We start from the raw sequence: 129358 nt of genomic DNA on the forward strand, positions 1-129358 counted from the left end.
TAATAGGTGTCTGTGGTGGCCTGCTCCTCAGGTGTTCTTCATCTATAAGCTCATTTTCACTGACTCCGCCTATTGAAATTCTCACTCTGAAATTTTAGCTTTGTCATCCTTGAGTGGGAAGCTTCTGAGCTGTGGTTACTTGCCTTGTTAGCCTTCTTTGGATTGTCTTTATGCTTTGCCCAGTTGTTTAACAATCAGAAAAAGACTAAAAAGCTATAAACAGAAAATACTCAGATTCAAAGGATGTTATCTCTTGCTGTAAGAAATATCTCTTTCCACTGAGAGCCTTTGCTGCTTGATCTCCACTGAGAGTCTTTGCTGCTTGATCTCCACTGATCTTATCCTTAGCTTTGCATAACTCATGTGGTTAAAAAATGGTTGCTGTATCTCTAAGGGCCATTGTCTCCCCTGACTCACATCCAATTGGAAAGTATGACAGTATTTGTTCCAACATTCTCATTAAAAAACATGAAATTTATTTTGACTGGACCAGTTTAGGTCATGACCCCATTTGAACTAATTATTGTGGTCTCAAAATTTGATGTAATGATTACCTTAAGCTTCAGTCTCCTGCCAAGGGCTGAGAAGGATCCTTACCAGTGACAATGAGAACTAAGAATGCAGTGTGGCTTATCCACTAATCAGAAATTATCCAAGCAAGAAAACAGCAAACATCCACACAATTTCACTTTCTTGTGAAGTAGCCAGAACAGCTACTAGGATCACAATGTTATAATACTCTTAGGGTGTTCTTGGCACATCTTCGCTATACAGGCTGCTGTAATTTTTGTCTTAGAGAAAGTTTAAAGGTATCGCCTCTTCTAGAAATTTTATACTGTTCTATGTACAGCACCCTGAGTTCTAATGGAGATGTTTTTGTTTGTTTCCTTATTTCACATAATCCTTCGAGGAATATGAACACAAGCAGTGTGGACTGACTTGTACTGATGGTCTCAGCTACTGAAGAAACAGAAGCTGAAGACCAGTTTGAGGCTGCAGATTTTGAAACCATCCTGATCAAAATTCTAAGACCCCCCCATCTCAAATTACTTACTTACTTACTTAATTAATTAAAATATGCACATACACATATATGGTCAGCCTAATTTTTCTCTGAAGGGACAATAAACAATTGAGAATAAAACTGTAAATAAGAGCAGAGTTGTGCATATCTTAATCACAACACTACTGAAGCAGAGGCAAGTGATTCTTTGAGTTCACGGCTGGCATGGAACTACATGGTGCATTTCAGACCAAGCCAGGCTACATAGTCAGACCCTTTCTCAAAAGAGGGGGAGGGCATGGAGTTGGGTAGTTGGAAATCGATTAAGAAAATTGGACTGGGGAGGGGCATGGAAGGAGATGAGGGAGGAAAGGTGGGGTTGGGAGGGGACAAGGGGTGCTATAGCTGGGATACAAAGTGAATAAATTGTAATAAATTAATTAATTAATGTACAGAGAACCTGTGTTTGGTTCCCAGCATCTTTGATGACTGGCTCACAGCTGCCTATGATTTCAGCTCCTAAGGATCCAGTGCCTCTGGACATCTTAGGGCCCTAGGACCCTAAGATATATAAGGCCCTATAAGACATGTGTACATAACACATACACACACACACACACACACACACACACACACACACACACACACATGACTCTGACTCATATTCAGCAGCAATTTCCAACAAATCAAAGTCAGTGACCAGACCAGAAAGCCATAATTATGACCCATTGACAGTCAGACCAACAACGCAACCAACCTGTCCTGTCATAATTTTATTACAACGGACAGTTTCTTTAGCTTCTATTTCTGCTCCCAATTTAGGACCAACCTGAGAAAACTAAGCATGCATGGTTAAACAACTATATAGGATATGCTATTTCTAATCAACCTACCTACAGCTCCCCTATGTGAACAGACTCCAAGTAGGTATAGATGATGGTTCCCTCTTCTCTGTGATAAAGTTTTTCACCCCTCTGTGAAAATGCAGGCAATGACTCTCCTGCTGTGTTAGGGAAATTTCTGGAAAAACAAAAAACAAAAAACAAAAAAACACAAAACCATGCTTGTTTGAATCTGATAGCTTTCATTCATTTCCATAGCCATTTTTTGGGAAACTACCTGTTTTTTAAATTATGCATGCCATAGCTTTTTCTATGAATAAAGGAACATCTGGAATTCTATTGACTAAAATATTTTCAGTTACATAATGAGTTTAAGTGTATCAATTTAATTAATTGATTGATTGACGTGTGTATACAGTGCAGAGCTAGGAGAAATCCAGGGACTTATGCCTTCGAGGCAAGTGCTCCATCATTAAGCTATATTCCAAACTCAGATATTTTAAAAATCATTAATCTTGCATGGTTTCTAATCCTACCATCTTTATCTTACAAACGAAAAACCCGAAACCGCTAAGTGCGAACAACTTACAATGAAGGCGAGCCAAATTTAAAATTCAAACTTGACATTTTTGCCTCACAATTAATCTTTAAAAACTGTAACAGGAATGGTGTAAGTAAAAGTAAGGCAACAACTAGGTTTTATTTTTAACTCAGTCTTTGGAGAGACAAGAGTGAAGTTTAAAAATAAAGGAAAGAAGATGAATGAAAGAAATCACTGTTTTATTTTACTAATATAAAACATTTTTTAATTTCTGTACTTCCAACTGCATAATGAGCTTAGCCTAAGTCACAGGCTGACTTTCTGTCTCCTGCTTGTCTGACAGTCATAGTTAGTTCACCTTACTGTTCTGTATTTTAATTTACACATCGCTCTGAGTTGCAGTTTGCAGCTATTATCTGAGAGAGTATTACAGGATTCACCGAGATAACTGCTGGCTAGCAGTGTATATAACTAGCATCTAACGTGTGTCGGGTTGCATTTTCTTCCTAGTCCAGATGTTGTCACTATGAGAACCATAACTGTACACTAATCATGCAATATCATCATTATTGATTTGCTCTTTATTGTCTCCCTTGTTCAACTTCTCCAGGGTCAGGGAGGAACATGACTATTCTGTGTAGCCAGTATGTGATGACCTCTCATAAACCCTTAAAAGTACAGATAAAGTATAGCTAAAGTAGGAGATACATGCTCAGCCTTTAAGAAGCATGTACTTTCAAAGAGTAATGTGTGTTGCTGTTGAGGAATTATATAAGACAGCAAACACATTAATTTTTTAAAAAGTAAATAAAGGTAGGACAAATATTGAGAATAGATGAGCTTTTGCAAGGTAGACCTTAGCAAAGAGGGGATCTTGCTAACAGGAGAAGCACACAAGTTATAGTACAAGATGACTATATGAAGGCAAAGTGATAGAAGTAGACATGGGTGTCTTTCAGGGATGGTAAAAATGACATAATACCCCCCCCCATTCCCTCCCCTCCTCTCCTTCTCAGACTAACCTGTCCTGGTCTATTACATCACTGCAGAACTAGGTATGTGTTTCTCCCTGAGGCCAGACAAGGCAGCCCAGTTAGGGGAATGGAATCCAAAGGAAGGCATCAGAGTCAGAGAGGGTCCCTACCCCAGTTGTTTGGGGATTCACATGAAAACCAAGCTATGCATCTACTTCACATGTGCGGGGGGCCTAGGACCAGTCCATTCATGCTCTTCGGTTGGTGGCTCAGTCTCTGTGAGCCCCCATGAGCCCAGGTTAATTGACTTTGTGAGTCTTTTTGTGAAGTCGTTGACATCTTCAGTTCCCTCATTGTTCCCCCAACTCTTCCATGTGACTCCTCAAGCTCTGTCTAATGTTTGGCTGCATGGCTCGCTCTGCATCTGGTTCCATTAGATGCTGGATGAAGCCTCTCAGAGGAGTTGTGCTAGGCTCCTGTCTACAAGCACAGCAGGGAAACATTAACAGTGTCAGGGACTGGTGCTCTCCCCTGGAATGGGTCTCAGGTTGGCCATTCTCTCAGTCTTTGCTCCATCTTTATCCTTGCACATCTTTGTAGGCTGGGCAAATTTTGGGTCAAAGGTTTTTTGGGTGAGTTGGTGTCCTTAGCCTCTACTGGAAGTTCTGCCTGGCTACAGGAGGAGGTGGCCACTTCATAACTAAAGGAGACCAAGTAGATTCAAATTGGAAAGGAAGAAATCAAAGTATCGCTATTCACAGATGACATGATAGTGTACATAAGTGACACCAAAAATTCTACCAGGAAACTCCTACAGCTGACAAACACTTTCAGCAAAGTGGATGGATACAAAATTAACACAAAAATGAGTAGACTTTCTGTATACAAATGATAAACTGACTGAGAAAGAAATTAGGGAAACAACACCCTTCACAATAGCCAAAATAATGTAAAATATCTTGGTGTAACTCTAACCAAGCAAGTGAAAGAACTGCATGTCAAGAACTTCAAGTCTCTGAAGAAAGAACCTGAAGAACATATCAGAAGATGGAAAGATTGCCCATGCTCATGGCTTGGTAGGATTAACATGGTAAAAATGACCATCCTGCCAAAAGCAATCTACAGATTCAATGCAATTCCCATCAAAGTACCAACAGAATTCTTTACAGATCTTGAAAGAACAATTCTCAACTTCGTATGGAAAAACAAAACCCAGACTAGACAAAACAATCCTGTATAATAAAGAACTTCTGGAGGTATCTCCATCCCTGATTTCAAGCTATCATACAGAGCACTAGTGATAAAAACTGCATGGTGTTGGCATAGAAACACCATAGATTCTTAAAGACCCAGTCCATGTTAGGCTTAATAAGCAATTGTTCAATGAGAAATAAACACACAGCTTTCAGTTGTACTAAAATTAAAAACCCAAACCAAAAACATGGAGAGACATGACTCAGTAGTTAAGAGTATCAGCTGCTCTTTCAGAGGACCTGGACTCATTTCCTAGACCCCACATAGTTGTTCACAACTGTCTTTAACCGGTTCTAGAGGCCTTCTCCTGATTTCTGCAGGCTTCTTTACATACATGTCACATACATTCCATACAAATACATACATACATACACACATACAAGTAAATATTTAAAAAATAAAATCAGGAATAAGCTTCCAATTTAAGCTAGTGTTGGTATTGATGTTTTAGTTTCCTAGTCTGAAAATTTTAGTAATAACTACTTCATTTAAACAGAATCAAGATTTGTAGTTTTTTTACTCATCTATTCTGCTGAAAGTCTCTCACTTTACAGAGGTAAGGAGAAAGTGATGGGGACAGAGGCACAGATTTCCCAGCAATACTGACTAAAACAGAGGAGATAAATGTAGAACCAAAAGCCCTGAATCAATGAAGTTGGTTTCAAATGTTTATTAAGAAAGCCTGAAGTCTTAATTCATTTTCTCAGAAAAGTAGAAAGGTCAGGAACCTTGGTGACAGAATTTTGTTTGATCTTTCAACTGAGGTTTCGAAGTGTTTTTCAGATATTTAAATGTGGATAAAAGGTCAAACATCTTGAACTAGAAGTTACAGCCAGGTTTTAAGTCTCCTTCCTTCAGATGGTTCTAGCACCATAAGAGAGCAAGACTAACTTAAGAAGAAAAGAAATGGCATTTAAACATGTGGTAACTTCAGAGTCAGCTCAGTTCTGGGCAAGAGAACACTGTTCTCCCTGGTGGACATAACGGTTCTAAAGCATAGTGAGAATTCTGTGCCAAATGGAGTTAATTTAACCATTCACTGGAAACTCAGAGTTTCTTACTGAAACCCAGTTTGCTGTTTGTCTATGGTAGTCTACTCATTCGACTTTAGTTCTTTGGCCAGGAATGAAGTTGGTACATGAAAGTTATTTTTAACTTTTAGTACATTGAAATCTATTAATTAATGATTAAAGCTTATGAGTTTTTCTTTTGAAAATTCACTGGTCCTAATACTTTTCCTATTTCCATTGTTACATCTCCAGACATGATCTCCAGCTTTTGTTTCTTTCTTATCCAAGGCCTGTTTCTTGTAGCCTTCAGAACAATCTTCCTAAAATTCCTCTTCCAACTTAGTAAAACTGCATTAAGCCCCTGTATGTGAACTCAAATGTATTACATATCACTCTGTATTTTCTGTCTGCAATATGCTAGCGGCTCTGGACCATGGATTCTCTATCTTTTCATCTAACTGAGAAAATGGTTATTAGGCTAGATTCTTTTCTGTGATGGCCAGTTTTACTCTCTGAATATTTTTAGGCCCAATTTTCTTTTCATCTCCACTGATACAGTGTTAGTTTCATCAGCTTTTCCCTAATGAATGCATCTTTGTGTGTCTCTTTGAACCTTATAGCTATATTTAGAACACACTTTAAAAATATATGTCTGAGAAAAGGGTGTGGTGTCTCATGACTGTAACCCCAACACTCAGGGAGGCAGAGGCAGGGAGATCTCAGTGAGTTCAAGCCAGTTTGGTCTACAAACTGTAGAGTCCAGGACAGCCAAGGCTACACAGAGAAATTATGTCTTGAAAACCCTATATGTATGTATATGTGTTTGTATATGTATATATGACTGTGTTTGTCTTGGACAATGTGAATTCTTTCAATAGCTTCCCATTTCCTCCGGTATAAAGTTCAATTTTTTTGATTTCTTTCCTGGTCTGGACTTGTCTTCAGCTGGTCCTTGGCATGATTTTTACCTGTACTTCTGGGCCTCAAACCCAAGCATTCCGTTGGCGACAGCGATGCAGCATCGCACAGAGAATGTATGACATTCAGCAACACTCAAGCCTTGAGAACAGTTTCCAAAGTAGTGTAAGAGCCCAAGGAATGAACTGAGAGTAGGTTCTTCCTGTCTAATCAAAAAGTCTCTTTCATGTCAGGCTCATCAAGTCTGGAAGAAACCCAAGCAGGCTTTAACATGTCCTGCTGGCCCCCAGTGGACCAAAGGTGAAAAGAGGTTATATTTTCATCTCAAAGGGCAGTGAAGATTTTCAGATTCTATTCTGTAAATGGCGTATACCAGAGTGAGTGTGTATGGTATCACCTCAGAAATTATTAAAAACACCCTGCCTGAACATGAGAACCAATATTTCAGCAACTATGTTTTTCTTGTTACTTCAGACTGCCTGGAACACAGTCTTAAGTGTGGTAGTCTTAGGATATTAATAGGGTGCAGACCAGGGTCTTACTGAGAACATGGGATTTCTGGTGTGAGGGTGTATGTTAAGAAAGGGCTAACTCTACAGGTCTGAGGTTCTCAAACCCATTTGCTAAGGAAAGCTTTGTTTTCATGACTAGAGGATAAACTGTGAGAGGTTGCTTTATTAGCATTTTATAGGTGATAGGAATAGAATTTAGGTGTGGCTTTCAGCTACTTTGTACCAGTTTGGCCTGATAAGTTTGCCCTAGAATTGTGACTTAAGGTGAGTGGCTGTTCCCTATTCTGGGCAGATGGATGGAGTCCTAATGGCTAAAATCATTTGACATCTATGTACCCGTTATAAACTTTGCCCAACTCATATGTAGAAATGTAATTCAAATACGATATTGCTTGCAGGTGGGGGCTTTAGAAAATGATTTGATCATGAGCATAGACCTCCTATGAATAGTATCAGTGCCATTTTAGAAGATACCCTACACAGTTCCCTTGTACCTCTGACATTAAGGTTAGGGTAAGGAGGCACCACTTCTGAGCTATCTGAGGATGCTAAATCTACAGTTCCTGGTATCCTGAATTTCCAAACTCCAGAACAGTGAAGTGTTTTCTTAATAAAGTCTTGTAAATTACTCTGTGGATTTCTGCTGTAGCAAACTAAGCAAACTGGGATCGGCCACAAGTAGATTCCATAGATATTTGTGGAGGTTTGACCTTGAATAGTTCCCAGAGGCTAACATATTTAAATGCTCAGTCATCAGGGAGTGGTACCACTTGAGAAGGATTAGAAGGTGTGGCCTCCTTAGAGTAGGCATGTTGGTAGGGTCTCCTTTGGGATTTCAGCAACTCTCTGCCTACAGATCAGGATGTATTCTCACTGATTGCTCCAGTGTTCACATGCATGCTACCCTGCCCCCCGCATGGTAATGGGCTAAATCTCCGAAACTTACCGTTTTCCTTATCAGTTTCCTACCACATCTTTAGGGTGAGCAGACTAGTGTCTGAGTTCACTTTGCTGGATGGATGATAGCTTCAAACAAAGAACATGAGCAGCTCCTTTCTTTATCTATGTTCTGAACCAGTTTACATGGCTGAGAAACAATTCATTCCTGGAAAGTCTAAAATAATTTGTTTGCAGAACCATCTGGATCCTGCACATTTCTGAGAAGTACTTCTATGACAACTTTTTTTTTTTCATGAAAATTGATTTATTTAGGTTCTCTACCTCTTGAAGGAACAATTTTAGTAATTCATATTTCCTTAGACTACTGTTCATTTCTTTTGGGTTTTACTAATTTAGATGTGTGCAAAGTATTTTATTGGAGTTATTTTAATATCCTCTCTGCTCTCTTTTAAGTTCTAACTTTGAGGATAGAGTAATTACAACAGTATAATTTGTTCTTCTACAATAGAAGTCAGGTATGCTTAGGCAAATTCTTTTTATCCTGTACATACAACATTCCAAATTAGAGGTCAGGTGCATTTATGTGGTACCAATACTTTGGCAATCATAAAGTAAATACAAGGAAATTACAAATCATATTGGTAACTAGAGGTGAACAGTTATAAATACAGAGAAAAAACATTTAGAATAAAGAACACTTTTCAAACATTTCCCTCAAAGGATTTTTCCCTTTTCAGTTAGACCACATAAGGTTCCTCAAAAATGGACTAAAAAACTTTGATCAGAGTGGTTTGTTTGTTTTGTTTTTCTGAAAGATTTGCTGAAGTAAATAGATGCTCTGCCTTAAACATTTCTATTATACAAACATATTATGTCCCAGATACTAGGTTATTTTATGCTAATTCCATATAGGTGATCCTAGGATGCAAGGGGTAGAGATGAATCTGGAGATTGGCAGAGAGAGCACAGTGAGCTCTGTGTTGTGTCTATATGTATAGTAGCACCTCTAGGATTGGGGCAGCATCTGTAGCGGTGGGGAAGCCCTTTAGGGCTTCACTCACTTGTGAGCTAGATCCTGGGGCTCCAGGATCTAGTGTGCAATGATGATAGCACAGTGGGGTGGGGCTTAGAAGAGGGACACTTGAAAGCAAGGATCCAAGTTACTACAGCAGGAAGTGAGTTTGGAATCCAGAGGGTAAGACACAAATAATACTTAAAAAGCAGAATAGCAAGTTGTTAGAAACAAACTGAATGTGAGGATTAAGGTAAAGGGAGTTATGAATACTGGTTTTCAGAACACCCAAGGCCTGAGTCTTTGGGTGAATGATGGTATCAGTAATTAAGATAATTTAGAGAAGGAACAGGTGTTCATAAGAAGATGATAATCAGCTTTGCACACGTTGAATTTTATATTCAATCAATATTATTTGGAACATTTAAGACCCAGCTGTATATTCTAAAGTGCAGTGGGGAGGCTGGAGCTGGGTTAGACATTTTGGTGTAATGACAGTGTGGCTAGCATATTCTCATAAATGAGGTGAGTTTGTCTGAAGAGGGTATTTTATGTAGGTCAGGAAGAGGGTCCAGTGTAGACTCCTGACAAGCACTGAAGTTTAAAAACCGTCCTGTTTCAATGAAAGTGTTTTCTTTATTCCTTTTCCAAATAGGGTCCTCTCTTCTGCTAAATATCTTCCCAGAATGCTGACCGGCATGTTGGCGTCAAGTTCAACTCTTTGCCCTTTGTCTGTGCTCACTAAAGACTATTATTAAGGCTTTCTTCAATAGCTTTCTTACCTCTGCGTCTTGCTTTCTACTTCCCCATCTAATAAGAAGCTTCTAGACATGGGGGACTCTTATCTGAACCATTGAACCAAGAGCTTATCACTTTTGTTTTTGTGTCTGTTTAAGAAAGGACTCTGCATGTCTTTTCTCTTAAAAGTCATGTCTATGATGCACAAAGTAACAGTCTTTTAAAAAATATGTGTAGATAATCTTTTATAAACTTTAACATTTTACCTACATTAATCTCTACTACAAGGTATGAAGTAGGTTCTGTGAGGAGTTCTAATAATAAGATAAACTGTAACGCATAGTGGTCAAGCAACTTATCCAAAGACATATAAACAGAAATGATACATTCAAATTTTGATTTACTAAGTCTCACTCTGTCAGCTCTAATCCTCTGATACACTATGCCACCTCCTCTAAAAATACAAAATTTGCAAAGACTATGAAATTGTACATGATTTTGTTTTTCCTCCTAGTCCTTGAACCTCTGTCTCCCTCATTCTTAATTACTTATTTAGTCTTTCCCAAACAGACAGTTTGGATTTCACAAGAAAACAGTTACCATTTTTCTTTTGTAACCACAAAAATTTAAACATATTTAATTAAATGGTGTATTACAGCTAAAGATCAGAGCCGGCCATAGAGCAAACGCTCTAAATCTTGCTATGAAATTACTCATCTGGAAGGGAAAAAAAAATGTGTCTTAGCATCTCGCCTCCCAGCAAGCCTTCTGCTCTAGTCTATGGGCACCTTTTCTTGAGATAGGATTTCCTGTTCTTGAGTGTGACTCTCCTGCTTCTCATTCTTGAGTGACAGGATTGCACATGTGAATCACCACACCCGATTCAGCCTGTGGATTTTGGAGACCACATCGAGAGCAAGGTTAAAGAGGCATTTCATCAAGAAGAGGTCAGTTAAGAGAAATTCTACTAGTTTCTGTTTCCAGGCTTGCCAGGATGATTCATCTTGCCCATGGCTTTTAGGAGGAGGCAATTTTTTAATGGTTATGTCATTCACTGATCAAAGACACATCCATTTCTCCATCGCCGCAGAACCAAGTCCCGAGGCCAGCGCAGACTCAAATTCTCAGCATGACATTTAAAACCCTCGGTGATTTATCACAAACCACCACTCCAAAGACATTTGTCACTTATCCCTTCCATGCTCCAGGAATATTAATCTAAACTGAGTTTAAACTTTGAAAAATCCCTTAATAAACATTATTAATAATTTCCCTAAGCAAAGACTGATCATATTTAAATCTTTTGCTTCCTTCTTTCTTCAAATAGCAAGAGATATTAAGGATGTAGGAAAAGGAAGAGAAGGAAAGAAACAGTGCTTATTCTCTAGGGCCCAGTAACAGACTGTGCTTTCAAAATACAGATTTAGCAGTATTTTTGATTCTACCTACTTTTTTCACTATTTTAAAAATGTTTTGCTACATTTTATTTGTATGTGTGTGTGTGAGAGAGAGAAAAAAGTGAGAGAGAGAGAGAGAGAGAATGTACATGCCACACAATGCATATGTAGAAGACAGAGGACAGTTTTCAGAAGTCATTTCTCTCCTTCCATCATGTGGGTCCTGGGATTGAACTCTGGTCATCAGGCTTGGCTGCAGATATCTTTACCTATTAAGCCATCCTGATAAGCTGGTGGGGTATATTCTTACTCACCATGAATCTGGAACCTGCCAACACTTGCAGACAATGACTATGACAAAATAGTTGCATTCTATGACTCTCGAGGCTAGTCACAGTTAAAAAGCAGCTATGTTTTCCTTGTCTCTTGGACTTTGAACTCTGCCAATTTATTGCATTGAAATCAAACTAAAATTTTTGCAAGAGGTTCATGTGGAGAGGCACAAACAAGAGAACCAAGGTCCGCAGGTGTTATCCAGTGTTGAACTGTAAGAAATGAGATGGCAAGTTCGGCTGTCTGCTTCAAAGCTGAGACGGGCAGGGCAACAAGACAGCCCTGTTATCTTGTTCCACACCCTGACTCCACAGTTTCCAAGCATAGCAAACTGTTTCACTCTTCAGTTTTGGAGTGGTTCCTTATAGTCACAGTAAGAATAAGTTATTTGGACGACGAAGCAGATAAACAGCGTTTCAGTCAGAAATTTGAGCTAGAAATGATGGAGAATCTCCTCTGTTTCTGGTTCATTTTACTCAGGGGTTCACACAGAAGTGCCACCTGGTATCTGTAGGTCTCCACTGACAGACCATTACCTCAATTTCCCCATTGTCTCTGTGCTGTAGGCATGTCAGGTGTTTCCTTTGGGTATCATTACATCTCTGGGGAAGACTTGCCATGTTACTGATTACAAGCCTCGGTGTCTTGTCTTTTTGAAGAGGTAAGTGCTCCCTGGAAAGATCACCTTTGGGGCTGTGAGATGGATCAGTGGAGGAAAGGTGCTTGCCACCATGTCTGAAGACCTGAACTCCATTCCCGGGTCCCCTACGATGGAAAGGAACAAGTCGTCCCTAGGCCACCACACCTGCACATAGAGGCACACCCTCCCCACACATGCTAACAAACAAATGAGTGTCAATCTTTCTGAGGTAAACCTTTTCTTCTCTCTTTTATTCCCCTCAGACTCAGTCTTCTAATATTCAATTCCCCCCACCCCCCGGGCTCATCCCCACCTCTGTAGCTAGAAACTTGCTGTCTCCCTTTCCTCTCCAACTCCTTCTCCAATGAATCAAAGAGTGTCTCCTCCCACCTTGCTGTAGCAGTACGGACTTTCTATGTCCACCCTAGCTCTGAACAGTGACATGGAGACATATTTGTTTATAATAGCGTTAGGCTTTAGCTTACTGTTGCTCCCATGTAGCTCTTATAATCTATGTTCTGCCACGTGGCTTCTTACCTGCCAACTTAGTCTCTTTTCTTTGTCTGTGTCCCGACGGCAAATCTATCTATGTGGTCCCTACCCGAGACCTCCTCATTGGGCTTAGGAGTTCCACCTTATTTTCTCCTTTTCAGTTCTTTATTTGAGCAATCAGAAGGTGATGGAGAACAATGTTTACAAAATACTAAGATAGGAGATGCTTCATAATAATGCCAATACCTGAGTCAGGCCTGTATTCAACTCTCTGGGTACAGAAAGCAGTATTTGAATACACAGTGCACAAAACATCAATCCAACACCTTCCTTTCCCCAACTCATTCCAGTTATTCAGCCTCCAACACCAGCAGGCGTTCTCTGTGAACACATCAGCTGAACAGGCCAGGAAAATAGGCAACACACAGCCAGCACACTCTCACTCTAAAACTCCAGAGAGAAAACAGAAATCAAGGAACAAAACACCCATTCAACAAAGACAAATCCAGAAACCAGCACCTAAACCTTTAATCATCCCAAACCCAAACGCCAAGAAGCAAGCATAAACATATAATCAACAATATGTGCCCACTAGAGCCCAGCTATCCTAGCACAGCAGTCCCTGAATATCTGAACATAGCTGAAGCACAAGCAAATACCCTAAAACAAACTTTAAAAGTATGATAGAGGTTGTTAAAGAGGAAAATAATAAATCCCTTAAAGAAAGCTACAAAAACACAAGAAAACAGTATAATAAAATACATAAACTGTTCAAGACCTGAAGTTGGAAATAGAATTAATAAATAAAACCAAAACTGAAGGAATTATGGAAATAAAAAAATTTGGAAATTCAAACAGGAACTAGAGAGGCAAGCTTTACTACTAGAATACAGAGGCTAGAAGAGAGAATCTCACGTGTTGAAGATAAACTTGAAGAAATGGATACATTGATCAAAAAATGGTAAATCTAAAACAAAAACAAACAAACAAACAAACAAACAAAAAAAACCCTGACAAAAAACATCCAGGAAATCTGGAACAATATGGTAAGACCAAACCCAAGAATAATAGGTGTTATCATTATTGTTATATACCCAGCTCAAAGGCCCAGAAATGTTTTCAACAAAAACAGAAAAAAAAATTTTTTCCACCCTAAAGAAAGAGATACCTAATTCATTCTACAAGGCCACATACCCAAACCACTAACAACTCAACTAAGAAAGAAAGTTACAGACTAATTTCCCTTATGGATAGACATGCAAAAATTTCAATAAAATACTTACAAACCAAATCCAAAATCCCAACAAAAAAGATCATTCACTATAACTGGGTAGGCTTCATCCCTGAGATGCAGGGATAGTTTAATATAGGAAAATCAGTAAATGTAATCTACCATATGCACAAATTAAAAGGGGAAAGAAAAACACACATGATCATCTCATTAGATGTAGAAAAAGCCTTTGAGAAAATCCAACACCCCTTCATGATACTAGTCATGGAGATGCTCAGGATAAAAAGCAAAATCCTGGAATCCAAGATGGCGGCACTGGGAGGACACTGGGTCTGAGGAGCAGGACACCAATGTTGGTACAGCGACCAAGAGACTGAACTCTGGGCCCTAAAACAGCAGTGATCGTTTTTCCCAGGTTAGAGGAAACTCCACCATGTGGGAATCAGCCGGGTCCACTCTCAGGTCACCCAGCCAGAACCTGGAAGAGATTTTGGGTCACACAGTCACTTGGTCGCCAGACCAGAACCACTCGCCTGCATGTCCTGTTCACCTTCTCAGGCTGAACTGTGGGCACCAAAACAGCAGAGACTGGGAGTCCCAGTCGCAAGAAAACCCCACAGGGAAGGAAGTAAATGGGCCTGACCTCAGGTCACCCAGTCTATCCCTGGAAAAGGTCCTGCAGACCAGTGGGCACATAGTCGCCAGCACAGAGACCTGCTGTGCACCTGACTCTGTCACAGACAGAACTGTGCACCTCAGGACACCAGAGACTGGGTTTCTCTGTGGGGAGAAAACCCCACAGGGAAGGAAACAGCAGATCCCAGCTTACAGCACTCAGCCAACCCTTCCCCTACCCACCACCACACAAAGAAAAGTTCTCAAGAAAAGTTCTCAGGTTCCTGCCCAGTCATCAGCTTGAAGCCACCACCCACCAGCGCCTGCACGCTCTATTGGAAGAATACCCCATGGTGGGGGAAACATCTGCCCTTAACTCAGGACACCTAGCTCCGGAAAAGTTTCTGGTTATCCACAGGCTCCTGACTCTAGCCTCCAGCTGCACCCATTAGAGCAGAGCTCACCTGCTACTGATTACCGCTTGGGCACTGGGGCACAGAGCCCCAACCTCAGACCTACAGAAGCCTGGGATCCCTGAGATCAACCCCCAGAACTGCTCCAAGGGGCAACCAGTTATCCCTAATTAAACTGACCAAACCACAGGGCACCCAGGTTAGAGTAGCAGCTCACTAAATTTACAGCAAGAAACCCAGAAACAGGACAGCTGTCTCCAGGACTTCCCTGGGTGAGAGGAGAGTCCCCTTGACTAACAAAGACCACAGTTACTACTCAGGTCTATACACCTGAGGTGAGCTGTGGCAATTCCTGAAAAACACCAGCCATTCAGTGACCATACCCAAAAAGCTGAGGAGGCTTCCTTCAGGAAAAAACCATCTTCCTGCCAAGGGGATTCTCTCCACCACAGGATTCCAGGAACCACCAGAAACTAACACCCAACACCTAAGATAGCACAATGGGTAGAGGCCAGTGTAAAAGCTCAATCAACAAAAGCCAGAGCAATATGGCATTTCCAGAACTCAGTTATCCAGGGGCAAGCAGGCTGGACACCCCAGCATAAATGAAATTCAAGAAGATGACTTTACATCTGTGCTTATAAAGATGATAATAGAGGAAACAAACAAAATGCGTAAAGAACTAGAGGAAGATAAAGTCAAAAAGATTATGGCCATCTGTAAAGAAATAGAGGAAGTTGCAACCAAACAGTTTGTGGCCTTTAGAGAGGAAATACTTAAATCACTGAAAGAAATAAAAGAAACAGAGGAATGTTCAAACAAACAGCTGAAGGAATTGAAGGAAAAACAGGAAAATACATTCAGACAGGTGAAGGAAATCAACAAAATGGTTCAAGATCTGAAGATAGAATTGGAAAAATTAAAGAAAACACAAATGGAGGAAATTGTGGAGAGAAAGAACTTAGGGAAGAAAACAGGAACTACAGAGGTAAGCATAACCAATAGACTACAAGAGATGGAAGAAAGATTCTCAGGTGTGGAAGATACAATGGAAGAAATAAATGCATCTGTCAAAGAAAATGTTAAATCTAAAAAATTCCTGATGCAAACCATCCAAGAAATCCAAGACAACATGAAAAGATAAAACCTAAGAATAATAGGAATAGAGGAAAAAGATTTCCTCCTCCAAAGCCCAGAAAATATTTTCAACAAAATCATTGAAGAAAAATTCCCCAACTTAAAGGAGAGGCCTATAAGAATACAAGAGGACTACAGAGCACCCAATAAATTAGACAAGAAAAGAAAATCCTCCCGCCACATAATAATCAAAACCGAAAGTGTACAGAACAAAGAAAAAATACTAAAAGCTGCAAGAGAAAAAGGCCAAGTAACATAAAATGGCCAACCCATTAGAATCACACCTGATTTCTCAACAGAGACTATGAAAGCCAGAAGGGCCTGGACAGATATCATGCAGACCCTAAGAGAACACAGATGTCAGCCCAGGCTACTATACCCAGCAAAATTCTCAGTCCTCATAGACGGAGAAAACAAGATATTCAATGACAAAAACAAATTTCAACAGTACCTACACACAAATCCAGCATTACAGACGACACTAGAAGGAAATATATAACACAAGAAAACTATTTTCAAGAAAACACAGGAAATAATTAACCTCACTACAGCAAAACAAAAAGTAACCAAGCATACAAACTTACTACCATAGCCAACATCAAAATCAAAAGATCTAACAGCCACTGGTCATTAATCTCTCTCAACATCAATGGACTCAACTCTCCAATAAGAAGACACAGACTAACAGAATGGATGTGTAAACAAGACCCAACAATCTGTTGCATACAAGAAACACACCTAAGTCACAAAGATAGCCATTACCTGAGGGTAAAGGGCTGGAAGAGGGTTTTCCAAGCAAATGGACCCAAGAAGCAAGCATTCTTCTTGGAAGTAGCCATTCTAATATCTGATAAAATAGACTTTCAACCAAAATTAATAAAAAGAGATGGGGAAGGATACTTCATACTCATCAAGGGAAAATTCCACCAGGAAGACATCACAATCCTGAACGTCTATGCCCCAAATACAAAGGCACCGCATTTGTAAAAGAAACATTAGTAAAACTTAAAACATAAAAAAAACCACACATAGATCCCCACACATTAATAGTGGTAGACTTCAACATCCCACTCTCAACAAAGGACAGGTCAACAAAACAGAGAAACAATATCTCTAACAGAGATCATGAATCAAATGGACCTAACAGACATCTACATAAACTTACACCCAAACACAAAAGAATTTACCTTCTTCTCAGCATCTCACGGAACCTTCTCCAAAATAAACCATACATTTGGTCACAAAGCAGCCTCAACAGATACAAAATGATTGAAATAATCCCTTGTATCCTGTCTGATCACCATGGACTAAATAGCAAAAAGCCTACACACACATGGAAACTGAACAACTCACTATTAAATGACAGCTGGGTCAGGGAAGAAATAAAAGTCTTCCTAGAATTCAATGAAAATGAAAACAAAACATACCCTAACTTATGGGACACAATGAAAGCATTGCTAAGAGGAAAGTTCATAGCACTAAGTGCATTCAAGAAGAAATTCGAAACATCTCATTCAAGCAAGTTAATGGCTCACGTAAAAGACCTAGAAAAAAAAGAAGCAGACACACCAAAAAGGAATAGATGGCTGGAAATAATCAAGCTCAGGGCTGAAATCAATAAATTAGAAACAAATAAAACAATTCAAAGAATCAATGAAACCAAGAGCTGGTTCTTTGAGAAAGTCAACAAGATAGACAAACTCTTAACAAAACTAACTAAAAGACAAAGAGACACTATCCAAATTAACAAAATCAGAAATGAAAAGGGGAACATAACAATAGACACTGAAGAAATCCAAACAACCATTAGGGCTTACTTCAAAAGTCTATATGCCACAAAATTTGAAAATCTAGATGAAATGTACAATTTTCTTGATTGATTCCACTTACCAAAGCTGAATCAAGACCAGGTAAATCAATTGAATAGTCCTATATCCCCTAAGGAAATAGAAGCGGTCATCAAAAGTCTCCCATCTAAAAATAGCCCAGGGCCAAATGGTTTCAGTGCAGAATTCTACCAGACCTTAAAAGAAGAACTAACTCCAGTTCTCTTCAAACTATTCCACAAAATAGAAACAGAAGGAATATTACCAAACTCATTCTATGAAGCCACAGCCACCTTGGCATCTAAACCTCACAAAGACCCAACAAAGAAAAAGGCCAATCTCCCTTATGAACGTTGATGCAAAAATACTCAACAAAATACTTGCAAACCGAATACAAGAACACATCAAAGATATCATCCACTATGACCAAGTAGGCTTCATTTCAGGAATGCAGGGGTGGTTCAATATATGGAAATCCATCAATGTAATCCACCATATAAACAAAATGAAAGAAAAAAACCACATGATCATCTCCTTTGATGCTGAAAAAGCATTTAACAAAATTCAACATCCATTCATGTTTAAAGTCTTGGAGAGATCAGGGATACAAGGCACACACCTAAACGTAGTTAAGGTAATATACAGCAAGCCTATAGCTAACATCAAACTAAACGTAGAGAAACTTAAATCAATCCTACTGAAATCAGGGACAAGACAAGGCTGCCCACTCTTTCCACATCTCTTCAACATTGTTCTTGAAGTCCTTGCTACAGCAATAAGACAATTAAAGGAGATCAAGGGGATACAAATTGGAAAGGAAGAAGAAGTCAAAGTGTCACTACTTGCAGATGATATGATAGTATACCTGAGTGACCCCAAAAATTCTGCCAGGGAACTCCTACAGCTGATAAACACCTTCAGCAAAGTGGCTGGATACAAAATTAACTCAGAAAAATCAACAGCCCTCCCGTTTACAAAAGACAAAAGGGCTGAGAAAAAAATTAGGGAAACAACACTCTTTACAATAGCCACAAACGACATAAAGTAACTTAGTATGACCCTAACCAAGCAAGTCAAAGACTTGTATGAAAAAAAATTTCAAGTTTCTGAAGAAAGAATTAGAAAAAGATATCAGAAGACAGAAAGATCTCCCATGCTCATGGCTTGGCAGGATTAGCATAGTAAAAATGGCCATCTTACCAAAAGCAATCTACAAATTCAATGCAGTTCCCATCAAATTAACAACACAATTCTTTACAGACCTGGAAAGAAAAATTCTCAACTTCATATGGAATAACAAGAAACCCAGAACTTCTAAAACAACCCTCTACAATAAAAGATCTTCTGAAGGTATCTCCACCCCTGATCTCAAGCTGTACTATAGAGCAACAGTTATAAAAACTGCATAGTACTGGCATAGAAACAGAATGGTGGATCAATGGAATTGAGTAGAAGACCCAGAAATAAACCCACACACTTATGGACACCTGATTTTTGACAAAAATGCCAAAACCATCTAATGGAAAAAAGATAGCATCTTCAACAAATGGTGCTAGTCTAACTGGATATCTACATGTAGAAAAATGCAAATAGATTCATACTTATCACCCTGCATAAAACTAAAGTCCAAGTGGATCAAAGATCTCAACATAAAACCAGACACACTAAACTTGTTAGAAGAAAAAGTGGGGAAGAGCCTTGAACTCATTGGCACAGGAGACAACTTCCTGAACAGAACACCAACAGGACAGGCTCTAAGAGCAACAATCAATAAATGGGACCTCATGAAACTGAAAAGCTTCTGTAAAGCAAAGGACACCGTCATCAAAACAAAGCGACTGCCTACAGATTGGGAAAGGTCTTCACCAACCCTGTAACTGACAGACGGTCAATATCCAGTATATATAAAGAACTCAGGAAGTTTTTTTAATTAATTTATTTTTTATTTATATATAATTAACTGTATCCTAGCTGTATCCCACTCCCTCATTCCCTCCCAAACCCTCCTTCCTTCCTTCCCTCCCTCCCTCCCTCCCTCCCTCCCTCCCTCCCTCCCTCCCTCCCCTCCTCCTTGTCCCTTTCCAAGTCCACTGATTGGGGAGGACCTCCTCCCCTTTCATCTGACCCTGTTTTATCAGGTATCTTCAGGACTAGCTGCAAAGTCCTCCTCTGTGGCCTAACAGGACACTCCTCTCTTTGGGGGTGGGGAGATCAAAGAGTCTGCCATTGAGTTCCTGTCAGAAATAGTCCCTGTTCCCTTACCATGGGAAACCAATTGGTTACTGAGCTACCACGTGCTTCATCCGAGCAGAGGTTCTAGGTTATATCCATACATGGTCCTTGGTTGAGTGTCAGTCTCAGAAAAGACCCCATGCCCAGATATATTTGGTCCTTGTGGAGCTCCTATCCTTTCCACATCATACAAATTTCCCCTTCTTTCATATGGTTCCCTGCACTCTGCTAAAGGTTTGTTTGGTTATGAGTCTTAGTATCTGCTTTGATACACTGCTAGGTAGAGTCTTTCAGAGGCCCTCTGCAGTAGGCTCCTGTCCTGTTACTTGTTTTCTCCTACGTCCAATGCACCTCCCATTTGTCTTTCTAAGTGAGGATTGATCACAGTAACAAATCAAGTAATCCAATTAAAAAATGGAGTACAGAGCTAAACAGAGAATTCTCAATAGAGGAATATAAACTGGCATAGAAACACTTAAAGAAATGTTAAATGTCCTTAGTCACCTGGGAAATGCAAATTAAAACGATCCTGAGATTTCACCTTACACCCATCAGAATGGCTAAGATAAAAAACTCAAATGACAACACATGCTGGAGAGGATGTGGAGAAAGGGGAACCCTCCTCCATTGCTGGTGGGAATGTAAACTTATACAACCACTCTGGAAATCAATCTGGTGCTTTCTCAGACAATTAGGAATAGTGCTTCCTCAAGATCCAGCTATACCACTCCTAGGCATATATCCAAAAGATGCTCAAGCATAGAACAAGGACATCTGCTCAACCATGTTTGTAGCAGCTTTATTTGTAATAGCCAGAAGCTGGAAACAGGCCAGATGAAGAATGGATACAGAAATTGTGGTACATCTACACAATGGAATATTACTCATCAAAAAAAAAAAAAAAAAAAAAAAAAAAAAAGGAAATCATGAAATTTGCAGGTAAATGGTGGGAACTGAAAAAGATCATCCTGAGTGAGGTATCCCAGAAGCAGAAAGACACACAGGATATACACTCACCCATAAATGGATATTAGACATATAATACAGGATAAACATACTAAAATCTGTACACCTAAGAAAGCTAATCAGGAAGGAGGACTCTGGCTAAGATGCTCAAGCCCGGGCTGGAGAGATGGCTCAGAGGCTAAGAGCAGTGGCTATACATCCAAAGGTCCCGAGTTCAATTCCCAGCAACCACATGGTGGCTCATAACCATCTATAATGAGATATGGTGCCCTCTTCTGGCATGGAGGCCTACATGTAGGCAGAAAACAAAACATACCCTTCTGGGACACAGAATACTGTTTAAATAATAAAGAAAATATATTTAAAAAAATGCTCAAGCCCCATTTAAAAAAATGCTCAAGCCCCATTCAGAAAGGCAAAGAGGATGGACATTGGAGGAGGGAGAAAACAGGAAACAGGACAGGAGCCTACCACAGAGAGCCTCTGAAAGGCTCTACCCTTCAGGGTAGCAAGACAGATGCTGAGACTCATAGCCAAACTTTGTGCAGAGTGCAGAAAATCTTATGAAAGAAGTGGGAGATAGTAAGACCTGGAGAGGACAATAGCTCCACAAGGAGAGCAACAGATCCAAAAAGGCTGTGCACAAGGGTCTTTTATGATACTGATACTCCAGCCAAGGACCACTCATGGAAATGGCCTGGAACCCCTGCACAGAGGTAGCCTATGAAGTCCAGTATCCAAGTGGCCTCCATAGTAATGGGGACAGGGACTGTCTCTGACATGAAGTGGTTGGCCTGCTCTTTGATCACTTCCCCCTGAGGGGGAATCAGCCTTACCAGGCCACAGAAGAAGACAATGTAGCCACTCCTGATGAGACCTGATAGACTTGGATCAGAGGGACAGGGAGGAGGATCTCCTTTATCAGTGGACTGGGAGAGGAACATGGGTGAAGAAGAGGAAGGGTGGGGTTGGGAGGGGAAGAGGGAGGGAGGTACAGGGGGGATATAAAGTGAATAAACTGTAATTAATAAAAATAATTTAAAAAGCCAACATCCCTAAGTACAATAAAGGCAATTTACACCAAGCCTGTAGCCAACATAAAATTAAATGTAGTGAAACACAAAGCAATTCCACTCAAATCAAGTACAAGACAAGGTTGTCCACTGTTTCCATATCTCTTCAGTGTAGTACTTGAAATCTTAGGAAAAGCAATAAGACAACTGAAAGAGATCAAGTGGATACAGATTGGAAAGGAAAGAGTGGGAGTGTCTTTATTTGCAGATGATATAATAGTAGACATAAGTAACCTTAAAAATTCCACTAGGGAACTCCTTCAGCTGATAAATAATTTCAGCAAAGTGACTGAATACAAGATTAACTCAACAAGTAAACAAAAAACCCATTAGCCCTCCTATGTATAATTTTTAAATGGATTAGGAAAAAAAATCAGAGAAACAATGCCTGTCACAATATTCTCAAATAATATAAATGATCTTATTGTAACTCCTAGCAAGTGAAAGACTTGTATGATTAAAATCTTCAAGTCTTTGAAGGAAGAAGTTGAAGAAGATATCAGAAGATGGAAAGATTTTCCATCTGCATGAATTGGTAGGATTATCATAGCAGAAATGGCCATCCTACAAAAAGTCATCTACACTCAGTTTCAATGCAATCCCCATCAAAATTCCAACCCAAGTCTTTACAGACCTTGAGATGACAATTCTCAACTTCATATGCAATGTCAAAAAAATCCAAAATGTCAAAAATCCTGCCCAATGGAAGAACTACTTGAGGTATCACTATTCCTCATTTCAAAGTGTCCTACCAATGGATGGTAATAAAAGAGGCATGATATTGGCATTGAAAACAGACATGTTGGTCAATGGAATTGAATCGAAGACATAGACATAAATCAAAATATACATGGAAACCTGACACTTTTTTATAAATAAAAATACACTGGAAAAAGGAGACCATCTTCAACAAATGGTGCTGCTCAAACTGGATGTCAGAATGTAGAGGATTGCAAAAACATCCATAAACAAATTACATCTACTACCACCCTAAACAAAACTCAAGTACAAGTGGATCAAAGACCTCAACCTAAAACTAGACAAACATAGAAAAGAAAGTGAAGAACATCCATGAATTCATTGGCACAGGAGACAACTACCTGAACAGAACACCAAGTGCTCAGTTGCTAAGATCACCAATTAATAAATTTAACCTGAAAAGCTTCTGTAAGGCAAAGGACACCATCAACAGTCCGAAGCAACAACTGACAGACTGGAAACAACCTTTACCAACTCCACACTTGATAGAGGATGAATATCCTAGATAGATAAAGAACTCAAACTAAATATCAAAAACCCAAATAATCCAATAAAAAATGGGGAATAGATCTGAACAGGGAATTCTCAATAGAGGAATCTCAAATAACTGAGAGGCACTTAAAGAAATGTTCCCTTAGCCACCAGTGGAATGCAAATACAAACTACTTTGAGATTCCATCTTACATCTGTCAGAATGGCTAAGGTCAGTAACATAAGTGGCAGTTCATGCTAGCAAGGATGTGGAGCAAGGGGGTTACTCCTCCATGGCTGGTGGGAGTGCAAACTTGTACAGCTATTATGGAAATCAATCTTGTGGTTCCTCTGAAAATTATGAATCAATCTACGTCAAGATCCAGCCGTTCCATTCTTGGGCATGTATCTAAAGGACACTCCATCCTGCCACAAGGACATTTACTTTACCACGCTCATTGTGACTTTATTCATAATAGCCAGAAACTAGAAGGAGCTTAGATGTCCCTCAACCAAAGAATAGATAAAGAAAAATTGCCATATTTACATAACAGAGTATTACTCAGCTGTTAAAAAATGACATCACTAAATGTGCAGGCAAATTGATGCAAGTAGAAAAAGCATACTGAGTGAGGTAACCGAGGCCCAGAAAGATAAATATGGTATGCAGTCACTTGTAAGTGGACATTAGCCATTAAGTAAGTGATGACCAGGCTAGGATCTACAGGCCCAGAATGGTTAGGTAAATAAGAGGGGCTCAGAGGGAGGATGCAGGAATCTCCCTGGGTGGGGGAATAGAGTAGATTTTACAAGTGGACTTTGGGCAGGTGGGGATGGCATTCGGTGATGGGGAGCTGGGGTGTAGGGAGAAAGTGTGGGATAGATGGCTGGAATGAGGGGGAGGGTGCATCATTTAGGGGTGTGTGTGCAGTCCTACTGTAGTGAAACCTTCCTGGGATCTATGAAGATGATCCTAATGAGGACTCCAGTGATGTGTGATATGGAGTCTCAACTGGCCAGGCCAGGCTTCTAATGATGGGACTAGATTACATTCAATTGAGCTGTTGGCCAAGGGGGTCCAATGGAAATCCCTAAGCAACCCAGGCTTTATGGTACCAGAGATGTCAAGGATACCACAAAAAACCTACAGAATCTACTAGCCCGGGTTCACAGAGACTGAACTACCAGCCAAAGTGCACGCATGGGATGGACGTAGCCCCTCCACACGTATGTAATAGATGTGTAACTGGCTCTTTATGAGGGAGACCTAAGAATGGAGTGGCTCTGTATGACCCTGTTGCCTGCCTTTGGTTCCCTTTCCCTTAACTGGGCTGCCTTGTTTAGCATCAATAGGAGATGTGCCTAGTCCTACTGAAACTTGATATGCTAAGGCTGGTTGATAGCCATGGTAGGATTCCCCTTCTCTGAGAAGAAAAGGAAGGGGAGTGAGAGGGAGGAGTGGAAGGGGAGGAAGAAGCGGGAGCTGTGATAGGAGTATAAAGCAAATAAATAAATAAATAAATAAATAAATAAATAAATAAATGAATAAATAAATGAATAAATGAAAAAAGTTGATCTCTGCAACAGAACACCAACACAACTCCTTAAACACGGAAAAGTTGAGCTGTTACCAACATGGAGCCTTAACCCCTATATGCTACACTAACTCCAGAAAGTCTGTATAGCATAAACATGTGTTATGCAAGCATAAAATTATGCAAACAGACGAGAAGACATGTTTCCTACGGGAATCAGCTTCCTGGAAGTCCCTAGCAAGAACCCTAACATGGCCATCTCAGTCAAAAGATGTATTTTAAGTCCCACGCTTATTTGGTTACAAGACTGGAATTGATGAGCTCCTTTTTTTGCTGTTTCTCTATGATTCTTGAAACAGTACAATTAACTATTCAAGGAAACATTTCTAATAGATCACTGAAAGCTTTAGCAAATGAGAGCAGAAGATCCAAACCAATACCACCTGGTGTGGGTCTGACTGTCATTTCGCCTATCTGTGCCTTCCTGGTATCCGAATTCTCTGATTCTCCCTCCGACGCGGGGCACCCGAGGGGGCCGGTCCGCGGCACCTATATTCTAGTCTGTTTGGTTTGGAAAGATATTTTTGCAGCATAACAAAAAAGAAACATGGACACCACGCTAGCCCTCAAACCTTTGACCTGCCCACAAATACGCTAGGGCAATAGTGACACAGAACTTATGGGAGCAGTCAACCAGTGTCTGATTTGACTTAAAACTCGCTCCTTGAGAAGGAACTCATACCCAACACTGCTTGGGTAACCAAAAACCAAAAATTAGATAGCCCAGAAACATGGTAAAACCGAACACTGCTGCTCTTTAAAAAAAATTCACTAAAATGATTCCTAATGATATTCTGCAATATTCATAGATCATGACTTTTCCAGTTCTCATCAGAGAGGTTTCCTCCAGCAGCAGATGGGAACAGATGCAGAGAACCACAGCCAGACATTAGGTGTAGAAGGAGTCTTAATTGGAGGTCTATATCAAACATCTTCCTTCTAAGCTCAGGGAATTCCGTGGACGAGGAGGCATTGTAATAGCCAGGGGGGGTGGAGGACACCAGGAGAAGAAGACACTATGAATCAAGCAAGCAAGGTGCACTTGAGCTGTGAGCACGGAGAGTGAAGCAGCAAGCACAGGGCTACCCAGGTGCACACCAGGTCTTCTGTGTGTATGGTATAGATGTCAGCTTACCATTTTTATAGGAATCCTGACTATGAGAATAAGTGGGTCTCTTGTTACTCTTGTACCTTTCTTGGGTTGTGTTTTTTTTTTCTCCTGCTGCATTGCTGTGTCCAACTTGACATGATAGTTTTTGCTTCCTTTTACTATATTTTATTTTGTCCTGTTTGGTTGTTACCTCTTAGAAGTCTGTTCTTTTCTAAAGAGACAGAAACAGAGTGGATCCAGAGGGGAGAGGAGGTGGGAAGGAACTGAGAAAAGCCGAGGAAAGGGAAACTGTAATTATATTATATGAGAAAAGAATGTATTTTCAATAAAAAACTATAAATAATTTTGAATGTTATTTATTGGCACCTAAGAAGTCAATAAAGGGAAAGTTGTTAAACTTGACAATATAAAGAAAATATTATGACACCCTCAATTTTTTTTCTTGAAAAAAGAAAACCACTTTCTGCTTTAGAACCTTTGTCATAGCAGTCCCTGCTTAAGAACAATACTTACACAACATTGATAAAAGGAAGGAAAAATGACCTCAATTCTGTGAGTTGTAAAAGGGCCCTTACCTTTGTTCCCCACATCCCATTCTCATTACCAGTGTCAGGAAGTTTCCTGTCCTTTCCCTGCTCTGCATGCTTATGCTGGTACCTCTGCCTAGAAACCCCCACACCACCTGGTGGGGGAGAGTTGAGAACAGCAGCTCCTTCAAGTAGTCAAGCCTAGTGACAGTGTTAGCCAGGATCTCCTTTCCATGGAACTTTGTCCATAGTGTTTTTAGAATTTCTTCTCATTATTTGCACATGTGGCTGGCACTCCTCTCTGGATAGCAACCTTCCTGCTGAGCTTCACTTCCAAACTGAATTTGTTTTGATTCCTTTCACATGATAAATCCTCAGAGCAAGGTTGTTGAGTTAAATTACTAGTGAAAAGGAATGACGAAATAGAAGGTGTAGTGTAATGAGTTTTATTTACCATGCCATATAGAATATGATTTACAAATTTCAACTTTGAATATTCTCTGAGTCCAGGGTTGCACATACATGATTACATTTACATATAAGTTGATGTGCCATTTCTCACAACATTCCTAGAAATTTTTTTTCTCGTTTTTTTTTGTGTACAAATTTATAAAAGTGTTTAGTCTGCTTCCAAAGAATTTTTGTGGGGAAAATTATGGCATTTACTTTGCAGCTAATCTGCATAATTGGTAGCAGCTCACAATGATTATTTAGTTCAGCTTAAGGGTTAATACATTCTTGTAACATGTGAGTGTGAACATTTGAACATAAGTGACAGAAAATATGAAAAAAGAAAGAAATTTTAATATTTATTATTCTTAACATAAATTTAAAAATTAGCACTTTGCCATCCCATCGTATTTGACAGATACATTGAAAAGCTTTGACTTTTTGAGTGAGAAAAACTACATAAAACGATTACTTAGAACATATATGAATGAATGAATTACTTCTCACTAGCAGTAAGACATATGCCTTCCACTCGAAGCTATTAGTATCAATCCTTTCATTATGCATGATTTTCCAGCTACTGCAGTTCAATGAACACAATCATCTTTTGTGAAAGGAATAGAGGTCTGTGCTAATTTTACACTAATTCTTAAAGTGAATAATTGAAATATTGGATGCAGTGTCTCAAAAATCTGTATCTTTCTTGGTGTTTGAAATAACAAGCCCTGAGCTGTGAGTTAATCAAGAAAATTCTTCATATGTCTTCACGGATATACTCAGAACCAGCCCTGCTATAATAGCATTATTGCACACCAACCCCATTAAACACAGTCTGAATATATCAGAATCTAAATAATTTCTCATGTTCACATGGACTAGAACCTTCCTGTGGGAAGGGCACAGGTCTTCTGCATATATTCTTTGATTAGCCGCATTTAAGAGCAGGTGTCATTATCCACACTTTGATATACTTGACAAAGTATCAAACAGAGGCATAACTCACCAAAGTCGCAATGCCAGGGAAAGCTCCGAATCACCATCAGACATCCTGCCGTAATAAGTACACCCTTGAGCCCAGGAATATGCAAGGCAACATATACTTGTATATCTGGATCCTTCCCCGTTATTGTGGGGTCTCAACAGTACTGTCATCAGTCTGTTTTCCTCCCAACAACACAGGGAGTGAGTGAGAAATGGGGGGAGGGGCAAAGGATAAGTCACCCTACAGGAGCTTGGTGACCCCACTTCAGAAAATAATATAGACAGAAACTTGAAACGCCTTGTGTATCCCACTAAGGTGAGTGATGATTTGATCATAAACAGTTGATATCTTGGTTTAAGGATTTCTGTCTCTTGGTCATTCATGATTGTAGAATCCAACACAGTGCATTCAGGGTCATTCAGGCCTGTCTGGAAATATTGAAGCACAACAGTCGTCATTGAGATGGTTCTGGGAAGCTCCCAATACTTGAGTACAGGGAATTGAAGGTAAATAAAAGTACTGGAGTAGTTCTAGGCCCTTGTCATGAGCCTATTTTTGGTGCTTGGCTGGTACATGCATCTAGGTAAAAAGTGGCACATAATGAAAAGGAAAGAAAATCATGATCTAGAAATTAGGGTTGGTGCTAGCTCTGGATTAAAAAACAACAGGCATGCCTGCCCACATTTCTCTGCCTCATGGCACTGGAAGTGAAAACCATTTGCCATCTTGGACTAGATGGGCCTTAGGAATCTTTACACATACAATACCTATCCCAAATTGGAAAAAACGAAACGAAACAAAACAAAGCAAAAACTTCTTGAAATTGTAGAAAATTTCAGTGTATCTCTTAAGTGCTATATTCTGGCTGCTTGACTTCCTTGAATACACAGGAAATGGTTAATTTTAAGTGAAGCACTATGAGGCCATATCAAGAACATCAGGCCAGAGAGGGAAATGTCCTTTATTTATATATGTACACAGTAAAGTTTGCAGAGAACGTGACCTGACTGATTCAATGGGTTTCCAAAGCAGAAAAGCATATTATATTCCTGAAGAAAACAAGGCTGAAGAAACTTTGGCCATAAATCAGCAATTACTGGTAGTTAGTCAATATCATAGGTTTGATAAAGTGCCAGAGCTTACTAATGGCATGAGAACATTAAGACTTTGGTCACAAAGTCATAGCAAGTCCTTGTGCAGAGTACCTTTGAAGCTGTCTGGACTGGGAGCTGCTGTTCTGAATAGCAAGTGTAGTGTTTTCCTTATGTCCTCATTTCTAAGGTATTGGGTTGTACTTACACTTACTGAAAACAGAAGCAGGCCAGAACGGACAGCAGCTGCAGAGGTGACCTGACAGCCTCAGAGCTCTGACTTATGCAGGACGTAGAGTTTCAAATTCAGGTCTTCACAACATGAGCCAAAATTCTATCTCCTGATGTTGGCTACTAGACTGCTCAATTACTTGCAAGACCAGGCCAGTTGAGATTTTCTGAGATTAAAAGAATACCTGCTCGTGCCATCCCCTCGTGGCTTCTATTTTCATCAGGTTTCATGTAAATGAACATGGATCAGGGATCGGCTCTCCCCAGTCCTTGGGATATCTACGACATTCTAAAGAAATGAAAACAAACATTTAATGTGAGGAGATTCGTTTACCTCATGCTGATCTCCGTCTGAAGCTCAAATGTTTATTACTCTGTAATATTAATGCATGTTTATGGTAAGTCTTCACCATTTAGGCTCAGTATTCTCTAAGTCAAATGACCTTAAGTTTATTACTCAAGTTGTAATTGAGTGTTTTCTTGCATCCATGTCATCTGGGAGCTATAAATTCACAATGATGACCTGCCATGTCCAAAATCAAATTCTTCTTTTGCTTAGCTTCTTTAGGTGTTCAGGTTTTAGTATGTTTATCCTATATTATATGTCTAGTATCCACTTATAAGTGAGTGTATACCCTGTGTGTCTTGCTGCTTCTGGGATAGCTCACTCAGGATGATCTTTTCTAGATCCCACCATTTGCCTGCAAATTTCATGATTTCCTTGTTTTTAATTGCTGAGTAATATTCCATTGTGTAAGTGTACCACAATTTCTGTATCCATTCCTTAGTTGAGGGACATCTGAGTTATTTCCAGGTTCTGTCTATTACAAATAAAGCTGCTACAAACATGGTTGAGCAAATGACCTTATTGTGTACTTGAGCATATTTTGGATATATGCCTAGGAGTGGTATAGCTGGATCTTGAGGAAGCAATATTCCTCATTGTCTGAGAAAGCACCAGATTGATTTCCAGAGTGGTTGTATAAGTTTACATTCCCACCAGCAATGGAGGAGGGTTCCCCTTTCTCCAAATCCTCTCCAGCATGTGTTGTCACTTGAGTTTTTGATCTTAGCCATTCTGATGGGTGTAAGGTGAAATCTCAGGGTCGTTTTGATTTGCATTTCCCTGATGACTAAGGACATTGAACATTTCTTTAAGTGTTTCTCTGCCATTTGGTAGTCCTCTACAGAGAATTCTCTGTTTAGCTCTGTACTCCATTTTTTAATTGGATTACCAATCTGTAGCTCTTTGATTACCTAGAGTTGTCTTAGTGTTCTAGCTAAGACTTCAAGTGCTATATTGAATAGATGTGGAGAGAGTGGACAACCTTGTCTTGTTTCTGATTTTAGTGGAATTGCTTTGAGTTTCCCTTTATTTAAGTTGGTGTCTGTTATGGACTTGTTGTAAACTGTTTTTATTACGTTAAAGTATGTCCTTTGTGTTCCCAGTTTCTTTAGGACTTCCATCATAAAGGGATTTTAAATTTTGTCAAAGGCCTTGTCTGCATCTAATGCGATGATAGTGTGTTTTCTGTCTTTCAGTTTGTTTATTTGGTGGATTACATTTCTTTATTTCGTATTTATGTTGAGCCATAACCTCCCTGCATCTCTGGGATTCATTCTATTTGATCATGGTGGGTGATCTTTCTGATATTTTTTATTTGGTTTGCAAGCATTTTATTGAGAATTTTTGCATCAAAGTTCATAAGGTAAGTTGGTTTTCTTTGAAAGTTTGGTAGACTTCTGAAGTAAAATCATCTGGCCTTGGGTTTTGGTTGGAAGACTTTTAAATGACTGCTTTCATTTCACTAGCGTTTATAAGTCTGTTTAATTTTCTTTTTTTCTGTTTAATTTTCTTATCTCATCTATATTAACTTTGGTTGTGGCATATTGAGAAAATTATCAGTGTCTTTTAGATTTTTCCATTTTGGGGCAGTACAGGTTTTTAAAATATATTCTTATGATTGTCAGGATTTTTTTTAATGTTTGTTGTTATATCCCTCCTTTCATTTCTGATTTTATTAATTTGGGTATTCTCTCTTTATCTTTTAGTATTTTGGATAAAGGTTTGTCAATCTTATTGATTTTCTAACTTTGTAAAATAAAGACTAGTAAATCATAAATTATATTTTATTTGTTGCATTGATTCTTTGTATTGTTTTTGTTTGTTTCAATTTTATTGATTTTAGCCCTAAGTTTAATTATTTCTTGCTATCATCCATTTCTTTTGAGTGTGATTTATTCTTTTTATTCTCAGGCTTTTAGGTGTGCTATTAAGTTACTAGTATGAGATGTCTCCAAATTTTTTTTTTATGTAGGCACTTAGTGTTATGAATTTGCCTCTTAGAACAACCTTCATTATGTCCCATGAATTTGGGTATGTTGTGTGTTCATTTTCATTTAGTTCTAGAAAGCCTTTAATTTCTTTCTTAATTTTGGTCTTGACCCATTTTCCATTCAGTAGTGAGTTGTTTAGTTTTCATAAATTTGTAAGGTTTCCACTGTTTCTGTTGTTACTGAGATTCAGCTTTAATCTATAAGGGTCAGATAAGATGCAAGATGTCATTTCAATTTTCTTGTAACTGTTGCAACTTGTTTTGTGTCTGTGTATGTGGTCAGTTCTAGAGAAAGTTCTGTGAGGGGCCAAGAAGAAGGTATTGTGTTTGGGTATAATGTTCTATACATATCTGTTAGGTTCATTTGGTTTATGTCAGTTAGGTCCAGTTTTTCTCTGATTAGTTTTTGTCTGGATGACCTGTCTATTGGTAAGAGTGAGGTACTGAAGACTCCCAATATCCATATGTGAGGTTTAGTATATAATATATGATGTTGTAGTGTTTATTTTACATAGATATTTTTCCGTTTGAGAAATAAGTGTTAAGAATTGAAATGTCCTCTTGGTGGATTTCTCCATCATATTCTTTGATGAATATGTTGCACCCTTTCCCATCCCTTTTGATTAGTTTTGATTTGAAGTCTATTTTGGCAGAAATTAAAATGGCTACATTAGCTCCCTTTTTAGGTCTATTTGTTTAGTATATATTTCCTATCCTACCCTGAGGTGATGTCCATTGGTGATGTCAAGGTGTGTCTTTTGGATGCAGAGAAGGATGGACTCTGTTTTCACATTCATTCTGTTTGTCTGTGTGTGTTTTAATTGGGGGATTGTATCTATCCATGTTGAGAGACATCAGTGTACAGTGTTTTTTGTTGCTTCTTGTTATTTTCTTGTTGTGGTGGTGGTGGTGGCAATGTGTGTGTGTGTGTGTGTGTGTGTGTGTGTGTGTGTGAGACGTTTCTTCTATTTGGATTTGCTGGTCTAGTCGTTTTTATTACCTGCATTTTATTGGGTGTGGTTGACCTCTTTAGGTTGAACTTACCTTCTAGCACCTTCTGTAGGGCTGAACTTGTAGATAGATAGTGCTTAAATTTGGTTTTAATCTTATTTGGCTTTAGTCTTATTTTCTCCACCTATGCTGATTGAAAGTTTTGCTAGATAAAGTAGTCCGGGATGGTATTTGTGGTCTCCTGAAGTCTGCAGCAGCACATCTGTCTAGGCCCTCTTGGCTTTTAGAGTCTCCACTGAGAAGTCTATTCTAGGAGGTCTGCCTTTATATGTTACTTTTTCCCTTGCAGCTTTTAATATTCTCTTTTTTGGTTCTGTACATTTACTGTTTTGGACCCTAAGCATCATGGGAACTTTCTTTTATGTTCCAATCTATTTTGTTCTGTATTCTTCTTGTACCTTGATAGACACCTCCTGTTTTAGGGTAGGGAAATTTTCTTCATTGATTGTGTTGAAAATATCTTTGATCTGGGTTTCTTCTCCTTCCTCTATTCTTATTATTCTAAAGTTTGTTTTTTCATGATGTCCCAGATTGCTTGGATATTTTGTGCCAGCAGGTCTTTAGATTTAACATTTTCTTTGACCAAGTTATTCATCTCTTCCATCTCTTATATTTCATTGGTGAGACTTGCCTGTTCATGTTCTTAAGTTTTTTATTTTCAGATTTTCTACCATTTGGTTTTTCTTTACTGATTCTATTACTGCTTCATTTCCTTCCACTATTTGTGTTTTTCATTGATTTCTGTAAGAAATTTATTAATGTCCTTTTCTAGCACCTCTATCATATTCACATGACAGAAGGCCTTTTTCAGGTCTTCTTCCTGTGTCTCAGCTATCTTGGAATATTTGAGGCCTTATGTGGCAGAGTTGATGAGATCAAGTGGAGACATAGTGTCCTTGATATTATTGATTGTGTTTTTACACTGAAGTCTAGACATCGGGATTTGGAAAGACTGTAATTTTAGGGGCTGTCTGGATTTGTCTTATTTGGGGGTGGGTGTTTTCTTTTTCTCTTAGTTTCTTTTGCCCTGTCTGGTTTTTAGGAGAGTGTGTTGGCTGGGTATTGCCTGGTTGGAAATTCTTCTGATAGGTGATGCCACTGAGAGTTCCAAGTGAAATGCCCTTCTGTGTATGGGGAGTTGAAACTTAGGTACGGGAATGGGATAGGAGTAGGAGACTGCGGGGGTTCCACAGGTGTGTGGAAATTGGGGTTTTCTACCAGGATCTGCTTAGTCTTTTGGGCTAAGAGTGGGAGAGGAGGCTGCACCACGTGTTCTGCTGCACAGCTGGGGATGACACTTAGGGGCCCAAATTGGAAGAGAAGAGGGAGATGTGAAGCTCTGCAGCCAGCCCACCTGCTTCCCTACAAGCCACATCTTCTTTATCTATTCATCAGCTGAAGGACATTTAGGTTGTTGGTATTTCTAGCTATTGTGAATAGAGTGGCAATGAACATTGCTGAGAAAGTATCTATGGAATAGAATGTCAAATCCTTTGATCATATACCAAAGAATGATACAGCTAGCTCATATGGTGCATTTATTATTAGTTTATCATTATCATAATTTTCTTAGATTTATTTTTTTTATATTATGAATGTTTTTCCTATGGATATGTTTTTTTAATTTTATTTTTTTATATTAATCACAGGTTATTTACTTTGTATCCCAGCTGTAGCCCCCTCTCTCATTCCCTCCCACTCCCACCCTTCCTCCCTCATCTCCTCCCATGCCCCTTTCTAAGTCCACTGCTAGGGGAGGTCCTCCTCCTCCCCTTCCATCTGACCCTAGATTATCAGGTATCTTCAGGACTGGCTACCATGTCCTCCTCTGTGGCCTAGCAAGACTGTTTCTCCTTCAGGATGGGGGGAAGTAAAGGAGTCATCATTGAGTTCATGTCAGAAATAGTTCCTGTTCCCCTTACTAGGGAACCCACTTGGTTACTGAGCTACCACTGGCTACATCCAAGCAGGGGTTCTAGGTTATATCCTACATGGTCCTTGGTTGGAGAAACAGTCTCGTAGAGGGCCCCCGTGCCCTGATATATTTTGTCCTTGTGGAGCTCCTGTCCTCTCTAGGTTATACTAACTCCCCTTTCTTTCATATGATTCTCTGCACTCTGCCCAAGGTTTGGTTATGAGTCTCCACATCTGCTTTGATACACAGGTAGGCAGAGCCTTTCAGAGGCCCTCTGTGGTAGGCTTCTGTCTTGTTACTTGTTTTCCTATGGATATGTGTATACACCACATTCATGCCTTACAACCGAGGAAGCCGTAAGAGGGCATCTTCTCCCCTGGAACTGGAGTTATGGCTGGTTGAGAGGCACTGTGTAGGTGCTGAGGATTCAACCAGAGTCCTCTGCAAGAGCAAAAAGTGTTCTAAACTGCTGAATCATCTCTTTAGCCCTACTTGTAGCTTTTTGAGAATTCTGTACACTGATTTCCAGAGTGGCTTCACCAGTTTGCATTGCCACCACCAACAGTTCCCTGTATTTGTTGTCTGTCATTTCATTGATCTTAGCCATTCTGGCTTGGGTAGGATGAAACTTTGAAGTTCTTTTATTTGCATTTGTCTAATTGCTAAAGATGGTGAATACTTTTTGAGATATTTCTGAGTCATTTTTATTTCTCTTTTGAGAATTTTCTGTTCAGACCTATAGCCCATTCTTAAATTGGGGTGGTTTTGTTTTTTGTTTTCCTTGATTTTGAGTTCCTCATTCATTCTGGATATTAGCCCTCTGTCAGGTGCACAGCTGGCAAAATGCTCTATCACTCTGTGGACTTCCTCTTCACTTGAATGCTTGTTTCCTTAGCTGTACAGAAGGTTTAAGTTTATTTTAAAGTTCTGTTTTTCCAAGGATTTATTGGCCTTAATTCTTAGGCTACTGAAGTCCCATTCAGAAAGTCCTTTCTTACAACTATATCATGCAATATACTGTGATTACTTGCTGTAATTTCTTCTATCAATTTCAGTATTTCACACATAGCTTTGATCCACTTGAACTTAGCTTTTATGCAGGGTGATAGATAAAGGTCTAATGTTATTCTTCTACAAATGACCACCTCCTGCTCCAGCCTTCATGACTTCCCCAACATAATTTACCATGTATAAACTACCCATAAACTGTACCCAATAAAAGCTGGTTTTCTCAGCATCAGCACTTTTCTGTTGCTGTAATAGAATGCTCAGATAAAAAGCAACTTAGGGAAGAGAAGAGTTCATTTGAGTTTGTAATTCCAGAGGGATAGAATCTATCCTGGTGGGGAAGGCAACAGGCAAGGAAAGCATGGCTACAGGAGCAGGAAATGGGATGATCACATCTTCATCTGCACACAGGAAGTAAATGAGGAGGACAGGAAGTGAGGTGAGGTTATCCACCTCTGAAAGGCTCGCATAATGTGGCGCTTCCTCCGCCAAGGCTCCGAGGCTAACAGTATCAAAATCATCCCAGCGGCTTCACAAATGAGGAGTTAAGTGTTCAACATAGGCCTTTAAGGTGCTTGTCACATTTTGGATCACAGCAACAAGAGAAGTAACTAATAAAATCTCCATCATGAAGACTTGACTTTAAAGAAAGCAGTTCAAAGCTCTACCCTGAAGTGCTCGTGTTGGCCTTCCAGGAAGGTATATTCGACTGGCTACGTTGCCGTTTCCTTTCAGCTGCACATAGAAGGCTATAGAAAAATAGTCATCATTAGGGAAATAGGACACACACATATGAAATTAGCTCACAATTTCTCCTCTTACATGGGAGTCTAAAATTGTATGAATGGCAATGTACTTAGTAAATAGTAAATAAAGTGCTCGGTTCCGTAACAGATTGATCCCAACTGGCCATCATTAAATTTTATCTGGCCTATCTCAGAGCTCTTTGTGCTGTTTTGGCAGCTGCAGGCCATGGAGGGGCAGGAGGCCAGGAGCAGACAGAAGTAGGAATACAGCCTGTAGCAGTTTCTGGCTCCTTGCCCTTTTTTTGTTCTGTAGCCTCTATGAGTCATTTAATTTGGAGGAAAAAATTCCTACTCTAGAGCAATCAAATCTCTTACCATTAAGGGCGAAATAATGAGCATAAAAAGAAATAACAAAAGAATTCTGGTTTTCATAGAAGCTTACTCTTGATATTTTGATGTTCATTAAAGAAACAAGGATACTTTACTATATTTATGTATATATATATAATTATTTTTAATTTTGATCAATTTAGTTATGTATTTACCTCACATCCTTACTGCAGTTTTCCCTCTGTTCTCTCCTCTCAGTCCTTTCCCCCATCCACTCCTCCCCCCTTTTTCTTCAGAAGAGGCGAAACATCCCATAGATATCAATTATGCTTGGCATATGGAAGGGCAGTAAGACTAAGCACCCTTCTCCCATCGAGGAGAGACAAGGCAGCCCTGTAGGGCGAGAGGCGTCAAGGTAGTTGACAGAGTCACAGCAGCCCCTGCCCCTGCTGTCAGGAGTCTCAGATGAAGACCTGAGACTTCAGGTCTTCACACTGCATAACTGTGATATAGGTGCCTAGGCCAGTCCCATGCTTGCTCCCTGGTTGTTGGTTCAGTCTCTGCTAGCCATCATGGGCTCAGGTTAGTTGATTCTGTAGATTTCCTTGTAGAGTTGCAAGGATACTTAAAAAAAAAAAAATCTGGTTAATCTTCTGCCAATTTTTAACCAGGAGAGAAAAACAAAAGCCTATTTAGAAATAATTTTCAATATTTTTATTTATCTTTGAACTAGAGAATTTTTTTTTTCTCAAGAAAAAGCACCAAAGAACCTAACAGAGAAATTCCATGGTGGATGTGGCTGCATGGGCTGTAAGTCCCGGCACGTGTGAGGCTGGGGTGAGGATAAAGCTGTACGTGGTAGGAAGCTGAAGCACAAGGACTTTATTTTTCAATGTACTTTAACTTATTCTTGGAGAATTTTGTAGATGTAATTAATGTATTTTGATTTTATCCATCTCATTCCCTGCACTTCTCCCCTCTAAGTCCTCCACATCTTCCTTTTTGTTGTGGGTTTTTCCCCCCATCCTCAGGCTCCTGGAATAATGACTCATGAGCCTCAGAATGTTATTTTACAAATATCTAGGCCATATCTAGGTGATTGGTTACCTGTCCTCAGGTATGATGCATTTGTCCTCCATCCCATAATCCTTTCTGCTTGCTGACGTCCTGCCTCCTATTTCCTGCCTAAGTGATAGGCCATCAGATTTATTATCGACAGGTAAACTTTCCATACAGACACAAGATATTCTCTCAACACCTCCTTTCAAGTTCATGCTCAACTTTTCAACCTACTGAATCCACTCAGTGCTGGCTCAGTTTGTGAACAGGAGTGGGGCTATCTACCGGAACGTGGTCAACCGCCAGGAGCTACACCCTTAGGAAAGAGTGAGTCTCTCCTCCTCCAGTAGCCATTAACTGCAGGAGCTCCCCGTCAGGAGTTGAGCCTCCTGCATCCCTCCCTACCCACACTGGATGTTGACTGTTTTGATTGTACACAGGTCTTATATGTGTTTACGCACAGTTGCTGTGGGTTCATGAGTGCAATGGCCTTGTACTGTCTAGAAGACAGTGAATAGCAGCAGTTCTCCATGACCTCTGACCCTTGTTTTCTGCCTCCTCCTCACAATGGTCTTTGAACCTTTGGGGAACAGGGTTACATAGATGTCCATTTATGTCTGAGCACCCCACTGCCACTTACTGTCTTTGAGTTCAAGACCAGACTGAGCTACACAGCAAGACCTTGTCTAACAGAAAGAAAAGAAACTGAAGCAGCAACTGTACCACAAAAGATATTTGAAGGCATTCCTCAGTTTTTATTTTATGTGTATGAATGTTTTGCCTGTATATATGTGTATGTGTGAGCGTGTGTGCACGCGCATGTGCGTGTGTGTGTGTGTGCGCGTGTGTGTTTAATATGTTCAACCTTGGTGTCCATGGAGGTCAGAAGAGAGTATCAGGGCTTACAAAACTGGAGTTATAGTCAATTATGAGCTGTCATGTGGGTGCTGAATTCAGGTCCTCTGCAAGAGTAACAGTGCTCTTAACCACTGAGCCATCTCCTGCCCCTAAGGAAGCATGTTTAGAGGAACTGCTTATGAGATTTTTTTTTTTTCAAGAGACCTCCGAAGACACACATTTATGATAAGGACTGCATTGTCCATGTGTACTAGGCTTAGGGAAACCTTAAAATAAAAGTTCCCCAGTTATTGTAAAGATTAATTTTAAGTGACACGTAGTTTATTTGGAATCATTTGTGTTACTTATTTTAAGAATATGGAGAAATATTTATGACTCAATAACAAAGATAAGCTATACATCTTCATGTATCAAGGGAGATGAATAACCCAGAAAATCGTGGTCTTCAGAATTTTTATTTAAATGTATAGGTTGTGTTAATGTGGGGAAGGGATATTAGTAGTGGAGGGGTATAAATAAAGAGGAAAATATTGAAAGTTTATCAGAATAACCAGCTTCCTTCAAATGTCTACTGAAAGTCTGGACAGGGCAGTTATCAATCACGTGTGAAGCCTTGGATGTGATCCTCAGTGATGAAAGGGACCTTCAGGCGAGGACGAGACAGTGGTGGGAAATGAAGACCTTGCTGAAGTCTGTGCTGAAACTGTCCACCTGTCACTGCTATCTTAGAGGAATGGAAAGTCTTTGTTTTTATATCGCTCACCTTGTCATTCTGAATAGATGGCATAATTAATACAGACATAACTCTTTCAAAAGTGTCACCACATAAAGAAAAGAGCAGGTGGGAGAGAGAACTCAAGTTTCTTGCTTGAGTTTCCTGGCTTTGGGTTCCACCCATTCTAGAACTACAGAGGTAAAGTTTCCTTAGAAAAAGACCTAGGATGTCTTATCTCTCATCTCCATGCTACTTTTCTCATAGTACCCCCAATCACTTACAACCCTCATCACTGCTAAGTTCTTAAGAGGAAAGCAACAGAAAAAGAATGGTAGAAAAGAAAGCTGTACAATCAGAATAGGCTTCAGTTTTTAAAATGTACTTTAAGATATTTCTCTTAGGTCTCTACCAATTTGGCTATAGATTTATCAGGTTGTTTTAATCTGTCTTAGTGACTTCAGTTCATGTTCACATATTAAATATATTTGAAATTGCTCACTGGAAGGCCCAAAGAGGCCTGCATTCAGGTCTCAGCTTTATAAGCCAGCCACTTGCTGTGAATCTAAATCTGGTAAATCACTGAGTCGCTTTAGGCTTTTCTCGTGGTTGATAACAATTTAAAACGTTAAACTAGAATGATCGTGAAGGCTCTACACTGACATTTTGCATTGGAGAGTCTCAATTACTGATCTTCAACATGTTTTAATAAATATTAATAATATTCATCCATTTGCATACTATTTTATCACTCACAAAGCACTTTCATTTATATGATCTCTTTTAAATTTCTCTAGTGTCTGTGAGTTAGGCACATTTCACAGAAGTGCTAACAAGCTCAGAGAAGTTCTAACTTATCTGAGATCACAGGTTACTGAACATGGCAGCGCTGGACAGACAGGTCTTCCTGCTCCCGAGTTCATTTCATTTTTCTACCGATTGCATACACTTACTTCAAGGTTATGGTAATATGGAAACATAGTTAGTTGTTATTGAATTGTAAAGCAATTCATTATCATTTTCAGAGAGCCCTTTTGATTCAGAGGTGAAGAACTAGGCATCATTGACAGCTCTGACACCATGACGTGGGCAAGTCTTTTCATTTCAGAGCCTGCTTCCAGGTCTATAAAAAGGGGATTTGAACTATATGAGCTTGGAATGTTTTCTTGATGGCTTTCTTCTTGCTTAAAATTATGATTTTCTTATTAACTACTAGAGCTATTTTTAGATTAATGTCATGAAAGATTAATATTAACATGAAAACATTTTATGATCTCTATGGTGTTGAAAACATCGACTAAAAGACTGCTTGCTATCAGTGGTTATTATTCATACTCATTGGTTACTAACATATTAACATGTTAAAATAACAACATACTAAAACATATGAACATAATTAAAAGTTAACATATTAAACTATCATTCCTGCCTGAAATTTGCTTTTCAACAAGTTAGTTCACTTAAGATTTCACAGGCCAAACTGGTAGTGGTGCATCCCTGCACTCCAAACCACTCAGGGGTTTGCAGTCCTGGCTAGGGTACAAAGTGAGTTCAAGGTTCGTTTAGGAAACGTAGGAAAATCCTATCTCAAAACAAAAAAACAAAGAGAGGACTGGGTTTCTTAGGTTTAGAGGGCTTGTCTAGTGTGTATGATGACCTGGGTTCAATCTCAGCAACACACCACACACACAGGCACTCTCTCACACACAGGCACACATACACACAGGCACACACACACACACACAGAGGCACACAGAGGCACACTTACATGCAAGGCACACTCACACACACAGGCACACACAGCACACACACAGGCACAAGTGCACTCACACACAGGCACACACGCTGAGTTATGTGGAAAGTGTGCGGAGCTGCATTTTCTAAGCAGTCTTGAATAGAAAGAACAACTACTTGGAATTAATGGCAGAAAACTAAGAGGAGCTCACTGTGAGGACATTTTCACGACTTCATGGTCAGGCATGATCATGATCCTAAGAGGAATCTCGCCAATATGTACTCCATTTTAAGAGGAGGAAAGTCACCTGAGAACAGTGGTGGGGAAGGTAGCGCTTCACCAGAACAAGAGGAGAACCTGCTGCTTCTGTGCCTGCCTCCCACTGCCACAGAACATTGCAACTTTTGAAACCAACATCGATGCATCATAACCAGCTTGCTGAGCTAGTGACTTTATGCACAATTGAGCCTTGTTGGGACTTTATTTTTAATAGTGCTGTTACAGTGTGGGATGCTTTTCAGCCCGGAAAAACATTCCATTTATTAACTAGGCAGTAGTTCACCCACTAAATCCGGCCACCACTAACTGATAAGCATCCCTTTTTTTTCATCCTCACTGTGCCCCTTCCCAGACAGCAAAGCGTGGACCTTGGCAAGAGAAGATTGGAGAGAGGTTTGACTGAGCAACGACAATTCCATTCAGTCACAGAAACTTAGATCTGAGCTTTCTCTTTCCTTAAATATGAACCTGTCTATTTTCCAATCAACATTTTAAGGGACATTTAAAACAAAACTACAGGGTCTCTGGTTTCAAGCCCTATCACCCCACTCCCAATATATACTCCGAAAGAAAAATAAACAGTAACACTATCTACATCTTTGGAACAGAGTAGAAATTAAAATGTATATAGAAGGTCATGCAAAGGGCATGCACCAAAAGACGTAAACAAGAATGCTAAAAGCAACAGTTTTAAACAAACAAACAAACAAACAAGTAATAAACAAATTCATCTGCTAGATGTTCTCACCAACCTGAGGCTGAAAGAAACCATACCAGACAAAACAGATAATGGATGTAATTCCATCTACCTCAAGGTCAAAAGTTGGCAACATTGATCTCCTGGGTTAGAAGTCAGGACAAGGCTAGAAAGATGGCTCAGCAGCTAAGGGCACTTGCTGTTCTTACAAAGGCTCCAAGTTTAGTTTCTAGCATACAAGTGGTGACTAGCAACCATTTTTAACTCAAGTTTTAGAATTCTTGACTTCCACTTGTTCCAGGAACATCCATACAGTCAAAACACTCTTAAAAATAAAAAGTCAGAATAATGCTTGGTGCTTGCTGCAATACTCCCTGCATATAATTGTGTTGGATTCTTAACCATCTGACCCAAATAACCCTTAATTGCATAAGTTCTTTTGGTCATGATGTTGTGTCTCAGCAATAGAAAAAGTAACTAACGGGAAATTAACAAGCAAACTCCCCCGGAAGCACACTGAACAGTGATAAACTGCACCCCAAACCCTGTGCCCCGTTACTAACCCCACAGCTCTGCTTCCTTAGCGGCCTGCTAGCACAAGGAGCCACAAGGTAAGCCCCTGCCTTCATGTCCCCTCAAAACAACCCAACAGCCTTAACTGCACTGCACCCCTTGGGCATCATTTTCCATCCCACAGCTCTGGTACCTTCCTGGAGATCTGCTCTCAGCAGGGACCTCAGGTCACAATGGTACTAGGGAATCCAGAGGCAAGGTTAACACCCAAAACCCCAGAAACCACGCAGGCCACAAAAAGCTCAAGGGAGACACCCTACTTGACCTGAAGACTCACTAGTTACTAGAACCAGGTAACTCAGGCCAGAAACATCAACCAAGGGGAAAAAATAAACAAAACAAAACACCTACCCAACAAGTATAAACTCAGAAACCAGCATCTAAACCTATATAATAACCACACAACCTAGATGGCTAAAGGCCATTGTAAGAACATAATCAATGCTGGGCACGGTGACACACGCCTGTAAACCAGCACTCAGAGACTAGCATATCAACGTGAATTTGAAGCCAGCTTGGTCTACAAAGCAAGTCCAGGACAGCCAAGACTACAGAGAGAAACCCTGTCTCCAAAAATAAAAAATGAATACATAGATACATACATACATACATAAAATAAAAAATAAATAATAAAAGAACACAATCAACAATAGCCATGACACTGTGCCACCACTAGAGCCCAGCTATCCTACTCCAACAAGCTCTGGATATCCTCACAGCTGAAGCGTAAGAAAATTACCTTAAATTCAACCTTATGAATATGAGAGAGGCTGTTAAAGAGGAAATAAATAAATCCTATATAGAAATACAGAAAATACAATCAAACAGGTAAAGAAAATGAATCAAACTGTTCAAAACCTGAAAATGGAAATAGAAGGAATAAAGAAACACCCTCCGAGGTAATTCTGAAGATGGAAAACCTAGGTAAGAGAACAGGAACTACAGATACAAGCACCACCAACAGAATACAAGAGATGGAAAAGATAATGTCAGGCATAGAAAATACAGTAGAAGAAATCAATACATTGTGTCGGGAGCCGCTCCCGCCATTACAAGATGGCGCCGGCTTCCTGCTTCCTGGTCCTTCTTGCCAGCATTTTCGCGCTTCTTGTCAGCATTGCTTCGCGATTTGCGCATGCGCCGCCTTATGCTAATGTAGGATTGTGTGATCCTCCAATGGGAGATCACATGTTAATTGGGTATTGTGTGGAGCACCAATTACAGATGAACACGCCTCTCTGCTGGCTATTTAAGCAGAGCACAACCCGGGGTCTGGGTCCTTCACCATCTGCAAGAAAGAGCTGTTCAATAAACTTGCCCCTGAAGAAATCCTCGGTTGTTGCGTCGTCCTTATCGGCAAAGGCCGCGCGCGACAACATTGGTCAAAGAAAATGTTAAATCTAAAAAGTCACTGACACAAATTACCCACAAATCATCTGAGACACTATGAAAAGAGCAAACCTAAGAACGATAGAAATAAAAGAAGATTCCCAGCTCAAAGTTCCAGAAAATATTTTTAACAGAATCATATAAGAAAAATTCCCCAATCAAAAGAAAGAAATGCCTATAAACATACAAGAATGTGTAGGACACCAAATAGACTGGACCAGAAAGGAAAATCTTCCTGCCACACAATAATCAAAACACTGAATGTACAGAACAAAGAAAACTGCAAGGGGAAAAGGCAAAGTAGCACCTAAAGGAAAACTTATCAGAATTACAACCAACTTCTCAACATACTCTAAAAGCCAAAAGGACCTGAGCAGATGTTTTGCAGTCTCTAAGAGGCCTAAGATGCAAGCACAGACTACTATACCCACCAAAATGTTTAATCACCATTGAGGGAGAAAACAAGATTTTACATGACAAAACCAAATTTAAATATCTATCAACAAGTCCAGCCTTTCAGAAGATACTAGAATAAAAACTTCAAAACAAGGTTATCTACATCTAAGAAGCCACAGGAAATAAATAGTTCCATATCAGCAAAACCAAAAGAAGGAAAGTAGACACATACACACACACACACACACACACACACACATACACACACACACATACACACACACACACACACACACACACAGAGACACACAGTACCACCACCAACATTAAAATAACAGGAAATAACAATCATTGCTATTTAATATCAATTCCCCAATAAATGACCCAAGCTAAGAGAATAGATGTGAAAACAGGATCCATAAGTCTGCTGAATACAGAAAACACACGTCAGCATCAAAGACAAACATAACCTCAGAATAAAGGGCTGGAGAAAGGTTTTCCTAGCAAACAAAACAAAGAAACAAGCTGGAGTAGCCATTCTAGTATCTTAAAAAATAGACTTTCAAGCAAAATTAATCAAAAGAGATGGGAAAGGGTCTGGAGAGATGGCTCAGAGGTTAAGAGCACTGGCTGCTCTTTCAGAGGTCCTGAGTTCAGTTCCCAGCAACCACATAGTGGTTCACAACCATCTATAATGAGATCTGGTGTCCTCTTCTGGTGTGCAGGTGTACATGCAGATAGAACATTGTATGCATAATAAATAAATCTTAAAATAAAATAAAAAAGAATACATAGCACATTAAAAAGAGAGAGAGATGGGAAAGGACTCTTCATATCATCAAAGGAAAAATCCACCAAGATGATGTCTCAATGAACATCTGTGCCTCAAATTCAAGGGCACCCACATTCATAAAAGAAACTTAATAAAGCTCAAATCACACACATTAATCATGGGAGGCTTCAGCATTCCACTCTCATCAATGGACAGGTCATCGGGACAGAAACTAAACAGAGAAATAACATTAACCTACTTTATGACTCAATTGGACCTAACAGATATCTACAGAACATTTCTCCCAAACACAAAAGAACATACCTTCTTCTCAGCATCTTACGGTACCTTCTCCAAAACTGACAATATACTTGGTCACAAAGTGAGTGAATGATATTGGCATAAACCAGACATGTTGGTTAATGGCGTCAGATCAAAGGCCCAGAAGTAGGCCCACATACCTGTCGACACCTCATGTTTTACAAAGAAGCCACAAGTACACAATGAAAAAAAAAATTAAAAATGGGTACAGATCTAAACAGAGCATTCTCAGCAATGGAGTAACTAATGGCTGAAAAGCACTTAAAGAAATGTCCAATATCCCGATTTATCAGGGAAAGGCAAATCAAAACGACTCTGAGATCCCATCTTGTACCCCTGAGGATGGCTATAAACAAAAACTCAAAGGGCAGCACGTGCTGGCGAGGGTGTGGAACAAGGGGACACTTTTTCACTGCTGGTGGGAGTGCAAACTTGTTCAATCACTTTGGAAAGCAATTTGGAACTTTCTCAGAAAATTTGAAATAGTTCTACCTCAAGACCCAGGTATATCACTTTTGGGCATATGCCTAAAATATGCTCCATCATTCCACAAGGGCACCTTCTCAACTATGTTCATAGCAGCTTTATTCATAATAACCAGAAACTGGGAACAACCCAGATGTCTCTCAACCAAAGAATGGATAAAGAAAATGTACATTTACACAATGGAATATCACTGAGCTATTCAAAACAATGACATCATGAAATTTGCAGGCAAGTGGATGGAACTAGAAAAGATCATTCTGAGAGAGGTAATCCAGGCCCAGAAATGTAAACATGGTATCTACTCACTTGTAAGTGGATAGTAGCAAGAAAGCACAGGGTAACCATGCTACAATCCACAGACCCAAGGAGGCTAAGTAACAAGGAGGGCCCAAGGGAGGATGCTTGGATCTCACTGAGTCGGGGAAACAGAATAGATATTGGGGTGGGTGGACGGACTGAACTAGGTGGGAGACAGGCGTGGGTGCACAGGGGGGCAAGAGGGAAAGTCCTGGGACAGAGAACAGCAGTGGAGGGGGCTGGGCATCTCTGGGACCAGCTAGAAACCTAGGACAACGAATCTTACAGGAATCTATAGGGGTGACCTTAACTAAAACTCCTAACAGTGGGTTATACAGAACCTGAAACAGCCATCTTCAGTAACCAGAAAAGACTTCCAATGGAGGGACTGGGGCATCAACACAGCCCCAAACTCTTTGACCCACAATTTGTCCTGTTTACAAGAAGTGCCGGGGTAAAGACAGAGCAGACATTGAGGGGAAGGCTAACTAATGACTCCCCAGCTTGGGACCCGTGCCTTGAGAGGGAGCCAACCCCTATTGATGATATTCTGCTATACTTGCAGACAGGAGCCTACCTTAGCTGTCACTGAGAGGCTTCCCCATCAACTGACAGAAGCAGATGTAGAGACCTATATCCAAACATTCGGTGGAGCGTGGGGAACCCTGTGGAAGCGGGGCCAAAAGAATGAAAGGAGCCAGAGAGATCAAGGACACTACAAGAAAACCTGCAGAATCAATTAACCTGGGCCATAGGGGCTCACAGAGACTGAACCACTACACAGAGAGCATGCATGGGACTGACCTAGGTCCTCTGAACATACATAACAGTTGTGCAGCTAGGTCACATGTGGAACTCCTAACAGCAGGAGCAGGGGCTGTCTTTGACTACATTGCCTGCCTTTGCATTCCTTTCCCCTAACTGGGCTGCCTTGTCTAGCCACAATAGGAGAAGATGTGCCTAGTCCTACTGCAACTTAATATGCCAAGACTGGTTGATATCCAAGGAAGGCCTTCCCTTTTCTGAGGAGAACTGGAGGAGGTGGCGGGGGGGGGGGGGGGATGTCAAGTAAATAAATTAATTAAAATTTAAAAACATCAAGAATCATCCTTTCTACTTTGCTTCTTCCAGAGAAATTTGGAAATGAGTGATTCAGCATATTATTGATAATAGGGCTGGAGAGAACCTGTTCTTTTCCTAGTACCCACATCTGGTAGTTCACAACTGCCTGAAATTCCATCTCCAGGGTATCTGTTCTCTGGACCTCCATGATACCTAAGCACATGTGTGCACAAGTGCGGGACACACAGACACACACGCACAGACACACACACACACACACAGAATGGGGGTGGGAGATATTAATAAAAAATTAAAACCAATCTTTTAAAAGTTTTTCATTAATTGAAACCTTGTGAAAACACAAATATGATAACAAAAGAAAGGTTCATCTGAAAAAGAAATGAGATGGCTAAGGAGACCCTTGACAGCATCTTCATCAGAGGTAGCAGTCGTGGGCTTGTGGATGTTCGGGTGCATGTTAGCCTGCACGTAAGGTTTGTTTCTGGGGCTGAAGAGTTTGTTAATTAATTGGTGGATTGTGCCTGCAGAGAATTTAAAACATAGATTCCACTGCTCCTATGCCGAAGTGCCTTTTGCCTAATACCTGAGTTGAGTATGAAGTACGAAGTTCGAAGAAGCCCAGCAGAACTACACCACTCCTGGAGGGCTCTCCTTGGAGGGATGGGTGCGGTGAACGCTCCGCCATCCCCGCCAGCTCCGGAGCAAACAGGCCATTTACAGACCACCCCTGGCTTTGCTAAGCAGCTCCAACTACCAGGCAGCTGAGCAGCAGCTCCCGGGGCCCTAGCCCCGCCTCGCCAGGCCCCGCCCCGTCAAGGCCCCGCCCCGCCCCGCCCCGCCCCGCCCCGCGGCCTCGGTCTTCCTTCCGGGTCGCGCTGGGCCGGGCTCGCCGCGGCGGCAGCGGCGCGGGATCCTGGGAGTGGCCCCTGCCGCCCACGCCGCGGGCTTGTGGCGGAGCCTCGCTCGCCCGGTCCCGGTCCCGGACCCTGCGGGGGTACGGCGCGCTCTTCCTTCCTCCCTCCTCCAGGTCCTGACGCCCCCTCGGCCGGGGGCGGGGCCGGCGCGGCCGCTCTGGGGAGCGCGGGGAGGAGACCCTCGGCCCACGCGCGCCCGCGGCGCTGCCCCCGGGCCTAGCGTGCTCGGGCGCGCTGCGGACGCGGGGCCTGCGGCCGCGCAGCCCCGACCTCGCTCCCGCCCGTCCACGCGGTGCCGGCTGCAGCCTTCTTTCCACGGCAGGGTGGGCCCCGCCACCTGTCACTGTGTTTTGCTGTGGGTCCGGCTCGGCATTTCCTCGGTTTCCCCAAGTGCTTTTAGACCCAGAGCCTCCTGGGCTCCATCCTAGCTGCAGTCCAGGAAGGATCGGGAAGCCAGACGGGCTGAGGGCGGCAGGCCGTGGCTCGGGCTGCGGGCCCAGCTGCCCCCTGCTTCCCGCGCCCACTCTCTGGGCTAAGTTCCGAAGGCAGGCACATTGCTTCTCTTGCACACTCCCATCCTCCACGGTATTGAGTGGAGGGCCCCTCGCGCTCATCTCGGAGTAAGTTCTTGGGTGGAAGCGCAGCCTTAACGGGTGGCGCCGAGTATTAGACTGTCTGAGGAGTCATTTAATTGCATTATTTCCAGACCTGAGTTCCAATTTTTAAAACTCCTGCCCCGCGTTTTGTCCTTTGGACCCTGTTCTGTCTTTGATTTGAAAATCAGAGAGGTTAGCACATAAGATGGTTTATTCTTGTATTTACACCGTGATGCATTGATTGTGATCCTCTGTCCCTGCTGTCTTACAATGTCCTTCACTGCTGATGTTTTGCTTCCAGATATGGTCGTTGAATAGAAGTTTTCCGGTCTTATGTCAGTCCATGTTTCCCAGTGTTGGTGGAGTTAATATTTGCCATCCCCACGAGTCTAACTTTGGGAACCTGTTGAGCTTTTTATAATGTGAATTGTGAATGAAGCCACCTTCTCCCTCCTGCTTGGTTTGTTGTCTTAATCAATTTTGATGTGAGATAAATAATGCTGTACCTCCACCCCCCCCCCCCCCCAAGCCAAAGACTTCATCGTGATTTGTTGAATCCTGTTCTTTTTCACCCCGACAAGTTCTTGTATACGGTAGACACTTGTGCCAGGTTATTCTTGAGGCTTCCCTGACCTCCTTTCCTGTGTTAACACCGTGCTACTCCAGCTTTACTGTGTGTAGGGATTTGAACCTTGTCTGGCCTATTGTGAACATGGCTGAATGTTTTTGTAGTGAACATTTAGTTGGCAAGTTGAAGTCCTTTCTGGGCTTTCTTAGAGCTCTGGTTGCCGCCGGCCCTTGGGTGCCAGGGTGAAAACGTGCAGCACCACACCCAGTTGAATTCCTTTGTGTGTTGGTCCTCCCCCTAAAATGGCTTGCTAGCTTTTGAAAAAAAAAAAAAAAATGAAGTTTGCCTTCTTGGTCTGTTGAATTAATGGCCACTATTACATAAGCCCTCTATTGCTCACTCAGTTCACTCTCTGTAGAGTGCTCCTCAAAGAAGCTGATTGACAATCTGTGCAGCTGTTGACTAGGGATTTTGTCTTCACATGTGTATCCTGTCTGCCTTTCTCTGCAGCAATATACAGCATTCTGTGCCTGCGTTCAGCCCTGGCAAGCTCAGTGCTTCTCTGAGATAACCCCTTGAGTTTCAACAGTAGCATGTCCCAAAAGGAATTAATTTCCTGTGTTGTTATAGTAGAAGTGTAAATAATAATTACTGCTTAGTGTTTTGTTCATTCCAGATATAAAAAGTGTGTGTAAGTGTGTTGCTGTGGGATAGCTTTCTGCAGCTTCAACTGAGTAATAATCACGGATGACTGTGTCTTTATATAGATACACATGACTTCTTACCTTTTAAAGGTCTTTTTGGTTCATTATTGTAGGAGCAAACTAACATTTAACCAATCCTCATGATATTTAGGATACTACAGATTTAGTTCTGTTACAAGTGAAATTACAGGGTATTTTCTAGTGTAAGCAGCCCTGTCTTGTTTTCTATTTGTCTTTGCTTGGTTTCAACTAGTGTTAGTTTAAAAATATTAAGTGGTAAGTTCCAAGGGTAAACAGTGTGTAAGTTTTAAGTCATGCACTATTCTGAGTAGTGGAATGAAATTGCATGCCCTCCTGATTTATGAACTGTATCTTTCTAGTTCATCTACACACCATATGCCCCTTACTATTAAGTAACAGGCTTGATTATCAGATCATCAAGTAACCTTTTTAAGTTAATGTTGCCAATTGGAAATCCAAGTATGTCAAAGGGAAGCCAGCCATTAAGTTCATTATGTATGTATGGGAAGTATGTATGTATAGAAAGAAGCATAGTCTACCCAGGAGTTTCTGCTATCCAGGATCTGCAGAGGGATCTTAAAACATCTCATGCTGGTCAAGAGACATTACTATAGTACTTGCATATTTGGTTATTTTTTTGGTGCAAATGATTGAATTGCTAGGTGGAAGGGTGTTTCTAACTTTTAACTTTGCAGAGATTCTTTCATAGTGCCCTTTAAAACAACTGTTGATGAGGAGGCTAGGGAGTTGGCATTTGCAGAAAACCTAGGTTTGGTTCCCAGCACCCACAACTACGTGTAACTCCAGTTTGAGGAGGTTCAATGCCTTCTGACCTCTGCAGACACCAGGCATGCACATGGTGTGCATACGTGCAGTCAACATACTCATGCACGTAAGTGAAATATTTAAATGAAAAACTTTAAAAAGATTTCTAAGACCAAATATATACAACTTCTTAATGCTGCTTTTGTCATATCTGTCAAGAATGGTTACAGTTGGTGATTGTGTCCTGCTTGGAAGCTAAGGTTATGTGGATAATTTTGGAAGGCATGAGGCCCCTGGATCAGAGACCAAAACAGTGTTCTTTTGTACTGTTCTCGGGCTGATATGATCAGGGCTGCGTGACAGCAGCACCTGTAATCAACTGTACCAAAGGGGGAGAATCTTGACTCTTTCCTCGTGAGCTGCAAGTAAATCTGCCTGTTCTTTTGGCTGAAGATGGAGACATACTGGTCATTTTCCTGGATAGTTAACAAACCTGTAGGCCTTTACTTCCTAGGGAGACTTCATTATCTACCAAGGCCATTTGCTATAAAGACCAGTGCAGTTGTGTTTGAGACACGGAGAAACATACCTGAACAGTTACTGCTGAGAAGATATAGTCACTTTTTATATTTGGTGGTTTGGGGATAAAAAATGCTATCTTATTATTGTTTCGATATTGCATTTCTTTGCCTGTTGATAAGGGTGAATATCTGTACTTAATTACTAGTCATTTAAATTTTTTGTTATGTACCATACATACCCTTTGTTTATTTTTTTAAGTGTTTCTATTCTAACATGTTATACCTCTTTATATATTGGGCCATTAAGATCTGACAAACCATTCACTAATATTTTTCTCAGCCCTATTTCCCTTAATTTTCATTTGTATTTATGTGTTTGTGTGCTGGCTCTGTGTTTGCCCTCTGTGTGTGGGTACCTGCAGAGGCAAGAAGACGAGCTGCAGCTGTAGGCAGTTGAGAGCTGCCTGAGGTAGGCTCTGGGCACTGCAGTCAGGTCCTTTGGAAGAACAGGATGCCGCTTAACCACTGAGCCAGCTTTTCAGTTCTTCTTCTTTTAATGTTGGTTCTGAGAGCTTTTGCTATATAAATATCTTGATTGTATTTTTCTCAAAACTCATGTCACTCTTTAATATAATTTATTACGTATTTTCTTGGGATATATATTTTCTTGGAATGCAAAATATGACCCAAAGTTAATTTAAAAGATTACATCATTTTAGTTAGTAGAGATATATGATATTGAACATGTTTTTTTTTGCAAGGCAGGATATCTGAAATCTTCCATTTTTTTTTTTAATGAAATAAATGTACTCTGTTTTGCTATACAGAAAAGAATAGCTAGTATTTGGTTATACTTAATATGGCTTAACAATTGTAGATGCTGTTTTTCTTCTTCTTCAACCTCACATGCCTAGGTTTTACTATTTTAGTTAAAGATGTGTGTTTGTATGTGTGTGTGTTAAGAATTCAGGGTTCTTCTACATCCATAGTCTTTCCTATGTACGCTTGTCCATGATGTGACACTGAAGAAAAAGGTTAAGTGCAGATACTGTACTGAGTAGTATTTGTAGGATACTTTGTCTTGTAGCCGGTCATTCCAAATACCTTCACTGCAGGACAGCATGGTGGATGGGAAGAAGCTTTCCACATCCATTCCCCAGAAGATCTTCAATCAATTCATCCTTCAGCTCTGCTTAAAAAAAAAAAAAAATCCTGCGTGGGGGTGGTGGTTGTGCTTTTAACTAAACTACACAAAACTTTGATGGTGAAATGTTTTAGAGGTTTACATATGCTTATTAAAGAAGCCTGGAGAAAGAGAAGTGAGAGCAGATTCTGCATTTTAGGTGGGTCCAAGGTCATGCCAGCCTCATTTTCTCCCGAGACACATCTTGTGTAGACAGCAGACTTCTGATGAGCACTCTGTAGTCCAGACTCTTTGTATTGCATCCTTACTTTTTTAGTTATACTTGAAAACTGGAAAACAATTTTCCCATTTCTTTAAGTTTTCCATATTGTGTGTTCTCCGCCTTTAGAGCCAGACAGGAGTCATTTTTCCCCATAAGTCTATTTAAACTTTCCCCTACATATTCTTTATTGGAGCCTGTGTTTATCAGGCTTTGCGCTTCAGGAACTAAAATTACTTTGTTTGACACGTCAGCCTTTCAGCAGGGTCAGAGGCCACTGAGCCAAATCAGAGCAGGCCTTGGTGAAATTTTTAAAGAAAATATTTTTGTTCTTAAGACATTTAAAAAGTATTCTGTTTTATATTGTATATGTGTGTGTGTGTGTGTGTGTGTGTGTTTCAGTGTGTGGCTTTGTGCACAAAAGCGCAGAGCTCTTGGAGCCCACAAGAGGACGGAAGTGATAGGTGGATGTGAATCACTTGAGATGGGTGCTGGCAACTTAACTTTAGTGCAGTGCCAGAGTGCTGTGCACTCCTAATGACCGAGCCACCTCTCCACCGTCGTCCTCTACAGATTAACAGATAACTTAATAAAATGCTTAATTGGAGCGCTTACTCAGAGGAAGAAAGGCACTGAAAGCTTTGAGGTACCACCTTCATATCTTTTCACTGTGCTGTATGTTTTTCCATATGCGTTAAGCATGCAGGATAGGCATGTAGATGATTATGATGAAGGAAGAGAGGCTTTTGCTAACTGTTGAGCTTTTCGACTGAATAAATAGCACACCTGATTCCAGAACAGCATTAACCTTGCTTTTTACTCTGACCCCTGTAGTCTTGCCTCTTGGTTTGTCCCTGGTCTTAGCTCTTAGGTTATTGCTCTCTCCCATCACCTCTCTCTCTGAAAACTTTTACATTTGTATTTTTTTCTAGTTCTCCATAATCAGCCCATGGCCTTAGCACAGATTTGGAGTGCTAAAGCTGTTTCCTATTTGAGAAAATAGCTGTCTTTTACTTCTCCAATCATATCTTTCATGACTCTTTCTTTAATTTCAATCAGAGTTCCTTTGTGGCCAGAGTCAAGCCTCTTTTATGTATTCAGGGGCTGCCTTTGTACTAACAGAAGTTGCTGCTTTTTTATTCTCTTTGAACAGTAAAATTTCAATATGTATACTATTCCTTCTTGGATGGCTTCAGGGAAGTCCATGCATTTGATTCTTTCCTATTGTGCTGCAGTTTTTATTATCCATTTTCCTCCTTTTTCTTCATATCAAGTTATGGACTTTTTTTCCTCATATGAACCTTGTCCTCAGGAATTACTGATTTCATTTTTGTGTTTATTTTAAAGTTGTTTATTATTTTGTGGTAAATTTATATAAAACAGCATATAAAATATATGCTCATATTGGCATACTCTAAATCAGGCATAGTTAAAAGTAGAGTACACGCTCTGAATTTGAGAAACTCAGAGTCTCTTGGGAAAGGAACGTTTTGTAGGTGAAAAACGGCTGAGAGAGGGTGAAGGAAACATGAATGGTAGATACATTCGCAACCTGACCTCGGGTGAGAAGAAAGAGGCGTGCCCTGCCTCAGCTCAGCTGAACGCTTGAAGATACCGTGGGTACTCAATGCAGTTGTGGGCAGAACCTCGGGTCTGCAGGGAGAACAGGGCGAGTGGGGGTGGGCACTGGGGAGACTGGAAAAGAAAGGGGGGATGACAGGTGCTAAGGGAGTTGACTTTGTTGTACCTGTCATAGCCCAAACCCTTTCATGAACATTTTGTTTTTCTGTATCATTGAGGAGGAAGTGAGGAGCAGGTAGGAAGGAGGCTGATGAAAGAAGTTCCTAGAGAATCAGAGAGGATATAAGAATGTGTGTTATTGTACACACCTAGAGGGGATGGGGTGAATGTTGAAGCATTCAAACAGCTAGTTGAGAGCTAGTGCTGTATGAGCCACATTCAAATACAGTTTCACTCTCATGACCTTTTGTTCACATGGATTTCGAGATTGAACCCTAAAGTCTTTTCCTCACATTGCTTTTCTTGATGAGTTTCAGTCAGATTCAGAAATGATGAGAATCTTTTTATGACTTGTTTCTGCATTCCACCTGCAGCTGCCTTTGCTACTGCTGCTGGCTGGTCTCCACCTTGTCCTCCTGTCACTGAGGGGCACATCTCTGGGCGGCTTAAGTATTTTGTGTGACCTGCTTTCACTGCTGGCCATGCTTTACTGCCTGCAGCCTCTCTTTTCCCGGATCTTTCACTTTCCTGCAAGTTGAGAATCTACTTTTGAGTTTTAAACTTGTTTTCCAGGTTCTTGCATTGTTCTGGCAGTGTATCATTCTGGAGCCACTTTTTTAATTAATTAATTAACTAATTAATTAATTAATTTTGTGAAGTCCCTCCTCTCTCTGTGCTGCCTGATGTAGACTGTCGTCATGGCTCCTCACATCCCGCTCTTTGCTTCTCATTGGCTCCCATCTCATTTCAGGCCTCATTAGTAAACACATGTCCTCCCTTGTCTGTGTCTCTTAATTTCTCTTTCTACTGTCAATACTTTCCATGTAATTGTCTTATTTAACTTGATTAAGCATTTTATAATATGGAAGATGTGGTTGAAAATAAAGCTGTATTATAATAAAACCATGTTGTATAACGCAAGATGTTTCCCAAGGAGTATGAGATTCTCAAGATACAACTTATAATGGCCGCTGCTCTGGCTCCTTTTACTTGTGTGAAGTTTTCCATGTCCTGGGAGTTTCCTATAGAGGACATGAGGTCTTTGTCCTCACTGATAAGCCCTAGGGAAACCAGGAATGCTGAGCACACAGGCTTGCTTCTTTAACAGAAGGGATGTCTCTACCTGTTTTCTACCCAGAAGGCTGGGAGTTGGTGTAGTTAATAGCCTGATGATCTGTGCTATCTGTAGGGCCAGGCCACACCTGAATCCTGCAGACTTCTGTGGTTACCCCAGAATCCCCCTCCCTAGACCTTTATCTTTATCTTTCTTTCTCAGTCGGCAGAACTCATGGGAGGTGTCACATGTACTTCATGGTCCATGACCTTTGCACTGTCTGCATGACTGAGGCCACACCAGATCTAGGCCATTGAGCCATCGAACTCATCTTCATGGCAGAGTTCACCTTGTCCAAGGAGTTGTGATATAGTCGTGCCCTGAACTTTATTGTGCGCATAGTATTGAGATAGCTGCTGCCAGGGAACTTTCCAGATTGTACTGTACTTACAGATCTCTAAAACAGACTGCCCATTGTTAGACTCTGGACTTCTGGACCCACTAAGTTGTGTTGAACAGATTTCCTGCTTGGTTGGTGATGATGGGTCCTCTGATGGCCCACAGTTTCCCACCGTATAATCAGTATTGATAAGGAGCTCGAATCAAGCAATAAATAAATTGATAGCCATTTTCTTACTAATTTTGGCTTATTAACTGCAAAGCCATACTTTTATATGCTATGAGAGTCTTTAGATTGCTTTTTGTATGAGCTTGAAACTTTCTAAAGGTACATTTTATAATCACTCTTGTAGTATTACACTATTCCATATTAATACTTAGCTTTATTTTACAAAAATTAACAAAAGATTCTTTTCATTAAGAACTGAAGAAAACAAAATGGCCATTTTACATTTCTAATCTGAAGAAACTTGACAGTACAACATATTTTACAATTTATAATTCAGTTGTTGGGATTCAGACCTGGGACAAGTGGTTGAGGTGTCTATTTAGCTAAAGCAGACCTGACCCCCAGGTTTTCCCAGAATCTCTCAGTCCCTACCTGGACTTCCCAGGCCAGGGGCTGGGCTTCCTCTCCCCAAAAAGTTCTTCACTATGTAATCTAGACATTTTTGTTCCCTCTCTCTCTCTGCATCCTCGTTCCTGCTTTTCTGTCTCCTGTACAGTGACCTCACTGACCCCCTCCTGAGAGGTCAGTGAGCCTGCCTGGGAGCTGCCCCCAATGCACCTGTATTTATGCTTTAATTCGGCTTGAATTGGCTCCTTTTATCGGCAGAGATGGCCTATCACTGGATTTTACATATGTTGCCTCAATGCAAATTTTACATGGCTCAAAAATAATATTGCTATATGACAATCTTGTTGATTTTTATGTTATCTTGTAATCTTCAGTGGTACAAACTAGCTGAGAAACAGTTGTAAAGTTTGTGCTGTGGAACAACAACCAAAACTTACCTTTTATGATTCGTCTCCATCTTTTTGTCAAAAATGATTGTGAGGATTGACATAAATGAAGGTACCCTGTTCTGTAAGTGTTTACAGAGTGTCAGTAAACTGATTGCTTTCTGAGTAGCGGTTTTGAGAAATGAAGCAGAAAGAGCTTAGTTTGGAATGGGAGGTGATGTCTGAGTGGCCACTTGACCAAAGTCCTCTCATGGCACATGGTTTCCTTCCCTGAATGCTTCACTGCCTTTGTCTACAGGTCTTGTTCTGGTTATTCTCAATTTCCTTGTCCTGAGGGTGCAGATTCCTCTCTGTTGCCTTCACCAGCTGACCCCTTTGTGCTTCATTTTTTAGTGACTGATTTTTCACTGGCATGCATCTTCAGTAAGGGTTTGTTTTTTTTCCTTTGTTGAAATAACCTTACAAGGAGGCTTCATAGTTGGGTCTACCATGCCCCAAAATGCTCCCAGTTTGAAACCAGTTTTGCTTTTCCAGTTTTTTCACTGGAAGTGAAGAGTAGAACTCAGAGTTTGGGTAGAACTCCAAACTCTGAAGGTGGTATGAAGTTCGGCCTGGTGCATGGCACATGCCTGATTGAATTGACACTATGCCTATCTCTGGACTTCTGGTGCATGACATGGACAGGAGTCTTCCTGATTTGAGCTTCATGAAGGTCCTTCCAAACATGGCCTGTGTTTGTAGATATTAGTAATTTTCTCTCTGCTGGATGGGTATTCTGTTGTAACTCTTTTGGCTAATAAAGTAATCTGTGAGCCAGGTGCCTGGTGCCTGTCCTCCGGCCTGGACTTTGCTGTTTCTCACAGGTGTGTGTTCTCTACACTTGTTTAATGCTTGCCCTTTATGATTGCACTCGTTAGAACATCTACAGCGTAGAACATGTGTAGCATATCAGTGTGCTTAGACCAGGGTGGTGCGGAGAGAGGCAGAAGATGCTGCCGAGTCGTTTTGGTGTGGCTCCCCATCACCTCTTTACCAACCTACTGAAATACAGAGATGCACAAGCCACATGTTGAGAAATGGAGACCACCAGAGGGCAGTGATCGAAGAGCGAGCCTTGCCAGGTCACAGAGGAAGAGAATCCAGGCAAGAGAATCCTGAGGAGACTGATTGGCTGGGGCCAGATGGTAGGGGAAGAGGGCTCCCCATTTCTGTGGTCTAGGAGAAGGCGATGGGGGGGGGGGCGGAGGAGAGGAGGGTTGGACTGGCAGGAGACAGGAAGAGGGCTATAATCTAGATATAAAGTGAATGAACATAAAAAGAAAAGAAATGAAATGAAGACCATTGTCTGGATTCACTATTGCAAAAAAAAAAAAAAAAAAAAAAAAAGAAATGTATTCCCCACTAAAAGCGTTTCTGAGATAAATGCAGGACATTTGATTCCAGAGACTAAGTTTGCTGCTGCTGTGCCACACATGAAGTGCAGTACAAAGGTCAGAGCTGGGCTTTCTAGGTTAGCAGAGAAGGGATGTCTGCTTTGTAGAAGGCCTCCGTATAAGGAATGTAGGTTGCATCTTGTTTATCAGAAACAGCCATTGGAGGTGTGGATGAATACAGGTCATACTTTGTAATCAAGTTTTGGAGCTAGAACTCTACTTAAATTATGTATTTATTTATTTAAAACTTAATTTAATTTATGTATTTCTTTATTAGAATTTATTAACTTTGTACCCCTTCTGCAGCCCCCTCCTTCATCTCCCAGTCTCACCCACCCTCATTCTTCTCCCCCATGCCCCTTCCCTAGTCCACTGATAGGGGATGACCTCTTCCCCTTTTATTTGACCCTAGCTTATCAGGTCTCTTTAGGGCTGGCTGCATCATGTTCCTCTGTGGCCTGGCAAGGCTGGATCCCCACATGGTTGGTCAAAGAGAAGGCAACTGAGTTCATGTCAGAGACAGTCTCTGCTCCCCTTACGAGGGAACCCACTTGGAAACTGAACAGCCAATGGGCTTCCTTTGAACAGGGGGTCTAGGTCCTCTCCATGCATGGTCCTAGGTTGGAGTATTGGTCTCTGCACGACCCCTTGGACCCAGGTATTTTGACTCTATTGTTCTTGTGCAGTTCCTGTCCCCTCCAGGTCTTTCTCTCTCCCTCTTCTTCCATAAGATTCCCTGTACTCTGCCCAAAGTGTGAGTCTTAGAATCTCCTTTGATACTCTGGTGGGTAGGGTCTTTCAGAGGTCCTCTGTAGAAGGCTCCTGTCCTGTTTCTTGTTTTCTCCTACTTCCAATGTCTATCCTGTTTGCCCTTCTGAGTGAGGGGTAAGCATCTTCCTTAGGGTCCTCCTTGTTGTTTAGCTTCTTTAGGTGTACAGATTTTAGGATGTTTATCCTATATAATATGGCTAATATCCACTTATGAGTGAATATATACCTTGTGTATCTTTCTGCTTCTGGGTTACCTCATTCAGTATGATCTTTTCTAGTTATCTTAGTGATCAAGTTTTGGAACTAGAGCTATACTTAAATTTTTTAAAAAGAAGCTGGAGCCAGGACAAAACAAGTATTCAGTTTCCTTGTTCATATTGACAAGCAGTGGTCTTCTTGGTGAGGATGTGTTGTAAGTTAGTAGAGATGGCTTGAAACAAGAGTGTCTTCCTCCTGGATTATTCTTGACTATTGAAGGTTACAGAGTAGTTCAGAAATTTGAAAACACTGTTTGACTCTCCGAAAACATTTCTTCACTCATAGTTTGAAACAAAACTACAGGTTTAACCTTCCAGTTAGGTGTGGTTTGTTATATTTTTATCAAATTATGATAAACAAATTTTAAGAAATTGTTAATACAGGATTTTCTACAAAATTTTGAGAAATATAGCGTAGTTGGAAGGTTTTATTTTTAAATTATTTTATTCTCCCCCCCCACATCACTTTTCTATCAATATGTCAAAATTTTGTAAATGTACTTGTCTTGGGATAATTTGACTTATTAACTTAGAAATAAAATTGTTTGTTTAACTCTGTTTCAGGCTGTCTCATTTCAGCACCTGCAGGTGAAAGCAGCATGCATGTTTCGGACAAGCGGATGGGTGCCAGCTCCTGTAAGTCCCATGTGTGTCACGTGACTGTTCTACCTGGGGTAAGTGATTCCTAAGAGTATCTGGCAACAAGTCAGGTGCCTCAGGCAGCTGAGAACTGCCCTAACAAGTAACTAAGGGTATAAATCAAATACCAGTTGTTGATCTGTTATATGTAAGGCAGTTAATTTACTTGGTCTGAACTGTCTTCTTAAAAACTGTGTACTCATATTGTGGAATCTGCACATAGTGTGTTTGGGAGAGAAGAATAATCACCAACAGGGAGTCAGAACCAGGGTGTTGGCGCAGCAGGTAAAGCTGCTTGCTGTGCCCATAATAGGTTACTGTGTGTTAAAATGTGAAAGTGTGTCAGTGCCTAAGATCAGAGGGGAAAGTAGTGTTTTAACAGTTCATGACGTGTTTTAAGTAACTTTACTTTTAAAGGTTCAAGGATGTGATAGATATTTCTTGAGTAGTGGTTATTTTATATAAAATTTGGCTTCGGGATTCGTATGTCTTCAGTTGCCTTATATTAGGAGTTTGTTCCCCCTTTAGCATAAAGTTATGTATGTAAGTTGCTTACAAACTACATTAGCTAGATTGTTTATGCCAGAGTTCATATTTATAGGTGAAAACTTTCATTTTCAGATTTCATTCTGGGCAATGACACTGGGGATAAAGCCTCTTTGTTGCTGTATCCATGCTTTTTTCTTATTTAAATTATTTTACTTTACCAAGCCGTTCATTTTGTAGACCGTCCTTCAGCGTTCATGCATCTCACTGAGGACACCTGACCCTTTGAAGCGTCATAACTCACGGCTAGATGCCACCAGTCTTTCCCATGCTGACAGTTCTGACCATGTTTTATTATATGTGCCTGCGGCGCCGAGCCAGGACAGCCACAAGAGGAGATATGATGAACGCCCATAGGACTATAGTGTCAAGCAGCCGGATGTCCCCTCTCAATGCGGAGGTGGTCCAGTACGCCAAAGAAGTGGTGGACTTCAGTTCCCATTACGGCAGTGAGAACAGCATGTCGTATACCATGTGGAATTTGGCAGGCGTGCCCAATGTCTTCCCAAGTTCTGGTGACTTTACACAGACAGCTGTGTTTCGAACTTATGGAACATGGTGGGATCAGTGTCCTAGTGCTTCCCTGCCATTCAGAAGGACACCGTCCAGTTTTCAGAGCCAGGACTATGTGGAAGTTACTTTTGAGCAACAAGTGTATCCTACAGCTGTTCATGTGCTGGAGACCTACCACCCTGGAGCAGTCATCAGAATTCTGGCTTGTTCGGCTAATCCCTACTCCCCAAATCCTCCAGCTGAAGTAAGGTAAGACTCAGTTCCTCATTTTTTGAATGGCCCAAGTCATGTGGATGGAAGGTTGGGTAGTGTCAGCACTGGAGGTCATTTGATCTTTTTTCTCATTGACAGCATTCTCTTAAGTCACTTAGATACCTTTGATTTTGAGACCTCTTTTCTTAATGTCCTGGTGAAGAAGAGAGATCACTCACCTAAAAATTTAATGCATATTTTCTACCTAAGACACCATACATTATAATCATAGATTTGTGTTATTTGCTTGTCATAGAATTTACTGTAAATGAAAAGACATAGTTTAAGGTAACGGGAACATGGTATAATCTGCAATGGTCAGTAGGTTACAGGACTTGTAAACTTATTTTCAAGTCAGCCTCATGCTAACTGTGCTGAAATCCTTTGAAATACAACTCAAGATAGGCCTATAGAGTGAAGGTGTAGAGAGGTCTTTAGGAACTGAGCCTTGATGTTAGTTGAATGCTTTTATAGTCAGCATGTTCATTTAAAGAAACATGCTAAGTTTTAAGGAATTGCTGGTTCCCCTTGTAAGTCTGTTTACATCACTAACCTGTAGAGAAGACCCCATGACTGTTGTTTTTGTGCAGTTCCCTGAGGGGTGATATAATCACGTAGGCCAGTTGTCAAAATGTACAAAGTGCAGCCATGCGAACATGTCCTTTCCATGTCCCTGTGACTCGCCCTTTTCCCCAAAGAAACCACCTGTAAAGTTTTCTTGTGTCGTTTCCCTTTCTCTGTGCAGATAGAAGCGAAGCAAATACATTTTGTGATCTTCTTTGTCCATCCAATGATTAGAGCTCACGTTGTTTTGTACCTGACCTGCTTCACTGTGTAGCAGTGAAGCTCCTCCGTCCTTTCCTGTAGCTGCACAATTTGTGTCCCACCCGCGCGTCCTGTTTATTTACTATCCCTTAACTGATAGGTGCTTAGCTTCTGCCAGTCTTTGGCTATTAGAAACATGAATGCAGAGAGTGAGGTTACAGTACATTACTTCACTCTTCTGTAGGTCTTTGTGTGGGATAAGCACCCCAGAAGAATTGCCTGGCCAGGGAGAAGTACATATTTGTGATTTTTATGCATGGAGCCAAATTCCCTCTAAAGGGTCTGTAACTGTTTATCTTTCCAAAAGAAATGTAAAAATGGACACATTTTCCCAAAAGACTCACAGTGTTAATAAGTACCATAGTCTTGTAATTTATTAGGTGAAAATGTTTTATTATCTTTATTAAAATTCTTTCATTATCTCCAAGTTTGAATACCTTTTCCTATATCTAAGAACCATGTTTGTATCCTTTTCCTTTGATTATCTCTCTTTTTTAGATGTTAATGTCAATCTTAAATTATTCATTAAACTTTTTAGTGTCTGTCATGTATTGCGTGGTATTATAAGTGTTGAACATAACATCAGCAACAATGTACATAGTACACATCTTTGCCCTTTGAACTTTATGCTAGCTGAAGTGGTTCCTAGGCACCTTTCGCAGGTGCCAGGGAACCGTGAGCCCACAGATGCCAGTGTAGAAGGAGTGCAGCAGGGGGCAGCTCCCAACTGCTGGCTGGCCTCTCTGCCCTCAGTTCCAAGGAACACGATTCTATCCTGCCACGAAGTAACTACAGAGGTCAGCTCAGCTATTTCTGGAAACTGCTTTGATAATTTATTGTGTGCAGGGTTGCTAATGAATTGCTAAAAACACAAACCATCATCTCATATAAAGACTTCTTTTCTGAAAAGAAAAAAAAAAGAAATTTGGACAAGATATTTTCTCATGTGAGAATTATAATATTCTGTCATTCTTTGTCTTTCTTATCAAGTTATTCACATTTTAAAAACTGTGACACGTACACAGCCTTTGCTCAGATCCCAGATATTGCTGCATAACTGATTTGATTGTGTAATTTTAAAATTTAATTTGTAGATGCCTCTGATTTGCTTTACTGAATTTTAGATTTATTTCTCAGAAAACATCAATACATTTTAAGAGAAAAGGAATCAGATCAAAATGTATTTCTGCAGTTGTAAGAAATTTTGTTTTGTTTCGTTTTTGGAGACAGAGTTTCATCCTAGCCCTAAGCTGGCCTGGAACTCACAGCAGGCCCCCTTCCTCCATCATTCAAGTGTTAGGAATACTTGGCTCAAAAGACATTTTTAAGTTTTACTGATTGTGAGCTTAATAGATGCTTCATTGTCTAAAAAGAAAACGAAACAGTACCTAGAGTTCTTTTGGTCAGACTCAGTAACTGTTAATATTTTGGTGAGTTTTCTTAGACAGTAAGAAACATTTATTGAACATCCTTTCTCTAATGGGAACAAAACAGAAAGCCACAAAAAGATGATTTTTGTTCTGTGTTACAAGCCAACCTGGAAAAGACTGACATTTTCGGGGATACATACTGGTGGGGGAGGGGGGGCACCAATGTGTGTGTGGCTCTGGGAAGACTGATTTAGTAGTTTCATCAAGGGAGTGAATTCAGTCAGGATTAACGATGGCTCCAGCAGGACCAAGAGAAGTGGAGAAGGATAACACCTATAGTGGTTAGATCAGTGTTCGAAGACGTGAGAAAAGCCCAAACCTCAGGAGACGATTTAAGATCTAAACTAGGGTTTTCTGGAATTTGAGACCTCAGAGCTGTCCTGGAAGTGGCTTTCCAGAAGCTACAGGAAGATTCCTACTCTTCTGTGGAAGTGTCTTGGGAGATACCAACAAGGAAACAGCACGCTCAGAAGAGAAGGGTACAATTGGTGTGGTTTCAGTATCCTCCACAGGCCCAACAGTACCTGTCAGTCTCTAGCATGGGCTGTAGGGATGGAAGGGGACAGACAAACACTGGCTGCATACCACTTAGAAGGCCCTGATAGTTTTGTGAACAGGGTTGAAGATGAATGTCTCAAGTTGCATAGCAAGACTATCTGGAGGACGGACACAAGAAGAGATGAGGGATTGTGAGTGGGAGAGAGGAGTCAGCTACTGCCAACTAGATTATGTGATAATTGTCAGATCATTTACTTTGCTTAAATTGCAGGCATAAGAAGACAAATGAAAGAATAATACCATTTAGCATCAAATTACTACCAATTATATCAACTTAGTATGAATCTTGAATAAAGAACAGTTTTACAATAATGTGTGTATCTTTGTATGTGTACAACAAGGTATATTCTCTTTCTCTCGTAGTCAGGAAAGCTCTGTCATATACTGGATGGTTTCCTCTTGTTTTAATTGAACAGTTTTGTGACATTGAGGGGTTAAAATGAACTCCTGGGTTAGAGTGTGTTAGAGTAGTTGAGGAATTATATGTAGAAAATGAGCTTCCCTATAGTCTCAAACATTCAAAAATTTAAAAGGCATGCTTTCCTATTTCTTGTGATTTTGTTAGCCAATAGCATAGGAAATTACAGGCAGTTCTGTTAGATTTTGGTGTCTTTCTGGCTTTTTGCCTACTGCCTTGTTAAGAGGAAAAGAGAAGAGGGAGTACAAAGCAACCTATGGCTGAGGATCAGAAAATAGACTAGCTCGGGGTTACAGTTTGAAAGAAAGAGAAAGAAGGTGGGGAAGAAGGCAGAAAATGACTAATTGATGTCATATTAAAGAAACTGGGTTTTGTTATTTGGGGGATAAAGTTCAGTGATTTGTTCTTTGAGTGCTCAAAACCCTTTTATAACAGTGAAGTTAGTAAAGGGGAGCACCAGACGCTGCCATGTGAACGAGCGTTTGCTGCCAAAGGAAGTTGCTTAAGCAGCAGTTTCATGAATTGCCAAAATCCTTCTTCCCTTGTCCTTGTAGCCCTCCGACTATGATTTTGTCATGAAGTCAGAATTGGCCAGGCCTTTCACACAGAATGGGAGCGACTGGACTGTTATCTCTAAGTACACATACGGGCTCTTTTATTTTGGGGGGTTTATTTCTAATCTTCAGAAGAGAATCAAGAGATAACAGATAAGTGAGTGATTCTTATGGTTCTAGAAACTGTGAGAGTTCCTGTTACCTGTTTGTTGTTCTGTGGCTTATGATCCCTTGGGAGTGAGTCTACAAGAATTCCCATGGAGTGCTCTGCTTCTGAGTGTGTCCAATTGAAAGAAAATCATTACTGAAAGCAGCTGTATTGGCATGGCTACTGCAGCACTCTGTAACAGCTCAGATGTACATGCTGTCAGCAGATAAATTAATGAAGTAAATGTGGCGTATGTGCTCGATGGGTATCAGTCCACAATAAAGAACAATAAAATGTTGTCATTTGCAGCAAAATGGGTAGAATTGGAGGACATTATGTGCTCTCCACTTAAGTGCATTCAGCTTGATGACAGAGAGGCCAGCGCCCGTGTTCTTCCTCATGTATGGGAGCCAAAGTAAAGTCAACCTGAAAGGAGAATAGTGACTGCTGAAGATTCAGAGTAGTATTATGGGGGTCAGAAATTGATTGGGGAGCCTAGGTTTGATCACTGCATAGTGCATAATATTTGAAGTATCACATTAGATTCCATAGATACATGATAAAGAACAATTTTATCAAGAAATCTCCTTGAACTTATGCTTTGATTCTTGAAGGTAAAAACGAGCATATTTTCGTTCTCTATGCTCTCAGGGTTAGGGCCATGTGCTCTTCTTAGTTCCATCTTGGCTTAACTAGACTGTCAGGATACTTACATATCAGTGGCCTCATTTTCTAGATTTCAGTTTTTATGTGCCTTACTCTATTTTTACTTATGGTCAAGGAAATAAAGTCAACAGTTTGTTATATGATATGAGCAGTATTATTAGATAATATACTAAATTTTTAAGTATTATTAGTGATCAGTGAATTACAAATTCCATCATAGGGAGACATGGCTCAGTATGACAGTAGAGATTATAATAAACAATTTGTGAACCTTTCAGTAGTCATTCGTTTTTTTCTGCCAACCATAGCTATCTGGAAAGCAATTTTTAAAATAGTATATATTGAGAAATTAAAAATATGCTTTTTACCTCTTATTGAAAATATATTCTTTTCTCACATACTACATCCTGATTAGTTTCCCTTCTCTCAGTGCCTCCCAGTTCCTCCCCACCTCCACTCTCATCAGGACACACATCCTTTCTGTCTCTCCTTTGAAAAGAACAGGCTTCCAGGAGATAATAGTTAAAATGTGACAAAATAAAATATACTAAGATAAGATAAAAACTATCTCATCAAAAGTTGGACAAGACAAACCACCGGAAAGAAAAGGGCTCAAGAGAAGGCACAATATCTGACCTTCACACACTTTGGAATCCTACACTAAAGTAGAAGCCATAATATATATGCCACAAACCTGGTGCAGATCTGTGCAAGCCCTGTGCGTGCTGCTTCGGTCCCTGAATTCATATTAGGTTTGCACATGCAAATTCAGAGAGGCTTGTTTTCTTGGTGTGCTCCATTCCCTTTGGCTCTTATACTCTTTCTACCTCCTCTTCCTCAGGGTTTCCTGTACTCTGAGGGGAGAATTTGATGAAAGAAATCCTATTTATAGATAAGTGTTCTAAGGTCACTCCATCTCTGTGTGTGTGTGAGTGTGTGTGTCTCTTTATGTCTTTGTCTTAGAGGTTCTCTGTCTCTCCTTGTCTCTCTCTCATCTCTGTCTCTCTGGTGGTTTGAATAGGTATGGCCCCATAGATTCATGTGTTTGACTGGTTAATCATAGGGAGTGACAGTATTATTGGAGGAGATGTGGCCTTGTTAGAAGAAGTGTATCATTGTGGAGGTGGGGCTTTGTGGTCTTAAATGCTCAAGCCAAGCCCAGTGTGAAGCACATCCAGTTCTCTTCTGCTGACTGAGGATCAAGGTAGAACCCTTAGCTCCTTGTCCAGCACCATGTCTGCCTGGTGCTACCATGCTTTCCACCATGGTGATAATGGACTAAGCCTCTGAAACTGTAAGCTAGCCCCAATTAAATGTTTTCCTTTATAAGAGTTGCCTTGCTTTTGGTGTCTCATTATAGCAATGTAACCCTAAGACTCTCTTTCTCTATCTCTTTTTGTCTGTCTCTCTGTCTCTATCTGCCTGCCTGTCTGTCTCTCTCTGTATGGTGTCTGGTTGTGGGTCTCTGTATTTGTTCCCATCTGTTGCTGCAGCAGGAAGCTTCTCTGATAATAGCTGAACAAGGCAGTGATTTATGAGGATAATTGATGTTATTTTATTCCTATTTTTTTAAGACCAGTAGTATATGGTTCTATCCTAGGCTGGGCTAGCTAGTCTCAGGTTCTTGATCACCCAGTCAGTGTTAGGTATGAGTTCCATTTTGTGGAGTGTGTAGGTGTTGTCTTAAGCAATGGGACCTTGCTGTCAGCTTGTGAGAGCAATATATAGTCTTGAAAACAACCTGGGTTGTTTGGGGTTTCCTGTGGGGCTCTTTTGGCCAACAACTCTATTAGATATAACCTAATCCTGATACTAGAAGCTTCCTTTGGTGGCAGGAGGTAGCCAGTTGGTACTCTGTCTCCTCCATTATTTGGCACTATCATTTAGAATGCCTTTGTATATTTAAATATTTTAAGAAGTTTCTCCTGTATTAGATTTCCATACTACCATTCAAATGTCATTTAATTTTAGTTGTCTTTCCCTATATTTCCTCCTTGTACCCCTCTTCCTTCACCCTCCCTATATGGTATACTTCTTCCAGCCTCCAGTCTATCCATAATTATCTATTCTATTTCCCTTCCCTAATAAGATCTGCATATATTAGTCTCTTACACTATACTTAATCCTCTATGGTTCTTGCTTATCATTCACCTAAGAGTAATATCTACATGTGGTGATTTGGAGAGGAATGTTCCCCGTAAGCTCAGATATTGGAATGCTTGGTCATTAGGGAATGGCACTACTTGAGAGGAATTATGCATACCATGGATAGGTGTGGCCTTGTTGGAGGAAGTGCGTCACTGGGGTGGGCCTTGGGATTTCCGAAGGCCCAGCCAGGCCCGATGGTGTGGCACACTGTCTTCTTGCTGCTGCCGACCCAGAGATAGATCTCTCAGCAAATTCTTCAGCACCGTGTCTGCTTGTAGGCCACCATGCTTCCTGCCATGCTGATAATGTACTAAACCTCTGAAACTGGAGGCAAGCCCCCAATTAACTGCTTTCCTTTATGAGTTGCCAGGTGTTTTGGTTCTGTTGTTCTCCCTGTGGAGCTCCTGCCCTCCAGGTCTTTCTATCTCCCTCTTCTTTCTTAAGAATACCTGTGTTCTGCCCAAAGTTTGGCTATGAGTCTCAGCCTCTGTTTTTGTACCTTGATCAGTAGTGTCTTTCAGAGGCCCTCTGTGGTAGGCTCCTGTCTTGTTCCCTGTCTTCTCCTGTTTCCAATGTCAATTGCATTTGTCCTTCTGAATGAGGATTGAATATCTTCTCTAAGGTCTTCCTTGTTGTTTAGCTTCTTCAGGTGTACAGATTTTAGGATTTTATCCTCTATTATATGGCTAATATCCAGTGAGTATATACCGTGTGTGTCTTTCTGCTTCTGAGTTACCTCTCTCAAGATAATCTTTTCTAATTCCCACCATTTGCCTGCAAATTTCATGATTTTCTTGTCTTTGGAATGGGAATAGGCTAGGAAGAGGGGGTGAGGGTCCACATGTGGTTGCAGGGAAGCAGTGTGTTCTACCAGGATCTGCTTAGTTCTCTGGGAATGGGGACAGAGATGGAGCGGAGGCTGCAGCAGGTGTCCCGCCATAGAGCTGGGGATTGTGGGTTGCGCTTGGAGGAGCAGAGGGAGCTGTAAAGATCTGCAGTCAGCCTACTGGCTTCTTGGTCAGGGTGCCCTGTGGGTTCCCAGGGAGTGCCAAGTGGGTGTGGAATACAGAAATTAGAGGGGATCTGTGTGGTCTAGTGGAGATGACGTTAGGAAAGGGATGCTGTAGCAGGCGCTCTTCTACAGAGCTGGAGTAGAGACTGGCAGATAGGACTGGGAGGGTCTGTGGAAGAGGTGAGGATACGCAGTCAGTCCACCTGCTTCCCTGGCAGGAGTTGGAGGAAAACTTTTCTTACCTTCAATTTCTAAATTGAAATCTCTTAGCCAAAGAAAATGATTGGATGCTTCTTAATTTCTCTGTTTTATTAGATAATAATATTAGAGTAGTTAATTACAACCTACATGAAATTATTAACTATGGGCTAACACCACTGTTCATGAAGAATCTTCATGCAATTCGAGGGAATGGTTTTATAAGAAGACTTATGTAGACATAGAGTAATAGGAAGTACATGTATATGTCACTGGAGAAGATATCATGAGCATAGACTCCAGTTAGTTGTAGATTTCCTGTGGAAAAAAGTAAGGATAATTTGGCTGGGAGTTGGGAGTTGTATTGTAAGGACAGGAGAGAATGTTATTTTGTGGTTATATGTTAGATACTTGTTAAATCTTAGGGACATAGGTGTGAGTAAAAGAATAAAAAATGGCAGTTCAGGATAAGGGCATGTAAGACAATTTCCTGAATATGTGGACGAATTTAATGACTTCATTTCAGAAACAAACAAAAAAAATTGCTTGAAGGCTGGGGAGATGGTTCCATCAATAAAGTGCTTGAGGACTTGACTTCATTCCCAGATCCCATGTGAGGAACAGCTGGCCGTGATGGTGTACACTTGTAAGCTCATTTTGGGCAGAGGTGGGGACAGTCTTAAACAAAAAAGACAAGGAACTTGAGGAATGAGCTCACGGTTGTGCTCTGGTCTCCACACATGCATCCCTGCACACATACGCACTCTCACACACAGAAAGCACGTGGAATTTTGAGTTTGTGTGAGGCCAACAACAAAACTAGAAGTGCTGGAAGGAGACTCCTGTGAGGTGAGAGGGTCAACTTTGCTTCCAAGTTGATTGAGGATGACAAACAGGACAGATTTATTCTGTGTGCTTATTTTTCTTCAGGGTTTATTCTGTAAAATTGAATTTGATTCTTAAGATACCTTTAGCTATTGATTCCAGTCTTTTTTGGTTTTGAAAATCAATTTATTTATTTCCCCCATTTTTTGAGGGATCTGGCTGTGAGCCAAGTTTGATCTTAAACTCTTAGTGAACATCTTGTGTCTATTTCCCAAATGCTGGAATTAGAGTTACGAGCCACAGCACAGGATTTGTAATATTTCTTTTAAACAGAATAAAAACATAATGTCCTGATCATCTTATGAGACACAGAAAGAAACATTTGGCTCCCTTCAAAACACTCATATGATAAAAATCTCTCAACAGAGTAGATACAGAGGGGAATCTCTTGAAATTGATAAAGGTATAGGCGAAAACAAAATAGTAAATATTATGCTTTTAAGAATTTTATTTATTGTTAAATCAGAAGCAAAGAAAAAGTTGAAGGTTGAAATATGTTACATATTTCTAAGTGCCTAAGCTTACAGTCTCAAAAAGCTTTTATATTTAGTTGTACATTTTTGATTCTAGTCTTTAACCAATGTGAAATCTTGGGAAAAAATACAAAGAACTTTTGGGTAGAGTGTAAACTATTTTAAGTGATGATATTTCTTTTTTTTTTTTTAAGTAATTTTCTGGAAGTGACTCTTGTGTTTGATTTTATTCACCTTGCTTGGTCCACTTATTTTACACTGTACTAGTTGGGCAGGGACTATACCCTGAGAGCACTGGCAGACCACATTCTAAACTGTAGGGACATTTCTTTCGTTGGCAGATGGGAGATTCTTTGGTCAGAGAAACCTACGAAGGTGAATGCTTCCCAGGCTCGTCAGTTTAAACCTTGTATTAAGCAGATAACTTTTCCCACCAACCTTATCCGACTGGAAGTCAATAGCTCCCTTCTGGATTATTACACCGAACTAGATGCAGTCGTGCTACACGGTACAAAGGACAAGCCACTGCTCTCTCTGAAGACCTCGCTTGTTGACATGAATGACCTCGAAGATGACGACTATGAAGAAAAGGACAGCTGTGGAATGGATGGTCTTAACAAAAAGTTTAGCAGTGCTGCTCTTGGGGATGGGCCAAATAATGGGTATTTTGACAAACTACCATATGAGGTAAGTCAAAAATATTTGCAATATTGGATATAACACTACAGAATTTTAATGCTGGAACTAATGTTTCCTTTACTGGGTACCAAAGGAACAGCACCATTGGTGAAGCATACAAAATCTGGTGTGTTAGGGACTTGGGGTTTGGAAAAGCTAAAGAAACATTTTAAATAATTTTGATTTTTATTCTGGATCGACTTCAGAGATTCTGCATAAACTATTAAACTGTGTTGTTCTATCAGTACTTAGTAAGTATCCGGTAATAAGCCAATAATAAACTGTACTTCACGGTTCCTAATTGTTAATATAGTAGTATGTGGTGACTTTATACCTGATACCTGTTAGATTAAAGATTCCTGGGTGATGCTTACCCCACTTAATAGCCACAGCTTCCCTGAGTGTCATCTTCTTTATCAACTCTAGTCTATAGTCTAACTACAAGTTTTGGTCTAGGCTGGCCCTGTGCTCCTTTTGTTAGAAATACCTTGTAATATATGGTTTGAAATCTTGTTTTCAGTGTTTCTGCTTCTCTGGGAGTCTTTCTGTGGTTATTTATCATCCCTAGCTCCAGACAGCAAATGCCAGGAGCATTGTGTAGCTATGTGATGTTAAAATCTCTCCCCACCTGTTTATAATGGCCTGGGGTCAGGTAGATCAGGCACTTATGCCTCTCTTTGAAAACTACTGTATGATGCTAAAAAACAGTGTGATCAGGTCTTTTAATGAAAATTTTAGGTCCAGATAACCCTGCCAGATATCATTCTTATATATTAATGGGTATCTTACTTTTCAATATGGGTAGCTAAACTTGTATGGAATGATTAGGTAGCTTCTTAAGACAATAAGAATAATAAATACATATGTTAAACATTTTTTAATTTTATTTACCTTTATGTTATGTGCATTGGTGTTTTACCTGCATGTATGTCTATGTGAGAGTGTCAGATCTTGGATTTACAGACATTGAAAGCTGCTGTTTGGGTACTGAGATTTGAACATGGGTCCTCTGGAAGAGCAGACAGTGCCCTTAACCGCTGAGCCATCTCTCCAGCCCCTCTAACTTTTTACAGTTAAGATGCTGTAGCACATCTGTAAAGTAGCTGAAGTTGTTAGCTATAGAAGAATTCAAGGGTCCAAAGCGTTCAGTCAGTAGGCGCAGCCCCAGGGTTTCAACCCAGGCCCTTATGGACAGGGAACATCATAGACTGTGCACGATCATCCTTACCTTAAAGGCAAAGGGCCACTACATGGGAAGATTTGAGTTGGGAGAAGGGGCCATGTAATGGTGATGATGTCATTCCTTAGGGGTCTGAGATCTGTGTGGCAGATGCACCTCTAGAACGTGAGTCACCTTTTATTTTTACCACTCTTGAAATTTATTAAGATAGGAATGTAGATTTAATGTTTTTTAAATGATTTTGAATTTTATCCAAACCCGATGATACCTAGTTTATAGCATTGAGAGGAGCAATGGAAGCAGAGGGAAGCGAACATTCAGAGATGAGAACAGCTGCTGCCTTCGGGGAACTTGAGCATTTCTCTCTGCCAGCACCACGAGCCCTGACAAGGACAGTGCAGGAGATGGACCTCTATGGAGATGCCGCATGCGCAGCTGCACCCACGGCAGCGGCAGCGGCAGGGCGGCCATTGCTGGACACCGCTGCCCCAGAGAGCGTCCTCCAGTTTTACCGACAGCGATCTTCAGGGTGCCGTAATTTTCAGTGCTTAGGAACATTGGTTGGGGTATGGTCAGAGACACTTTAGAATTAGTAAATGATTTGCTAAAAATCCAGAGCAAATGCATGATTATAATTTCATGCTCTATGTTTGTTTGTATAACATTTTGAATGGGAGAGAAGGATATGGAATCCTAGCTAACATTCCAGAAATTGCCCATAATATTCAGGTAGTTTTATGTATGTGCTTTAGTCCACAACTGAGAGCATATAAGAATGTGTGTAGGTTTGTTGTAGGTGTGACTCGCCCCATCATAGGAAGCAGTGGGAGCTGCGGTAGAGTTTAGCTTGTTCATGTGGTGAGAGTTTCAAATACATGCAAAGTCGATTCAACACACCCTGGAGAAGCCAAGATGCAGACCCACTGTTCCTGGAAGAGCATGGTTAGGGGTCATGAAAAGGGTTCATGGAAAGAGTCAGTGCTGTAGAACAGGCTCACAGAGCAGATTGAGCTTGGAGGGCCAGGAGACCAGCCACGGATGGAGTCCTTTTGAACACACCACATCCTCTATTCACTGAGCTCTTGTAAAGGTGCTGAAGTGTCCTGTAAACACAGCCTGATGTACACTCGAGGCTGTCTGAGTTATGACGAAGACTTGTGTGTGCTTGTCTGAAACCTGTCATCTTGTAGGCAAACTGTAACAGAACTCTTTCAGATAGTAAGGTCATCGTTTTTGTGACTTTTCATTCTTTTTGTATTTTGTTTTTGTTTTTTTCTTTAAGGTTATGTTAAGTATTTGAATGTCATTATATTAATATAATTTGTCTTCATATAATATATACCTTTTAAGATGGAGACTATGGTTTGGATTATGCCAGAATTTGCTAGGGGTTATTTAAATAGTAACTCACCTGGAAGAAATAGTTATTCATCTTCTGAGTCACAGCATCTTTTCACACTAACTGTTTAAAAGTTTTATGGAGCTCTATCATGGTGGTGCATACCCTAACCCAGCACTCAGGAGACAGAGACAAGTGGATCTCTGTGAGTTTTAGGCCAGCCAGTGCTGCGTAGTAAACCCTGACTTAAAAAAAAGAAAGAAAGTAAAAGAATTCTGTGAGAATAAATTTGAATAATATTGCTAAAAATACCTTATTAATTCTGAAAATTTTGAGATACTTTGGGTGCCAAGGTCAGATAATTCATAGTGTCTTTTAAATATTTAACAGTCCATTCCAATTAAACTTTTATATAATAAGAAAAACTTAACTTCCTATGAACCAATATATTACTATATAAGACTAAACAACAATAAAGAGACCATTTTTCTTAATATTTATTTATTTCTACATAAATAATATAATGTCAAATAGGATTAGTTTAAAGTAATACAAAGATCTTCAAGGATTTATTCTTGGTATTAAGCATGTTTTTATGTTAGAGAGTCAGGACGGTAATACCATAGTACTAAGTCAAAAGGAAAAAAAAAAATCTCTGGATCTACTCTAATAGGTGAGAAAACTAGCTGGCAAAGTGAAAGCTGGAGAGAGGTCTCTACTTTTACCCAGTTTTTAAAAAGTACTTTGTTGCTTGCTAGTCCAGCTAATACCTCATATAATTGTGAAACACTGGAAACACAGGGCCTAGATGGGAGCCTCCAGCTATATGGACTCCTGCGACACTAGAAACACGTAGCTGAATCAAGAGGTCTCCAGAGTGAGTTCCAGGCCATCTGGGTCCACAGAATGAGACTGTGCTTTAAAAAACATGTTTTTAAAATTTTTTAAATTACATATGTGCCTCCCCTTCATGGCTCATATTGGGTAAGCTGAATTAAATTGAAAATAAAACCCACAACAAAATGTTACTTAATACCTTTCTGAAATCCTAGTTAATTCTGTAGACATGAGAAAGACATAAAATATAATTTTTGAAAAGCAAGCTATAAAATCATTTGCAGATAAAATGATTGTATATTAGAATATTCAGGAGATTTGGGAATTAAAGTAAGTTGACAGAGTACATGGTTATATAAATACATATCCACAGCTTTAGAAATTCCTGGGACATAAGACATTGTTCAGTGTTAAGTCATACCGTGTCCTTGGGTAGAAAGACACAGTAAGTAAAATGTGTCATGCATTTGTACCCACAGACACATGGATTCCACAAACACAGTGTCCACTTTTCTTAAAGTTGCAGTGTGTCATAATTGAAATACAAACTGATTATTTTTAATTTGAAAACTTAACCTAAGAAATAAGAAAATTCTAGAAAAGTGGCAGTGATTCTTAGTTGCATTCTAATATATCTACTTAAAGTATAGGCGAAAACTTGGCTCACATTCAAGTTTACTGAAACGAGAGAAATGTTGGAGAGATAAATGTAGCTGAGCTGAGTCCTTGAGTAGACCAAGAGGAAAGAAGAAAACATTGACAGCACCTTTGGGATTAATTTTTTGTAATTAACAAAGTAGCAAAAATTAAAAAAAAACAAGAATGTGAAAAAGGAGGTTGTGGAGGATAAAGAAGAGGGTTGGAGGAATAAAGACAGCTCAGTATGTTCCATGTCTTTGCACCTTTCAGGATGATAAAGTTTGAATACCAGTATTGTCAATACACCATAAATATGTAAACTGATGTGAATGTTCAGAAGGGCAACTTTTAAATGCATGCAACTTACTCTAAAGATATATTGCCAGTTTGCCAAGAAAAACATGCATATATAATAGTATACAAGGATATTGCAGTATTATTTGCAGTAAGAAAGAGAACAGCAGGAAATGAATCAGTAAACAACTGTTGTTATTGTGTCACATGTCTGAAATGGAATGAGGTGAGTCTGTACAGATGAAAGATCTACAGAATATATTGTTAGATAAGAAAAGCAAGGGGCTGAGCAGTGAATATAGTCTCATCCCTTTAGTGTATACCCAAGAATAGAAGTTCATTTATCTGGAAGAGGTGGAAAAAAAAAGAAGTGTTAACAGTGCTCATCTCTGGTGTGTGGGATTTGGGGTGGGTGTGTTGGGGGTTACCTCATTTTCCACCTTTCTTCTGTGTTTGCTTTGATAATTTTTACCTGCAGATTTTTGTTTGTATAATGATGTACACGTTTACAGGGTTATCTGGATAATGGAAATTTGTTGATATATTTGCTTACGACAGGAACTCTTAACTACTTTCCACTTGAGGAGAGAGACTGAGCATTTACTGAATATGTCCTGTGCACTTAAAGCCAATGAGCAGGTTGATACTTGGGGATAGGAAATTGCTAATAAGCACTAACAGGAAGAGGGAGCAATTAAGCTCACATGAGATAATGGGATTTGTACTTAGAGACAGGTGAGCAACTGTACCTACGTCATGGAGGATGATAAGGGTTCTTGCTAACAGTGATACAGTGTTTGGTTTGTTTGGTAAAGCAACATAAGACAGGCTCAGGAGAGAGTCTAGAGAATGGATTAAGTTTTGGTCAAACAGGGAACCTTTTCAGCTTTTATACTAATAATTTCTTTCCATTTCCCTGTTTTTCTAATAAGTACACTCACTGGCATACAAACATCTTCGAGTCATTTTACAGCCTAGTTCAAATGCTAAAAAAGAAATAACAAGACTACCCCAAGCCTCATTAGATACAATATGTTAATCAGCAACTGCTCATGTTTTACAAATAATATTTAGACCTATCTTAAAGATTATATCGTAAAGATTATTTGCATGTTAGACTATTTGGCTCAAAACAGTGAAATCCTGATCTAATAAGATTATTTAAAAGGTATAATTACTTATAAAGCAGAACATTAGGTAAATACTTTATGTTAAAAAACTTAACTCCTCTCATCTAAATAAGATTTTTATCATTAAGCAAATACACAGTTTCTCATTTTGAATCTTTGTTCAGTGTAGGCTACTTAAGACATTGTTCTTTGAAAACTAATTAGGAAGCTCCAATTGGAAAACAAATCTTGGGCTATCAAAGGGATAACTGTAATTAAAGTTATCTTTTTGTTTTCCCTTTGTTAATAATATGTATTGCCCCATGGTTGCTGCTAGCTGCCTTTCTTTGGGATCTCTTCTCTCCCCCCTTTACTGGAATTCTGTATTAGCTCACTGTGTATACTCTTCCTGCTTCATGGAGAACCCCTGTGTTCTTTTCAACACAAAGCTTACCTGCCACTTTAGTTTGAATCCTTTCCACAGTCGCATTGCCTTCACTGTAAATCCAAGTGAGGCTTTGTGTAACCCCGTCCTCACCATTGGATTCTCCCCAGCTACTTGCCCCTCACCTGGTACTTGCTTGGTAGGAGTATACTTGTACTCTTCCAGTGAGACTATGTGCTTCACTTGGTCAGTATTATTAAAACATATCCTATTTACTGATTTCTCCCAGAACTCAGAGTCCAAGTTTCTTTTCTTTTTTTCATCACTAGTGTCTGGAATGTAAAAAATGTCTCTGAAAATTTTTGTTATTCAACAATTACCAGTGTGTATATCTTTTTTTTTTCTGAGTTTACATTTTTTGGTTTATTTCTTTTTAAAATATTTTAATTAATTTTTTATTAATTAAAATTTATTCATTTTGTATACCAGCTGTAGCCCCCTCCCTTATCCCTTCCAAACCTTCCCTTTCTCCCTCTTTTCATCCCATGTCCCTCCCCCAGGCAACTGATAGGGGAAGACCTTTCCCCCTTCCATCTGATCCTAGTCTATCAGATCTCATCAGGACTGACTTCATTGTCTTCCTCTGTGGCCTAGTAAAGCTGCTTCCCCCCTCAGGGGAAGGTCATCAAAGAGCCAGCCACTGAGTTCATGTCAGAGACAGTCCTTGTTCCCGTTAGCAGGAAACCCACTTGGACACTGAGCTGCTATGGGCTACATCTGTGCAGGGGTTCTAGGTTATCTCCATGCATGGTCCTTGGTGGGAGTATCAGTCTCAGAAAAGACCCTGTGCCCAGATTTTTTTTGGTTCTGTTGCTCTCCTTGTGGAACTCCTGTCCCCTCCAGTTCTTTCTATCTCTGTCTTCTTTCATAACATTCCCTGCACTCTGCTCAAAGTTTGGTAATGAGTCTCAGCATCTGCTTTAATACCCGCTGGGTGGAGTCTTTCAGAGGCCCTCTGTGGTAGGCTCCTGTCCTGTTCCCTGTTTTCTCTCTTTCAATGTCCATCCCCTTTGTCTTTCTGAATAAGGATTGATCATCTTACCCAGGGTCCTCCTCCTTGTTTAGCTTCTTTAGGTATACAGATTTTAGTATGTTTACCCTGTATTATGTTTCTAATATCCACTTATAAGTGAGTATATAACGTGTGTCTTTCTGCTTCTGGAATACCTCAGGATGATCTTTTCTAGTTTCCACCATGCAGATTTCATGATTTCCTTGTTTTTAATTGCTGAGTAGTATTCCATTGTGTAAATGTACCACAATTTCTGTTTTCATTCCTCAGTTGAGGGACATCTGGGTTGTTTCCAGATTCTGGCTATTACCAGTAAAGCTGCTATGAACACGGTTGAGCAAATGTCCTTGTTGTATACTTGAGCATCTTTTGGTTATATGCCTAGGAGTGGTATAGTTGGATCTTGAGGTAGAACTATTCCTAATTTTTTGAGAAAGCGCCAGATTGATTTCCAAAATAGTTGCACAAGTTTACATTCCCACCAGCAATGGCAGAGGGGTTCACTTTCTCCACATCCTCTCCAGCATGTGTTGTCACTTGGGTTTTTGATCTTAGCCATTCTGGTGGGTGTAAAGTGAAATCCTAGGGTTGTTTTGATTTGCATTTCCCTGGTGACTAATGATGTTGAGCATTTCTTTAAGTGTTTCTCTGCCATTTGATATTCCTCTATTGAGAATTCTCTGTTTAGCTCTGTACCCCATTTTTAAATTGGATTACTTGATTTGTTGCTGTTTAACTTCTTGAGTTCTTTATATATTCTGGATATCAGCCCTCTGTCAGATCTAGGGTTAGTTTAGATCCTTTCCCAGTCTGTAGGCTGTCATTTTGTTTTGATGACAGTGTCCTGTGCTTTACAGAAGCTTTTCAGTTTCGTGAGGTTCCATTTATTGATTGTTGATCTTAGAGCCTGTGCATTTGAAGAAGAAGTGGGGAAGAACCTTGAACTCATTGGCACAGGAGACAACTTTCTGAACAGAAGAGCGTGTATGTCTTTGTAGTGTGTAAAAACGAGTTGTCAACATGATTTGAAAATTCTCAATGTAGTAATTTTTAAATGTAGTACTGTATGGCATATGTGTTCCTATTGGATAATTTGGTGAATGTTGAGTTATCTACTTTGTGAAGATAATTGTTTGAAACTGTGGCACTGCTCTCTGTTACACCACATTCTATGTTTTAAAAAGGTCTACTGTCCTTCACTCTTGATGATACTGGTTTTCTGTTTTATATAGCTCATTCAACTGATTCTGAATCATCTCTCACTACCAGACCTGTGTAGATTAGCACAGACTTGCAGACTCCTACACCAGCATTGCTGTGACCCTCTACAGTATACCCACCTCAATCTGCAGCCATACTGGGCGAAGCTAGATGACACTTCGTTGGAGTTCCTGCAGGCTCGCTGTGCTCTCGTCCAGTGGCTTAATCTGTCCTGGACTGGCAACAGAGGTTTTATCTCTGTGTCAGGATTCAGCAGGTAGGTACAAAACCTTGACGGAGCTTTTCATCAAGAGACTAGACTGTATTTTTATATTTTACAAGAATAAGAAAGAGAGTTTGTGCTTAGCATATTGGTATTTTTGAAAATGAGTGAGTGTTAACCGTCCTCTTCCGCTAAACTTCATCATGGTGTAAGGGCCAATTGTATCCTTTACTTCTTATTTAGATCCCAAGTAACTTTCAACCCAACTGCTTTTTTCCTGTCCCATATTTTCAGCACAGATGATTAACACATTTAAAAAACTATTTTCAAATCAAAATCTACCTCTCTAATGTGATTTGTCAGAAATGGAAAACAATTTATTACAGAACATTTTTAATTAAATCTTAATTACATGTGCAATACATCACCCAAATTTAGAAACTCATTTAAGCTAATTATGTTGAAAATGAAATTGCATGCTAAATAGAGGATGGCGCTTGCAGACCTGCCCAGGTGTTTCTGCTCCTTTCTATTTAAGCATTTAGTTTCCTTACTATTAACTGTCACCTGTTAAACACTGGAAAGCTGGCGAAGTGCATATTCATTTTGTAATACCATGGTCATTTTCTTAGCATACAAACAGGTGCTTTTCTCTTAACTTTGATGATTGTCCTTGTATGTGTAATATGACCCCTCATTTTCATAAAGTCAAACATGGAGTAGAATCTGTTATTTAAAATTAATCATTGCCCCTTTATCCTATGAGTGGGATTGAACCCAGACCTCACACATGCAGAGCAACCCCTCTCGCACTACTGTATAACTCCAGCTCTTTCTGGTACTGTTAGTGTTTTGAGACAAGATCTTGCTATGTTACCCAGGTGGCCTTGAACTTGCTTTGTAGCCCAAGTAGATGTCTGTCTTGGAATCTTCCTGCTTCAGGTCTTAAGCAGCTGGGTTTGCAGGGCTGCGCCGCAAGGGCCCGCCAGAGAGCTTCTGTATGGATAGGAGGCAAGGGGAAGTTAGAATAATGGGTGTAGGCTTTGTGGTTTGAATTGGGCAGGGCGAGATGAAGTTAAATTTCTCTGTCTTCGGCAAGAGGATTGCTGCCTTCTGTGACTCAGTCTAAGTGAGAAAAGGCGAAGACACCAATGGGCAGGAGAAAGACAAAGACTTTGCTGAGATCTCCACTGCCTTTTCAAAGTACTTTGCCGACCAGGTTTCTGTATTGTGGACCTTGAACTTCAGTGGGGTGGGGTCTTAGTCCAGTGCTACTTCCCTCTGCTTTAAATGCATAGTATTTGCAAATATTCCTCACAACTAATAAGATCAAGAAAAACTGAACTATGGTTGTTTTGGAGCATGCATTGTTAATCATAAACTAACACAATATGAGACAGAGCAAGTGCTGTCAGAAAACATTGGCCTATTTTAGAATGGCCCAGCTTTTGCCTTAGTGATTTGCAATAAATAAATAAATTTTCTATTTTTCAGATTAGGAGTTTAGTGCCTGGCAATATGGCTTAGTGGATAAGGGCTCTTGCTGCCTACACCAACATCTTGCTTTGGATCCCTGGGATCTGCAGGATAGAAGGAGAAAATGGAATCCTCAAGTTGTGCTCTGATCTTCATAAGCACCAAGCTGTGCATGCACCCATACGTATTGACACTAATGATAAATAAGTGTACTAAGACAATTTCAATAGAGCCTTACTGTCTTCAGTCTGTGTCAAGGCGTGGTAGCAGGTATTGCCGACCACGAGAGAAGGCATTTATGGCATCCATTAGGGCAGAAGCTGTGAAGGTAAACATGTGAGATGACAGGTTGGCAGCTAGTGCCTGTGGACAGAAAGGGACAGAGTGGTGGCGAGGTGCCACTTCGGAGGAGTGCTGTGTACCATCCTGACAACAGCGAGTGCGCTGGCAGTCATACTAAACAAGCCTTTGAACACCCTGTAGCTTGAAAAGGAAAGAGAAGCCTCCATTGTGAGGAGAATACCAGCACTGTGTGTTTAGACTGCCTGTGGGTGGGTCTTGTTTTGCAGTCAGAGCTCCAGTCTGCTTCAGCTTTTCAGTTTGCCCAGACCTGTTGCTGTGGGGCTGGCTGCATGATCACAGAAGTTTAAGTTACCCATAGTTCACTGTTTCAGCCAGCCAAGCCGTGTATGTTGATAGCACGCCTTTCAGTGCAGCCACTGTTCACATTTGGAAATGTGTTTAAATACAGAGAGAAAGCGTTCTGAGTGGCATGCTGGAGCTTTGTCTGCTGATTGCTTATGGCTCTTTGACTTGACTGAAGTGACAGTCATTATGATTTGCAGGGAGCCTTCTCAGAATAAACAATAAATATGCATGGCTTGATTATTAACGAATCATCTATGAATAAATGGTGGGCTATTTTTACTCATTACTCTGAAGATTTATTTATATAATATTTCAAAGAATAAAAACACATTTTACAGTAGAGACCACTGGTGAGCTGTTCTGGATGAGTATTTGGGAAGAAGCTTGCTGTTAGAACTGGGTAGACTTTAAAGAACTTTTTAGGAACTTTTATCATCAGGAGAACAGAGAAATTGGTTAATTGGAATAAAGAAAGCTTTTGATCAGTTATGAAAACCTGCTTCTGTCCCCAGCTTTCCAAGAGCTACCCAAGCATAGCATCACTTTTTAAAATCAATTCTGTCTAGTTCTGTCTGCTTGTACGTCCCTGGCTCTTACGCTCTTGTGTATTCACCTTGCTGCCTGTTTGTCTTTAAAGCTTAGTCATAATATTCTGCTTAAAGGCCTAGGGTCCATTTTAGCAGTGCCATTTTTCTTTCAATAAGGATCTCTGCTACCCCTCCGTCTATGTAAGATTTTACCCCTGACCTCTAAATGTAGTCTAAGTGACTCATATTCATTTTGGCAGAAAACATTTTTGGATGCTTTTTAGATTCAAGAACTTTATCAGTTATTGTCTTGGCTGATTTCTTCTTGCTAAGATAAAATACCCCATTGGGGATAGGGGCTTATTTTGTTTTGCGGTTCCAGAGGGGAACAGCCCATCACGGTGTGGAAGGTGTGGCAGTAGGTGGAGAAGGCATGGTAGCAGGAGGAGAAGGCTGGCTGTGCATCCACACTGAGGATGCAGAGAGAGCAGAGATCAAGGATATAAAGCTGCACTCCCTCCCCCCAACAGCCAGTGGCCAACTACCTCCAGTGAAGCTCCATGTCTTAAAGGCTCTACAACCTTCCAGAACTAGTCTTTTTCATAGCAGTAAACCCAATTCAGGATTCTTTATTTGAATGTAGGTTCATAAAACCCTTAAAGAGAGAAACCTTGGAATATCAAATCCTACCCCTTCAGAATTTAGGGAGTCCCATGGAAGAGGAATGTAAGAGCCAGAGGGGATTGAGGATGCCAAGACAAAAAGGCTCTCTAAATCAGGACTAGCAGAGCTCAGATGAACTCCCAGAGACTGACGCAGCATGCACAGGGCCTGCATGGGTCTGCAGCAAGCCCTCTGTGCATGTATTACCGCTCTCTGTTTAGTCTTTTTACGGCAGTCCTGAGTGTGTGAGTGAGTGGCTCTCTAACTCTGGTGTCTTCTCTTGGGTTCATTTCCCTTTGTTGGTCTGCCTTGTCCAACTTTGATGGGATGGTTTTGTTTTATCTTATTTTGTTGCATTTTGCTATATTTTATTATTTCTTAGGAGCCTGTTCTTTTCTAAGAAGAGATAGAAAGGGAGTGGGTCCGGATGGGAGGGTAGGTAGGCAAGAACTTGGAGGAGCAGAGAGGGAAAACTGTCATTAGGTTATATCGTATGACAAAAGAATCAATTTTTAATAATGGGACAATTTTTAAAAGGAATCTAAAAACATAAACCTAAGACTCTTAATATCAAGTGATAGTAGATGAGACTTCACAATGTAGAACAAACAGGCTGGAAGAAATAAGTCGTTTTCCTTCCAAGTGACCCATGCGATAATTGATACTAATAACTAATTGATCAATGTGGAAATAGCCAAGTAACTGTGTTAAAATTAAACTTTTATAAGCTAGGGTCAGATAGAAGGGGAGGAGGTCCTCCCCTATCAGTAGACAAGGTAAAGGGCATAGGGGGAAAAGAGGGAGGGTGGGCGGGACTAGGAGGAGATGAGGGAGAGGGCTGCAGTGGGGATACAAAGTGAATAAATTGTAATAAATAAATATATAAATAAAGTTAAATAAATTTCCACGTGATACATTAAGAAATGATTCATGTGTGGTCAGTTGAGTTTGTTGTTGCCTTTGTGACTTCAGTATATTAAAATTGGGAAGAGAGAATGTGAGCATAGTGATTAGATAACCTGCTCAGGGTAAAAGTCTGCACATGTGAATGTTGGAGGGAGAGAGAGAAAGTAAAGGGGCAGTGAGAGCGTGGCCATTGTCTTTGTTGTGCTTTCCAGTTCTGTCATCCAAGTTGGCTGTTAGGGATGAGGCTTGGCTGACGAGTTTGACACTCCTCTATAAATTCTTTGGGAAAAGAAGTTTTCTTAATGAGAGCAAAGAAATAAAAGAAATGTCAAGTCATCCTTACTCCAATATGAAAAGGAAATGTAGATGAAAGTGCTTTGCCCAGTAGCAGAGACCATAGGAGATAAGAGTAAAGCTTCTAGTTCTAAGAGTTCACATACTTCTGTTAACTTTTCTAATCTGCAAATCGTTTTAAAATTCTCTGAAACCCAGCACTCGTTCTTCGATTGCCAACTCAGACACAAATGCCTTATCATAAGGACTTGTGTAGTCAAAGTGAAGAAACCCATGCTAACTCGTCCATTTTGGGGAGTTGGGGTCCATGAACAGAAAAGTACCTTTAGTTACTGAAAGTTATTTAGGAATGGCTATGCACAGGTCTAAGCCGGGCAGGGCTTCTGACCTGCAAGAGGAAGTGGACGCAACCCCCATTCCTAAGCCGACGCTTCCTCCAGCTGGCAGAGGGAGGCGTGTTTTCTCCAGGAAGCACACCCGAGGGCAGGCTCTGTGTCCAGAAGCAGATGCCCCACTCCAAATGAGCTCACGGGGTTGTAGGTGCTTTGTCTAGGCTTTTTTAAATTTTGTGCCTTTATGCGATTTCTGTGTGAGTGAATGTCTGAGCCTCTGTGGCTGTGTGTGTTTCTTGTGCTCTTTGACTTTTTTTTTCTGATTGATTGTGGGGTTTTGTGTTGCCTATTTGTTTTCTTCTGAGAGAAAAAGAGTGTGGATTTGGGTGGGTGGAGAGGGGAGGTTCTGGAAGGAGTTGGGGGAGGGGAAACTGTAATCAGAACATATGAAAAATATTTTCAATAAAAAGATGAAAGAAATTTATGAAGCATTATTTTGTAATTGGAAGATTTACTCAGCTACTTTTTAAATGCCATATGTATGTCTTCCTTGTCTTGGTGTTGTGGCAGAATACCCTGATAGACAGAAGAAAGCGGCTCCTTTGGTCCTCAGTTCCGGGGTGCAGGGTGTGATGGCAGCAGGGGCCCCAAGCAAGCAGTCACATTGTATGTGCAGTCAGGAAGCGCAGAAAGGAGTGTTGATTTGCGATGAACTTTCTCCTTTGTATTCAGACCAGGTCTACAGCCCATGGACCTGTTCAGGTTGGGTTAAGGCTAAGGTCAGTTAAGGTTGAGTCTTAACTCAATTGACCTAATCTAAATAATTCTCCACGGACCTGCGAAAGTCTAATGGAGTATAACTTTTCCCTCACTAACATTCCCATTAGCTGATTTACTCTAGAGAATCTCTCATAGACACACCCAGAGGCTTGTCTTCTAGGTGATTCTACAACTGTAAAGTTGACAGTATTAGCCATCATTCTTTATGTAATGTTAAAGACTGTATGTGCCTAGGACCTGTTTCAACTGTTGAAGAATATGAAGAAGCTTATAGGATTCAGTATAAAATGTGAGGAAACAAGTAAATGGTATTTAGAGAAACGGGGAAACGTTATGCTAGAGACCTGCATCTGGCCACCATTCAGCACTGCCACCTTTGAAGTGGTTCTGAGACCTGGCCTTTGCCATGTTTGGCACTACATTGTGCATTCAGCGGGATGTCCTCTCTTCCTGAAGAATTGGAGAGTGTTCTGATGGTGCCCTGCTCTTGCCTCTGTTCCTCTCAGTTAAATTATAGAAACCAGTGCAGTCTGGTAGAACACAGGCATGACATCACTCCCCTGTTCAAAGCTTCTGGTAATAGGAACTCCTCTCCCGAAATGAAAGACAAGAGTCTTTGTAGTTTCACAGGAACGTGCTGCATGTCCTCTGATGTACTTAATGCCCCTCGCCCGTGAGTCCTGCATTAGTTTCTGCTCTAGACAGTGCTCCTGCACCTCTCTGAGACTGGGTGCTGCTTTTGTGGATGCCTGCTTTGGTTACCTGCTCTTGCTTCGAGCCCTCCTCACCCACTTGGTGAGACTTCTCTGATTGAGCTCTGTTGCCCTTCTTGGCTTTTATTTTCCTGTTGACATTTTCGCTCATTTATATAGTGTTTATTTTGCTTATTTTTTGTCTCTGGTCTCATCTTACTAAAAGGTAAGTCAGCTGTATGAAAGTGGCAATGATGTTTTATCTGTGATGACCGCCAGGGTCCCCTGCCATGTCAGAGTGGAAGTTCAATAAACATTTACCAAGTGAATGAATACTGGGTGAAGACTGCAGTTTAGATAAATAATTAGCAGAGGAAATAGAACTGTTGGAGATCCAGGTCAGGGAGTCACAGGAAGAGCATCAGAGTGTCAAGGAATGAGTGAGTAGCTGTAAAAAAACACAACTAATCAGATAGGCTGTTTTAGAGTTTAAAAAGAAAGAGTGAATAGGAAGAGCTGAAAACGATTACAGATTATCTGCAAGTGATGGGTATTTCACGTGTAAGTGTGTGGGCTAGTAGGACTTTTTTAGTATTTAAAGTAAATCGGGAGCAGCCAGATTTTGTTGTTTAACAGTGAGGAGCAGACTGGTGTGATGCTCAGTTGGATAGAAGCTCTTGCTGCACTAGCCTGATAACTTGAGGTGTATCCCCAGAACAAGCAAAAAGATAGACAGAGATGACACCGCAAAGTCGCCTTCTGACTACACACACAACAGTTCCAAAACCTGAAACTTTGCTAGCCAAGGTTTAACTTAGATTTTTAATGTTTTTAGGGTGCTTTGATCTTTCCAAAATGTTTTCTTGTACTATTTAGTGTTCAGAATCGTGAAGCAATATGTCAAGTACTGTTCAAGTCTGTCCTTGGTAGCAGAGAAAACCCTGAGACACAGGCGTGGTGGTTTGAATAAAAATGCCCTCCATAGGCTCACATATTTGAACCCTTGGTTATTAGGGAGTGGCACCAACCTAGTGGCAGAGATCAGGAGCTGTGGCCTTGTTGGAGGAAGTGTGTCACCGGGAAGTGGGCTTTGGGGTTTCAGAAGCCAGAGCCAAGCCCAGTGACTTGCTGTCTTCCTGCTACCTACTGATTCAGATGTAGAAGGTTTAGCTATTTTAGCTATCTCTTTCAGCATCATGTCTGCTTGCGTGCCACCATGCTTCTCGCCATGACAAAAAGGGACTTGACTAAACCTCTGAAGCTGTAAGCCAGCCCCAACTAAATATTTTCCTTTATGAGTTGCTGTGGTCATGGTGTCTCTTCACAGCAGTAGTGCATGACTATAATCCCACTTGGGGAAGCAGAGGAAGGTGGATCTCTGAGTTCGAGGCTTGCCTGGTCTACAGAGTGAGTTCCAGGATAACCCTGTCTCAAAAAGAAATCCAAGAGAGGGGGGAGAGGGAGAGAGAGAGAAGAACAGGTCAAAAGAAAAGAAAAACAATCCACATTGTGGTCTAGCCCCATGTCCTTTTAAATTTTGTGTTATCTGATTTAGTTTAATTTTATTTTCAATATGCATTTGGCGGGTTCTTAGATGACCTAGGAAAAAAGTTGTGATGGAAGTTAAGAGTGCTAATGATGTGTGACATCGAAGGATAAACACAGGGATATCTGGTGCATCCTATGAGGGTAGAGTTTACTCGTAGAGAAAGTGTCATAAAATTACATACTTTCATATCATGCTGACTCTCAGATTATAATCTATGACAGCTATGAACAAACAGTTGAACCCCAGTTATTATGCAACCAGATAAATAATGTGATTTCTATTCTGCTGAAGCATTTTCTATTTTTTCTTTTCTTATTTCTACGTATTTATGGAAAACTGCAATTGGATATTTTATATTCATTCTGTCATCAAGCAGTCCAGTTACTAAATGGCAAAAGCCCCAGAGAATGTAACACAACAGAACAGATATAACATAACATCACGTCACATCACAACACAACACAACATAACACAACCAACCTAGATATGTTCTGAATTAAGAAGCCAGTCTGACTTGTTTCAGGGTCATTTAATTAAACCTATCATTTTGTATGCTGTATTCAAAATATATTGCCGCTTTCTGAATGGGCATTATTTAGAGAGTGGTATATTCTGAGAGTCTAGGGTTTTGTGGTTTTGATTTTACAACTCAGATAAGGATTACATGTAAGCGGAGCTATCTCCTCTGCCTTCTTAATTTCCTCTTAATGTTAGCTGATTTTGTAGCATGTGAATCCATGTGAATTCATTTTTCCTCTCTGCTTGTTTTATTCTAGTTAGTCATGAACCCTTCAGCATGCAGTAAGAACTTAAGTGAATCAAGTTATGTATTTTCTTTAGTCCACATTTATTCTCCTTGGTGTGTCTGTTAAAAGGTGATATAATTTCAAAGCGTTTGCAAACATATCATTTTATTCTGTACAACTTGTATGGATATTGTCTCCACAGGTTTCTGAAAGTGTGCGGGTCTGAACTACTACGCCTTGAGTTATCTTGCAGCCACTTTCTCGATGAAACTTGCTTGGAGGTTATTTCTGAAATGTGCCCAAACCTACAAGACTTAAATCTCTCATCCTGTGATAAACTGCCACCGCAGGCTTTTGGCCATATTGCCAAGTTATGCAGCCTTAAGCGTCTCATCCTCTACCGGACAAAAGTAGAGGTAAGAATAACTCATTTGTTATGATGTCTGAATACTCTAAAATCATTAGAGCCAGGTTAGTCACTTCAACGTTAAAATGTACCCTGGTGAAATGGTAGACTTTTATGTGTTGCTAATGTGCTCATGATCCATGGGAAAGAAAGGAGTAGGGGAGAGGTGTGAGCCTGGTGCTGGCAGGGGGTGATTTAGAGGAAGGGGCAGGCAGGTGGCAGGCAGAGAACTTTTTGCTTGGAGTGCGAAGGAGCAAAGTACCCAGGACTGGAAGTAGACATAGAGGTGAAATTAATAGTACCATAGTCCCCAGGTCTCATGTTAGTAAAACAGAATCTGCCATATATATGCTTACTTTCTTCACGTACATTTGTAGGACGTCTGTCCAGGTCAGTATGTGTTAGTACCCGACTCTTCATTAACTGTAGACTGTGTGTTATAATCTACTCACCATTCTCTAAATGATTGCGGTTTTATTCTCCTATGTCCATTTCTATAAAATGTCTGGTTAATATAGTCTTCTGTAGATAGTGTCCACTTGCATGCTGCCATCAGCTTGGGAGGGTGACATTGTATTAAAGAACAAATGGAAAGGTCCCTGAATAAACAGCAACTTCTGCTTACTTGTTCTTCCTCTTCCTGGCATGGAAGCCTGCTTTTGATTCTTTCAGCATTCTTAATCTCAACTTCGGGCTTTGTCCATCTCCTTATCTACACTGTTTTCCCAGCTTATAACATTTCTTAATAATTAACAGTTCTAGCTCATTTTAATTTTTTGAAGATGGCTTCTTGAAAACTGATGAAAATGAAGCCTCTTTTCTGATTTGCATCTCTTATATTACCTGTTTTAGCATCCCTACAATGCTTTAGTATGATCATTATTTTCCTTTTTGTATTCATTTTCTTCATATTAGGATATGTAATTTTATATAAAGTGGTGGATAATACCCTTCTTTTTTCATTGCATTGTTTCCAAGTTCTAGAATAGAATTTGGTCTGGATTTGATATAAGTAAATATTTACTAAATCAATGAATAAAAGAACTCAGTTACATTTCTTTTAAGTCAGTGGTATACCAGTGACTTTCCCACTATAATGTACCTTTATGTGTCTTGAATGTTACTTGGTCCACGGTATTCAGCATCTTAATATTTCAGTTTTTCTCTTTAAGATGAAAATATAGATCTCAATGGGTCATTATGAGGACTAAATTATATGTAATCTATTTAGGCAGTTCCTAGAGCAATATAAGCAACAAATAAAGGTTGTAGTGACATTGTCATAACGGTTCTGTAGTCTAATGTTCCACTGGGAAGAGAAAGGCGTTCCTTACGCTTCTATTAAAATACTTGCTGGTGAATCTGTCTACTTAGTCTACCTGGTTGTTCCTCTTTCATTGGGAGTTTTATTTAGAAGTTATTGCGTTCTACTTTGCACTCTGATAAAGCTCCCATCTGCTTATGCACATCTTCTTGTATATCTACAGGCATGTTAAGTGTCTCATCTCTTAGATCCCAAGTAATTCGGACTCCATTTATATGTTGCATGTTACACTTTCAGCTGCTCTTTTATTTACATCTTTTGGATTTTCTTACCTTACAGCTACATAATCTGAAATTAATACATTTTTTCTAGTATTTGAACTATTACTTATAAGGTACATTTGTAATCTGTAAATGATGTAGAATCAGAGTTTTAGCAGATTTGTCAGTGTTTATTTCTAATGCAGTGGAAAGTCTCTAATATTTCTTTTTTTAAGTCACACACCAAATATTTGACCACCTATTATGTTCCAGGTGCTTGAAACTTGGGAACTAAACAGACATCTCATACAGCTTATTGTTTTTATATGTTTTAGCATTAGTTTATAATAAAACTAATTGATTATCCTTGATTAATTATCCTTGTTTAATTCATAATATTATATAAAATATTTATTAAAACTTTGGGCCTCAGTTAACACAGCTCTTATATTGCTGGGTAATTCCTTTGTGGTTTGTTGTTGAGGTTTGGGAGCTTAGACTTGAACCCAGAATGCAAAACACATCCTCTTCCACAGAGCTGTACTCCCTACCACCTACGTGTTTTAAAGTTGTACATAGCTAGATTGGTTTTCTAGTATTTTGGAAGCATATTGCATGGGTGTGGATGCTGATGATTACCTCCTAATTGTGTGCCTTGAAGTTATTTTCTCCCTTTACTTCCCTTTTATAAATTAGAGACATTCACCATCTTGAAAGGCTGTAAGGGTTAAGTTATTTAGTGCATGTAAGTGGCTAACTGCAGAGCTCGATTCACAGTAAATACTACAGGAAGTCTTATGCTTGTAGTTGTTTGTCTCGTCTGTTATCTTAGTGGGATTGGTTGTGACCGTTTCCTTCTTAGCCAGGCTTGGGTTGTAGCAGGGTTACGAAAGTATTTATGAAACTTTCTTCTATTTGAAGTAACTTGAACACATGTGACTTGAGAACATCTAGGCTTATGTAGCTTTTTAATAGTGATCAGAATAGAACCGTGGTTTGGATTTGATTTCAAATTAACCTCATTACCTTGAAGACATATATGAGGAAAAAAAGAATAAATTGAGCTTTCTGGGAGAGGTTGTTTTATTTTAAAAGGGCCATAAATTACACTTACTTAATTGCTTAAGGTAACATTCTCGCCCTGCTGCCAGGCTGTCCCTGGACACCTGCACTTTAGCAGGCTTTTGTCCCATCTTCTGAGTAACTAGGAGTACAAATACGTACTGATGTGCTGCCTCAGCCTCCACTCTGCAAAGTAAAAACCAAAAATCAGAAAACAAAAGTCAGTATTACAGAATATTGACTCTGTTAGGGAGTATTGATGCTAGAGTTCAAATTATGATACAAAGTTACATTTTGTGTTCTGTATAACTCATACTAACAACTATAGTATGTTTGTGTAATTTTGTAAAACTTAAGTCTGTGTGTATAACACAGACTTAGAGGGATTTGGGGATGTGGCTTAGCTCTAAAGTTTTTGATAATTTTGTGATATCCTCTGTTTGCTTTGATAATCTGTATTGATATTTAACTCTCTTTCCATTCCAGTGAGAGTAGGCATTGTGTCCAATTTATAGATGTTGAAATTGAAGTTTCAGAAGATATGGCCCTGAACAATATTTACATTCAGATTTGAACCCAGGTCCTAGCCATGGTGATGTAGTTAAATTTGTGCAAGTGCGTAGTATCTTAGAACAGTTACTGTAAAAGCTAGGCTGTGTCTGTTGAATACAGTGAAGTCTCTTTTCCACTTCCTCCTGTTTTGATCTGTGCGTTGGTCCTGCAGATGAGTCCTGTGCTTTACCTCGAGCAGTCTGGGTGACCGGCAACAGTTTGAGCCTGTTTACCGTTTTTTTTTTTTTTCTTTTTCTTTTTTTTCTTTTTTTTTAATATCTAGAGTGGGAAATGAGAATGGAATGGCAGATATCTCAGTAAGGATGCCATCCTGTTGCTTAGCAGCAGGCAAGAAAACCAAGAGTGTTTTTTAAAAGTTGGACTTATAAATGGAACACCTGCATCCAGTTTTGATTGCCTCACTTCAAGAATGATAGAGCATAAATTGAAAGAATCTGGAGAATTGAAAAAACTGATTATAGGTTTTGTGGGGGACTAGTCTATGTCAGTAATCCACAAGTATAGTTCGGCAGCTGTTTACCGGCATAGTAGGCTGTGTCGACAGTCTCGGGCACCTTTGCCTACATCTTGATGAGCTAGCACGCGGTGAAAGTAGTTGATCTTCACTTGTGTTGGAGAACAGCATGCCTATTTTTTTTTCATGTGCCGCTTTAATCTGCAAAATAAAACCTCATTTTGAAGCCTATTGGTGAAAGTGCCTTGATACTTTTTTCACTAGAGATATATGGATTGTATTTCAAAAGCAGTATGATTTGATTTGGTGCCATAAGTTTGCTTTCTGACATACAGATATGATGGTCTGCTTATTCCTTTTTTCTTTTTACCTTATTTAAAATATATTGTGTCCTAGCAGGCACAGTATAACTAATAAAAAGCCACAGACTATGCATCCAAGTAAGGGAATGGCCTCTCACTTAGTAGAACCAGAACAAGATAATTTGAACACAGGGAACTTCCCAGAGACTCATACTCCAACCAAGGACTATTTGTGGAGATGACCTGGAACCCCTGCACAGGTGTAGCCCATGGCAGTTCAGTGTCCAAGTGGGTTCCATAGTAATGGGAAGAGGGACTGCCTCTGACATAATCTGATTGGCCTGCTCGTTGATCACTTCCCCCTGAGGGGGGAGCAGCCTTACCAGGCCACAGTAGAGGACAATGCAGCCACTTTTGATGAGAACTGATAGACTAAGATCAGAAAGAAGGAGAGGAGGACCTCCCCTATCAGTGGACTTGGGGAGTGGCATGCATGCAGAAAGGGGAGGGAGGGTGGGATCGGCAGGGGAGGAGGGAGGGGCTCATGGGGGGATACAAAATGAATAAAGTGTAATTAATAAAAAAAAATAAAAGATTTAAAAAAAAAGATTGAAAGGAAAAAAAAAGAGGGGCTACAAAGTGAATAAACTATAATTAATATAAAAAATAAAAATTAATAATAATAATAATAATAATAATAAAAGAAATTATTAGAAAGAAATTTTTGGGTGCCTATGTTGACAAATGCAGGCTGACATTAGCTGTCATCTAAAATGTTGTCTATTTCAGATAGGCTCATTTAGCTAGTTAATATGAGGTAGAGGGATATTAGTAATTACTGTGTTTAAAACGATCAAGCTTAAATTATTAACTGTAGCATTATTGTAACAGTCTAAATGAGGAAACAGACCCTGTAAGTTCTATTATTTGAGCATTTGACCCCATTGGTAGCATGCTCTGGGGGAGGGGTCAGTGGAATAGCCTTGTGGAAGAAGAAAGTCACTAGGGTGGGGTTTGAGAATTCAAATCTTAGTCCACTTCCAATTTGCTCTCTATTGCTGTCATAAAGCACCATGACCAAAAGCAACCTAGGGAGGAAAGGGGTTATTTGACATACATATCCCATTTACAGTCTGTCTGTGAGAGAGGTCAAGGCAGGCACTGAACCCGGGACCTGGAGGCAGGAACTGTCCCAGAACCCGTGGAGGACAGTTTTTACTGGCTTGTTACCTCCACTCACTTAGGTTGCCTTCTTCCACAGCCCACATACTGGGCTGGTCCTTCCGCATCATTCTTCAGTCAAGAAAGTATCCCTGAGACTTGCCCACCGGCCAGTCTGTTAGGAGCGACGCCTTGATTGCAGTTACCTGTTCCCAAGTGACTGGTTGGTGTGCTGAGTAAGACCCTTGGTCAACTTGATAACGAATATGGTAAGAAAGCTAACAACCATTCTTGGAGTCCTTGTAACCGTGTAGTGGTTTTGAAGGGAACACTGAAGTTGTTAGTAGCATTAGTTTTGTGTTACTTAAGTGAGTAGGTTGTTGTGGGCAGGATCACAGGGCCTGCTTAGTCACTGCAGTGAAAAAGGAGCTTATACAGACTCCTTGACCACAGTCAGGACAGGGAGCAGAAGCCGGGCAGGAGGGGAAGGTGGCTAGTTGAGGTGGCTGATAGCCCACTGTGTTGGTTACTTGTCACCGTGACAGAATCTAGGTTCGTCCGGGAGCTGGGACTCTGGACAGGGCTGTAGGTGGTGGTTATCTTGGTGTTAACTGAGCTGGGAAGACCCAGGCTGAGTGCTGGAGTTAAATATGTGGAGAAAAAGAGCTGAGCCGCAGCAGCAGCTTCCTGGATGATTCTCTGCTTCCTGGAGGTGGCTTTTTCTTTTCTTTTCTTTTTCTTTTCTTTTCTTTTTTTTTTTTTTTTTTAATGACTAGGTGTTTCTGGTCCCTGCTGCCTTAGGAACCATTCCCATTGCTGTGATAAAACACAATGGCCAAAAGCAACTTGGGGAAAAGAAGTTTATTTCAGCTTACACTTTCAGTCTGTTGCCTAACAGTCCATCACCAAGGGAAGTGAGACTTGAATTCAAGCAGTGCAGGGACCTGAAAGCAAGAATACAGCAGAAACCATGGCAGAACTCTGCTTCCTGGCTTGTTCCTCATGGCCGCTAAGCCTGCTTTCTTACACAGCTCAGGACCCACATGGTCTGGGCCCTTCCACATCAATCATGAATCAAGAAAATGCCTCACAAACTTGTCCACAGGCCATTCTTTTTTTTTTTTTTAATTTTTTATTAATTACACTTTATTCATTTTGTATCCCCCCATAAGCCCCTCCCTCCTCCCCTCCCCTTTCTGCATGCATGCACAGGCCATTCTTGCGGGCACATTTTCTCAACTGCAAGTCCCTCTTCCCAAATGACTCCGGCTTGTGTCACATTAAGAAAAAAGCTGAACCAGGACGCCTACCATGATAGACTACAACCTTGTTCTTTGAGTCCGAACAAACCCTTTCTCCCTTCTGTTGCTTTTACCACAGTAACAGGAAAAGAAGTTAAAGTGCCCATTCTCTCATTGGTATTTCTTAAGGGCAAACAAGTGAAGAGACTTGTGTGGTGAGGGTGGAAGGACACTGAGACGTATGTGAATTAAAGTTCTTAAGACATCAACATAAATAGGTTGGTGTCTTTTTTATTGGTGCATATTGGTTGTATAAAACACTGGACTATGACATTTTCATACATGTATGTTATGTTCTTTGATTAAAAAAAAAACATTGCTCCATTATCCACTCTTGTCTTTTCCCCCTCTGCTGGTCCCCTCTCATAGTTCATCTTCTGCTTTAATGTGTATTGCTAAAAATCTAAATTATGAATATGAGAGAACAGATCTTTCTGAGTGTATCTCATTATAATCATGATTTCTGGTCTAATCTATTTACCTGCAAGTTACTTAATTTCACTTTTTTATGGGTAAATAATACTACATTGTACATATACACCACATTTCCTTTTTCCATTCACCTTTTGATGATTATCCTGGCTGCTTTCATAAACTAGCTTTTGTGGCATGTTGTCTGTCACTCAGAACTCATTAACTGTCTATCTCTTCATCTAAGTTTTGGGTCTTGTCAAACTCTCCCCAACCCTGGTTGGCATGTCAGTGGTGTCAAAGTAGGTTTTACTTAGGTGGCCATATTGTTGAAATTTCATGGGTGAAGCTTTTCTGTCATATACTGAAGATGGTATGTCACCGCAGACATGATTCTCTGGCTCTACAAGCTTTCTGTCCCCTCTTCCATATGCTCACTGAGCCTTAGGTGTAGGAGTTGTGTTGTAGCTATATCAGTTGGGGTTGGGCAACCCAGGGTCAGTAGTTCTCTGTGTTTTGACCAGTTTTTGATTTTTGTAATAGTCTCCATTACTGCAGAAGAAGCTTCCTTGATGAAGGATGAGAGACACTTTTATTTGTGTTATAAGTGTAAGTATTTAAAATGCAGCTAGAAATTACACTGACTTAAGAAAATGGCACTAGTATGTTCTTCTCGAGAGTCCATGACCCCACCAGCCACAGGAGTTGGCTAGGTTCACAATACTGTTTTGTGACTGTTTTTCTTTAATTTAATTTAATTTATTTCTTGTATGATTTAGTCACTGTATGTCCCGATCATAGCAACCTCCCTATCTCCTCCCAGTCCTCTTCCCCCTCTCGCCCACATCTCCTACCCCTAGACCACAGAAGGGGAGGAGGGCTCCCTCCTCCATCTGACCCCTGCCTATCAGGTCTCATCAGGACTGCCTACATCTTCTTCCTCTGTGGCCTGGAAAGGCTGCCCCACCAGAGGGAAGTGATCAAAGAACAGGCAACCAAGTCCATGTCAGAGAGAGCCGCTGTAGTTCCCCTTACTAGGCAACCCACATGGAGACTGAGCTGCCTATTGGCTACATCTGAGCAAGGGATCTAGGTCCTCTCCATGACATCTTAACAAAGAGGAAAGAAATGCTTTCAAAGTAGTTTTCAGAGTATCTTAGCTGGGTGTCATTTAGATAAATGGTTCTGCACTTGTGGGTCACAACCTTTCAGGATTGATGTGACCTTCTCCCAGGGGTCTCATGCCAACATATCAGATACTTACATAACTGTTCATAACAGTAGCAAAATTACAGTTATGAAGTAGCAAGGAAGTAATTCTGTGGTTGGGGTCACCACAACATGAGGAATTAAAGGGCTGCAGCATTAGGAACCTTGAGAACCACTGCTTTAGATGGATAAAGTCATATAATGTGTTTCAGATTCCTCTTTTAAGCTTCTGTGATACCTTGACCCCTTGTCCTTTGATAGAAATGTGACTTACATTTTTAATAAGGCTATTGACAAATCCAACCATTGTGTAAAAAGCACATCTTTTTTTTTTTTTAACTGCAACTCTTTTCACTCATGTGAGTTGTAAAAGAAATTGATCCATTTACTTATCTATAAGGAAAGATGACTTCAGTTTTTATGGTGGACAAGATCTGCTGTGGTGGATAAGCTCTGATTGGAGAGAGTTAAGCAAGTCAGATGTGTAAGTGTGTAGTCATGGAGTTTGTTTATTATGTACAGGTTATCAGAACGTGCCAACCGTCTGAACTTTGTACTGAGATTGGTACTTTTAATCTAAAATTATGAGTGTCTGATTTAGAGTAGCTGTGTGTGTTTGTAGTTAGGTTTAGAGAACATTTGTTTTCCTCATCAAAGGCCTGGTAGCTTTATTTAAATCATTTATGAGCTTAACCCTTTTAGACAAAAGTCTAACTTTTCCACTACAATATTTATTGATCTTAAAATTTACTTTGTAAAATACAAAATTTTCAGGTTATGATTATGTTATATATTTGAAGTCTATAAAGAGAATTTGTAGTAGATAGCTTTATAAGAAATCTGTCCAACAAATTTAAATATTTATCCCTTCTTCAAACTTACTGAGTTTGGGACTCAAAGATAGAAAAGTTCAGAGAACTTCACATGTATGTGTGTACTTTAAACTGTGTGACTGTGATCATAGGATTCCCTCCAAGAGATCTGCATGTAAGTCTGTGAATTTTTATTTGGTGAATAGACTTTACTTGGATATTTTGCCCTAAGTGCTTGTAATATTAAGATCAGAGAGATGACACTTGTCTGTGGTCACAGGGTTTCATTAGTGCTTATTTTAGGCAGTCTCTATCTGCAATATATGAATTTGTTAAGCACACCTATATGCTTTCTAGGAATCATGGTTTAGAGTAGAGAATACTGATTTTGATCTCATCTTCCAGTATTGAGTGTATAATGTAGGGTTTCATTTTTTTATTATAGATAAGTAACAATTTTTAACACCAAGTTAAAAAGGGGATGCCAACTAGTTATAACAGCTCTAAGCCTGTATTAGCATACAAAAAGAAACAAAATGGACTCAGGTCATCGATTGTGAGATGTGATGGAATTCTAAGCCATAATTTCTGAATGTTGTGGAAGTAGAAATGTCATCATTTTAAGTGTTTGTGCTTAGCACTTTAGAAGTCTAGAATATGAGAAGTGATGAAGCTTATAGGTGGCATTTCTTTAAAAACTTGTCAGTGAAGATTTGAACTCATGCCTTCTTTTACCTGTTAATAAATTTCCTTGTAACAGAAAGGCATTAGTAATAATTTTCTGTAACCACATGAGAGTTCATATACCAAAATTTTACATATATTGTCTGTTCTTTGAGCCATCAACATGTTCCTCGAAGTTGTATGATTTATAAGTAGCTATTACAACATCTAACTATTTGGGAGCCTCACTGAGAACACTGTTAGTAAAACTGCTGAAGAAACAAAGAGGAGGGCAGCGGTGAACTCGGCCTTCACACTGTTGTGGTAACTGGAAGATGGTGTTTTGGCTTGATTCCTCCGTTTCCCAGTGAGGTACTTTGGTTCTTTGAGCAAGTATGCTGTGCTTTATGTTTGTGTTTGTTTGTTTGTCTGATTGCTTTTCGCTTTTCTCTCTGTTTACACACAATCTTTTACACTACATTTTAAAGTTTGTTTTTTTATTACAATTTATTCTTTTTTTTTTAATCCCAGCTGTAGCCCCCTCCTTCATTCTCTCCCAATCCCACCCTCCTTCATCCCTTCTAATGCCCTCCCCAAGTCCACTGATAGAGGAGGTCCTCCTGCTCTTCCATTTGACCCTAGCCTATCAGGTCTAATCAGGACTGTCTGCATTGTCTAAGGAAAACAGTTTTAATTTCTATCATCAAACAAAAGTTAAAGCACAACACACCAGAACATCAAAAAACAGCTTAGGTAGTTCTAAAAGATTTTTTTTTTTCTGTTCTGAACATATATTCTACTAAATTACATCACTATCATAGAGTATAGTTTGATCATTTGCAGAAAAAAATGGTTCTAATCACTTCTTAACATATTCCTCCTCACAAAAATTTGACTAAAGGCTTGGAAATTATAAACGTATTTAAAAGTAAACATGGTGCCTTTTCATTCTTAAATCTACTATTTAAATTCTTGTACGCTATATATGCATCTGTTAAGTAAGTTTTGCAGAAGCAGCTAGTAGAATTTGTGCAGCTAGAATCCCAAGGGTCTTTAGAGCCTTACAAAGGATTTCATAAAGCTTTTCACACTTGACTGTCGAATGTCTTCTTTTATTAGTGCCTTTATGTCGTTTGATTTAACTGTTGCTATGTTGTAGATGTGTACAATGTTGCAGGGCTTGAAAATATTTTAGATGAGTGGTTCCAACCTTCATATTTCTTGGTGTTGTGGTGGCCTCCAACCATAAAATTACTTTGTTGCTGCTTTATGACTCATTTTGCTGCTGCTGTGGACCGTAATGTAAACATCTGCACTTTCTGACGGTCTTAGGTGACCCCTGTGAGGTGACCGTTTGAGCGCACCCCCCAGGGGCTTGGCATCCACAAGTTGAGAACCAGAGTTTTAGCCCCGTAGGCCATGTGTTCTGCACCACAGGCAGCTGGCTGCTTTGCTGAAGTGAAATAACATCCACAGACAATGCTGCAACGATTCCTGATAGCTTTGTTTACAAAATCAGGGAGCAGGGTGCAGTTTGCCTGACAACTCTCAGCCTAAACTGTGGAGACTCTCAAAATTGGAATATCTTCTATATCAAGAGTTAGTGTCTCCTCTTTGCTTTGATATCAGCAGCAGTTCTTTATTCTAGATATGAGCGCATAGCCAAAGACTATGATTGCTCTGCGAAAATGTATTTACTAAATGTGGAAGTCTGCAAACTGGTGCCATCAATGCCAGTTAACCTAGGCTGGCTTTTCACCCTTAGCCCTGCTGGGGAGAGCCTGGAAAGTGGGCCATTCATATTTGCTCACTTCTCTGCTATCTTCCAGCCTTTGGTTTACCTTGCTTTAGCTCCTTGTTAAGTCCCTCACAGCATCTCTTTCTTTGTCGTCATTCTTAACCTTCTACATCGCAGTCTTCCTTTGATCTCACGTCTCTTTTTTAGCAAAGATGAATGTGGTCCTTAAACATGAAGCTTCTTTTGTTCTATGAAGGTTCCTTTTTAAAGTGAGAACAAAACCCATAGTTTTCTTTATTATTCATAACTTTTGTAATTTTCAATTTAATGTGAAGACTGGTTAAATTTTTATAAAATATTTGCCAAAATAAGCATATTCAGACCTAATCTTCTATATTTTAAAGTTAGTTCAGGCACTCAGCCCCAAATGGGATGTCTCCATCAAATCCCCTTGTTCTGAGCTCAGGGAACCTGTAGGAAGAGAAGGTGAAAGAGGGAATGGAGGGTACATTTGTTTCTCCATCACAGTGACGCTGGGTATGCCAGCCCACCCAGCCAGGCCTCCTGTTGAGGAGCAGTAGCCAACATAGAGTGAGCACCACAGATTTTTTATGTGTGATTTTATTTTGTTGTTTGTTTGTTTGTTTGTTTGTTTTGTGAGTGGTTAATTTGGGGGTTGAGAAAGAACTTAAAGCAGTGTGGGAGGGACAGGGAGGGGTCTGGAAGGACTTGGGGGAGGTAAAGATATGCTCAGAATATATTTAAACTTAAAAAGTATTTTATACAATAAAAATAGAATCACAGGGGGGAAGTTTATTCAGACAAAGAAGGCATCAAGATGTTTTCTGGATCAGACTCTTGGTTCAAAAGTGAGTTGGGCAGGATGAAGAGATTTCTGGCTAAGAGCACTTGCCACTCTTGCAGGGGGCATGGGATTTGACGGTACACAACCCTCTGTACAGCCAATTTCAGGAGCTCCAATGCCTCCAGGAACATCAGGCACCTTTTGTAGTGTACATAAGTATATGCGAGTAAACACTCATACGCATAAAATACATAAACATAAAAAGAATTGTTTTTTAAATGATTTGGGAAGATGTGCTGATAGGTTTGTTCCCTAAAGTTACCATGTCTTCACAGAACATCACCCCTGTACAAAGGGTGGAGAGGCTATAAGAGGCAGGGGTCATGGAAGACAGCTGGGAAACGTCTTCGGGTCACACGGAAACTTCACACTCATGAACTCACAGTACAGGTCCTGCACAGAACCTGTACAAGAGCAAGAAGACAGCTAATCAGTACAAATGGGGAAGTGACTCCACCCAGCACCTGATGGAAACAGATGCTGAGACCCACAACCAAACATTGGGTAGAGCGCAGGGAGTCCTGTAGAAGAGTGGGCGGAAAGATAGAAGGACCCGGAGGGGACAGGAGCTCCACAAAAAGACCAACAGAGCCAACTACCCCTGCAGGACTCAGGGGGTCCTGTGGAGACTGACGCTTCAGCTAAGAACCATGCATGGCCTGGACCTAGTCCCCTTACACAGATGTACCCAGTGGGCAGCTCAATCCTCATATGGGTGCCCTAGTAAGGGGAATATGGGCTGACCCTGACATGGACTCTGTTGCCTGCTTTTCTTATCACTTGTCCCTAACAGGGCTACCTGGCCAGACCACAGGGGAAGAGTATGAGCTCAGTCCTGATGTGAATTGATATGCTGGGGTTGGGGTGGGGTCTCTCCTTCTCTGAGGAGTAGGGGAGGGAGGATAGGGGAAACAGGGAAGAAGGGTGGGATCAGGAGGACAGGAGGGAGGGAGCTTTGACCAGGATGTAAAATGAATAAATAAAAATTAAAAAAAGAAAAGAAAGAAATCCTGGTCCTGCGAAGGAGCTGTTCAAGAGACACTAAGAAAGAAAAAGGGGGTGGGAGTGGTGTCCAAGAAGTAAATGAAAACAAGCCAGAGCTGAAAGTGATACTGCACAATCCCAGCGCTCAGGAGGCAGAGACAGGCCTTCCAGGCCTCATAGCAAGTTCCAGGAGAGCCAGTGCTACCTGGTAAAATCCTGTCTCCAACAAAACCTAGAAATAGCAGAATATAAACCACAAGGAAAACATGTGCTTGTAAAAAGGAACTGGGTTGAAGTCTAGGAGATAAATGATACTTTTTGGAATTTTAAGGTCAATAAATGAGATAAATTCCAAATTGGATACAAAGAATAAATTGCTGAATTAACAGTTTGAGGAGTTTGTTCATTTATAGACACTGAACATTAGGCACTGCTATAAATTTATTTATTTTTTTAATCCTCAAAGGGTATCCTGTTTATTTAGTAAATGTTATACTGTATCAATCACTGTATTATTTACCTCATTATATATCAGTTATTCCAAAACAAGCTACATTTATCATCTCACACAGTTTTTTGACTGAGAAATTTGGAGTGTTCCTGGTGGTAGTTTTGGCTCTAAAGAAACCCAAAGAAGCCTCAAGGGAGATTGCAGCCAGGCTGCCAGCTGGGGTTCTGTGCCTCTCAAAGCTGACTGAGTTTGGAAAATCACCTTTCAGGCGTCCTCCCTGGGAACTGGCAGAACTCTTCTTCAGACCTTGCCTGTCTCCTTCACTTGGTGAAGTGTCTTTTGTTCTGTTCAAGTCCTAAGCTGATAGATGGCACGTTAGGGAAGGCGGTCTGCTTTGTTCAGTCCACTGATTTAAATGTTACTTGTGTCCAAAACGCCTCCTCCAAATACCCAGTGTAATATTTGATCACATATCTATCTGTTGAGCCCTGTCCAGTCAGCAGTCATGTCCACCGCACACAGTTTGCTAACAGTGAGTCCCTCTGAAGAGAGGAAGTCAGCTCTGTGCCTGGGAGGTAGGGGTCTGTGGTAATAAGTGAACATATTTTTCAAACCACTGCAAATACTGGTACTTTGGAGAGTCTAGTGTTCTTTGCACAGAAGCTCCAGAAGAAGGAAGGTAGCAGTGTCAGAGAAGAAATATTGGGAGTGAAAATTAGTATAGATAGTATGCGCTTGTTAAAAAGACACAGCACATTAATGCAGACAAATGTGACATCGTTGTACCTTGTTAGTTAGGTAACATGGTGAAGTACTTCAGAGACCCCTACAGTTAACGGTCTCCATGTGGCCTGTCTAGTATTCACATTCTAAAATGACAAAGGGCTGTCTTACAAGTATTATGCTATGTTAGAAACAAGGCATAAACCAAGGTAAACTTTGCTTGGCTTTGAAAAGTATTCAACAGGGTAATAGGCTGAAGTCCAGTATTTTCTAATGCCTTTTATAATTAGTATTTTATTTTTGCTTTAAGTGATTTTACTGTGTAGGAGCAATTTCATTACCATATTCCTCATGAGAATTATCTGGGGTTTAGCCAAACCTTGATTCCTCCCTCACTGATCCTTTTCACTTTCTGCATACACATAAGATTTAATAATTTTTTTCTCCCCTTCCCTGCTCTCTCTGACTTTCTCTCTGGGGGTCCACCTCCACTATCCCCCTCTTTCTATTCTATACTCTTCCACTGTCTCTATCTCTCTGTCCCTCTCTCTCTCTGTCTCTCTCTCCCCTTCCTCACAGCTTAAATTTGTCACAAAACAATGTAGTTTAAGTGTTTAAAAATAAAGTTTTCTGTGTACATTTGAATACTTTTCTTCTAATAAAAGAGAAATTTAAAAGTCTTTTTTTTTTTTTATAGTTTTTCTTGGTAAACATGTTATGAGGTGAATTGGCACCTTGGATACATTTTTAGGGTTGGCAATATGGCTTAGTAGCTAAGAGCACTCAGTGTACAGGTATGAGGACTCAAACTTCTGTACCCAAGTAAAAAAACAAAGCATGGCTGCATGCACCTGGAACCCCAGCACTGCAGTAGAGAAAGAAGGCAGGCAGGTCCCAGGAGCTCCCTGGACAGCCAGTCTAGCTGAAATGGTGAGCTTCTGTTCAGAGACAGACCCTGTCTCAAAGGGATGAGGTAGAGAACAGAGATAGAGGGAGAAAATAGACATCCTTCTCTGGCCTCAGCATGTACATTTATGGGCACAATTGAAATTGTATTTTAGTTATCTTGACTATACAGCATTCTGGCATACCTTTGGATGGTCAGTGGTCAGACATTTTCATTGCGGAGGGTAGATGGGATTAAATGGCAGGAACATGACTAGAAAGTGCATGCTAGATATGTTTCCGTCAGCGTCTGCTACTGACAGGTGCTCAATGGTTGTTGCTATCTTTGTCAGCAAAGAGAATCCTTTGACATTAAAGTCACCAGCTCAGTCCTGATTTGGGGTGACTCTATTGGCAGTTCCATCACACTGCAGCTGATCAGTGAATGTCAGAGCTGCTGCTGCACTTCAGAAGTGTCACCAGCCCCGGTGGGGCTCCCCCTCCCTCGCTCTCACCCTCTCTCCCATTGCTCTTACGCAGACTGCAAATGCTTACCTGAGAAATAAACTGATAGGCCATGGGGAATATAGATGTCTTTAGACTATGTAAAACCGTACTAAGTGATGACTTACGTGGAGACTGCTAATGATTACCTTGAAACCAAGCCAGTCAATGGCGGAAGCGCCTGGGGACTCATTAAGTGGCATTTGTGGACTCTGTAACCTAGGTTTTCAGCTGTAGCTCAGGAAAAGCAGTGACAGCCTTTAATGTCTAATTGACCCCTTCTCTTTGTTTCACGTTCATTCACTTTCTGCCTCTGCCTCTGATGTGGTCCCCGATGGCAGCAAACAGCACTGCTGAGCATTTTGAACTTCTGTGCAGAGCTTCAGCACCTCAGCTTGGGCAGCTGTGTGATGGTAAGTAAGCACTTGAAAATTCTTCGTCCTCAATGGCTTGTTCTCTTCTTGTTCCCATGGGTGGGCTTTACCTGACCCACCCCACCACATACATATCCACATACTTTTTGCCCCGCAGTCAAACTTTTTTTTTTCTTCCCTAAATTGGAGGGTATGTCTTTGAAGGACCTTTATCGCAAAAGCAGCGGAGTTCAGTGTTGTGGAAGGAGCACTGTTTCGGGCTGTTTACCTGTCTGGGTGCTTTACAAAACATCCATATGACAGCAGACAGCATATCCAGATGTCAGTGCTTTACTGAGACTTTCACAAAAGTTCAATTTCAGGCGTGACATTAATTCCTAGGAACATAATAGAAGATCGTTGTTACCATGAGGATTTTTACTGCTTTAGTGTGCACGATAGAAGACTGATGTCCTGTGTTAGGACTCAGTTGTAGTTTGCTTGTTCTCTTATACATTTTACTAGTCTGTGAAATGCCTAATTCTTAGATTAGAAAACTTCTCAAGGCCTTTAAGGTTTAAACCATAGCTTTATATGTCCGTAGAAGGGTGATTAAAAAAAGTTAAATTTGTTTCATCTAAAGTAGTTGTGTGGTTTGTAAATCTGAGACTTAAGGGACAGTTGAACTGTGGCGATCTGTATGTGCACACACACGTGGAGAAGTGTGTCTTCCTGCGTACATCTCCTGTTATGTCCTTCAGTGCCGACAACCACAGCAGATATCAGAGACTTCCAGACTTGTTCAGCATTGCAGCCCTCCATAAGAAGACAGTCAGAGAGATCTGGAATCCTAGGCTTGGATCCTAATTGGACAGCTTTGTAGGTTTAGTAGTTGCTTCACAGATGTCCAAAACTTTGACAGTATAACCTAGACAAACCTTCTGTGAGAATATATGTAAGGTAATTTCACATCTCCTGTTCTGTAATCCTAGTACTTAGGTGCTATGAAGTGCAAGTGTGGACCCAAATAATCCTGGTTTCCTGGGACAATCTTGGGAACCCACTGGATTTTCCTGCTTCCTCACCTTTGTAAGCCACTTGATTGTCTTATTTGGATCTCTCTAGTAGCTCCTCTAAAGGAGCCCAGTGGCCCTTGATGGCAGTTTCTATGACAACAGACCAGCCGCTTGGCTCTTTACATATTGTTAGCCTGCCTCACTAAGGTTGGTAAGGCTCTATTTAATTTTACTCAGAATACTCTATTCTGTTTGCTATTTCCACCCCTCTCTTAAATTGAAACACCATTCTCTGGAAAAGCAGGCCTCTGGCCACAACTTGAATTGAAGGCTGTGTGTGTATGTGTGTATGTGTGTGTGTGTGTGTGTGTGTGTGTGTGCGTGTGCGCACGCGTGTGTGTGTGCACGCGCCCATTTATATGCATGTAAATACATAAATATTTATGGTTAAAAATGACATGTATTTTAATTCAGTGTTTCCCAAAATTGATCTGTGAAAAATTAGCCCTGAAGAATATTCAATTATAAAAGAGTTTACATGTGAGAGTAGAGCTGGGATTCCTAATCAAAATTAGAAAGTAAACTGGTGTGTTCTCCTTCAGGGCTGTTACTGTACTATTACTCCCTACAAAGAAACAGTTTGCTGATGCTTAACCCTTGCTTCCCGACCTTCGTGCGTACTGAACTCACTCTCCCATGCTACATCTATTAAACTGTAGCACAGTGTGGGCAATGGAGCTGTCTGTAGCAGGCTGTTTTTAAAATGAAGTTTGTGGTTATCAGTGAGACCCCATGCTAATTTGCATAGGTCTTCTAGCTGCCAGCACTCTCTGGAAACTCGGATTATTTTCCCTCTAATTGGTGAAGAGAAGGAAACAATTATTCTGAATAGATGGGTCGTTCTTCAGTTTAAACTTTTGGAGGGTTGAGTTGTTTTAGAACAAAATCTGTTTGTTTACTTATTTTACATTGGTTTAAATTCCCAAGGAGTACAGCACCATATGAACTCATGTCCAGCAGCCTTGGCAGGAACGGTGTTCTGGGACTTGGCAGCAACTGTGCCCTTTTCTAGATTACTCTGGTTTGCTTGGGTTCCCACCAGGCTTCTCTGCTGGTTTTCCTTGATATGCATAAGCATACCTCTTTCCCGAGGAGAGCTCAGCTCTCTCTCAAGAGTAAGCTGCGTCAGCTCTGAGAAGACCATATGCTGCCTTTCCTTTGGAAATGTGCTTCCAGCCAGAACCTCAGGCATTCTTACCTTGTAGAAGCCATGTGTCCCAGCACAGTTCGGAGGCTCTGGGGCACCATCCACATTCAGCCAACTTAAAGTGTTATTAACTATTGTATAGAAAACAGTGGCCATGTAGGTAGTGAAGCCCTTTAGTAATCTCAAGCTTGCTTTAACGGTCTTTCATCTTAAAATATTTCATCAAGTTTATAAGCATGCATGCTAATTAAAATTAGGTAAAACTTACAAATAATTATTTCTACAAGATTGTTTATTTCTCTTGCCTGAAAATGGAGTGTAGGGGATGAACAGTCCAGGCTGGTTTGCCAGCTTGACTCCTCATGCCTCGGAGAGGTCTAGACTGCTCGTGAAGACTATGTTTGATATCGACATTAGGGATGGAGTTCTGGCCATCTCATTTCCATGCAAAACAAAGGCATAGTAGCCTCTCTTCCGGACTCGTTCTACAAGTATCATGCCCTCTCAGACTTACTTCCTACTATCCAGAGTTTACTCATCTGGCATGCTTTGTAGCACGGGGAGCTAAGAAATATAGTCCAAATTTTGAGTGTTGTGAGAGCAAGCATAACTGAGATTAAAATAAAAACTTAAATGACTGGAGTTCTGTCTTTACTTTCCAGTCAATCCCAGGAAGAGGGACAAGTGTGTAGAAAGAGAACATATGTAATGCCCTGAGTTCTTTACACTCATAACTAGCTTCTACTGCCGTGCTGTCCAGTCTGGTAGCTGGTGGCCAGTTGGAAATAGACTAGTTACAATTTCTGTATGACATAAACGCAAGATACATACCAAATTTTGAAGGCTTAGTACCAAAAAACATAAAACATTGTGATATCTTAATGTTCACAACATGCTGAAATGCTAGTCGTATGACTAGAGAAAATGTATTGTTGAAATTTTGTGTCTTTTCTTATTTAAAGGGTGACTAAAAACAGTCCATGTGTTCTTTGCATTATTTGGTGTTTCTTGGAGTAATTTAAAGGTGCCTGGAACCTGCTTACACTTCCTTAGGTTTCTTGTTAACTGTTTGTCACTAGTGAAGTTAGCTGTCTTTTTTTCTGATAGGTCCTTGGTTACTAGATGTTTATCCTCTATCATGAAGTAAGTACTGGAGACTTTAGTCCCTTCCAGTGGTTAGTATATTAGAGTCTAACTTCGTTTGTATTGTATGTTTAGTGTATAAACACTTAACCCCAAACTACTGTCCTCATTAAGACTTCAGCATTTCTACGGTTTTAGAGACTACCAAAGTACAGGGAAAGATAAAATACTCAACTAAGTGCGTTAATCACATACAAAGTAGAAGAAACTAGGCCTTGTCAACAGGTCGCTGTGGCAGTGTTAAAATGGTAGGCACAGGAGACTAACACACAGTCCTCAGACTGTTCACGAGAGACCGAGGATTGCGTCGTATTTTAATTGTTAACGTTCTGTCCAGTTCTAGTAAATGGATTTAAGTGAATTTTTGCTTTGTGTTTGTAAGTGTATACGAAAGTGTATATGCACGTACATATGTAGGCCAGAGGTCATTGTTAGTAAACCAAAGGTTCACTAACCAAAGGGCATCTTCCTCGATAGCGCCTCACTGCTTTTGTGAGACAGGGTCTCTCACCGAACTCTGGCCCCTGCCTCAGTCACCCTCTAGTTTCCTCTCTCTCCAGTGCTCTAGTTACAGGTGTATGCTGCCACACCTAGGTCTTACATGGGCTCTCAGGAGCTCACGCAGGTCCTCATGCTCACACGACCAGCACCTTATCAGTGAGTCATCTCTCGGCCCGTTGCCCTTGCTCTTTGTGAAGCACTGGGAGACGTGGGAAGAGTGAACAAATGCATGTTAACAAGGACATGGTCACAGGGGTGTGTTTACTTGAAAGCAGCAGTAAGAGATGCTCAAGAACATTCTAAACAGGTTGTTTCTGCATATGACATATAAAGGTTGGACATGTCTGATTTCCAGATTGAAGATTATGATGTGCTAGCCAGCATGATAGGAGCCAAGTGTAAAAGCCTCCGGACCTTGGATCTGTGGAGATGCAAGAATATTACAGAGAGCGGGATAGCAGAGTTGGCGTCGGGGTGTGTTCTTCTTGAGGAACTTGACCTTGGCTGGTGCCCTACCCTTCAGAGCAGCACTGGCTGCTTCGCCAGACTGGCACGCCAGCTCCCAAACTTGCAGAAACTCTTTCTTACAGCTAACAGGTCTGTGTGTGACACAGACATAGAAGAACTGGCATCTCATTGTACCAGGCTACAGCAACTGGACATATTAGGTAAGGGTACGGTATAAATAGTTTTAAGTTTGTGTAAAAATGACGGGTTTTGTTATGGAATTTTCATGCCTATACCTCATTTTACTTTATTCTTACTTATGCCCCTCTCCCTAAAGTCCTTTCATTACACTGTAGCTTCATTACACTTTCATTACACTTAGACATACACAAATGTCTAAGAATTTGTCAGTTTTTTCTACATCTTCCTTTTCGTAAAATTTTTCTAAGCATTCTCTAGTGTTTCAGGTTTTCACTGGAATCTACTCTAACCTCCCTTTTCATTTTTGGTTCTATGTATTGTTATTTTAGTTTCCATCAATTTATATCTTGATCTGTATTATTTCTTGCTACTTAGTACTTTTTGAGTGTATCTTCTAAGTCATCAATGTATCAATACATTATTTGTTTGAGGGATCTGTTTTTTACAATGTAAAAAAAAAAAGGATATTTAAATTTCTTTTAGAACTACCTAAGCTGTTTTTTTTTTTTTTTTTTTTTTTTTTTTTATGTTCTGGTGTGTTGTGATTTAACTTTTGTTTGATGATAGAAATTAAAACTTTTTTCCTTAGACAATGCAGACAGTCCTGATTAGACCTGATAAGCTAGGGTCAGATGGAAGGGGAGGAGGACCTCCTCTATCAGTGGACTCGGGTAGGAGCATTAGAGGGGATGAAGGAGGGAGGGGGCTACAGCTGGGATATAAAATGAATAAATTGTAATAAATAAAAAAACAAATTTTTAAAAAGTCTAAAGTTTTTCCTTAATTTTTTCAGTGACTTTATTCATCAATCAAAAGTGTTATATTCCCAAGAATTTCTATAGCTTCTCTTGCTATTGGTTCTATTTTACTCCACTGTGCTGAAGTAAAGATTTATTTCACGTCCTTTATACGTGTTAATACTCCGTGGCCTAGAGTGTGACTGCCTCTGGGTGGTTCCATGGGCCGAGGAGAAGACTGTGCATTACATTGCTTCTGATTGGAGAGTCTGTAATATCTGCTAGATCAAATTGGTCTGTTAAATAGTTTAAGTCTGAATTTTTTTTGTTAATTTTTAATTTTCCTAACTAAAAATGAGGGGGACTATTGAAGTCTCCCAGTGTTATTATGTTGTATTAACCATGTTTTTTCTGCCCATTAGCACTTATTTTATGAAACACAAGTTCCAACATTTGGTGCATATGTATTTACATCTATATTTTATTGATGTATTTTCATGCTTAGTACTGTGTAGTGGCTTTACTATTCTTGCTAGTTTTGGTTTACTTTATTACATATCAAAGCGGTTCTGTCAGCTTGGTTTTGGCTTTTGTTTGCTTGATAGATGTACTTCTGTGCTTTGACTCACAGTCTGTGGGTGTCCTTACCAGTGAGTGAGCTCTGTTTCTTGACTACAGCAACAGATGGGGGGGGGGGCTCATGTTTTTATCTAGTCAGCCAGCCAGTCTGTCTCTTCATTGGTGAGATGGGACTAGTTAGCCTTAAGGTTATTTGTGAGATATGCTTACTAATTCTTGATTGGTTACTTACTAATTAGTTTTAGTAAGTAATTACCAATATAGTAAGTTAATCTTACTAACTAATTTGATTGGTTGTCTTTGGTTGGTTGGTTGGTTGGTTGGTTGGTTGGTTGATTGGTTGTTATCTGTTCTTTTCTTTATCCTCTATTAGTATTAGGGGATTTTTATTGTTGCTGGCCATGGTGGATTCCTTCCATGAATTTGTTATAAAGCCGACTTCCTTGACCTAAAACTTAATTGTAGACATTCTGCATGGAACTCAACCATCCTACAAATAAGACTGCTTGGTAGAAAGTATAAGATGAATACATTGGCCTAGAGAGAGAGAGAGAGAGAGAGAGAGAGAGAGAGAGAGCAGCAATATAATCTCACAGTTGAACTTTCTAATAGCTTTACACTCTCTAAATAATTAACAAGTTTGGGTTGGGTCCAGGTCAAAGATTTACGTGAGTTGTATTCTCCATTTTTATTAAGGATAGAAAATTAATCCATTTATAAAATGAATTCAAGTTAGATTTTTAAATTTCTTACTGTTAAACTCTTGATATAAAAAGGAGTCTGGGACTGGAGAGATGGCTCAGAGGTTAAGAACACTGGCTGTTCTTCCAAAGGTCCTGAGTTCAATTCCCAGCAACCACATGGTGGCTCGTAACCATCTACAGTGAGACATGGCCCCTCACTGGCCTGTAGGCAGAGCATTGTATAAATAATAAATACATAAATCTTAAAAAAGGGGGGGGGGAGTCTGAAATTACCCCCCCCCGGCAATTCTAGCTCCTAGGAATTGTTCTAGCACAAGGCAGTGCTGTTGAAAATTCTTCAGAATTCTGGAATTCCATGTTCCTTCACTGCCTTTGTCAGCAAGGAGCTTGTGCCAGAGTGCCAGCAGTGCCAGCATTACTGCCAAACATCCTTGCAGAGTACATGAGCTCGTAGCATTTGGAGTGTCTTAGGCAGGTTGTCAGTACTGATAAAAGTTAGTCCCTAAAGTACCTGCATAGCCTCTCCTCTTTATTTAATATTAATCAAAGGAAAACCTGAAGATTTTCAGCATGAGGGTTTGGTTTTGGTTAAAATTCCATGTTCAGGTTAATATTCATTCATAGATGATGCTTATATTGTTCCCATGCTTCCCAAGAATAAAGAAAGTCAGCCAAGGTCTTCTACAGTGATGTAAGCCTCACTTTAGTGGATACTGCTTTGCTATTTAAAGCCTGTTTTGCAATACTTTTCTCAAAACAATAAAAGCTATATAGTAAATATGAACAATTTTCATAGTCTGAAAGAGATGCTATAGAATCATAAAGGAGTCAGTAACACTGGCTGAGCAATAGCCAACTGTGATGAGCAGTGGAGGTCAGTTGTCGGGGCCCACTGCTTCCTAGTAAATGTAAGAATAAGATGACTTTGCATTAGCAGAATACATGGGACATGGACACAGAAGGGCCCTCTATTTGGGGTGAGTGAAGAGTCCAGCAAGAGGCAGGCGGAGTGGATGTAAGTGGGGAGTGGGGTGATGAGAACAAAGAGTGCATATGGAACTACCACAATGAAACCTATTCCTTTGTATGGTTAGCTCTGGTGCATTCCCGTTACTTTTATTGTTGGGTTTTCTTTCATCCTCAAGTACCAGAATCCTTGAAGTAAGGATTTTAAAATAAGGGATCTGTTAATCCAGGCTAATCTAATGGTGAGTGTTTCTATCATTGTTTGTTGTTAGGTTATGAGTGTTAAATGGCATACTTGCCTCACTGTGACACTTACTCATACCAAGCTGAGGAAGGTGCCATGATTTCCCACCTTCTATCAGTTCATAGCCTAGCAAGAATGAGGGAAAACTAGTGTGTAAATAATTCAAGTTTGGTAAGTCCATTTTGTTGGGGTCTGGAGTTGGGGTTAAGGCATATAAGATTAGCAGTGTAAGGAACAGGTTTATTTTGAAAGTTAGTAGATACTTGAAGGATACCTTTGAAAAGTTGACAGGAAATGGGGAGGCTGTCTTAAGTAGCAGAAACAACATGAACAAAAGCACAGAGGCTGACAATACAGCCTATGTCCAGGAAGCAGCCAGGCTGATTGGACTCGGCATGTCAGCAGCATGGCTGCTTCCTGCAAAGTTTGAAATGAGCAAAGAGACTTAAGGTAGAATTAGTGGAGGACTTTGACTCGGGGGTTAATGAACTTTAGAAACTAGCAACAAGTGGATTAGAAAAAGAAGAAGTCAAAATCCCAGAAATCTGGTGTCATAATACATTTAACAAAGTCCAAATGTGATAATATTGGGGAACTTTCCAGTCTTCTTTTATTTATTCATTACGTATTTATTGAACATGTACTGTGTCTAGCATTGCTTTAAGTAATCAAGGTAGAATGGACCCTGTCCTGATGGTGCAAGGTGTCTGAGCATATTAGCTGTGTCCTCTGTGTGCAATAGAACAAAAGTGCCAAGTAGCTTGCAGTCATAGGATGGGGAACTCTGGTCTAATTAAAATTTAAATCTCGGATTTTCTGCATTGTTTATCATCATTTGTTAGGGAGCACATGTTCTAATTGACAGGACTAGTGAATAAAAAGCTGTTCCAGTTCTGGGTGAAACAAAACCAGACCTTCCAGCAAACCAAGTGTGGAGTTGAGGTTCTCTGATCTCACTTAATTGAAGCCCACTTGATATAAATTATTACAAAGATACAGTTTTATCCCTCAGAGCCCATGCATAGAAGCTACAGGCAGACCTCAGAAGGGACTGGAACAGCCAGAGGCACAGAAGCCATTTTCTTTCCTTTCCTGCTTTCCTTTTTTTTTTTTTTAAATTTTTCATTCAGTGTACGTTGATCACTTTCTTCCTTAGTCCCTTCCGTATCCTTCCCATGTCCATACCCACCCAACTTTATGTGCTCTCTCTCTTTCTCTCCCACTCTTCAAAAAGATCCCATAAAAACAAATAAACAAAACACCAATAAGACATAAAAGAATGCTGAAACCAAACGGCCAGTCCACAAAAATAACATGGAGTCTGTTTTGTGTTGGCCCACTACTCCTGAGCATGGGCCAGCTCTGACGTGGTTGACACACCTAGTGGACACTCCGCTAGAGGAAACCGATTTCCCATTGCCAGTAGGTGTCAGTTGCAGATATCTTTAGCTTAGAAGTAGGAGCCTGTGTGTGTCCCCATCTCCTTCTCAGTGTTTGATCCTAATTGGCTTGAACCTATGAAGGTTCTCTCTCCCTCTCTCTGCCCACCCCTGTCTCTCTCTCTGTGTGTCTTGTGTGTACATGCGCGTGCGTATGTGCGCGAGCATGCGTGTGTATGTGTGTGTATGTATGTGAGCGCGCGCGCGCGCGCGTGTGTGTGTGTGTGTGTGTGTGTGTGCATGTGTGTGCTGCCGCAGTCTGTCTCTCCTGTCCTACATGTCCCTCCTAACCCTGTTCCCTGCACTGTGTCAGTTTGTATTCTCAAAGATATGGTTCCCTCCTGGTTATGCTTGTTCTTTTCTTATAAAAGCCATCCCTGCTTCTCCGGGCACACAGCCAAACATAACAATGCCAGCCCTGCTTTCTATGTCCTTGGGAATTGGTATTTATGGACAAAGAAGGCTTTGCCAAATCCCAATTCCAGGGGGAATCTGGGCAGGTTTAGCTTGGAGCCAGGTGCAAACAGGTGGCAGGAAATTCCTTTTAATTATAGTTCTGCACACCATGAGAGTAATGAGTATGGAAAGGAGTTACACAGAATGGGGTTAGTGTTATCCTGGTCCAGGAGTGTCGGTTGCTATAGAGCACTTGCTGAGTGCACACAGGCTCCAGGTTTGATCCCCACACTACAGAAACAAATTAGCTCAGGTCCTCATGCCTCTTTTGGTAGATGTGCGTATATGTTATGATATGCATATACGTTCAAGGATTGTTTCTCCCAGAAAAACTGTAATTAGACTAGGGTGTATTTTCTAAAGCACCAACAAAGCGTGGTTTTAATGCAAAGCTGCTTTATGGGAGTATCTCTTAAAGTATGTACTATTTGTCATTTATTAAAGTCTATCATGTGTTGTTTAATTTTCATAATTTACTAAATTTAGCCTCCAACTGAATATCCTATAATCACTCCAGATTGAACACAGGCAGAAATCACTTCATCCTTTACCTGTCTTCCAGCTACCCACTATAAGACAGTGAGTTGTGTTGTTGGTGTTTGTTTTATGCCCTGGTGAGTAGCTCCCTAAGGCAAATGTGTCACAGTCATCTTTTCATTCCCAGGCCTAAAACAGATGCTCAAGACTGCTAGGATAGCTGCTCAGTTGTAAATGGAGGGAGAATTATCATGGCTGCCTAATGGGTACCACATGGGTTGCCTATGAGTTAAGTAAGGTGAGATGTGAGTAGCCTTTCGCATTGGGGTGATGATGTAAGAAAGTGAAGGGATAATCAGAAGGCATTAAAGTAGCAGTGGAAGTGGTAGATGAAAGAAAATTGACAAGGTTCAGATTCCTACTGTCTGAAAATATGCAGGTTTTTTTTTTCAGTCAAGCAAAACCATTTAATATAAAGTATTTGTTTTTTAAAATGGTCTGCTTTACAAGTTTATTTCATATAAGCTTAAAATAAAGGAACTCATTATTAGGATGTTTTCATAGATGCTTTGTTTTGTTTTTGTTTTTTTGTTAACAGGAACAAGAATGGTCAGTCCAGCATCCTTGAGAAAACTCCTGGAATCCTGCAAAGATCTTTCCCTACTTGATGTGTCCTTCTGTTCACAGATTGATAACAAGGCTGTGTTAGAACTCAATGCAAGCTTTCCAAAAGTATTCATAAAAAAGAGCTTTACTCAGTGAATTCCTCCCTGTTCTGTCATTAAATCATGCTTTGGCAGGCTTTTATTTGGGGGATAGCTTTGTTTTTGTTTAGTTTTTATAATAGTGAGAATTAAGACATTTGTAGAATTTAAAGGAAAATGTAAAATTACCCATTAAATCAAGCAAAATGAAAAGAATGTTCTTTAAACTATTTCAGGCACTTTTCTTTAGGAATGTGTGAATCACTGATGTCACTTCCCATCATGGTGATCAGTGGTGTGCTTTAGTGAGTAATTGTGTGTTAAAGGAATAACATGGATATATAACTTATTTTAAGGGAATACTTTGAACAATAAAATAATATTTATGAAAAAATAAAGTTGATTTTGCACATCTTTCTTTGTAAAGGATTAAACCCTATAAGTAGGCAAGTGTTTTGTTTGTAGTGTACAAAATCGGGAGAGCAGGTTGAGAGTGGAGACACTGGGACTATAACTCAGAGTCACAGTTCTAACCTAGCACCAAAGCACCAAAAAAGTAAGTGAAAAGTGTAGGCTGAGATTTTTCACCAATCCTACTTTATTTGGTGTTCTTAAGCACCTTTACCTTCTTTCTGACCCCAACCTTATGTAGGAGAATAATGGGAAAAGGGCTGTAATCCCCTTTTATCTACTTCCTGCCAATCAGAGTCCATAGGTCATTAGGGGATTACCAGATGAAGTCTTCAGGATACCAGCAGTCCAGTCCGAAGGCCAACACTAAGCAGAAACAGGAAGTCAGTGAAAACTGAAAGACTTACTTGGATTGCCTGGTCTCTGGAACATTTCTCTCTGTGAAGTCAAATGTCTAAGCACAAAGGTCAGAGCAATGTTTCGCTGTACGTGGGCCTCTGTATATGTCCTCTCCTTAGAGTCCACCCACAGACATTCTCGGCTGGCCAAAGTCATGCCCCTCACACTTGAGAGTTCACAGCAAAACATCACGTGCCCTCTTACAAGCCAACCTGGGCAAAACATCACCTGCCTAGCTTGCAGCAAAACATCACATGACAAAACTCAAGTCTTCAAGGAAACCAGAAATTCCCACTTCAGGAAAAAAAAAAAAATCAATTGGAGAGACTTGTTTTTGCCTAACACTATAGTTTTTAGTATAATGGGGTTTTGGCTGAGGTTGTTTAGTTGTTTGTTTTGAGAGAAGGCTGCCTATGTTACCCAGGCTAGCCTTGAATCCAACACCATCAGGCTGCTTTAGCTCCCGAGTGAGATATTTGTTCAGCGGGAAAATTAGAATTTCGCAGTCTGTCTACAGTTGTCTTTGACTGCTGGATATATAAAAGCGCTAGCACATTCAAGTACAAGAGATAAACTACTAACTTACGAACTAAGTACTTTTCCAGCTGCTGAGCAGATGCAGATTCGCCATGAAGGCTCCAAGCTTCTCAGTTGTATGCGGAACAACGTATAATATATGGAATTCATTTCTATTTTTTCTATGATTCAAAACCTAAGTAATTAGAATTCAGTTGTAGTTCAGGGTCAGGAGGAGAAGGAAAGTTTGCTACATAATGAATTGATTGAATTTTCCTCTTTAGAAAGTAGACAAAAATGCTTTGTGGCAGTCAGGGGCTGTACTAACCCTGTAGTATAGCAGAGTGTTTCTGCCCAAGACAAAAATGTGAAGTTCTAACATCCACATGCCCTGCAGTAATGCTATAGGTCTGTGCCGTGTGATGATCTGCTTAGTTGTGTTTTAATTTCAGATTCCCGTCTGTGTTTGCACTGCCTACGCCTCAGCCAAGCATTGGTTGAATGAGGCCAGCTAGTAGCTGCTGTGCTGGCCACGTGGATAGAACACTGTTCTCATTGCAGGGAACTTTGGGTAGCCATAACTGAAAATTTCTCATAGCGTACTTACAAAAGGCACATTAGCGCATAGTATCTCCAGGCAATTTTTAAGATACTCTCACTAGCACATACATAAGGGCATGCACTTTTTCCTTCAAAGATGTTGAGTTTGTAAATTTATTCATAAACAAATGGCAGGCATTCGGCATACATTTATATAACAAGTAATGTATATATTTTGAGTTGTCACATTTTAAAAGTATGAATGTCATACATTACTATTACTGTGTTTTTGTCTTATTTAGGCTATAAACAATATAATATGAAGTTTAAAGTAGTGAAAGATTAACGCAATCTCTACATTGAAAAGAGGGATATGAGAATTTATCCCCTTGCATTCTGTTCAAGCTGCAGTGTGCTCTGCCTGGCCTTAGGAGTGGTGGGGAAAGGCTTGGTTAGCTTCCATCTTCGTGCACTGGGCCTTCATTTTTGTCTATGAATGGATGTAAATGTTTCTAGAGTGTTATCCAATGAGGAGGAAATATATAATTGATGACAAGCTTTTATCTTGAGGCAGCAGATTAGCTTCCCTAAATACTTACCTGCTGCCAACCACCGTATCAAGTGGTTGCATTTCCCAACTCACTTCATCTTACACTAACCCTGTAAACTTGGTGCCATCACTTACCCACATCTACAAGTGAGAACACTACAGCAGAGAAACCTGGTGAGTGCTGATGAGCAGCTGGTTACAAAGGCAGCGTGCAGGCCCAGGGCATTTAACCTGTGCTTTGGAAGTGTTCCCCGTGGCCTCTGTTCTGTAACCCAGGTTTGGAAACCTGTCGAAGGCTGTGACTGTGAGGCTTTGGTAGCTAAGAGGCAAAATTGAAAGCCTTTTTGCAACATGGCTCTACTAGTAAGAAGAATTCAATACGTTATAGGAAGATTTCACTTAATTGAGATTCAGAGTATCCTAATGTCAAATTTAATTACAGGGACTAAGGATGGTAGGTCTATGATACCAAAAAAAGAAAAGCTTGCCTGAAATGTGTGAGTTCCTAGGTATACACATAAACCACGCAGACACACACAAACCCCATGAGTGTTTTTCTACTGACACTGGTCTGTAATAATTTACATATGTCTTTTTTACACATAGATATTGCCAAATATTTACACAGGTAAGGGAGAAAACAGTTTTTATGAAGAATATTCCTGGAAGGAATGCACTGATGAAATTTCCAGTGTTTTTCTTCTTGATGTTTCTCTTAGCACCTGATAGACTGATCACTCCCAGCTGAAGGTTGGGCAAAGCCCGCTGTCGCACATGAAGTGGATTTTGAAATCAGAAGTTGTCTTTGTGCTTGTATTATGGTTCCTAACCTGCTGATCAAACTAATTTTAAACCAAAGCCTTGTGTGGGAGTACAGGTCTTGTTACCTGTTGATAGTACATAAAGCTGTGAGGAAATTAGATGTTTAAGTCTGTTCCACATACCATACTATTTGCCCTACAGTGTTGGTTGAAGTCGTTACAAAACACTGTCAGGTCTGTAGCAGAAAGAGATCAAAACAGAAAACCACAACCAATCAGAAGGCAGAGTTGTGGATCCCTGTCCCATCTGCAAAACACCCCCATTCCAAGGGTTCAAGGAACATCAAAGAAGAGGGGACAGAAAGGTGGTAAGAGCCAGACCAGAGAGTGTGTTGTGAGCTTCTAGTAATGTCAGAAGCTACACCCATAAAGTCTCACCAACATGATTGTTTGACAGGAGCTGAATAAGGATAACAATGCCAAAATGGATGGGGGAAAGCCCACAAGGTCACAATCCTGCAGAAGGAAGTACCAACAACCGAGAGATGCTGAGAGCAGGAGGGAGAAATTGTCTTCCGAACGGAAGAGCATATCACTTGTCCAGTACCAAATGGTAAACCTTTAGAACATACATGAAAGTAACATTATACAGATTGAGAAAGGTGTATTTAGGAATATATAAGTATATACATATATACACATAAAATTTAATGAAAAAAAGAGGTCATGATTTGGGAGAATGAAGGGAGGAAAGGGAAAGGAATTTAATTATAATCTTAAAAAAAGTTGAAAGCCTATGTGTGCAAGTAAATGAAACAGAAGAGTCAGCAGAAATTACACATGGACATCATATCTCTCAGTCATGAATGTTTGGATTTTATTTTTACTTGAAGTTGTGGAAGAATGTTACTGTTAGCAGACTTTTTAAATTTCTAAGTCATTTATCAGCATTATATTTAGTGTCTTTTAGCACATTTGATGTATTTATCATAACTTGGTAACAACCCTGAAAATTCTGTCAGTGATCCTTAGATGCCGATCATTGCCTTAGTTACATATTATATTGCTGTATTCCTAGGCTTCACCTGTAACACTGTTAGGAGATCTAGCCCTGTGTCAAAGTTCATTACTTTAATCACAAATCATAATAGTTATACATTTTGCATAAGCATTGGTGGGGTCCAGGTATTTTCCTTGACACAGCAGACAGTGTATTCAAGATACTTGCTTATAAATGTGGATTTTGTATGTAAGGTTCTCATATTTGACGTTTTTTTGAAATGAAAACGGTGTTTTTGTCAGACCTGACACTTTTGACCGGGAGTTTTTTCAGTGTGTTTTGTAAAGAGTGGCAACGTCACTATAAAAACGGTTGAGAATTGTCACAGCCACAGCTTCTATAGTACATGCGAAGCCCACTTGAGATGGAGGCAAGGCTCTGTGCAGATAACTAAGAGATGTTCTGCATTCCGTCTGTATAAAAATGTCCTGTCGTTGTGGTGTGTATTTTGGAATAAAATGTATCAGTGTCTCACTGGCTCACTTTTGGAGCTGATCAATTCAGGACACTTCAGATTATAATGGAGGGTCTGGGCTCAAAGATTTGTATCGCAGCCCTAAGAGTTAAGACCCAGCTTTTTGCACTGTTGGTCACGGATGTAACTGAATGGGAGGAAGCAGAGCACTGCTACTGTGCCAAGTTTCCAGATGTGCAAATGCCAGATATCAATTCAAACTCAAGTGTGCCTAGGCTCTCCAGCGTTTCTAGCAGTGCTCACCAGGCTGCGCTGTGTGGTTCCTGCAGACTTAGTTCTGAAGACACAGTGCGCTTTGCCCATGAGTGCCGCCACACTAGCCGGTGCCGACAAAGTCCTGCTGGGACGGCGTGCCTCAGACTCTAGACTATTGTACTCTGTGAGTCAGTGTTCTTTCGGGGCACAAGCGTTTTCTGCTTTTATAGAACGTGATTTAATTATGGAGACTTCCAATATTTTGTCTTTTTTTAAATTTTTTCAAGACAGGGTTTCTCTGTGTAGCCTTGCCTGTCCTGAAATCACTTTATAGACCAGGATGGTCTATAAAGAGATCCATCTGCCTCTGCCTCCTGAGAGCTAGGGTTAAAGGCGTGTGTCACTGCACCTGACTTCTGTCATTTCTTAGAATATAAGCATCAAATTAGTATATCTTTTAATTTATTGTATCAGAATGTTTGGTCTTAACAATTGTTTGGGTTGCTGACAATTTCATACAAAACCATTTAACAACTTTAACTTGGGTTAGAACATAATTTCCAACTATGTCTTAAATGGCCTGAAGCACAGCCCTGTTGTTCCGCACTACATGCTTACATGAAGCAGTATTTCCAGCACTGACAGTTCTAAAAGGGGCTTGGCATGGTGTTGCATGCCCTTAATTCCAGCACTCCGGAGGCAGGGGCAGGTGGAATCTTTGTTAGTTCAAGGCCAGCCTGGTCTACAAAGTGAGCTACAGAACAGAGACAGAGAAACCCTGTCTCAACACCTTCCCCCCCAAAAAATTAATCGGCTTTTAGAAATGTGGAAGATGATGCAGTATCAAATATTCAGCTAAGTTTTAATTCTTTATGTAAAAATTAACAGTCACATTCATCTTACTGGTTTGTGAAATTTGCTTTCATCTTAATAAATAAGTTTTTTACAGAATAGCTTTAAAATAAATTATTATTTATTTTCAGTGTCTGACTTGTATACCTACTTTACATATACATATACATGTATATATTCAGACTCAGGTAGAAATTTAGTGGAAAACTTCAGGAATGCTGATCTTGAGGAGGACAGGCACAGGCATCATTTGCATGCATGTGTTTTAAATTCTTATGTGTGTCTGCCATTACATAAACTTTAAACTAGTTTTCAATGGGGAATTCTTTGCACCTTGTATAATACCAGAAAAGGAAAGCAGGTTAGAGGTTTATTTTTGATTGGTTTATTTTTAATGTTTAATGTGTAACCTGGCTTTTAAAGTGCCACAGAAACAACTAACATTTGTTTTTCCAAAGTCTAGGAACAAAGGCAAAGGGCGATTTCTTCTGAGAACAGTTTTTTTTTTTTTTTTCTTTTTTCTTTTCCTCCAAAACAGACATATTTATGTGTGGTCACAAATGTTTATACACATGCAACTAATTTGGTCTCCCCAGTAAGCATGTGTTTATTTTGTTAGGTCTTTGGGGAGGTGGGTTCCGTAGCACTTTCTCTAGCATACTCCTGATTGGGTTACAGCAGCAGCACGAGAACTGTTAATACACAGCTCTGGCACAGCATTCTTACTCGAGACATTTTGACAGGTACTGTAAGTAAAGTTCATGTTTCTTGAAATTCTGGTGACTCTAAGAGTTCTGAAATTAATCTTGCCCAGTCAAGCCCCAAACAAATATTCCTAAGTCCTTATGATTGACAGAGCTTTACAGCATGTACGCCTAGCATGTAGTCTTGCTGTCAGTGGTATTTGCATGACCACATGCAATCACACAATAAAGAGAAAACACGTTAGGATCCTGGAGGAATGGCGTCTTTCTTTGGAATGTGAGCATCTTCCGCTTTCCCCTTGCACACAGCTTGCCAGGGTCAGGGGCCTCCGTCCCCCTCCTCTGGGCGCCTGGGTTTTTCCAGACCTGGACTGTGAGTGCTTCCGACTTGGTGCCGTAAGTCTCTCTGTACTTTTAACAGCCACTAGCATTCGTTGTCAGTCCTCAGCCTGAAACACCTTCATACACCGAGTTCGGTTAGTCTTGGTTGTCACCACACCTGGGGTCGGCTGAGAGACATGCGTCTGACTGGTCCGTGAGAGGGGTAGCTCGGTAAAGGAGAAGAGCTGATGGCCAGGTCGCAAGGGGCTAGAGAGAAGCAGTGCAGCGGTAGCCGCTGCCACCCTGCTCGCTGACCTCAGAACCCGGCTTCCGCAGACCCAGAGGCCTTCTGCTGGGAGCACAAAGGTCCTTGCTCCCACAGATCACAGGAAAAGTGGGAATGTTAAGCAGGAGGGGTTGACTTCTTACAGAAAAGAGGTATAACCTGGTCTTCCCCCCCAGAAGGCTGGGAATTAGAAGTGATTGATAGCCTGGAGATCTGCATTTCCTGAAGAGCCAGGCCACATCAAGCTCCCCAAACCAGAATCAGAAATAATAGCCTCGATGCCCTTACATTACCTGTGTTGCCAGGGCTCCCCCAAGCTTCCACAACCAAGGCTAGAGGTGGCTAACAGCCCACATGACCTCTGTGTTATCTGTATGACCAGGACCACACCAGATCCTTCCCAAGGCCTTAAGCTGATGCGGGTAGCCTATCATTAAAACCCATCTCTTGGAAGAAATGACATGTACTTTGGGTTTTAACGTAATTTTGCCTCCTTGAGCACTGCGGATTGCATAACAACAGGATTCCCTCCCTAACTGTACTGTTTCAATATGCTTGCAATAAACTGCCTGGCATTAGACCCGGGGAGTTTGATCCAGCCTGTCTGACTAGGTTGGACTGAACTGAGTTTTCCTTGCTTCTCTGCTGATGATTTTGCACTGATGTTTGCAGGGACAGTGTTCCACATCAGATTGGAGCTGCTTAGACACCTAGCCTCAGGAACTGAGCAGACACGAGGCTCTCCATCCCTGCAGCCAGTCATTATTGGACTATCCAGCCCACATCATGTAACCAAACCTAACACATTCCCTTTGCAGTATTCCCTTTGTAGCCCTCGTGTTTTTCTGTTCTTCTAGAGAGCCATGACTACGAGTTCAGGTTGTGGATATGGAGCCTTAAGTCTCACTATGTCATTTTTGGGCCTTTGTTTCATGGGAGAGCACAGCTGTGAGCTACAAAAACACTAGAGACTTACAAGCAGAGCTTGATGAGCCGTCCTTGTGGGAGCTTGGAAGACAGAAATGCTAAAAGAAACATGGAGGCTCAGTTCATGAGGCTTCCGGGTTATGCAGAGTTCATTGACCAGTCTAGAGTTGTAATGGTTAATACTGCCTCTTGGTCCACTCTGCAATTACCCAGGATCCTCCTGGGTGTACCTGTGAGGAACTATCTAAACTAGGTTAATGGAGTGGGAAAACTCACCTTGAATGTGAGATGTACCACATCCAGGGGACCTAGATTCCATAAAAGGGGGGAGAGACGCTGGTTATGGCTGTGCAAGTCTCTAATCCCAGCATTTGGGAAGCGGAAACACATGGGGTCTTTGTGAGTTTGAGGCAAGTGTGGTCATGTCTAAAACCAAAGAAGAAGAAAAAGAAGAAGAAGAAGAAGAAGAGGAGGAGGAGGAGGAGGAGGAGGAGGAGGAGGAGGAAGAGGAAGAGGAAGAGGAAGAGGAAGAAGAAGAGGAGGAGGAGGAGGAAGAGGAAGAGGAAGAGGAAGAAGAAGAAAAGGAAGAAGAAGAGGAAGAGGAAGAAGAAGAAGAAGAGGAAGAAAGAATAAGAATAAGGAGAAGGAGAGAGGGAGGAGGGGAGAGAGAGAGCATACTGCTTACAAACATTCATCACTTTCTGCTTCCTGACTGGAGGCAATGTGACCAGCTTCCCTGTGCTCCTTTCACCATGACATCCCCACTATGCTCAACTGTTCCTTCAACATATGAGCCAAAATATACCCTTCTTTTCTTTAATTGTTTTTGTTAGTATATTTTAACACAGCAACAGGAACAGTAACTAATACAGACTAGATTTCTTAAGCCTAGATGTTCACCAGTAAATGTTAACCAACACTTCATAGGAGGAAAGCCCTGATGTGTAGGCTTGCCAATTTTTGTTATGCCAACTCCCTCCTGGCTGATTGGAAGCTGTCTTCCATGAAGTTACTTAGTGCTGAGGCATGATTCCATCACAGCTGTTGCTCTTCTGAGTCAATATTAACTGGCTCCAGGCCGCCACTGCCAATGAAGTTCTTAAACACTCACCTCAGGATTTCTGGGCAGAGCCATAAGAAGACAGGCAGCTTTGTGCAAGTGGTGCTGCTTTGTGTGGAGAAGCAAATTATTTTCGATGAAATATAACATAAATCATGTAAATTAACAGACCATTGCGTGTTTGTGGGCTTGTAATTTTTTTGTAAAATCCCATATTTTTCTTTTTTTAGTTAATTAATTGATTTATTTATTTGCTTTACATCCCAATCATAGCCTGCTCCCTCCTCTCCTCCTGGTCCCACCCTTTCCCCCCCATCACCCCTTCCCTACCCCAAACAAAAGGGGACCCACCCCAGATGATCAAGACACATCAGGACTCAGGACCCTCTTCTCCTGTGGCTTGGCAAGGCAGCCCCACCAGGCAGAAGTGATCAAAAGCAAGTAACAGAGTCCTTGTCAGAGATAGCCCCCGCTCCCGTACTAAGGACACCCACATGAAGCCAGAGCTGCCCATCTGTGACATTCGTGTAGGGGGCCAAGTCCAGTCCATGCATGGTAATTGGTTGTTGCTTCAGTCTCCACAGGCCCCTGTGGGCCCTGGTTAGTTGGCTCTGTTGGTCTTCTTGTGTAGCTCCTGTTACCTCCAGCTCCTTCTATCCTTACCCCCACTTTCCCACAAGACACTATGCTTTGCCCAATGTTTGGCTGAGTCTCAACATCTGTTTTGTTCTACTGCTAGGTGGAGACTCAGAGGACAGCTGTGTTAGGCTTCTGTCTGCAAGCATAGCATAGTACCATTAATACTGTCAGGGGCTGGCTCTCTTCCATGGGGTGTCAGGTGGGGACAGGCCTTGGTTGGACATTCCCTCAATCTCTGCTCTGTCGTTATCGATGCCCATCTTACAGGCAGGGTAAATTTTGGGTGGAAGTTTTTGTGGGTGGGTTGGTGTTCCCCTCCCTCCACTAGGAGTCCTGTCTAGTTAGAGGGGGTCCTCTTCAGTTTCTATGATCCCTAAAAGTCCCTATACTTCCATTGCTTGAAATTTTTCATTGACTCTGAAAATTGTCCCTAGATAAATTGTGACATTTTCTTTCTACATGTTGGTACAATTTTGCATTATGGAATTGTCAGATAGATTCATTACTCCTATTTCTAAACACAAATGACCATAATTCAAATATGTATCATGTACTAGGCTCTAAGCTACATATAAGCATTCTATCACTGATGCATTTGGAGGCATTTGACATTATACATTTTTATAAAAAGATTTCTGATCTTGGATTTCATGTTTTTTTACTTTTGCTAGCCTTCCACTCTGACGTTAGGTCTTCCTCTCAGACTTAGACCAATTTACACAAAGGCTTCACTAGGCACAGGGAGTAGCACATCTCAGATCGGCAGTGGGGTGAAGCAGGGTGCCTTTTTCGTAAGTGTGACATGCCTATCCTGTGTTGCTGTAGCTCCTGTGCAGAGAACAGTTCAAGTCCATGATACTAACAGCTGGGGCCAAGTCTGAACCAAAGGTTGTACTGAAAATTTGGCCCTGTGGTAGCAGGGACCTGGGAACAACAGGAATGAATCAAAAAGACTCTAAGTCAGAGGTTCTCAACCTTCCTAGTGCTGCGATCCTTTAAGACAGTTCCTTATATTGAGGTGACTCCTGCCATAAGATTATTTTCTGCTATTTCATAACTACACTTCTGCTGCTATGACTCATCATGGAAGTATCTGATACACAGGATATCTCCTCTGCGACCCCAAAGGGGTCACAGTCCACAGGTTGAGAACCACTGTTCTCAGTGGATACGGTAGTTATTAAGTCTGTTTGCATTCTATTGGCCCAAGATTATGGCCAAACCAATCATTAGATTTTAAGCTTCTCTTCCTGTACAGAGTCAATATAAATGATACACAAGGGCGTTGGGAGCCTGTACTTCTGCATAAGAACAAGCCAGGCGGCACAGTGCACCGTGAGTTCTCCAAGTAATCAGAGTGTGTCAACAGGAAAGAAAACCACACGTTGATGTTTTAGAATTTTTAATTGAGATTAGAATATAATTACATTATTTTCCCCTTTCCTTTCCTCCCTTCAAGCCTCCCCATATACTCCCCCTTGCTTTGCTCTCTTTCAAATTCATGGCCCCTTTATCCTCATTTATTGTTTGTTTGTTTGTATATTCACTTTACATCTCAATCACAGCCCCCTTTCTCTCTCCTTCCAGTCTCACCTTTATAACTCCTTCTCCCAACCTCCTCCCTTCTTCTTAGAGACCTTCATGAGCACCAACTGGCCGTGGCACATCAAGACACAGCTGGGCTCAGGGCATCCTCTTCCACTGATACGCTCTCTTTTTTTCACTAATCGTCTGTGTGTATATGTGTGTGTATTCCTAAATACATAAATGCAACCTATGAGATGTTACTTGTATATATGTTTTCAGGGCTGACCATCTGGTGTTGGATAACCAACTGCTGTGCTCTTCGAAGAAATATACTACTAATTACATTGGTTTAAACACAAAATTTTTGGAAGGACCCTTGTTACTTGTGTGTTGTGGGAACTAAACACATTTAGCCCAGCATGGCCTTCACTGGATTCTGAGGGACATGAGGAATCAGGTGAAGCAGTAGACACGTTGCTGGGTGGTTATGAGGCACCAATGGCACAGCAGGAGAGAAGGTGGCACACACAGAGCTCTGTTGATTCTCGGCCTTCACTTAATTTGCAGTCACAGTCTATTTCTCTGTTTGATAAAAAAGTTGTTCCCAGACAAGAGCACCACAAGGAGATCAACAGAGCCAAAAAAATCTTGGCTCAGGGGAGACTGCAGAGAGTGATGAATCAACCAAGGACCATGCATGGAGAGGACCTAGAACCCCTGCACAGATGTAGCACATGGCAACTCATTCTCCATGTGGGTACCCTAGTAAGGGGAACAGGGACTGTCTCTGACATGAACTCAGTGGCTGGCTCTTTGATCACCTCCCCCTGGTGAGGTGGTCTAACTAGGTCACAGAGAATGAGGATCCAGACCTGATGAGGCCTGATAGGCTAGGGTCAGATAGTAGAGAAGGAGGACTTCCCCTATCAGTGACTAGGGGAGAGACATAGGAGGAGATGAGGGAGGGAGAGTGAGACCAGGAGGAGATGAGGGAGGGGCTGCAGTAAGGGTACGAAGTGAATAAATTGTAATAAATAATAATAATAATAAAGAAAAAAACCTAAAACAAATTTTCCCCAAGCTTACCAAGGCCACTGTCACTGTAAAGTTCTCCTTCTAATGCTGATTCATCGACATCTCATTAACAAAGCACATTTTTCCCAATTTTTATTATGTTTTTTTTTATTGTTTTTCTTAGAATTGTGGCAGATCCATGGAATTGTAATGTTTCTTTATTCAAATGCCACCTTATTAAAATGGATGGGGGATTAAGTAATACTGTGATATTCCTCTTGTTTTCAGTTTTAATATTCAATTCGGCCTAACTAGCTCTAAAATATGCAGATTACTAAAATACTGTTGTTGCGGAGAGGTTTGTTTACATCATTATTTATAAGAAAAACCTGAAAGAGTGTCTAAAAGGTAAATTTCTAGTCCACAAACACTTTGAATCTGGTGGCAGATGGAAAACAAATGCCCCTGATGACTTGGGAGACAGTAATTTCCTTTCCAGCACATACTAACTGTTCACAATAGTGTGTTGTGTTGCGGCAGTGTGCTACAGGCACACACATGCTCCCCTCATATTCGCTTTCAATACAATGTGTGGCCCCTCTCTCCAACCTCTAATCCCTCTGTCTTCCCTCAGAGCTGCCTTCTACGTTTCATGTCTTCTTTCTATCAAGATCCCGTATGTGACAGAAAGTAGGAAAGATTTATCTTCTTGCATCTGCCTTTGGTTTAGCCTGACATGCTGTAGTTTCAGCATCTTCCTAACCCGTGTGACCTTATTCTTCCTCATGGCTAAATCCTCTATTGTATATATGTACCACATTTCTGAAAGCATTGTCTGTCGGGGCACCTGTGCTGATCCTCTAAGGGCTGGTGGAAGCAGTACAGGAATAAATACAGATGGTATGGGTGGGAGAGTTTTTACATGCTGATGATGAATCTTTCTGGTCCGCACCCAGGGATGGTATACCTAGATCATATGGTATTCAGTTCTGTAGGGAAGCTAAGCAACAATTAAGTGGCTGGTGTAGCTGCATTACTATCAACAATGAAGAAGAATTATTTCCTGCCAGGCGATGGTTTTACACGCCTTTAATCCCAACACTCAGAAGGCAGAGGTATGTCAATCTCTGTGAGTTTGAGGCCAGCCTAGGCTACAGAGTAAAGCTCCAGGGAAACCAAGAACACAAAGAAACCCTGTCTTGAAAACAAAAACAAAGCAACAACAAAATAAAAATAAAAACAAACAAACAAAAAATTATTTTCACACCCATATATAGTGGAGCACTTGCTTTTAATTTTTAATTTTCTTAGTGTTAACCATCTGATTGGGGAACTAAAACCTTAATATGGGTTTGATGTACTTTACCCTGATGGTGGGACATTGAAAACCTTTCTGTGTACTTATTAGATGTTTATACTTCTCAAAACTATGTATTCAGTTAGTTTGCTTATTTACTGTTTGGAGTATTTGGCTGTTCAGTATTTTTTTTTTGAGTTATATATTTTGGATGTATACATATATGCTGGTGCTTTTACATTAATTCATTTTGTTTTTATATTTTTATTATTGTTTATTCATTATACATACTAATCTTTTTTTGTGTTTGTGTACAGATGTGTTTGAGTGCATGCAATTTCACACGTGTGGCATATTCACGTGAAGGCCAAAGGGCAATCTTGAGTGTTGTCTGTAGGGT

The 129358-nt window shown here is 40.5% G+C and overlaps 1 protein-coding gene across 4 annotated transcripts; it reads left to right on the forward strand.

The window, feature by feature from the left end:
- The first annotated feature begins 48170 nt into the window (after positions 1-48170).
- Positions 48171-115822, forward strand: Fbxl4 (F-box and leucine rich repeat protein 4). 4 transcript variants are annotated; one of them, XM_055603298.1, is made up of 9 exons: positions 48171-48306; positions 59953-60062; positions 60754-61335; positions 70995-71340; positions 79419-79663; positions 88425-88638; positions 104592-104663; positions 108826-109138; positions 115319-115822. In XM_055603298.1, exons 3-9 carry the CDS (start codon positions 60824-60826, stop codon positions 115480-115482), a joined length of 1866 nt encoding a protein of 621 aa, XP_055459273.1. In that variant the 5' UTR covers positions 48171-48306; positions 59953-60062; positions 60754-60823; the 3' UTR covers positions 115483-115822. The 4 variants fall into 4 exon arrangements, with proteins under 4 accessions (XP_055459273.1, XP_055459274.1, XP_055459272.1 ...); XM_055603299.1 differs by having other exon boundaries at positions 48171-48273; positions 60739-61335; XM_055603297.1 differs by having other exon boundaries at positions 48171-48273.
- The last annotated feature ends 13536 nt before the right edge of the window (positions 115823-129358 follow it).

The sequence above is a fragment of the Psammomys obesus genome, unplaced genomic scaffold, assembly GCF_907164565.1.
Source record: "Psammomys obesus unplaced genomic scaffold, mPsaObe1.curated_primary_1811, whole genome shotgun sequence".
NCBI classification, from domain to species: domain Eukaryota; kingdom Metazoa; phylum Chordata; class Mammalia; order Rodentia; family Muridae; genus Psammomys; species Psammomys obesus.

Coding starts and splice junctions, on each gene's coding strand:
- Fbxl4 (XM_055603298.1), top strand. CDS start 60,824: ATGCCACCAGTCTTTCCCATGCTGACAGTTCTGACCATGTTTTATTAT. Junction 79,664..88,424: donor TCTGTGTCAGGATTCAGCAG/GTAGGTACAAAA, acceptor TTGTCTCCACAG/GTTTCTGAAAGTGTGCGGGT. Junction 104,664..108,825: donor GCTTGGGCAGCTGTGTGATG/GTAAGTAAGCAC, acceptor TCTGATTTCCAG/ATTGAAGATTATGATGTGCT.